The 144,179-nt window shown below is 42.8% G+C and overlaps 5 protein-coding genes across 6 annotated transcripts in view; 1 reads left to right on the forward strand and 4 right to left on the reverse strand.

The window, feature by feature from the left end:
- Nucleotides 1-41,511: 41,511 nt before the first annotated feature.
- On the reverse strand, nucleotides 41,512-49,085 carry treh (trehalase (brush-border membrane glycoprotein)). The gene is made up of 15 exons (XM_071540991.1): nucleotides 49,003-49,085; nucleotides 47,979-48,079; nucleotides 47,749-47,896; nucleotides 46,842-46,929; nucleotides 46,603-46,703; nucleotides 46,330-46,422; nucleotides 46,017-46,133; nucleotides 45,592-45,714; nucleotides 45,435-45,484; nucleotides 44,655-44,855; nucleotides 44,326-44,543; nucleotides 43,259-43,370; nucleotides 42,668-42,780; nucleotides 42,515-42,568; nucleotides 41,512-42,024 (listed from the first exon to the last, which is right to left on the reverse strand). Exons 1-15 carry the CDS (start codon nucleotides 49,083-49,085, stop codon nucleotides 41,887-41,889), a joined length of 1,740 nt encoding a protein of 579 aa, XP_071397092.1. The 3' UTR covers nucleotides 41,512-41,886.
- A 217-nt stretch (nucleotides 49,086-49,302) lies between these two features.
- On the reverse strand, nucleotides 49,303-62,370 carry ddx6 (DEAD (Asp-Glu-Ala-Asp) box helicase 6). Its single transcript, XM_071540988.1, has 14 exons — nucleotides 62,297-62,370; nucleotides 60,879-61,513; nucleotides 60,567-60,630; nucleotides 59,543-59,647; nucleotides 58,818-58,947; nucleotides 57,277-57,423; nucleotides 56,271-56,365; nucleotides 56,035-56,157; nucleotides 55,744-55,872; nucleotides 55,219-55,335; nucleotides 55,058-55,121; nucleotides 54,040-54,141; nucleotides 53,745-53,924; nucleotides 49,303-52,564 (listed from the first exon to the last, which is right to left on the reverse strand). Exons 2-13 carry the CDS (start codon nucleotides 61,079-61,081, stop codon nucleotides 53,749-53,751), a joined length of 1,455 nt encoding a protein of 484 aa, XP_071397089.1. The 5' UTR covers nucleotides 61,082-61,513; nucleotides 62,297-62,370; the 3' UTR covers nucleotides 49,303-52,564; nucleotides 53,745-53,748.
- Nucleotides 62,371-66,415: 4,045 nt separating this feature from the next.
- cxcr5 (chemokine (C-X-C motif) receptor 5) lies at nucleotides 66,416-70,636 on the forward strand. Its single transcript, XM_071540989.1, has 3 exons — nucleotides 66,416-66,588; nucleotides 67,056-67,252; nucleotides 69,309-70,636. The coding sequence occupies exons 2-3, from the start codon at nucleotides 67,214-67,216 to the stop codon at nucleotides 70,383-70,385; spliced, it is 1,116 nt and encodes a 371-aa protein (XP_071397090.1). The 5' UTR covers nucleotides 66,416-66,588; nucleotides 67,056-67,213; the 3' UTR covers nucleotides 70,386-70,636.
- A 110-nt stretch (nucleotides 70,637-70,746) lies between these two features.
- bcl9l (bcl9 like) lies at nucleotides 70,747-94,328 on the reverse strand. Of its 2 annotated transcripts, none has more exons than XM_071540986.1 (9): nucleotides 94,082-94,328; nucleotides 79,396-79,469; nucleotides 78,613-79,025; nucleotides 76,990-77,112; nucleotides 76,409-76,583; nucleotides 75,695-75,779; nucleotides 72,958-75,388; nucleotides 72,597-72,851; nucleotides 70,747-72,422 (listed from the first exon to the last, which is right to left on the reverse strand). In XM_071540986.1, exons 3-9 carry the CDS (start codon nucleotides 78,935-78,937, stop codon nucleotides 71,212-71,214), a joined length of 4,605 nt encoding a protein of 1,534 aa, XP_071397087.1. In that variant the 5' UTR covers nucleotides 78,938-79,025; nucleotides 79,396-79,469; nucleotides 94,082-94,328; the 3' UTR covers nucleotides 70,747-71,211. The 2 variants fall into 2 exon arrangements, with proteins under 2 accessions (XP_071397087.1, XP_071397086.1); XM_071540985.1 differs by having other exon boundaries at nucleotides 72,958-75,391.
- A 21,639-nt stretch (nucleotides 94,329-115,967) lies between these two features.
- cdon (cell adhesion associated, oncogene regulated) overlaps nucleotides 115,968-144,179 on the reverse strand; it is a 35,207-nt gene continuing 6,995 nt past the window's right edge. Inside the window, exons 2-19 of the mRNA XM_071540987.1 lie at nucleotides 136,610-136,748; nucleotides 134,980-135,258; nucleotides 134,275-134,421; nucleotides 133,931-134,074; nucleotides 133,240-133,530; nucleotides 132,237-132,506; nucleotides 129,606-129,886; nucleotides 128,848-129,022; nucleotides 126,988-127,104; nucleotides 125,856-126,059; nucleotides 124,735-124,916; nucleotides 124,105-124,210; nucleotides 121,566-121,688; nucleotides 121,075-121,266; nucleotides 119,651-119,946; nucleotides 119,344-119,423; nucleotides 118,253-118,515; nucleotides 115,968-116,737 (exon numbers count right to left, since the gene is read on the reverse strand). Of these exons, the coding sequence (XP_071397088.1) occupies nucleotides 116,583-116,737; nucleotides 118,253-118,515; nucleotides 119,344-119,423; nucleotides 119,651-119,946; nucleotides 121,075-121,266; nucleotides 121,566-121,688; nucleotides 124,105-124,210; nucleotides 124,735-124,916; nucleotides 125,856-126,059; nucleotides 126,988-127,104; nucleotides 128,848-129,022; nucleotides 129,606-129,886; nucleotides 132,237-132,506; nucleotides 133,240-133,530; nucleotides 133,931-134,074; nucleotides 134,275-134,421; nucleotides 134,980-135,258; nucleotides 136,610-136,682 (3,378 nt within the window). The 5' untranslated portion in view covers nucleotides 136,683-136,748 and the 3' untranslated portion in view covers nucleotides 115,968-116,582. The remainder of the gene's footprint in view (nucleotides 116,738-118,252; nucleotides 118,516-119,343; nucleotides 119,424-119,650; nucleotides 119,947-121,074; nucleotides 121,267-121,565; nucleotides 121,689-124,104; nucleotides 124,211-124,734; nucleotides 124,917-125,855; nucleotides 126,060-126,987; nucleotides 127,105-128,847; nucleotides 129,023-129,605; nucleotides 129,887-132,236; nucleotides 132,507-133,239; nucleotides 133,531-133,930; nucleotides 134,075-134,274; nucleotides 134,422-134,979; nucleotides 135,259-136,609; nucleotides 136,749-144,179) is intronic.

Below are 144,179 nucleotides of genomic sequence, written 5' to 3' on the forward strand. Positions count from 1 at the left end.
AATCTGTTTTGTGTGTTTTGCACTTCTGACACTTCAAATAGACCTTACAGCTGTGAGGATTTATCTAGCTGTGGATGTGACTCATGTTTGCAGTGAAAGTGATAGGTCTCTTTTGTAGAACATTTACATAATTTAGCGCACATACATCCATAGGAGTTCATGAATGGTCAACCACAAAAATTTGGCTCCTCTGGGGACCCGTAGTCAGCAGCATTTTGTCACGTTGATTTTGAAATCCTCCGCTTCTAACATTTGCTGGGGAAAAACATCCTGAATGTCGGTAGTGCCAGAGGCTCCCCAGGGCAACACATGCTGAAGGTTGACTGCCTCTTAACATCTGTGGAGGTGCGCCTGCTGAAAAGTGAAAATTTTCTACCAAGATGAAACAGCACTTTCATGTTAGCTATTGTTACATTTAGGTTTACATTTGCATTTCAGGCAGTTTAGTTGAAACTCTTTGTTGAAGCGTCTCAGTGAGTGTAACAACAGAATAAGCCTATAGCTTTCCTATTTCCTATCCAATATTACTAGCAACCAGTAGCAAGGCGTGCAAGGGTCAGAGCCATAGTGTCCTGATAATAGACAATGTGATCTCATACAATTTAGTTAAATGCAGATTACGTGTACGAATTATGTGAAGATTATGCTCCTCCACCACAGATTAGATTCTGTGACAATAACACAAATTAGACATTTTTCACCTAAAGGTTGGCTAACAGTTAAGTTTAGGCAACAACTTTGGTTAAGGTAAGGGAAAGGCTTTAGTCATGGTTAAATAAGAAACATTTTAGCTAAAAATTAAAACTAAATAAATCACCTTGGTAGACGCTGGGAATCAAACCCAGATTATTGTCAGAGTTGGAGGCAAATGCATCCGCTCATCCACCACCGTGCCCACACACCACACTGTCACTGTTTATAGTTGTGTCTCCTTCATGTAACCCTTCCGTGGTGGGAATACATATTTCAGTCACTTTTTGTGCACAGGGCACACATTTACACTTTTATTTCATGAAATTTCAGGAGATCAGGCTGCAATAGATGTAAGAATCTAATCCTGAATGATCATGTATGATAGAGAACTGCTGGGTGAAGAAATAAGAGATGCCAAAGGGTAGAAAGGGTTTTATTTTGGTTGGTGTTGCCTGTCAAAGTGCTTCAGAACAGTCAGCTGTGTTCAGAGCATCTTTTGCCATAGCCAGCTGGCCATGGGCAGTTAATCTAGCAGTGGTGTCTCTCCAGTTCATCGGCGTTGGCCTTTGCCACTCAGCAGCCCCGGCCCTGTGCATGTTTTGGCAGCGACTCAACCCTCGTCCCACAATGTTACACTTCACAAATTAACATTTTATATGATGGCAACGTAGTGTGGGTGCGTGAGAAAGCTTGCCAACACAGAAATGAAGCAAGCTGGCACTGAATGCACTGCTAGCTTGCTCGCTCGCTCTCTCTCTTTGTCTCTCTCTCTCTCTCTCTCGCTCTCTCTTCCTCTCTTCCTCTCTCTCTCTTGCTCTCTCTTCCTCTCTTCCTCTCTCTCTCTCTCTCTCACTGTCCCACTGCAACAACCTTGAACCAGTTTGTTAGCCTCCCAAATGAGCAGCAACAGTGTTGAGATTTGAATAGCATAAATAAATGAATGAGCAAACAAACCAGCACAAGGCCGACGCCGCTCTAGTGGCAATCTAGGGCTTGCACTCCCTGTGTAATGATCTGCAAATAGCTGGCCGCTGAGATAAAATTCAATTGGAACTACAAACTGGCAATGTCAGCCACATGGCAAATAGGCTGTTATAATTTCAACCAAGAGATTTGCCGTGCACCTGGTAAAATCCAAACACTACAAGTCAATAGGACCACTGGGCAACATTAGAAGACTGCCACATGTTGCCCCACACACTGTCTCCCTGCTAACAGTCTTGTCACTAACGCCATAGCACAAAAGAAGCTAACAAGTAGGCTACAGCATTTCCAGGGTCGGGATGTAATGGGATATAGTATATGAATAGGATTACAGTGACATGATTACAAAGAAATGATAACCGTAATCGTTTACATTCGCAGAGAAAATCAGAGTAACCATTACAGACAATTTGGAGACAATCTGCTTGTTGGATTATCCAGAACCACTGGAGAACCATAAAGAGAAAAAAATTTAATTAATTATGGTTTGCAGTTAAGAATAGAAGCATCAATCAAATAATGATTGATAATTGTAGATGCAGATGACAATGTTAAAATTGCAATCTTATATATTGTCAGAATTGATTCATTTACTGTAACATCATATTCTGTGGATTTCAGAGTAAAAGTAATTCAGTAACGACCAAAACCAGGTTACAGAATTGAGTTTGAGTTTCCCTCTGGATGACATTACTGATTACTTTTTGAAGTAGGTAATCAATAACCTATAATAGATTACATTTTGAAAGCAGCCCTCACAGTCCTGTCTGCTTAAACACTCAATAATATGCCTGCATGACCTTCTCTTTAAGCCTTATCGCTTGGGTCCATGTCCAACCTTGTGATGCATTTAGAGCATTTACAGAACAACATTGAGTTCAGGTGCATGAACAGGACATAAAGCATTAAAAGAGGATGGCCTCTCTCATATAGGTGATGCTGAAACCAGATAGCTAAAACGTTTTATAAGAAAGATTGCTATATAGATATATGTGCTTGGCTGGCATACTGACCCTAAAAATAGTTATATGTTGGACTCCACATATTGTATAATGCTGTTTTAGTCTTTGTAGAAAAAGGTATATTCTGACTGATTTAATTTTTTTCTCTGTGGTTACTCTTTTGCGGTTAATAGTTTGTGAATTTAATTCTTCTTATATTTTTTTTAATCTTATTTGTATTTACGCTGTGCCACAGAAAATATGATTTAATTTCCTTTGAAGTGAAAAAGCAGAGGACACACGAAATGATAATGAATATTTGGCAATGGGAATCTCACTATGAATATTTAACACAATCTGTGAATTTCACCTGATATTCTCTCTCTGTCTGTCTGTCTCTCCCTCTCCCTCTCTCTCTCTCTCTATTATCCTCCTAAACGGGCACCGTCATTATCTGCTGCTTGTGACTCATCATTTTCCCAGTGACAGAGCTCTATGAAAGGATTTCCCTTTTACAGCCAAACGCTTGATAGACGACTTATGGAGGATGGAATTCCAGCTGTGTTTTCAGATTGACGTCCATTCAATTTTTAAAACACATAACAGGTTCTGAATGGGTTTCATGGTATGGGAATTTTTCTAGGGTCATATTACTTATTCAGTGTTGAGAATGGAGGGCAAACATTAGATAGAAGGAAAAAAAACACAAAAAAAAAACAGGAGTTATGAGGTTTTCTCTCAAAAGGCAAAGTATCATTTAATGTATTATCTCAAACATAAGCGTGGATAAGTATTTAACAACATTTTTTTTTTTACAGTAATTGTGAAGTGTCTGTTAAGTTTGAAGCTTTCTCACTCGCACATTCTGGCTCATGATGTGAAGTTTAAATGAGACAAGATTGATGAAGACAGGTATGAGTCAATGACTATCAAAGACTCTTTTTAGTTATATGCCAAAACACAAAAAAACAAACCGTTGCCAGTGGCAATGTAGCGGTTAAGGAAACTAATTGCCAGAAAATGACTGGTTGTTCAACTTCAGGCAGACTGAACTGCTCCAGGTTGACCTTACTCTCTGACCTCCCTGTTGAATTGCTCACAATGTGTGTGGGTGTAGGCTGAAAACATGTAAGAGTATTTCAGGGATGTGCAACAAATTATGCAAAAACACCAAATCCAAATCCAATTAGTATGTGGAAAAATGTAAGTACTGTATCAACAACAATTCAAACTTGTTAGCTTGTCCTCAATTAACCCAGATGCTTGGCGGGGTCATATGTACTTTCCTATGGCGTTTCCTCCTGTGTGCATTAAAGGTTAAATGTGTAATATCTTTATTATAGTTATTATTATATTTTCTGAAGCATAATATCACTATTAAATATCAACAGAGGTTCCTGAATGGTAGCGAGTGAAACGGCATGGCGCACGTGCTGCAGAGATTTCTGCATTCAAAAACACAGGAGCGGGCCGAGGCCGTGTGTTTGTTGTTGTCGTGTGAAGGCCCTCCTACCACGCCAAGGTCCATTCAAAAATTTGGCGATTTGTTTTTGCCTTGCTTATCAGAAAAAACACACATTGGAAAATATAATTTGAGACTTTATTACTAATCGGTAGGGTGTTCTGGTAAATTCAGCATGTATATAATCCTGCAAACAGCTCAAATTTTAACAGACCGCCCCATTTATGCGCCGGGGAAGTTGGTGTTACTTCACACACAAAATAGCGACTTACCTTCGATATGTTCCACAAATCCACAGACAACATGAATTGTAGGAATGTCAAGATAAACAAGGCAAGTGTCCGTCGAAAAAAAAAACATAGAAAGAAACATGATAGAACGTTCATTGTTATTAATTGTGAAACAGTCCAACCTGCCCACCATGCTGGTGACAGTCTCTCTCTACGGAGGGCAGAGTGTTGTTGGACCAGAAATTATTGCACATAAACCCTTTAAGTGGACTATGAGACTGGATATTATTAAGATACGATAAGATAACAAAAGATAAGATTTTACTGATCACCACCATGGGGAAACTGTGTCACTGCAGCAGCAAAAGTTAGAGGATTCAAGGAAAAAGACAAATATAAGCACACAGATAGAATATAAACATAAGCATAAAAGCATGGGGTTGGTGTTATGGGGGAGGAGTATGGATTACTAGCATGCATCTATATGTATGTAAGTTACAACTGTTATGTTACTAGCAGTCACAATTGAATACTTATGGATTATGAAATTACAAATATGTGATCGATATATCACATATATAAACAATAAATAATATAAATATAAAAAAATATAATTTTGAGTTAAAATAGCCATCTAGTCTAGTATGATCACTGAAGAAGTTCACCATGATCACCTTTATTGTGGCAGGAGATAATTAAAAATATTCTCAAGCAGGTTTACAGTACAGGCTTCAGAGTGAAAGCCCTCATCTGCTCCCTTTGAGCTGTCAGTCAAACTGTCATTCTGACATTCAAATTTGACAGTTTTTTTTTCTGTCTCAGTAAATCTTAATGGACATAAAGCTGCCTGTCATTAATCATCTCCTTTTTTTCACTCACTTAGATCAATGCTTCCCTTTTCCAGACCAAAGATAGCAATTAATCCCTCGTCCGAAAGAGCCTTCAGGCATGACTATTCGTCACAGACCCTAATCAATGCCTCTGCCCGCTCCTCTCATTTCAGAAAATGAGTAGCCATTCTTTGGATCATGTTTTACATTCTATTGGGGGGAATCAATAAATCTCATAGAATAAGAGCCACATAATTAATGCTCAAGCACAATCCTGCAAGAAAATCTGAACTCTTGAAGGAAAAGTGTTCTGTTTTGAAACTTCTGCCCGGAAGCTTTAACAGATGAGTTTGGAAGAGGTTTGAATTCCTCTTGTGCCTAATGTATTAGGATTATTGCAGCACTAAATGGTCTATACTCATGTCTTTGACCTTCATTGCTCCTTCATTGTCTCTTCATTAATGGCATTTTTGAAAAAGAAAAAGATGAATAATAGATGTTATTACTGATGAAACTTATCTGGGTAAAGTGAAATGCAGAGGATTGCCTAACCAGGCTTCAGATGGGTCCAGAGTGGGCTGGACACAACAGATAGGGAAAAGACTGAAGGAGTGAAGGGGCCATTGCCTATTTATCAAGAGTAAGGTGCATGAAATTGGCTCTTAACCTCACAGTTAGGAGGTTTAATTAGAAATCATGCTTTTGCTACGGGAGGGGAGGAGGAGGAGGAGAGTTGTCCAAACAGGGTGATAAATGACTTGTGGGACACGAGGCGGTGGAGGAGCGGGGGAGACGGCTCTGTGAAAGTGAAATGTAGGTGACAGCTCTCGTCACCGCAGGAGGTGAGACAACGGGTGGAACCGAGCGGGAGATTGCAGCCAAACTGCAAAACCGCACCTCAAGAGCTGTAAGGGCTGTTATCAACAAGAGGTTAGGGCGGTGTGGTGGAGGCCGGATCAGGAGAGAGGACAAGGTGACAGCAGGCTGACCTCAGCTGTATGTGATCACTTGAGGTCCACAAACTCCCAGCTAGAAGGTTTACATCGTGACTCAGAATGCCCTGATCTAAATGATATTTTGAAGTCCTAAAATCAACTCAAGTGCATGTGTATTTCATATTGTTAGAAAGGAAAACATCGCCTTTACTTTGAGCCATAAACTGTAAAAAAACAACAACAAAAAAAAACAACAGATGGACGTAGTGAGTGTGGCGTCACCCATTGGCTTCTGAAGTGCCATTTTATTGACTTCATAATTTTAGCAAGAAGTTGGGTTGTTGCCCCATTGGCCTGCATGTCTTTTTGGAGCCGGCCTCTAGCAGACATTAGAGGAACTGCCGCCTGCCGCCACTTCCTTATCGGCTTCAAAATTCACCCGTGGGTTTGGCTTCTTGGTTTGTGCACATACTTTTCAGATGAGCGTAGTGGTCATCTGAATTGATATGGGCAGACAGCATTAGCATTAGTGTTAGGACAATGATAATTTGCAAGAGGACCTGTAGCTCACTGTGTTAAGCAGTAACACTGTCAGGGTTTGGGGTTTGACTTCCACTGCCATCCATGTTTACAAAATGTATGCACTCAAGGCGCTGTAAAAGTGTATGTATCTCTGCATCGACACCTTGAATTGGCAAGTTACTGTTATTGTGATTGTTAGTTTTATGTAACGTGGTTTTTGATGCAAAGCAAATCATGAACTCGCTCACTCACTCACTCACAGTTAGCCTATCTGACCCCTAGAGTCTGTTAGGAGGAATGGCACTGTCCACAAACGACACACTGACCCAGGACCATTCACTCTCCTCCTCTCTATAATGCTGCTGAACTGCAGGCTGCTTTGCATCTATGACTCTGTGTGTCCTTGTTAATACTATATTTGCTGTGAAACCAACTGCCCATCGGGACAAATAAAGTTGAACTTGAACTTGTGTCCACCAAGTGCCATATGTTATGTTAGCTCAGTGGAACTGCTGTGCAACTACGTACCAGGCACCAGGCCAGCTAATTGCTTAAAACGTCATGTAGTGCAAAGTATTTTAGAGACCTTAAAGTCTTTGAGCATGATATTACTATTATAATGATATTATATTATTTTTCTTTTTTTTTTTTTACTTTTTTCAAGCAATTATACTAGTTACATTCACAAATCACATCCATCACCAAAATCGTAATAATTACATGAACACTGCCCAAGGTCTTCAAGAGGGATTGAAGATCAGCAATCAATTGAAATCTCTTCAATCTAATGAATCAAAACATAAACAAAGTCATTACTGGGCCAGCAGTGGTTCAACAAGGAGCAGCTCTGCAACATGGATTGGGGCTTTAAGTCATTGCTGTGAAAAATTGGAGGAGATGAAGGAGAATAAAGCACTTTTAGATTAATATCGCTGTAGGTTTGCTTGCTGTAAAATGTTATCCGCCCTTTATTTCTGCTGGCAGCATTCAACAGTTTGATCGATCTCAATTGACATTTAAAACACACCTCCTAAACTGTTTCGGTGACCGGAGCTGTTTCAGCCAGAATGGGTTACCACCTTTACCGGCAGGGTGAAGTCTTTTGCTGAAACTCGGAATGAGGTGCAAGAGTGGAAAAAGAATAAATGCTGGACTTGTGCCACTAGAACTAAACAAAACCTACAGTGTGGGAAATTCTACACACAAATGCTGGGATCTAGAGGTTTTAACATCCTACTAATAGAGCTGTCTCACATCATATAGACAGATCTATGATGAGAGTGTGAAGGACTACAGGATAGATGAGCGGCATGTGACAGGACTGGGATCGGGCTATTTTGCATGTTCATTCTACCATGTTTGGGGTATCTTCTGATTGTTCTTAGAAATCAAACTTCTCCAGTCTTTTGACTAGAGATGACACTGATCTTTGACACAATGCGGATCATATGAAAAGATCAGTGATTACACAAAAGGGCAGACTGCTGATACAATATGAAAATGAAGATGTGAATGATTTTTGCAGCATTCCCATGCACTACCAGTCAAAAGTCTGGACACACCTGATTTGAATGCACTATGTTTTCATTCTCTTAAAGCCATTTTGGTCTAAAGGCTTATACTTCAATGCTTGAAATTTATTTCTTAGACAAATATAAATAGTGAAGTTGATGCCTATGTATGAATTTCTTTCCAAAGCCTTTGCCTTTCCATCAAGGCAAAGGGCGGCTACTACTAAGAATCTAAAATATAAGTTATGGTTAATATAATATAGTTTTGATTTGTTTAACACTTTTTTGGTCACTGCATAATTCCATTCGTGTTATTTCATAGTTTTGATGTCTTTACTATTATTCTAAAATGTGGAAAATAAAGAAAAATGCATGTGTCCATACTTTTGACTGGTAGTGTTTATCTAGAAGCGATGCACCGACTGCACTTTTAAGTGTGGACACATTTTGATTTAGAGCTAGGCAGTTAAAAGTGAAATACTGTAGATGCTAAAAACGCTTGCAATGTAGCAATTACTTTTTGAACCCATGCTCCATGCATTGGCTTGACAAAGATTTCTTCATTCATTTTCATGGTCATTGATATTAATTTAGTTCTCTGTCATGCCATTTTTTGAGATCTGGCTCAGATTGCATCTGTAAATAAATACGTGGGGAAAATCATGCTGTAAATAGCATAATCCACAGCTGGTTCAGCAGCCCAGTAATTCTCCCCCAACCTTGTCCTGTCCCTGCTTAATTCTACCGCCCAAAAAAAATGGCTTGGCCTGCTCCATCATTTAGCAGAGGACATATCCTTGAATCAATGCCAAAGAGTAATCTGTGAGTTTCATATCAAACAGAGCCTCTAGGAGATAACTGGGAGGCAGGGACGACGGAGAGGAAAGCCAGTGATTTTGATATAAATATCTGACTCCCTGCACCTCACCACTTTCTAATTATATTAGGATTAATTGGCTGGGGTCTGAGGGACTCCAGTTACTGGTGTTAGAGTATTAATGCACAGCACACCTTGTTGGATAGGCCCCGGACTCCCATGAAAAGCCCTGTTAATTAGGCCTGTGGTGAGGTGTGATAAAAAGGGACCGGTACATAAACAAGCCCCAGCAGAGAGGGGACGCCGAGGTCACCTGCTACCGGACCTCCGACAGGCTCCTCCTGTATCACACGGGGCCACATGCTGCTCCTCCGTCTCAGAGGACGGCTGCCGGGGAAACTTTTCCACACAGTGCGCACCGCACAAGAGCTACAGCCCCTCCTAATCTCATACCTGTCCAATTGATTTAGCTGGAGGTGCGTTCCCCCCACCACTCCCAATATGTATCCGCACACCGCAGAGATCTAATGTCCCTCGTAAAGTTAAACATCAGCAAGGCACATGGAGATTTTTAATGAGAGTTCCATGCTCATTTCACGCTCAATATCTGTCCTTTTTTTTCTCTCTGTCTAATGTTCTATGGCCTTCTCCCCCTTCCCCCACCCGAGAGTGAAGCTCTTAACATCAATCAGCCTTTAGCCCTGGTGGACTGAGACAGTGTCACGCTGGGCGCTGTGTGTTGCCAGATAGGACCGCGCTGCCCTCAGGTTACCTTTACACTTCCAGTTTGACACCCCTGATATTTACTTGCTATAGAGAAAATTGAAAAATACATGGGAGTTTAAAGCGGGCATGGGGGAGGCAGACGCTGAACGTTTGAAATCAAGGTGTTTTTCTCTCAGTGTGCTTGGAACAAAATTTGTTGTTTCTGTGGCTCACAAAGTGCGGTCTGCTTTCACCTTTCAAACACAGCCAGGATGGAAAATCTTCACCCAGTTTAATTATCTGGTGCACAGAAAAGCTGTCACGATGCATCATTTCCCTGAACAGAGGAGGAATTTAAGCATTTACATTTATATTTTAGACATTTAGCAGACGCCCTTATCCAGAGCGACTATATATAATAATATATACGTATATACACACACACACAGTATATAGTCACTGTCTGTAGACTGCTCTTATAGTAATTTTTTATTATTTAGAAACGTTTTATTTAATTACTTTTGAAAGCATCTTTGCTTTATGGATATTTACCTCAGCCAAGGAGGTTATGTTTTCGGTGCCGTTTGTTTGTTTGTTTGTTTGTTTTTTTGTTTGTCAGCAGGATTACGGAAAAACTACTGGTTTTTAGATGTGCCTTTTGCACAGTATTGTATATACAGTATATTAACAAGTGCAACATTAGAATAAGCTAAAATTCCTAGATTTACAACTGAATTGAATGCTGAAAGTGAAAAGAGAAAGAAGAGAAAGAATGCAGGTTGCAAACATGAAAAATCTGTTTATCTATTAGACTATATGATAAATATAGGAGCGTTACATCTTTGACTTCTTACCTTATTATTAGCTTCCCATCGGTTGTAATCTTTATATTTGCATTTTGCTGCATAACTGAATTGTAATATCAGCCAATTGGATGTCACAGTGACAAAGGCTAAAACAAAACACTATTTTTGGGTCTCTACAGACAAAACTGTCATACTGACAAAGTTATCAGATTGAATTCAGCACCAGAGTGCTTATACTTTGGAAAAGATCCATGAATTTCTTCCAACTGGTGAAAACATTGTTGAATCAAAGATGCTCCTTGAAGAAATGATTTGGCAGTGACTGTGTCTGGTTTATTAACATATATACAGATATATTCCGAACCCGTTGGACACATCATCAGTGATTTCACCTGAGGTTGCTGTGTGCTTCACATTTTTCAACACATCACCTCACGCAGGCGAAGCAGCTGGGGGTGATCAGCCCCCCGCCTGTTTCCACATAACATGGAGTCCACTGATTGCTCCTCTTGATCTACAGCCATGTTGAGTTCCTCTCTGTGGATTTTCTGTGCTGGTGTTGATGGCCCTCCTCTTGTGCACTTGTGATGACAGGAGACTGACTGTGAGCCTTAGTTTTTGTCCCCCATGATGAAATTGGAGGAGGGTGGGGGGTGGATTGGGCCCTGTCCGTCAATCCATCAGTCAATCACGCATAATATCTTGTATTCCACTGATTAAATTCTGGCAAGATTTCGGGAATAATGCATGTCATTAATTTGCGCCATTCCAGCATTTTCAAAATTACACTGATTGGCCAAAGGGGGGCGCTAAAACATTTGTTTACTTGTTACTGATTGGCCCCAGGGGCATTTGCGGGGAGCAACATGTTTACATTTTGTCAGTACACAGTACAAGATTTAATGTATGATTTATTCTTCATTGTAAAGATGATAGTGCCTATTTTACACATAATATTTTACATTTGACCCATGCTCATGAAATAGCATGATATCCTGAAGGTCACTAAAATGACTACAGGAAAACCATCATGTCTCTAACATCCATTACACGTTACTTTATGTGTCTACTTTTGATTTTGTTGCATCTTTGTGTTGTGTAAGCTCTCTTACTAGCAAAGATAAACTGAGATGCAGATATATTTTGATCTTGTCCAAATGGCTGCTTTAGCCAGTCTGGGTGGAAATCACTTTTGCCTGCTACTCAATTTTCAACTTTTGTTTTTGTTTTGTTTGTTGTTTGATTGTTGAACACCCCAGTACCCCATTTCCCCCTCACACAGAGGATGAGGGGAAATGGAGTAGTGACTGAGTGGCTCAGGCTCAGCCCAAGGTTGTGTCCTGTTCCCTCTCCTGTGCTTTCTCCACACCGATGGTGCAGGAGTCATTTTGCGGGGAGGCACATCCTGAAACTCACTGACGATACGGTGATCATAAGCCGCTTACAAGATCATGAGACAGAGCCTGGGCCTGTGGATGAGGGGATTGTACAACCAGAGACATGACAATTGGTTTTAGGAAGAAAGACAGCCCTACCCACATCTCTAACTTTATTATCAATGAGCAGAATATTGAATTAGTGGAGAGTTACAAATATTTGAGAACTATCGTTGACTGTTAAAAGTAAATTTTTGATCTTAGGATGTAGGGAGGACGAACAGAGATTGTATTTTTAAGAAAGCTTATTGTTTTTAACGGGAATAGAACATGCTCTTCCCTATAAATCTTTTATCCAATCTTCTATGGCGTGGCCTGTTTTGAAAACCTGAAAACCAAAAAAATGACGCAACAGTACTGTGAAAGTTGCAAATAAGATCACTGACTTACTTCACTTAAACCCTTTTGCTCTTTGGGGAGCATAGGTCATTCATTTTTCACTTTTTCCAGCTGGTTCGGTGTTGGGCGGATTTCTCTGCTTCCTTCCAGGACGTTCCTAATTCCTTGAGTTCTGACTCCACAGACCTTCTCCAGCTGTTCCTGGGTCTTCCTGGCTTTCTTTTTCCCTGTGGGTTCCAGGTTAAGGCCTGTCTGGTCGTATTGTAAGGTGGTTTCCTCAGGGTATGCCCAATCCAGCCCCATTTCCTGCGTTTGATTTGTGTTTCAATTGGTTCTTCGTTGGTTATTGTGTTTGGCCAGTAGATCCCCAGGATGTGTCTTAAGCATCTGTTTATGAAGGTTTGGAGTTTATTACTTGTTGCTTTTGTGGTTCTCCATGTTTCTGCCCCGTAAAATAAAACTGATTTGACATTTGAGTTGAAGATGTTGAAGATGTTTATTTTTTGTGGACATGTGCTTTGAATTCCATATTTGTTTTAGTATTAAGATCACTGACATGCAGCCCAAAATGACGGAGAATTGAAGCCACTCCCTTCAGGCTGAGGTTCAAGCCAAACAGACTGAAGTTTTATAATTTATTTCACCGACTCAAACCGACTCAACAGACAGACTCAACACCCCATGCACCTGCTTTGCTTAATTGTTTTCTGCACTTTTAATGTGTTCATTTGATGTGTCTTAATGTATTTATTTAATGAGTTTTATGTGAGTTGTGTGTATTTAATCTATTGTAAGAATGTTGTGTTTCCCATTTGGGAGATATAATTTATTGTACTTGAATAATTTGAGGTTGCAAAGAAGCGTTATTTCCTTGACACATGAAATTTGTTGGTATGAAAACAGATTTCAACACTATAATGGTGAAGAATTTGTCATCATTAAAGGCATACTGAGCAGGATTTCCCCCCTTGAAATAGCATAAACTCATCCAAAACTTATCCTACTCCTACTTATCCTTTTGGCAGCAGGTGTGTGCGGCTGCAACCAAAACCCACTGCTAAATCATTTTATATCTAAAAGCCACACTTGCTACGATAGTGAACCAAACTAAAACAGAGCAACTGGTCAGAGCTAGTATGTATCGTGAGCTGGCAGCTAGCTAGCTCACTCTCATTTTAGAACGAGCCTTGTCTGCTTGGCGCCTCGCTGTACTTTTTTTTTACTGATTTTTACCATTCTGGCAACCGCAGGGAGGAGGGGTCAACTTTGAAAGTTGTGTTTACAAACCACAAGCAGCAAAATCCGACTCAGTATGCCTTTAAGAAAGGGGAAGCGCAGTATCTCAGTGGTATAGTCATGTGAGTTTGATTCCCTTTCCGTGTCAAGTTTTCATGTTCTCCCCGTGTTCGCCTGGGTTTCCCCCCACAGTCCCAAGACATGCAAGTCAAGCGGATTGGAGACTAAATGTCCCATTGGTATGAATGTGAGTGTGAGTGATTATCTGTCTGTTTTTGCCCTGCGATGGACTGGTGACCCATCCAGAGTGTCTCCCTGCCTTCCACCCAATGAATGCTGGGATAGGCACCAGCCCCCTGTGACCCTGTACAGGAATAAGCAGGTATAGAAAATGAACAAGAATTAAATCATTTTTAGCCAGTATAGCGTTGCTGCATAATGATTCAACAGCCCAACAGCTCATTTCTAGTCTTAAAGCCATTTGGCAAGATTTCTCCTTATATCACACTCACTTTGATCAAGTAGAAGAGGAATTAACCTGAGTTAGCACCACTTGGCCTCCAGAATAAAAAAACAAAACATCAGCGATTAAACCTTAGTAACAACTGAGGGGATGTCACCTTATTTGGACCTGGGCTACTCTCTTCATCTCTCCACCTTCACAACCTCCAGCTTTGCTGTCATGTTTGGTGCCAGCAGGTTTGATCTCCTTCTGCAAGGGTGAGTATTACTCCCTTTGAACACACTGGGCTTGGTATCCTACTATTGTGGCTGATCTAAAGCATGAGTTTATGCCTTAATATCAAAGTATCACATGTTTTAACCCCTCCAGGCTGTAGATCAGCCACTCTGAGGCGGTTATAATAGAGTTAATAAGACGGAATGATATAAAAATAGACCATACCAACCACATAACTATACTGTCAAAAATAGAAATGAACAATATTGGGTTGTGTTGAATATGCTGGGGCTCATGGGCAATCAATACCAAGTGATCTATAACATCTGCACAGTACTGTGTCAACAGGCAGAAGGGTGAGAGAGGAATTGGGTGAAGAGGTTGGAGTATGTCGATGTTAAGTAGAAGTATGAACTGCTGGGCTGGGGGTAAATAGACTGAAGGGCACTGAATAGTTTAAACAAAGATTAGTTCATAAGGAGTTACTTATTGCATATAATTTGCATGTTTTCTTTTCTAGACAATTTTTGGATTAAATAAGGCTATGTTTACACCTCAGGCCTTCATGCTCAATTCAAATCTGCTGCCCATATCCAATTTTTTTGGATGACTGTTCATATCTATTCTAGGATGTAACCCATATTCCATACCAATATGAACCGATAGTGATTCTGAAAAGCTTTGTACCTATGCTTCTGCCGCTTGTTTCCAACACATTTTGGAATGTGTCTTCACATTTTGACTGAATTGAGGCATCTCCCCAAACACAAATAAAGAAATCTTGTTGTCCTTCATGCTAACACTGGCTCACTCAAGCTGCCATTGTCTCAAGTAAATGACATGAGGTTTATTGTCATGGCAACGCTGACAAATTCCAATTTGATCGTTCAAATACAAGTTGCATGTAGATCGCACTTGGATCCGATTTTGCCGATTTACCACACACCCATGCAGTCCAGATCTGAAGTGAAACAAGAGGCACTTGAGCTGTCTAAAGTCCTGCCATAATCACTGCAGTATATTAAATATAACTAGGTATGTTAATGAGGTAATTAATTCAACTAAACACACACAACACATGGGTGGTACCAACATGAGCTCATTGAGCTGTGTACCTTAAAGCAGTAAGGAGTTATAGTAGTTTCAAGAAAATCTGATGTAAATTTATGCAGCAAGTCACTCCAAAATCTAATCAGATCAACTTCTGTAGGGAGGAACCTGCTGTACTAACCTGTGTACTAATTTTCTATCATGTATTAATTGGGGAGTTATTGTGTTCACAATAATGTGTCTGAACACGGACACACACACACACACACACACACACACACACAGACGATCTGTGTTACATGTGAGGGAAAAAATCTGAATTGGGAAACTTTCAGTTGCAGTGTGAATGTTTCTTGGTATAAAATGATATGGGATATTGTTAATGCTTTTTTGAGGCTGGTCAGCAGATAGAAATGAAGGGAGAAATGAATAGAGTTCATTACAGTATCATCATAGATCACAATAGGTTGGTGCTATTTATATGACTGGCTATGGAAGAGCTGGTAAACTTAGCTTGTGCTCCTCTACAGTCAGTCGTACGTGTGTGTCTGCTTCACAGCAGACTGTTAGACAGATGAGGTTTTGATGTCAGTTGGACTAAATGACTTTTGCCTCTACTGTAGGCGTTATTATGAATACATTCAGGAAATATATAGACTCAGCACTAACTCAGACAGGAAGCCAAATCAGTGTTGAAGTACCACTATCTTATTTTTAAATCACACTTTCAGATTGGAAAATGGAAAAACTTAGTGATGAAACAGTGTAATGCTCTCTGTTTGTCTGCAGCAAACATTCATAGCCCTTTCCATCTATAAACTTCAGCAATTAAGTAAAATATGAGCGTACTGAGTTTGATATTTTTTATCATAGAGTGTTTTATCAACAGTGTTTTCCATATATCTTAGATGGAATGGAAGAAGTAACTCAAAAAAGGTCTGTTTTGCCCCAAAGACTGACAACGACAAAGGTAAACAAGCCCCATGTGTATCAGTTTGTACATGAAAAACCATTTTGTTTACATTTGGATGAAGGAGTCTGAGCCTTTAAAACAGTCCCTTGTTCTTCCTCAAAGCTGAATTTCTGTCAGGATAATATCTTTCACTATGCAGGTATGAAATCAGTTTAAGTTTTTTGTTTTGTTTTTTTTAATATTTTTTTAATATGTTTTCTTGTTTGTTTGAAATAAATCATAAGATATAATCTTACAGTGAAGCTGCAATCCAGAAGATAGCAGTATTTTTTAAAGTAATTTTAAAAAATAACTACAGTGTATGAACCCCACCTTTTTCCATTTCAGAGATATTTTGGGGGGATATTTTCCCATCCATAGCATCATCACACCTTCACATTCAATAATATTCATGACATTCACCATTGAATCATTCATTTTCACAAGCTCCTTTCAGTGTGATTTTCTTCCACTAAAGCCATCACGAACTGTTCTGCACTGTCTTCCATATTATGATCTGAATTACACTTTTTAAAAAGTGTCAAAGGCCAAGAGATATTTCAGGCGCTCAATATTTCATTGGATTATGTCACCATGCTGATATGTAACGTGTCTTCTTTTGCTCGTTTTTAGTCATTTATGAGGAACGGAGTGTTTCAAAATGAACGATATTAATTCATATTACAGATTAGCATTATTGTATCAAAGACAATCTGTGTATATTAATCTTATATGATCTTCTATAATATATTTATTTATACATAGAGGGACAGAGGGACCTATGTATTTATCATTAATTGTGCGACTGACTGAATATTATTAATAATCTCAAACAAAGAGAGCACATACCCTTTAAGATTGTTGATATCTGACTATGGATCTAGCAGAAATACTTTACTTTTCATTTTTAATGTTAAACCATAATAATTTCAGAAGAAATGAGTCACAAGTCTTCTTCTAGTTGTGAAATAGATCATATTCCGGTAACCCAAACCCTTCGTTTTCAGTTCTTTCAAAAAGGACATGAATTCCTTCACAAATAAGTTGTCTGAAAGCTTTGTATACTGACCTACTATCTGGAAATGAGAGGATTTACTCTCATTGGGCCTCAGCGGCAGAACATTTTAGTGGCTACTCCAGTTCACTCACATTGCATGTGGAAAATTGAAGCAGTTCTCCAGTCAGTCAGCAAGAAGCCAGAAGCCGGGGTGGTCTGGTAAATAAGAGATGCTGGTAAATAAGAGAAGAGTCTGCATCTCAGTTTCTGAGACAAATACACTCTGCCAGATGTCTGGCTATCACCCCCTTAATAAATTTGCGAGCTGGCTGTCATTAGTGTTGAGCAATTAGTGCTTTTTGGGTTCGGTCCAACTGAGGTTTGGTTATTAAAAATAATTTTGGTTTCAAATATTTTACTGTGTCTGTGAATTTAGGAGAAGATGGTATTGCCTCCCACTGCTTCTCCTCCATCTGATGCTGCCCTTTCTCTTCCCTCCTGTCCTGTCTGCTCCTCTGCTCCTTCCTCCTCCTCAGACATCACCTTTTCCTGACACTAGATAATGCAGTGACAGCCAATTACTGCGTATCATATCTTATCCTCATTTACTCCTCAATAATATGTCATATAGCCTACATCAAATTATGATATGATGTATGATTGTAGCCCATTTCTGATTGTAAGTTTTAGTTCATCTTTTTGCTACCTTGTCACATCATTAAAACAAAGTGAGTAGTGTAAAGCTCGCCTGTCTTTTTAACTCAAAACAGTATTAGGCCTACATTTCCCAACTTGCCTGATGCTAAATGCAGAGTAAACTGGCAAAGATGTTGATAGCATTACTGCGTTTGTCTCAACCAGACATTATGAGGCTAGCCAGCTGCCAGCTGCTATCATTAGCTTAGCTGGCCATATTGCCTGGCCAGTACTTTTTTCTGAATCAATTTGTCAGACCCCGCAATATACAATTTTTTCTTGACATCTCCAAGTCATGGTACATAGGATAACATTATTAAAAAAACAAAACTAGATTCTTAAAAACACCCCAGCCCTGTCCAGTGAGGCAGACAGAAGATTGGCTATGTTGCTCTGCAAAGGCTAACAGCAGCAGCTACTTTTGTGTGTTTTAAAGGTCAAGTCATGACAAGGCTTTAGATTTAATTTAAACAAACAAACATTATACCCACCTACACCAACTCTTTTATCAAGGCAAGGGGATAAACATTGCAGCCATTTTTCTCAGTTTCACCACTCACAGTGACTGCTCTTTGGCTTTGTAGGGCAGCATGGATTGGGCAAGATTTCTATCGTCTCCTGCTTTGTTTTTCCCAATTTAGATAAATAAAAGTTCTATAAATATCATTTTACAAAAATCCATATTGATTCCACTGAAGGTTTCAGTTCAGATGAAGATCAATGATAGCACAGTTGCTAACTAGCATGAAGCGAGAAAAGAAGATTGCTGATGTGATGGTTATTGCCGCTGAAGCAGAAACGACCGGCCGGTGAACCTGGAGAGAGCGAGTGTTGCCCTTCACAGACTTGCAGATTGATCCCTAATGCCAGGCTCAGATCACAGGAGTTTTTTGCCAATTTATCCCCAATTCGCCCCTCCCGACAATCGGAGAAGAAATCTGGATCTGAGTATTGGTCGGAACCGAAGTTCGGCACAGAATATCTGGTAATGTGAGCTGTGTACAGATCAATTCTTAACCCTCCTGAACCGTTCAAAGACGCATCGGAGCCGCCCCGATAATTTCTAACATGTCTGATATTATTTCAACATTGGATAATACAACTTTAACGTCCCGGCCAGGACAGCTGACGGTATTGCCTAGCAACGGTAAACCTTTTAGCACTTTTAGCACTAGGCTAGCGATAGCGTACCAACGTTATAACAAACAGATATTAAAACTGATGGTTAAAATCTCCCGATCTCAAAATCGGTCAGGATTTTAAAACTCCTGTAATCTGAGCCCAGTTTAAGTGAGAATTTAAATCCGACTCTTAAGCTGGTTTTGCTCGTGTTCTTTGTCTCTGTCACTCTGTCTCCCTCTCTCTCTGCTTTTGTCATTATCTGAGGGTTTGGGTGTGACTACATATGTGCCACTTCCAATTAATTGTTGTATTTATTGTTGTATCCTTTCATTTGTGGCATTATTATCCATAGCCTCTGTTGATTTGCATTGTGTATATACTGTTTTTCTATTGATGTGTGCCTCCCTCGTAGATTTTGGCTGCACTACACCCACGATAGCAAGGCAGAGGCTCCTGGTCATGTAGGTTTTTAACAATGTGTAAAAAGACTACATTTTTTAAGACACACATTTCCCATTTTGAGGAGTATTTTTCAAAGGTATTGCAAAGAGAAGGGTGTGAGAAGTGAGGCAGACAAAGTGTTCAGGCCCACAGCGGTCCATAGAGACAGACAGTGTGACAGCACACCATGTTAGAGGCAATCACCCTTGGTCTTGTGGGCCTGACCATCAAAGCCTCCTGATCAAATGGAGGCATGGTGCATCTCAGTGGTTGCAACAGCCGAAAACTTTGGAGCTCATGTACAAAACTGCGTAGATTCATCACTAAAACTGCAATTATTGGCATTATGAATAAAAAAAGGCGGATGTCTCTGCTAGAAGAAGTGACATCAATAACAATAAAGGAAAGTTCAGCACAGCACACATCATTACATTCAAAGGCATGGAGGTTCACATGACCACAGTTTCTGGCCACAGTCTGTCATTAGTTCCAGCAGTAGCCTACCAAAGCAGTCATTGCACATCAGTGTGCATGTGTTCACCATAATGACAGCTTAACACAGCATACAGTAACACTAGACAAACTGTAATGCATATATACCGTATGTGTCTGGGTTTAAAGTCACACTTTGTTTGGATAGTCCAATGTTGATACTCAACTTCCTATCAAGTGACTATAAAGTGTCATTAAAAAAAGTGATACTAGAGTCATTAAATATTCTTTTATTTTATGCCTTGAGGTCCATTCAAAGCTGTTTGTGTGGTGTCATGTAGCAAAAACACTCTCAATCCATTTTTACACGTTCATTTCACCAAGAAGTGGCTTTTTCTGTTGCTGTGTCTTTAAGGCTCATTAATATTAACGGCCCTCTGTTCTGATTGGCTAACCGTTTCAAGAGTGAAACGTGAGACACCACAGACACGGCAGCTACAGGTAGGGAAAACTCTCCACTAAATAGACAATGACAACCACTCAACCGCTTTGAAAAGTCTATTATTTCTTACAAAAATGATAATGAGCGAACCTTTGTGACGCCACAAAGTTACGGAAGTCCAAACGGCTCATTTAGCGGCTCGCTTTTCTAATATGGATTGTGTGGATTTAGTTGTCACCGTGTGTTTTGATACTTTCACAATGTTTAGATAGCACATCCAACTCCATTATAATCAAAGGGCCAGGGAAATCATGTTTTACACAATATGGGACCTTTAAACATAATTTTCTATAGGTTATGCTATGGCTTGTCGAAGCACCACACATATTTCCAACAATCGATATCACCATAAAACTCTATAACCACTCTAAATTAGGCCAATATGAATAGACAGTAGAGAGAAAAGACAGGTGCATGGTATGGCCTGTACTTCTTTTGCGTTTGCCTGCCTTTACCATTCTTCTTCACTACATCTCAACCCAAATCCCCTTCAAAATGTGTGCAGATGGTATAGAGAATGTGTGTGTGTGTGTGTGTGTGGGGAGACGGGGGGTGGTGGGGATTGTTCCCATGTCAGCTTTGCTTTTGATAAATCTCCGACCTCAGCGCTCAGTGTGGAACCATGTATGTATGTACCATCGTTTTTGTACGTGCGATCCCTTTGAAATAAACACCCTTCCTGGCTCAGTGCCATTTTAAACTAGAGAGCATGCCTTAGGCTTGGCTATGAAATTTCCATTGAATAAATTCAGACGCTGTTCCACTGCTGTCACAAAACGCCAAAGTATGACATGAACACCTGATGAAAGCCGGCATATGGATTCAATCAGTATTCAATAGTGTGCCATGTACAGTAGCTGTTATGAGACTCGCTCAGGTGGGATGAATGTTTTATAAATTGGGCTTGATGTAAAATGTTACCTGACTGGGTATTGCTGCCACAATCAAGCGCTCCTGTCCCCATCGTTTTGACACTTGGTTCTTGATTGCTATAGCTCTGAAAATGACTCCTCAATAAAACAATGTGGCTTGAGTACAGTACAGCTTTCTACAATGTTAATACAATTGCCAACAAGTAGAACTACATCCTGTAATAAGATATCAAACCTCTAGCTGTGACTAACATCCACTCACATTGATGGCATGTCCAATTTAACAGAAAAATCCACCTTTAAAAAATGTAACTGTATTAAAATGGCCTTGGTGTACCTTGCACCTTGATGTTTCTTGCATTTCTGGGCTTGATATTGTTGCTTGGTGCTGTATTTTTTTTTTTTTTCATTCCCATCACGTCGAGATATTTCCAGCGCAGCTATGATGGAGTTTAATAGCAGCTAAATTTCAGCAATCTAAAACATCAACGGTAAACATCAGGCTTTGATGTCAGCCCCTCGGAATCAAAGAAAGAGCAATGGCTGCTCTCTAGACTCATCATTTTGCACCATTTCGAGTAAAAGGTGCTACTCTTGATCTCTGGGGGCTGTTGAAAGGCATTCTGGGAAATATAGGAAATCAGTAACTGAAGTAGAAGAAGAAGAGGCAGGTTGAGGGAAAGTGGGCCCACCAAAAAAGTTAATTAAATCATCAAAGTAAATTGATGATATTTAGCAGTGAAAGAGTATTCAAGGGTGGATTTTTCCTTTAAAACAACTAACTAGCCCAGCTGACATCATGGAAAACAACAAGAGCAGGGAAACCCAAATTAGCATCCGTCAGTCAGCAAGATAATATTAGTCACAACATTACTTGTGTTTTACGCCTGTTTTGTCTTTGCCTGAATTCTGTAGCTCAGACATTTTTCAGACTTCAGTTTTGAAAGACAGTGTAGCCTTTGTTGTTTTATTATGTAGTTTCTGTTTTTTTGCAGTAAGGGTTAGATCGTTATATTGGGCCAATATCGGCCTTTTATTTAAAAAAAGTAAAATAAATATAAGACAAAATCATCTAATGCGGATATGATGGAGGTTCCTCGCTGACAGAAAAACAGTCTGTTAAACCTGCAGTGAAATTTTATTTTCTTTGTATATTTTATTTATCCATTCAACTGTTCAATTATGTTTTTTGAAAAACCACCATACACTACCATGGAATAGGTGCAGTGGGTCACCCTGCCTTTCATTATTATTGGTTTTAAGTTTTAATGTCCCATGGTCTAAATGCTGATATTGGCCTCAAAAAACCCATGTTGGTCAAATCTGCATATCCGAATCGTCTGTCGCGAGTTTTGATAATGTCAGAGAAAGTTTATACAATGTGCAAAGTTGTGGTCAGCAGGGCACACACATTTTATCTGACTTTTACACTTTCACCAGTGAGCTAATCATAAAATTGTGTGTGGGAGGTCAGCAGCACGGACTCTGCCGTGGTTATCTAGCAGGGAATATTCACGGTCAGTTCCAGCCTAAATTCGGCCTAAAATCCTCCTACTGCCTCCTTTTCATGCTCGTTCTGTCTGCTTATATGCTTACGTCATTCACCCAGCTGTTTTTTTTTTGTCATTTTATATCAATATATATTATATTATATTTCAAAATGTTGCTTTTTGTGATTTTGAGCATATATATGAGGAATCTAGAGCATATGTATAGGGTATAAGAAACACTATTGCAGCAAAAAAAAAAAAAAAACAGCTTGGAAATCATTTCATTTAAGCAATTACAACAACTCAATTGAGATCAAAAGATCCCACATCTGTATTTGACCCCGCTCTCACGCCTGTGTGAATGAGCAGCCCTCCCACTGAATATAGGCGAGTGTTTATCATTTTCAAAGGCAAAATTTTCGGGTAAATCCTCCACTTTCCCTCGCTGAGAGCGAAACCCAACTGTAGAACCTGGGTGTCTGTCAGCTCTGCCTCCTCTGGGACTCTGATGGGGCTGCAACTCTCCATGAACCCTTGTGAATTATTCATCAGCACATATAATGTTGGCAAATTATTTTATATGGTGGGGAAAGATTCATCTTAGGAGCAGGAATTGGGAAGGGAGAAGCTAATGTGTTTATTATGCCAAGATAATGGCATGAAATGGAGGCCAGGGGTGGAGAATTTGGAGAAGTGTTTATACTTTATATTCATTGGAGGGTAGCATCTGAATGCCTTGTGGTCACATGATGGCAGATGTCTTTTGGATGCAATTTGTTGGCGTTAGTGTGTGTGTGTGTGTGTGTATGCGTGTGTGTGTGCATGCAGTCACATGATGGCAGATGTCTTAGATGCATTGTGTGGCGTTTGTGCATGCACATCCTCCTCTGTGTTTATGTAACATATAGATTTGCCTAGTCTAAGTTCCAGTCCAGAACCAATGTTGCTCTGCTTTTATGGCTGTTGCTGAAAACAGAATTCAATAAGCATTACCCAGGCACTTCTCTCTGAGTGGCAGAAAACACCATTAGCGGGAGAGGGAAGGTTGCTTTATTACTGCCGTTTGCCTTGCTTAGCTGGGAAAGGCCAAGATCCATCCTCACATTGCTAATATCAGCACCATAATGACATTGCACTATCAAGAAGATAGGCTGCATTTGAACTGAAGGCGGACTGCTGTGTTGAAAGGAGAGACAGGAACTCCATACAGATATGTCAGGCTGTCAATGGAGGGATGAGATCTTTGCACTTCAGCTATCTGGAAATAAAAGCTTTTGTTTTTGTTTTTTTCCCCGGACGTTCACCATTACGTCGACACTTTTTGATGCACCTTTTGATTGATGTTTGCGCTTGATCCAAGTTTGCCAGAGCTATCACAGCTTCTGTGACCAGTTTGAGGGACACCTGCACGTTAACAGTATTCATGAGTTCTTTTTACTGCGGCCAAATAGACTACTTTTGTCTTAGCAGAGTAAAGACTGTTTGGATTTCCACCACAGCCTTCAATATAATGCTTGAATGCTGAATACAGGACATTTCTGGCTGGTAATATATTCATATTGTGCTACAGGAATGTGTCTCTCCTTTGCCTTTCATAAATTGGGGTCAGGTGATATCTGTCACAGCAGAGAATGTGCTTAGTGCTGACAAAGTCATGTTGACATTTTTTGGAGAGGAAAGCACAAAAAAAAAAAAAAAAAATAGTCTCCCAGGAGGCAGGGAGGAGAAGAAATTAAATTGCCTCTCCACAGCCCCTGTTAAGAATGAAAACCAATCAGCCACCCTTCAATTCACACTCACAGCTCCACAAAGATTGAGAGGAATATTGACATTAGTATTAACAAATGCACTGTCCTTTTCAGGCCTCACGCTGTGCGGCTAGTTGCAACTGTACTGATAAGATTTTTTTTTCCCCTCATTGACGACAGTTTAAACCCGATGGATTCATGGGTATTTTACAAATATGGCTATTAGTTATGCTTGAATAGGTCTGTGTGTATTGTGAAACCGAATAAATGGAGGACCCCTGCCCCCCATGCATAAAACATGTGTCAATATTCTTCAAATTCCTGCATTTCATGTTGAAAGTACACAAACCCTTTGCTTGTGTAAACCAAGAAATGTGTCGACCGCGCAGCTATGAGTAGGATGTTCTCATAAAAACAGTTGTGATGACTCTCTAATTCTAGCAGGAAAAAAAAAACAATCTGTCAGCACTATTAACAGTATCCCCAATGGTGAGCTTTGTGCTTTTGTTTGGCCTAATTTGGGAGTTTTCAGGCTCAGTTCCCTGTGAAATCCCTTCCAGTAACCTGAGTATTCTATTCAAAGCAGTGGGAAGGAGAAATAATGAATATATGGACAGAAAGCCAAGTCACGGGGGCTTGAGAACACACTAGTGGGATAATTATCACACTTAATTTAACAATGATAAACTCAGAGAAAATACTACACGGCTCGAATTGCTTGATGGTCAATATCTGGGTCATTATGTTTGTTGTGCAGAGGACTTGGAGTTAGTGTGCAGATGGGAGCAATGAGCTAGTGTAAGCAGTTCTGCTGGAAACATATTAATTGGTGCTTAACAACCTATTTTACAATTAGGAATGACTTCAAACTGAATAGTACAAGCACAAGCCGAGAACAGCCAATGTTAAGAGGAATGAACCGAAAAGGCACATCGTTTAAATTAAAAATGTAATTGTCCGTGGGACTTTTATGTTTAAATCTGTTCTAAAAGACTCCAGGATAGAGGCACAACACAACTGCTGACAAAGATGTTTTCACAGCAATATTTAGCTTGGAGGTGTCACACTCCTATGTGCCAGAACAAAGATTAGTCAAGTGCAGCGGCAGAGTCGGAGCAATGTAAACCGAGATGTGCCGCAATGCCTACTGTTCTTTTTTACTTGTGTGTTTTAAACTTCAAATAAACGTGTAAAAAAAAGCTGTTACATGTTGATTGGTCACTCGGAAATGTGTCATGATTGATATTTGCACATGACAAATGTAACTCTTCTCAAAAAAAAAGATATGTTACCAACAACTGCTTTGTTACAGTGATGACTCCATTAGCATTGCTGGGTAAAGATCTGTGACCAATTAATCCCCAAAACGTTAAATTTTTATACAGGCTGAACAATTCTCACAATAACTGCCCTCAATGGGAGTCAAGATCTCCGCTGCTCATTTTGATTTGATGTTTTGTTTTGAGTAAACCAATTTATTTTTGTGTCTCAGTCAATTTCTGAGCCACCGGAGAATTCGCTGGCTGCGATTTGACGGGGATCCGCAGCCCGGACCTTGTGCGAGACCTCAAGGTTCGCAGAACACTTTGTACACAAATCTCATCATCACGCTCATTTGGGAGAGGTTCGGCAAACTCCAGGCACAGACAGTTGTTTATGCTGAATAATAATTGAGATGTCATGTCGTGCTTGTTATCTGCCGCACTAGCTAAAGGGAGACGGCAAAGATAAGAACCCGTTTTCTGCCATATTTATGAAATTGGTACTAGAAATGGACAGACTTGAAGTAGTTCCCTCGGCTCGAGCGAAAACAGACGGTTTTAGAAGCGCGGCTCTGCATAACACGCTCTTGTGCCGCGTTAACGACCAAATAGGGATGTGAAAAGGCTCTATTCCTCTTTTGTCAAGCCAACTTAACAACCTCACTTGAACTTGCTAACATTGCACAAGTCATCGAAAGTCCTCTTGAGATAGCGGCGCCTAACTTGCTGCAAGGACTTGACTGAAAGCACCGATCCCCGAGGTGCTTTGCATGATTCCAGAGTGAGCTGACGACGGGATGTAGGAGGAGGAGGAGGAGGGGGGAGCTGATGTCTAATCATAGATCAAGCAACTTAAACAAGTACTGAACCGGAGTGCTTGTCAATCATAATTGATCTTGAGTAGCGGGGGCGGTGGGAGCTGAGGATGAAGACATGGAGAGAGGGCAAGGGAAGACAGAGAGAGAGAGAGAGAGAGAGAGAGCATCTTCCCTGGAGGCTACAAGCACCTTTTAAGAAGCCGAGGCCCAGCGGACTCCTACGCCTTTTCCCAGCTTGAAGATCAAACCCATTCCTCCTGCCCCTCCATCTCTCTCCTCGTCTTCCTTATCAAAATTCCTCTTCATTACAATCAGCCAGAAAGACTCTCTTTACCGCTGGAAAGACTTCTATTGAGAATGGACTCTGAATTCACGGGGGTGAGGGGAAATAAAGAATAGACGCAGACAGGCACTGATATCACTTTTATATCTATATTGTAATTTCCACTATTTTTAAGCAAGAGAATGCCTTGTACAAATGCATTAGCAGCACTAACATAACTGCTTTTGTTATGCAGTAAATAGTCGGGTGAAAATAAAAGCTTATTATCATAAACTAGAGATCTTATGCTGTCACTGTAATTATCTTTTAGAGAATCTGTCAATGGCTTTTTACTCCCGGGCCTAGTTTTTGCCTGACAGACTCTTCCAGTAGAGGAGGGGTAATGTGTCACTGTGCAATTTGAGGTAAATGGCAATACTGTTAAATTAATATCTATGCGAAGGACAGAATGAAGCAAACATGATCGCTAAGGATAGGATGGATGAGATGAAATGAGATCCTTATGGAAATTACTTCTTTACATGTACATTCAGATTTTTCTCTGCTGGACACGCATCCTACAGGCCAAAAATGTGCTAAAGGAAAATCCTAATATTGGCTATTTTGTTCATTTCTCTTCTTCATTGCCTCTGCCTCAGACCTTTTTTTTTTTGACTCTGGCTAATACATAAAGCATAAAATAGAAGTGTGCACACCCAACCCAAATCGGGCTCAGGTGCAAGATAAATCCACACACTGAATTTTAGGCTCCCAGCAGGTTTATTACAACGTTTCGACTGACAAGATCTTCATCAGGCAATCACTGCTAATCACAGAATCACAGAAAATATGAGGTAGATATAGTCAGACAGGCATTGACATCACCATTACAGTCAATCAGATAAATGCAGGCTATATTACCCCGATGTGAACAAGTACAGTAATACATAAAGTGTGCCATGAGATGTGCAGTATCGAATTAACATCACCTTCGACTGCTCAAACGATCCCATTCACTTTGAAACTCCATCAATCTGGAGTCAGTTTGTAATTCTGGATAAGAAACATCATATTTGTTTTTTTTGTTTTTTTCAGCAAATAGCTTTCTTCTTCCTTTCCTGTAATTACAAACACCAGGTTTCTGGAGAAGACAAATCAATGTGTGATGGTGCTGTTGATTGCTTTTAGCATTAATTTAAAAATTTTTTATCAAAACAACAGAACTGTGTGTGCCAACACTTATGATTCATCCTGGAGAAGATGTTTTCAGAATTTGCAAATCAAAGGGAACCTTGCACCAAAATACATGTCTAAGCTATAGAAACTGGAAGACAGAAATCAGCCGAAAACACCAGGATTTTCTCTCAAACTGAACTGGATTTAGTAGGAGCTACAGTTGTATACCATGTGCTTTTTCTGCTGCTAATCGGGGTGGGAAATCAACAGCAGCCACCAGGCAAATGCTGGTGAAGTTTGGCAGCGGCTTTACTCTTGCAGCTATTTTGGCAGGTAGCCAGCCAGGCTGGAAGGTTCTTTTCTGATCCAAAAGTCATATAATGCTGCTGGTAAAATTTGGAGTCTACCAGTCAATGTGGCCAGTAGGGACGGAACAACATATTGAAATTCAATATATCGCAATGTAGTAATCAAAAAATTAGACGGATTGACCATCACAATTTCACAAGCTCTCCATCCATATTATATTATTTACTTTATTTACTTTTTACATTACTTTGTAATGACATTTTGACATTTCTAGCAAGCCGATACGATCGCTAGAAAGATTTGTGTCAGAAATAAACATAAGTATGCACAGTCATTCTTTGTCATTGAACTATTATGTATTGCATTGTATCATGGTTGTATTGAATCGTGAACCCCATATTGTGTATCATATCATGAAGTAAGCATACTGTCCCATCCCTAGTGGCCAGTGAGTAAAATAGCTGATTTCTCGCCTGATGATAATGCTCATATTTTGCAGAGAGCAGGTCATGGAAGGTTCATGTTTAAAGTGCATTGAAAAGTAGAACCGAGAAACAAACTGAGCTGCTGGTCGGTTGTCAGCCACCCAGAAAAAGGACATTTAATTTCTGCCTTCCTCAGCTGAAACCCCCCCCTGAATCAAATGACCAGTGGCAGGGATCATGGAGGATGTCTTTTGTGAAAGAGTAATAGTGTTGCAGCATAAACAGAAAAAAAAAAAAAAAGTTCCTGCCAGTGTTACCCCCTCCCCAGTCTCACCTCCTGGTTAATTTCCTTGGAGCCACAGGGCCAGCCGGTAGGGGGATTTGACGGAGGACTTCTGACAATCCTGAGGAGAGCTGACACCGAGAGCGCCAGTCACTCCATCGCTTGCGGCCAGATTGGAAGATGCTCAGCATGCAGAGAGCAGATGAGACAAACCAGAGGAGCCAGGAGGGCTGTACGTGCAGAGCTGGCTAAGCCGACCATGTCAGAGAGGGACTGTGTGAACATACACTGCCACACAGAGGCTGTAACTCAAACCTCTGTCAGAACCTGCAACAACAGAAACCTGCGGCCGCTGCATCAGCTAACAAAGGAAAACCTGCCTCTTTTGCTTTTATATCATTCAGAAATTAAAGATCTAATAATTACATATCTGCATGGACACCACACATCAGAGGTGAGTAGTGATATCGGGGAGATAGTTCAGTCAAATCCAGAGCTGCAGTAATGTGTGTGTGTGTGTCACCTTCCCCTGATATCAAAGGCAATGTGCGCCCGGCAAGTGTGTAACGAACACCACTCTTTAGCTTTTTAATGGAGCCCCATTTGAAATGCGGCACCAGTTGGCAGCCTGCAGCTCAGATATTTTAGTCGTGTCTTTGTGACCTTTGTCAGCAGAATTTACATTTAAATTTCAATCATAAGCAAGCTCACTTTTCAAAAGTGAAATTCTGCGGCGAAATTCATGCTTCTCCACTCTATCCACAATTCAATGTTTCTGCCAGTTATAATATAAATGGGATGGAGGAATACGCATGCAGCCATTTTCCCCTATCAGTGTCAAATCGCAGCAGAGTATTCTTGAGTGGTGAGAGTACAATCCAGTGTTTGGTGCAGACGATTGTATAGTATAGGGAAAGGAATAAAGACAGGCAGCCTCAAAGAACGGCATCAGGAGATGCTGAGGGTCTACAGGCAGAAGGGGGAAAACATGTCACTCAGTTGTTGAACATAAGACTCAAGTTGTTTGCATCTGATGAATTTTTAGTGCTTTAGTGTTGGAGGTTGGCAGATCACAATCTACATGCAATAGAAGGTGCTGCTTTGTATCCGCAAAGAAAGGCTAGACGAGAATCTTGAAAATTATTCGAAGGAATATTTTCCTTGTCGTATAAGTTGTATTTTGTATGCAGCGTACAAACCGAAAATGCATCTAAAGATGGATAAAAGAGACCTTGATCTGCCAGACAGTCATAAAGCCACAGTCATTACATTCGTCGCCCAAGCCAAGGACAACTTTATCGTAAACCCACCCAGTATCTTAAAGCGTGCAGAAGCCATAAACTACACTTCAGTGAGAGGCTGAATGAGCCTTCCCTCTCTAGAGTAAATAACAGAAGTATTGAGTTTCCAGACAGCACACCATTCCTGTCACGAGCAGCAGAGCTGGGCGTTGTTATAGTATGTGAGACTCGGCCACAGTGGTTTATAAAACGTGGTCTTGGGATCCATAAGGGGTCGCTCAGGGCTTCCCTTAGAGTCTCCAGGAAAATGAAGAATAGCCACATTTCTTTCTTTCGTTCGTTCTTTCTTTTTAACTGCAAACTTCCTCTACAAAAAAATCATCACAGTGAATGTAAAAGAACGGTTATCTATCTATCTATTGTAGGTCTCATAGCTTGTTCCACAGTCGTCTCTCCACCTACTGTATAACAATTAGGCAATTCCGTGCTGAGACAAAAATATTTTCAGACGCAGATCCCTGGTGGAATAAATCTCCTCAGATAGGAGTTCACGGTTTAATTAAATCTGTTTGTGGGAGTTGAAAAGAAAATGTTTTAGACCTTCTGCTCTACTGCAGGGGATCTCAAATGTCACAGACCCCAAAATGAATACACATCAGGCGATGGACCCCCATTTGACAACATTTTGTCCCAGGGACGCCGCATAAATAGAAGATTTTTGTTGTTGCTGATTTTGTATTGAATAGTATTACTGTCTACATTGTACAAGGGGAGATAATAGTGTGAGAATGAAAGTTAGGATTAGAATATACTATACTATACTATACATTCTATAATAGGGGTAATTTCTAGTGAATTAAATTTTAATGAAATTAAACTATTGCTCATCTTGCCAGGGACGCCCTGGAACCTCCTGAAGGAGCCCTCCAGGGGGTCCCCAGACCCCACTTTGAGAACCTCTGCTCTACTGTACCTGTGCAGCAACACATCCTCCTGATTGGTCCCCCTCCTCTCAGCGAATCTGTTAGACTCAATTATTCATATTCCAACCTGATTAAGAGCTCTGGTTGTTTCACATTCAAATAGCAGTTAGCGTTGGTAACAGCACCCGTGGGGGCCTGAAGATGTCTCTCTCCATGTTCTGCGTCTATATATTCACACCTGGCTGCCAAGGTGAGAGAGCTGGAAAGACACTGGAGTGGCTGTGTGTGGGAGTGAGAATGTGTCCAGTGCCGCCCCGGCCGCTGTTCCCTCCACTAATGGCGGCCATGTCCAGCCTCTGATTAATTAAACATCCCTTGGGGTCAGGGAGTCATGGAAGGTAATGTAATTTATCATCTGGCTCATGCGTAATGGAGTGTGGCCTGCTGCAGTCTCTCTCATTAAGAGTGATAAACTCAGTCATCGCATCCAAGGCCTCTCCACAATTCAACAAGGCCAGGGGAGACGTGGCACAGGGACACATCTTCTCAAAGCACCACTTCCATTTGCTCCCACAAACCAAACGAATGCGAGCCTAATTGCCACTCTGTCACCTTGAACCGAACAGAACAATAACATTTTTTCCTTAACTTTTGGTCAAAGACTTGTTTATAATATAATCTGAAGGTTTTTACGAATGTTTTGCCTCCAGCGGCCATTTATTTAGTTGCTGTCTCAGAAAATTGTTTCTCTCTCTACGCCTCATGTTCTGGTTAAGCAGCTCCAAAACCACAATTAGCCATCTTCCTCTGAGAGAGAGATGTACCAGCCTGAAGAAGCTGTCCAACTCCAACGACACCACATTTAGGAAATCCTGCAGCGGGCTAAAATTGTGCTCAGTGATGGGTTTTCACCAAATAACTTTTTTAGATTTTTCAAACATTGAAAACCTTATCTAACATGATGGAAATGTAACTTGATACTTCAGAGAACACAGAGGGATGCATTGGGACCAATATGATGTAACTATTACATGGGGAGAGACTTTGAAATGTCTTTGTTCTTAGTTTAATGATGAGATGTGAGGAAATCTCACCCTGGATGGTCGATTTTCCCAGATTGGTCTCATCTGCTTTAAGGATATCATCATTATCTGCTATATGGATTACCATGAGTGTTTCTTACATGAGCAGCTTTGCTTTTATTATCTCTGACACATTTACCAGTTGGCAGGCGAGATATCAACAATGATAAAAATGTGTTTGTCAAGTGTGCATTTTCTGTTTATATTTCAGTCTCGTCTTTCACATTAGTGGATTGGCTACTCAAATGTAACCGACTATCAGGCAGCAGCTCCCATGAAACTGATGATTTTGTTATTGTGGTTTTGCAGGGGGCAAAGGCAAAAACATGAAGCGTTAATTTTCAGGGTTCATTTGAAACATTAGCGCAGCAATGAGCAAGAGACTGACTCCCTAACACTCTGCAAATTAGTGCAGTCTGTGATCAGATTTTCCCTCTCGCCCCCCGTCGGTAAATGCGGCAACGTGACCTGAAGATCATGGCACTGCTCATTGCCTGCCATTTCCCGGCTTCTCCTGCTGAGCTGCGGAGGCGTGGCCCGACTGCATTTCCCCCCGCTAGGCAGAGAACAGCCACGAGGCCCTGCAGCTATCCCCCTGCTGGAAAATCAGAGCATCTGTCCCCCCTGCGGCTTGCCTTTCAAACGGAGCAAGGCCATCTTCTCCCAGCACCAGCATTTTTCAAAGGCAGAGCCAACGCTTGGGGAATATATTACCATTGCATCCCAAGCCCATCTGGTGGGAGCAACACCTGGGAGGGCGTTTTTCACTGATTCTCCAGCCCGCTCCGGGAGGGAAAGTCTTGGCCTGCAACACTAATAAAGAATTCCTCCATCGTCATGAGTTGTTAATCCTTAAAATTCAGTTTCATGCACCTCCTTTTCACTGTCTTCCATAGCTGTGAGGAGTAAAGGTGATATTCCATACACTGATGCACAGCCACCCTTGTCACTCTGCTATATTGTTTTTTTGTTTTTTTTTCCCCACCTCTATCTGAATTCTGATATTCAAGTGCAAGGAAAGAACCCAGAACTATTTCCTGGTGGCCAATGCAATATTCACAGAGGAGCTGCAGTGAATAGGATTGGTTATAATTGGAAGAGGATGTAGTTGCTTCTTAAATTACCTCTAATCAGGAACTTTATCTATTAGTCTAATGGGTCTTAAGACCAGGCAACTTTTCATTTAGAATAAATGACAATCAAAGGCAATAGGGATTGAGGCTCCCGCATTCCTTTCAAATTAAATCCCCATTTATTTTCTCTCTAAAGGTATTTTGGAAGGATTTGCCGATTTCTTGGTTCACATAGCTTTGATAAAAGGGGAAATTGGTTTCTTCATTATTCTAATCCATAGGGACACAACAGGTCTCTGATGGACAAAGGTGGTCTTGACCTGGCCTTAGTAAACATTCAGGAGATCTTGTGCATCCTTAATGAAGGACAGAGAGAAAGAGGAAGAGTGAGAGAGAAATCACCTCAGCACATCTTTTGTTGTCTTTTGGGAGAGAACAAATTAGCCTCCTCATCAAATAAAAGATTTTGCAAAGGTGTGCATGTTAATTACAGGATGACGCACCCTGCACTTGAACACTGAAGGTACCCAGGTACCACAAGAAGAATTACTTTCTCCGCGAACAGAAAGACTGTGAGATAGAACACTGATTGCCTATCGATTACCTCAACTGGAATAGAAATCATTTGTCTTATAATGCACATTGATTTATTTCTTTCCCTGCAATATAGAAATGGGATAGAGCATTCAGCTCCATGTCTATACAGGTGCGCTGCAAGCTTTAGGAGCAGGAACCTCATAAGCACTGAGTCAGAGATGCTGGAATCCTGAATATGACAGCAGGAAAATGTAATTCATAAAACCTGTAACAAATTTAACACTGATCTAAATGCCCAGTTCTGAGTTAAGTAGAATCTGTATCTAGCTAAAAGCTAACAAGACAAACTAGACCAGCACTATTTTCCAAACATATGGCTTAAATTAGAGAGGAGAGTTGTGAAGCTTTTGGGTTTGTTTTGGTTGCTTCATTAATACTAATGAGGAATGTCACCTTCCTCTTATTATTTCTGCTTTTTTGTCACTGGTGGAAAGACTGAATGAACGCTGACTGAGCCTGGAATAGTAGCTTACGAAGCAAAAAGTCTGGGCTATTCTAATATAGCCCACTCACAAATGCAGTCTCATAAGCGCCGCTGAATCCGCCTCCCAATAATTTAATTTCCCTCCTTCTTCTTCTCAGCTCCTCCTCACACAGCCTCCCAGCTCCAGCCCTCTCGTCTGTGGAGCTGTGAACCCACTGTTCCTTCCCTCAGGATCTTGCACCATATGCCGCTCTATCCGTCCTACCTTCAGCATCCAGCCTCTCCGCAATGGAATTAATATTTCACAGGCGGTTCCTCAACCATTTTTCTTGCTGACGAATTGGAGGTGGAAAGAAAGTTTCCGACCAGCCACAGAACAATAAATATTAAAGCGTTTCCCTTGGAAGTTCTCCAATACGCCGCTCCTTATGTACACTGTCACACACGTGCTCTCATGCCATTTCTCTCTTTCTCTGTCTTACTCTCACTCCTTATCTATCCATCTATCCCTCCCTTCTCATCTGCTGCACCATCTGTGCAGCTGTAATAAGCAGGACTCCTCATGTGCTCTCTTTCACTCCCTTGCTTTCTCTTCCCTCCTGATTCTGGCTCATCCCCATCTTCAGGCACGGCCTCCCCTGCCTGGGCGTTTGACTGACTTGTTTGTGTCCCGCGATGGAGCTACCATGCAGTCAGACACAGTTTGTGCAAATGGCTCAGACGTTTGCGTCACACTATGTCCCGCCATTATCCAGCAAGCCAAGCCAGTTAACACAATGCTGTTTTCATCTCTCAATGAAAGGATATTGAAAGCATAAATGTGCGACACATGGCATACGCAAGATGCATGATCACTCATAATTATTCCAACAAAAAGAAGCCATCTCCCTCTCAAAGGGAAAAGCCGAGACCTGACAATTCAAGTCCTCACCGATGGCAGACTATTGATCTGAGCCTGTCATTACACTGACATTCCACTCTGCTGGATAATGGGAAAATCAGTGCGAAATAATGTGCGATTCTCTTGGTTTATAGTTCAAATACAATAACAAATACATCTTCACAGAAAAACTCAAGAGTGTGTCATTAGTTTTTCTTTAACTATGTAAAGAGCCGTGTAAAAGCTCTCCAAATGTTACAGTATATAGGCAAGGGCACTTTGCCACATTGCAAACAAGGATAGGCTCTGGTGTCCATATTGATCTTATGCCCACCTGGACAAAATGGCATGACTGGGAAAACAAGGCATATCATTCCACACAACAAAGAGCTCTACCGCCTCACAGTGGTCCGGCTGGGAAACAGTCCTAAATGTGGTGGGCAGGAGGAGGCAAAACTGTGTGTTCATGCTTTTGAAAATTGCATAGCATTGAAAATGTAAAAAAAAAAAAAAAAAAAAGAAGGAATTATTTGACTGGGAAATATACCTGAACCACAGAGGATGCCAACATGAAAACTGGAGCTGGGTGATAAAGGATGATTGAGCGCTGCCACTAACTGACTGAGATGGAAGTGCCATATTGGAGGGGTTACTAAACATTTCTATAGCCTTGGTTTTTAATTTAATTTGACTTATTTTAAGCTATATTCACATAAATTGTGGAAAGAGTTTGACTGATACATTGGAAATAAGACATTTGCAACTTGCATAAGCCCTTGTAATTCCACATACTCGTGTAATGGTTACAAACGTGACCAAAGTGAACTCTTCACCACCTCAGAATAGATATAAGACTCATGTTAAGATGTCATATAAATCACATCAGTCTTTGAATCAAAAGTGCAATGTGTCAGTTTGAGAGCGAAAAATCAATCTACTTATTCAAAACATAAACAAAGCCAGTAGAGAGAGTGTGTGTGTGTGTGTGTGTGTGTGTGTCCATAGGTACACTTGAGAATATCATGGAGAAATACGTTAGAGCAAAAAAGGAACCGCACAAAGGGATAAGAAATTTCTAAATGTGCATATGCAAGGTGAATACAAGTTTTAATACAATTTATTTTTAAAGATTCCTCATAGTCTTGAGTTCAAGGCTGCGGATCAGCTGAGACAATATTCAATTTTCTTTCCCTGATAGCTCTTCTTCCATTAAATTGGATTTTAAAATCTTCTTTTAAGCAGGAGAAATTGTATAGGAATGATTCCTCAAGAGTTATTGATTATAAAAAAGCCTGATATCTCTGGACAGTGCGAAATCAATATGACTAAGCCATCTCATATCTATCTGTATAATGCCTGCAGTTATCCAATCCTTCCAGTTTAGAGGTCAAGGAGTTGGCCTACTCTCCAAACAATTTAGCTGCAAAGCCAGAGACAAATCAATCTTTTGTGGATGCAAGGGTCATAATTAGTAGAATACATTACATTCGGTAGGCAAACAGACATGATCCTTCACTATGAGGTTATTGATTAGGCCATATTGAAAGGAGAGGAATGGGAGTTTGTGTTAGCTGAGGAACCATCTCCCTCTCTGATCCGCCATCAGAGGACAGACAGCCAGCGTCCCTGCAGATCCCCACCGTGGGTCTTCGCGCATTGCGGGGACAAGGAGGGGATTATCTTGGCAGAGCATAGCAGGGCTCCTGCAGCACAGAGTGGGACTCGCACACCACGAGGACTCGGTGGATAATGAGCAGTCTTTGTGATGTGTGCTGCAGGGGCCAGTGAAGGCTGAGCCAGGGAACACTAATGAAGCGCAGGCCTCGGCCTAAAGCCACGCGGCCACAGACAGACTCGCAGATATGGATCCACTTCTATTGTCCTCCACTCCTACTTTTTACACTTGTGATGCTGTTTGATAAGGATTCACATCATCAGCACATCAGCCTGCATCCCTTTCTCATTATGGAAATCGGGAACAGTGGTGGCCACAGTAGTGTATCTATTTTATATAAGGCCAGAGGGACATAGAGGAGACTTGTAGGGATACATGTAGAATTTTAAAGGCAAATGAATAAATGAAACTTCCCAATGAATAAAAGACACACTGCTGTCTTTCATCACATTACTTCAAACATATCTGGTCTGTTGGAGTGTGAAATTGTCAAGTGTGAAAGCAAGTCTTTTTTGTAATAAAGAACAATAGATCTCGAGACTCTGGGTTTGGGTAAAAACAAAAAGTGGAAGTGAACTAAGCGCTGTCTACCGGCTTATTAGAAAAAGCCAACCAAGGTTGACAAGTGCAAGCTAGTTTGTATGCAGTGTTAGATACTGGATGGTTGGTGAGGACAAGAGACCCTGACCTTTACATCCACAACAACATGTAATGCACTTGTCACTGCTGCTTTACAATTCATGGACCGCCCATGGAACGTGCCTCCTGGAGTAAATGTCCTCACATTTATATAATTAAACCCACATGCACGTGCGCGCACACACACACACACAGCTTCACCTCATCACCATTTAACTGCTAGACAAGTTCTTCCACACTTTACAGGCTGATCTCATTAACTGAACACAACACATTTCAGCTAAAATGGCATGGTAATGTGTGAGTTATCAAAATGAGCAGGTTCTACTTGAGTTATTGCTGTCAACGAGTGCTGAAAACATAATGACTGCTCCCTGCTGCTTAAGCCTCTCACAAGACAGCATAATAAACACTAGTGCTACTGTATGGGTGCCACACTTGTGGGGGTAAAAATGCTAGTGATATGCGTTGTAGATGGAGGCTCACAATAGCATATTACAAGAGTGTGATCTTTGTGCTTGCACGGACCACTGCACCTATTGGCCTTTTGCCCATTTAAGCTGCACAGTCAATCTGCTCTGTGCACTCATGCTAAGTCGCTGCTTGTGTCTCATATCTTCAAGGCCATGAAGGATTGCAATTTCTCTTTAAGAACCAAATTCCTCATTACTTCTTTTTTGACAACCATTTGAATATCTATATGGCCTTAATTTCATGCTTGACCTGCATTTTACCGTAGATGTAACGAGAAATGGCAAAGAGAGAATGACTTCCTTGGAACAATCATGGATTACAAAAAATTTACACTCGTACCTTTGTTTCTCTCTAAATAAACAGAAAGTGTAAGTTACAGTCAAGCGTTTACAGTGCCATCAGAAAGTATTCAACAACCCTTGACTCTTTCCACTCTCTGTGCTGTTGCAGCCTGAATTCAAAATGGATTAAATTGAGATTTTGGGTTATTGTGTCTATACACAATAGCCCATAATGTCAAACTGGATTCTTTCACATTTTTAATTGATTAAAAGTGAAATCCTGAGATGTTTTCAGTCAAAACAGCTACAAAATACCCCATGATGACAAAGTGAACACGTTTTTAGATTTTTTTTTTTAACAAATGTATAGAAAATGAAATAGAGAATATCTCATTTAAATAAGTATTCAAGCCAGGAGTCAATACTTTGCAGGAGCACATTTGGCAACAACTTATCTTATTGGATACACTGGTATCAGCTTAGCATATCTGGATTTTGGGATTTTCTCCTATTGTTCCTTGCTAATTTGCTCAAACTCTGTCAAGCTGGATAATGAGCATAACAGCTATCTTTAAAACTATTCCCCAGATTTTCAATGTGATTTAAGTCTGGGCTTTGGCTAGACCACTCAAAGACTTTCACATTCTGGTTCTGAAGCCATTCCAGTGCTGACTGGCTGTAGGCTCAAGATCATTGTCCTGTTGGAATATAAATCATAACTCAATCTAAGGTCCTTGACACTCTGAAGCAGGTTCTCCTCAAGAATTTTCCTGTATTTGGCTCCATACATTTTTCCAAGTTTTACAAGTCTCCCATTCCCTGCCACTGAAAAGCAGCCCCTCTCACATCATCATGCTGCCACCACCATGCTTTACTGTAGGGACGGTGTTAGATGGGTGATGAGCTGTGCCTGGTTTCCACCAGACATAATGCTCTGCATTACAGCTGAAGAGTTCAATTTTCATCAGACCACGGAATCTTTTACTTCATGTCCTCAGTCCTTCGCGTCTTTTTTTGCAAACTCTGGGCGTGTTGTCATGTGGCTTCCCTCTGGCCTCTCTGCCACACAGCCCAGATATATGAAGTGCTATACTTGTTATCCACTCGTTCCACTGCAGCCAAGGAAGTCTGTAGTTCAGTTCAAGTGGTCCTTGGGTTATTGGTGACATCCTTGACCAAGGTCCTTCTTGCCCTGTTGCTCGGCTTTGTCAGACGACCAGCTCTAGGAAGAGTCTGGGTAGTTCTATATTTTTTCTATTTCCTAATGATGGAGCCTACCTTGCTCTTGTGAACTCTCAACACTTTAGAAACTGTTTCATACCCTTCACCACATCTATACCTCCTCACAATCCTGTCTCTGAATTCTATGGACACTTTCTTGGACTTCATGGTAGAGTTTCTGCTTCGACGTGCACTGTCATCTGTGAGAACTTATATATGCGTTTTTTCTACATCATTGTCCTGTCAACCGAATTGAAATTCCACTCAACGTTATGGCGCCAGGGGTAGACAGGATCGTGAAATGCTGAAGGCTCTGGATATTGTTGGACTGTTGTGGTTGACACATCTCTTTAATGTCATGTGGATTTCAGGAACAGTGCCTTCAGATTGGCAGACAGGGGTGGTGGTCTTCATTTTCAAAAAAGAAAATGGGACTAGAGGATGCGTGCCAACTATAAAGGAATCACATGGATCAACCATCCTGGGGAATCCTATATGCCAGTGTGCTGGAAAGGAGACTGGCCGATTGTTGAACCTTGGATTCAAGGGGAAGAGTGAAGTCAGAGAACAGTGGACCAGGTTTTTACCCTCACGGATAACTGTGGGGTCAAGCGAGTTTGCTAATCCTGTTTGCTTTGTGGATTTTGAGAAGTTCCCCGAGGTACAGTGTCTTATGAGAGGTGCTGCAGGAGTATAGGGTGCCCGGGCCGCTGCTGTGACCCATTTGGTCCCTTGGGGTGAGACCTGTATTCACGTTCTTGGCATTAACTTAATGCCCTTAAAGCCCTTTCAAGATTGGACTCCCAACAATGATGCACCTTGTTGGTGATATTCATGGACAGGATATCAAGGCGCAGCAGAGGTCTGGAGAGCGTCCAGTTCGGTGACATTAGAATGGCATCTGTGCTGTTTTTGGATGAGGTCGTCCTTCTGGCAGCATGGGACCGTGATCTCTGGAGTGGTTTGCAATCGAGTGACGCAGTCGAGATGAGGAGCAGCACCTCCAAGTCTGAGGCCATGGTTCTCTCCTGGAAAGAGGTGGCCTGTCCCATCCAGATGAGGGCAACTGCCCCAAGTGGAGGAGTCTCTTGGGGTGTTATTCATGAGTGAGGATAAATAGGATTGTGAGACTGACTGCCGGTTAGGGACAGTAATTGCAATAATGCAGGTGTTTTATCAGACCATGGTGGTGAAGAGAGAGATGAGCCACAAAGTGAACTCAATTTTACTGGTCGATCTTTGTCCAAACCCTCACCTATGGTCACAAGCTCTGGGTAGTGACCGAAAGAATGATATCGCAGATACATGCAGCAGAAATTAGGTTTCCCCGCAGGCTGGCTGGCCTCACTCTCCATCTCCCAGCTGGGAGCGCCTTGGGATCCCCAGGAGGATCTGGAAGAAGTTGCAGGAGAAAAGGTGTGGGGCTGCTCTGCTTGCTCTGTTGCCACCCTGACCCTGACCTAGATAAGTGGATGGATGGATAGATGGATGGATGGATGGACTTGAACATTATGAGTTATTGTGTGTAAATGCTAAAACGAAATCCTAAAAAAAAAAGAAATCCTAATTTAATCAATTTTGAATTCAGACTGTAACACCACAAAATGCAGAAAAAGTCAGGGGGTTATACTTTCTGAAGGCACAGTATACCTAAGGATACATATGAATATGTATTTCATAAAGCTAATAACATTTAGGCTATTTCATAAATCTAATAAGCTAATCATATTTTAACATGCTGTGAAATGCCAGCAGCGCTATCCTTGGATAACAGACTAAGAAACAAGGAGAAATTGTCCACACAAATATAAGGGCTGCTATGATTCAAACATATTTAATACAATCACTGCACATTTACATTCTCTCTCACAGGAGCTCCTTTACATTCAAAATTCAGTTGTATGCAAATGAAAAGACTCACAGGGAGTTAAGATATAGTACAGCAATATACTTGATAATTGGATTAGGTGAATTACTGTTTGTAATGTCAGTTCAATATCAGCTGCAAGTTAATGTCCTGATCCAAGCAACAAGGAGCACTAATAAGCTGCATTTTTTTTTTTTTTTTTTTTTGGGTGGGGGTGATCTGCAACTCCTGACATTGCCAGAAATCATCTACCTCTGAGCATAAATACTAAAATATTCATCAAAGGAATTCTTAGTCATGTTAAATCATATCCTGTTCCATTCTGCAAATAAAAGCTACAAATCCTGATCCTATAGTGTGAGAGGAAAAAAATACCAGACATTGTGACATTATTTGCATAATATGCTCTTTTGGACTTCAGTCTTTGATTGAATTCCAAGATTGGGACGATATCTCTAGAGGTAGAGGTACAGGATGGGGTGCAGTACAGTGAAGCTTGCTATAATGAAATCCACCCCCAAGTCAGGCTTTTTTGTCACTTCTGTTTCACTGGAGCGTGAGAAGCACTGAGTGGACCAGAGGAAGCAGGAGGCCAGAAGACACACTCCTGCCTCCTGAGGAGAGACTCCCCCCGTACTGGTCCAACAGCTGCAGGGCCACACCATTGGTCCAGCCAAAGCCCAGCTGCAGCACAACCAACACAGCAGAACATTTAGGAACTTTTTCATTCCATCTTTTAGTTTGTATAGTTATAAAACACAGAAGCAAAGTGCTAAACATCGTGATAAAATACAATGATAAAAAAAAACAACAAAAGAATTGAAACAAGTGACTAATTTGTGCAGGTGAGATTAAAAACAAAAGCAAAGTGGATAATAAAAACCTCCCACCTCACAGCAAAGATACAACTGAATTGGATAACCAAATCTAAATGACAACAGGACCCAGCGGGGTGGAAAATGATAGGACAAACACAAGATGTCTAAAATGACAATTGAGTGAGTGGGAGGGTGTGTGTGTGTGTGTGTTTTAGTGTACGTGCGTGTTCAAAGTAACAAGCATAAATGGAGTGAGGGAGAAAGAATTGATGGTGTTTTGCATGAAATTATAAAGATTTACAAGACTATTATATCAGCACATTATCGTTAATCTGTCAACACATGAAAGGAAATACCTGAACTTCATATTCCCCTCCACCGCCAGGTTTGCCATCTCCGTTCACATCATACTGTCAAGAGGAAGAACATCACAGATTCTGAGCACTCTGTACGATCACTGTGCAACACAAGCTCTGAAATCACAGCAATGACTAAAAGCTAAGATTCACCTTTTCAAACATAGCATCATACTTGATGTATGCCAACCAGTTTGTCTTGATCCACCTCTGGGCCAAGTCAAACGCCACTTGTTTAGCATTCTCTGAAGGCAGTTTGGATAAACCTGAAAATACAAAAGGGTATCAATCACCACTCATAAATCAACACAAAAGATCACTTTATAATACATGGGGCCATTCAAACCTACATAATACATTACCAGTCAAACACCTGATTGAATGTACTACGTTTTTCATTATCTTAAAGGCGTTTTTATCTAAAGGCTTATGCATAAATGCTTGAAATTTGTGACAAATATAATATATATAGTGAAGTTGATGTCTATGTATGAATTTCTTTCCAAAGCCTTTGCCTTTCCATCAAGGCAAAGGGCGGCTGCTTTAAAGAATCTAAAATATAAGATGTCTTTTTGATGTCTAAAATGTGGAAAATAGTAAAAATAAAGAAAAATGTGGTGTGGTAGTGTAAATCATTATGCACAGACAACATGGTAACAGTTGATGAATCATCACTGCATGGCTGCCTTTCCACGGAAGAAACTCTCATAGTGACAAATACATTTACTAAAGAAAGCTGCCCACCCTCGATGAGCATGTGCTGTAAGGGGGGCCATGCGTTAGGGAAGTCCCACTGCTGCCCGCTCTCTCTCAGCGATGTCGGCACTCCGTTGGGGAACTGGAGGGCACCGCTCTCCTGTGCAGACATGAAAAGGACAAGCAAACACAACAGCATGCGTGAAGGGAAATTCTGTAGTATGTGAGCGCCATCTGCTGGAGCAAATGAGCACTATTCATAAAAACACATGTAAAATAACATTAAAAAAAAAAACTGTACTTCAAAACTGTAATTTAACATTTGGTGTACATTCACATTGGTTATTATATTTTTTTTTTAATATTTCATTTTGAGCTTTTTCCAATATATAAACATACAGAAATGCAATGAAAACAGAACACATAGAGACCCCCCCACCCACTCCCATCTCCCCACCCTAACACAAATGCACTAATAAACAAAATGCCAAATTACAAATCAAGTATATAACATGGATGACTGTTAATTGTCCATGCATGCCAGATTAGTCCGTGTCAACAGTGTCCATACCTGCCACAATAGAACAACCACCAGATCTAAAATTGTCCTCAAGTCAGAGGAAACCATACAGAAGTAGATTAGATAGAGATAAACATATATCCACATACGTACAGTATATAGAGCAGTGAATCTATTCATTTGTGCACTTGTTACTGTGAGCACAGAATGACTGCAACATGTGTCAATCATTTGACAGGAAGACTCCTTTATCCATCAGGCAACAGTAGCCCAGAAATAAGAGAAGTGGGTTTGTGGCCAGAAGGTTGACAGCTCAGATCCCGGATCACCTGTGTAGGTGTGGAAAGAAAATAAGCAACACTCTCCCCTCCCTCAACAACTGCCATTGAGTTTCCCTTCAGCACAACAATAAAACCCTCAACTGATCCAGTGGAGCTGCTCACTGGCCAGCAGCAGAAGGCTGAGGTTGTGCTGGGCAGCTCCCAGGTGTGGAGGATGTGTAACTGTACTGGCATGGATAAATAAAGGTTAAATAAACAAAGTGAGTGTATTCTGGTGTCTTGAGACCACAGCGAAGCCTGGAGTTTATACCAACCTTCAGATACTGTACTGCCTTCTCTCCCATCGCAGGCTGTGAATAGCATTCTGCCCAAATAGGTGCAAGGTTGGAAGGGTAAAATTCAAAGTGGCTGGAGTGCGTCAGCAGGTTGTAGTCAAACCAGGCTCCCCTCTCAGCATCCCACAACACAGACTCGATTGCCTCCAGTCTGCGGGCTGCAGCCTGGTCATAAAGTGCAGCTGAGTCACCATCACCTGTCAGAAAACGGCACATCACCGTTACGTAACACCAGTTAGGAGCTAAAAGTAGCGTGTGGACCAAAGTTAGTTGAAGGTTAAAGGCTGTGTCTCTGCTCAAACGCTCACCCAGGATCCTGTGGAACGAAGCGAGTTTTTTCTCATTGCGACACAGCAGAGCGTTGAGGTCCGTGGGCAGGATCTGGCTGGTGCGGGTCTGTCTGAGGGAGCCGTTGTTGGCGCCTTCGCTGTCCACATACCAGCGGGATGAGAAGTCCCAGCCAGACTCTGCACCCGCTTTCAGATCCGTCCACAGCTGCTCCCTGCGATCTGAGGCCAGAACACAACACACAGAATGAAAAAACACCCGTGCTGCATCAAAAATATTTGTTCTTATGTATGCATGTCTTCTTTCTTAACCTGATTCATCACTTCTAAAACATATCTCAAAAGCAAATCGTTTTGATAAAAATGAATAGTGTTTTTATTATTATTATTTTTATGCAAAATGCAGGGGAAACAATAATCACATATAAAGATGATAGACATTTTAATAACAGTAAGAAAAATTCAACATTCACTCAACGGGCACAACATTCAACATCCTTGTGGTCAAATTGTTCAGCAGCAGTGTGAAGAATGAATGTGTTTAATTTTAAATATTCATTACCACATGGTACTGAAATACCATAATACTCGAGAATAAATTTGTTTTGCACAGATGATCCTTGAATTCAGAAGAACATATTCCCCTTTTTTTCCTGAGGCACATTTATAAACTACCATTCCAGGTCAGAGCATTGTCTTCCTTGCAATAAAAAGACCGACAATGCTAGGCTATTACTTCTAATGCTCAATAAAAGGACTGATAGTCAGCCACCAGGTATGTCAGTGCTGATAAGCCATTACCATCTGAGAGTCCTTCAGCTAACTCCAGATCATCTGTGTAGGATTCAGGCCTAGCAGAGAGTAGAAAACATAGCCATAAATCTACAGCGCACATGCATGACTAAATAATTCAGCTTCAATGTGTTTGTATTAGTCAGTAAAGGAACCAGAGACGTACCTGGGCAAGCCCACCTGCACATTATACCGGTTCAATGTATGCTCTGTCCCATTTATTTCCACTTTGACAGAACGGTTCTGCATCCAAAAGCGGTACTCCTGCTCCAGAACTGGTAAAGCTGTTCTGAACCATTACAAATGTTTGTAAGGATGAAACAACGGCAGGGGCAAACGTTTCAACTCAAGAATACGTTTCACAGTCCATAATACCGTTATACACAAAAGTTGAGGAGTCACATTCAAATTAAGCAAGACGAGAAGGCGTCTGCATTAAGGAAAAAAAAAGCAGAACGCTGGGGGCACGAGGCGAGACGTAGGCACAAAACTTTAATGTTAAATAGGCCCATTCCGATGTGGAAGAAGGTGTGCGGCAGCTGAAGAATGATAATGTGTCTGGAGGGGCATCAGCCTGGGCCTAAATATCACCTGAGGAACTCTTTATCCTTGGTGGCTTGATAGTAGCTCTCCACCATTAGAGTGAGGAATGGGGGCTGACTGCGCCTCTCATAGTAAATCCGCCCCCCATTTGGAATAAAGCCATAACTGTAGGAGAGTGATAAAAAAAAAAAAAAAAAAACAGTTCTTGAAATCCCTCTGCAGTTCTCTTTCCAAAGCACGTAGCATGGGTTTGCTAAATGACTTAATATTCACAATGAGTCTGCTGAACAAGCTGCAGGATGCTGGACTCGGTAGATGAAAGTCTGTGCTTTTTTTTTTTTTCTTTCGAGAGAGAGCTCACCTGTCGACAAGGTAGAGGAAGTTGCGAATCATACCGTAGGCGGTGTCTGTCATCTCTGACAGGAGGAGGCCGTTGATGACCCAGTAGGAGTCCCTGCGGGCACAGAGCGGAGCGCGTCACTGTCTGCCTCGCACCTGGGTGGGCTCCCCAAGCTCGGGAACCTCTGGCTGGGTCTGGCTGTGATCTCGCCAGGCTCTGACCTAGTGAGACTCTATCCCCCAGCTTTCAGACAGACAGCCACAGCCGCAGAGGCAGGCGGCATCACTCACTCACCAATAGTACAGCTCCCTGAAGCGCCCCCCTGGCACAATGACAGGATGTGGGGTGTATATCTGCGAGTAGAGCTGCGGGTGGTCTTTAACATCGTCACGGATCTGGGGGATACAGATCATTTAGATTTCTTATCACTTAATACTGATGGATTCTTAAATGTAAATATTTTAACATAAGCGTGAGTGTGAAAACCCCACGATTCTTGAGAATTTCCCAAAGATGAAAGATCATAGCATCACCTTTCTACCAAGAGACTTCCACAGGTGATGTATCTTTTCAGCCCAGTTGCGCAATTCTTGGTCTGCTATTTTTCCCAGGAACTTCGGCCTGCATGAAAAATCAACTCGTGTATCAACAAAGCAAGTTTCATTGTAGACACTTTATACTTTGCACTATTACACTGCAAAAAATAATTACAAGCTGTCCCAGTGATTTTATCTTGTTTCCAGACCTGTCAAGCTTATTTTGTGATATTTTAGTCACATTATCTCACTGCACTGGCAGATAATCTTGCTGGTTTCAGTAAATTTCACTTGATACATGCCAATATGACTTCTTTCAAGAAATCACCATAGAACAGTGAAGAAAATCTTGAAACAAGAAACTTTCTCCTAGACAGTTTCACTTTTACCAAGTAAATGTCCTGAAACAAGTTACATTATCCTGAAAAAAGTCAAATTTGTTGAAACCGGTACAATTATCTGCCAGTGTAGTAAGATGATTTCACTAAAAAATCCTAAGATAAGCTTGATAAGTCTGGATGCAAGATAAAATAACTTAACAAGTCTGTCAGTTTTTGCAGTGTAGTAACATCTGAGTCTGCATTACCTTCAAATTTCACACTTAATTTGGAAAGTCCAATGTTGACACTCAATTTCCTATCAAGTGACTATAATGTGTCACTAAAAAGTCTACTGGGATTCAAGTGATACTACTAGTGTGAAAAGTAGACTATAGATATTCAATGTCTGGTCTGGTCTTCATTTGGGGTTAATGTTAGAAATAGGGTCAGGTTAGGGTTACACAGTTTGTGTTGCACGAATAGACAAGTGACACTTTAACATCTACTTTTTGTCACCTGATAGTAGAGTATCAATACTGGACCATCCAAATAAAGTGTTACCCATTCAAATAACTGGATCTCACTTGTCGTGCCAGTCTGGTGGTGTCCAAGACTCAAACTCTTTTCCTGGTTCTTCAAAGTATGTACTGAGGAACTCTAGCAATTTGGAGGACGGCACTGTTGCGTTTGGGGATTCATTTGAGAGATTTCGAAAAGCTGACAGAACGACGTCTGCAAGAAAGACATAGGGAAGCAACAGAAGCAACAACAAGGTGGACTTACAGGAAGATGAACCGTCACTGACTTGACTTACCAGGAGTTGCTCTCAACTTCATGTCAACAAAGTACTTGTCATCATCAAACAGTTTAGCTTTTTGTACTTGGTGCAGGATATCCCCTGCACAGTATATTTCACTGAAAAATATAAAATAGTTGTAGGTTATTTAATAGGCATTACAACAGGACTCTGTAACAGTTGAACATAGTAGTTCAACTGTTACAGAGTCCTGCTGGGAAGCAATAAAACTGTACCACTATCACATGGAAAAACAAACAGATAAGGGCAAAGGTCACCTGACAAGTTAAATGAGATAATGTAACAGTCAAAGTGGGAAACTTTTCCCATCTGCTGGCTACAGTGGCTGGTGGTTTAAAGAATTCCTAAAACTGAATCCTCCAGGGGTTCAGCACCAAAGTGTACCTGCCAAAGCAGCTAACAAACAAGATGGCTGATGTTGACACTTCTCAAAACAGTTTGCATAGCAAGAGCGACCCGACATCCGCGACTGCAAAGATCCAATTTTCCATCTGTCTCAAGTTTCTTGCCTGGCCAAAATTTATCCACGTGTCTGGCAACTGTTTTGGAAACTCACAGACAACACATGTAATGGATATAAAAGCCACCAGATATTATTCATAGTTTTAGACTCATTTTACCCATAAGAGACAGAGGGAAGTCATGCCAATGTTCCAGGTCTTCTACAGCTTTTATGATTTGATTTTCCAACTCTACAGACCCATTAGATTTGGTGATTTGCAAGGCCAAACTTAGACTCAACTTTAACAGAGAAGGTCAAAAGATTTAGGGTTGACCCAACTGCCTAGAGGCATGGTTTTAGATTAGGTGGTTAATTTTATAGCCTTGTAAGGAGCTGCATGCATTAACTCACAGGTGGAATCGATAACTTGGGGTAAGTAAATAGAATTAGTTCTCTGTAGTTTTCTGAAGCAAGGGTTTTAACACTGATCTTGATTTTGTAATGCATGCTTTCAATTATGTAACAAAACCTCTTAATGTAAACATTTTGCATTAATCATACTTTTGTTCACCATCTTACCTGTCGCATGGCGGTGGAAAAGCACTCTTTACACAAGTGAAAAGCACCACTGACGAACAGCAGAATACCATCAAGTTATTCATCTCCAGCTGTAAATGTGCCAAAGTGACACCGCAGTACAGACCTAGTGTGTGTTTTGATTCCCGGTCATAGTCCATAAAAGATATAAATGTCTCAACAGAACCCTAGACGAAATACTACCACCTAGCTAACAGTTTGATAGCTGCCTATTCCCATAGGAAATGCACTTTTACATTTAACAAGTAAACAAGTTAAAGACCCCAAAAAAAATTCAGACAATGAATTTCAGTGAGCTTTATTTTCAACAAAAACTTTCAATCACGTCCAATAATAACCATGACATCTTTGAAACACAGAAGTCCATTGTAAAACTCGCTTCACTGAAAATTGCCAATTGAATAACGGCCAAATTTCCGTCCAAAAAAAAAAAAAAAAGAAATAAATTTAATTAATGCAGGTTTTAAATGCTTTACTTAAATTTGGAGTCTTTTTAAGCAAGGTCTATTCCATTGAAACCACATTTGAAACAAAAATTTAAAAACAATTCCAAATATAAGGGCAGCTTTTTCAAACTTTTTCATACCCAGGACCTTACTTTTGGATCCTTAGATCATGTTATCCTGCTTAGAAATGCCCGAGGGCCCCTCCCCAAGGAAATTTACTGATGCATCAATTTTGAGAGGAATCCCAACAGGACTTCTCTCAAATCCTCCTTGATAGGCAAGTGAACAGGCCAAATCATACACAGCAGTTGTGTAGGGTGTAATTCATATCAAGGTAGGATTAATATCTGCATCAGGGCAGCAAATACACTAATTTCCCACCCCACAAATAAAAAAAAAGAAAAACCTTAAAGAGTGAGACAATTTACTTAACAAACCATCCAATTAAAGTCACCCAATCTGGGGCAAGATGCTCTCGTCTCAGTCTTTAAGATACTCAAAACCACAGCCACTGGAAGTGAAGCCACATCCCTTCAAAAAGCATCCCTTCGAATTTGCTGTGGCTACTACTTCCAGTGGGCTGATGAGAAACAGACAGCTGCCAAGTGCCTGAAATTAGACCCCTGTTCACTCATCTAATGCATAATTTCTTACTTTAACGTTGATTGATTACTCCCTCCCCGCTCCCACCTCCCTCCCAAAAAAAAAAAAGGCCAAATTAGTGTAAGCATTTGGGGGACTACAATAGAATTGAGAGAACAGGGATCACAGTCTTAACCAATGAGAAATTCAATGATAAATATTAACTAAGACATTGCAAAGTAGTCTTAAGAGCTCAAAATAAATGTGCAATACTTCTCATTGATTAGAACCAAGTAAAAATAAAGAGCATCTCACCATCTTGGTGTTAAAGGGAACCTAATTTGCAGAAAGGCTCTGGCTGACCAAACAAATGGTCAGAGAACCTTAATGCTAAATAAGGATAATTATTTTGCATAAGAATACCACAAGCAATTGTACCCAAATACCCCAAAATATTCACGCAATACAGGGCAGAAGTGCAAGCCATACACTCAGCAGTCTGAGGCGCCCAGATATACATTTTTACAAGCAGTCCCACTCATGGCAATTTTGTAATCCTTCATGCCCATTCCCCATCCCTCCCAACCTTATGTTCCACACCACCATACACTTCTCTCCCATTTGGGCTGTACGAATGTACAAAAAGCAGTGCAGTCAGTGTTATTGCCTGAACCCATATCTCTGTACTTAACATAAGTGCAGCCCACCCTGCTAAGGTTTTATTTTGTGCAGCATCTTTTGTCAACTGCTTTTAGTGAAGCCAGCTGATTTGCAATGCACAGAGAATGAATTCCTGCTACATTTTAGGTCAGATGGTTCTTTTTGATACATTAGGCCAACATTCTCCAAGGGGGGAAAACGCATCTTCCTCCCAAACATTTGTGAAGTAATGTACCTGTGCTAAAAGAGCACCTAGATCAACGTAACAGCTAATACCTCCCAGGAAAACAAAAATTCTCTCCGCCAATTCAGCTGCACTGCAGCGAGTAGTACTACTACATGATAGAATATTATTTTCTCTTTTAACACTAACACTCACTTGACTGGAGATCCTGGCGAGTGTCTCATGAGTCAGTTTAACAAGTTAAGGCTGGTGACAACAGAAAGAATTCATTATTCAAATGCACAAGCTTAACAAAGCCATCTGTCTAAAATGGAAACTTGTTAACACTGGTAACAGAAGGAGAGTAATCGAGGGCAATAATTTAAACAATCAACAATCTCTGTTTAAGTGCAGCTCTGACTAATTGCACTCACCATCAAATTTGGATGGGCTAAAACATATTCGCAATCAACTCTGCGTCCAAAAACATGTTTGGAGGCAGACACACAAATGTCGTAGATCCTAATTAAGTCTGCAATTTCTAAAATTATAAATAAATTCACAGGCCAATATTGCAGATCACAAAGATAAACTGGCAGTTAAGGAAACGGTCTCCAGTGCTAACCAGAAAAAAAAAGCTTTTCATTTTGTCAGCCAGCCTTTCAAACTTGTTTAAAACAATCTTAAAATGAAGGTATATACAAGGTGTACAGTGCAGGCCCGCATGTTGGCCGCACATCTCGCAGAATAAAGTATGGCCATCCATAGGAAGGTAAAACGACACAGGACAAAAAACAAAATAGCTTTCCCTCCCCTTATACCCCACCAAAACAGGAATCCTCATGACTCAGGGTGTTGAGAGGCTGCAGAGTGCTTATTAATTTTTAGTGTTCCGATACTGAAGACGGAGGAGGAAAGGGCCTGGGTCTTTTAGAAGCACATGCTTCTTCACAAGCAACTGGACAGTCTCTGGCTGTCTCTTGGAAAAAAATCCAGCATCTCTGTCCATGGAAAATCCAAGTTTGTCCTCATATAGCAGCCAGACTCGTGTGCAGCTAAGCCAGCAAACAGATAATTCAGACCAGCCCGTCCTAATTATCTCTATTCCCAACAAATGGATGACCCGACCTAAAAGCAGTTATGAATTCACCTACGTGATTGGACATTAAATTAGTGAAATAAATTTTCAATTAGGTGAATGTGATTTTGTGGTACGAAGTGAGCAAGATGATGTAGGACGAAGGGTTATTACTTCAGAACAAGTTAAACTGCTTGTTAAGGCACTTGATACAAATTGCTAAAAACTTTCAAAATAAAAAAGGTGGAGAATGGAGGGTACAAGATAAGGGTCTGTTGGTGCTGGCATTGCAACGTTGGTGGATATGAATCGTCAAGATGTGCACTGATATATTTTCGACTTGGTCCCCCCCCTTTCCTCCCAGTGCTTATGTCTTCAGGGTGTGGTGGTGCAGCAGACAGCCCTATAAAAAGGGACATGAGTTCTTCCAAAATGTATCCATCAAAATACACATTCCTTATGGTGGCATCCGAAAAAGGAAGACAGACGGAAGCTGTACATGGAAAAAAAAAAAAAGAAAAAAAAAAGTCCAAGACACGGTAGAAAGGGAGGGGGGAAAGAGGGGGTGGGGGGGATGAAAAAGGAGGTGCAAAGGGGAATGGAGGATGGACTGATCTGTAGAGAGAGAAGAGTGAAGCCGAGTTAAACATACTGCCTGCCACCAGTTATTGCCCTTTTGTTGATTATAAGAGAAATCAGGTGTGCACGAGTGCACTTTCAACATTTCCATTTTCATACAGTATTGCGCTCATTGATTTGATGCGTGGTGATGTGCCTCCTTGCCTGTAGGCTACAAGCGATGCTGTCCTATCAAATTGCAGTCATATTAATCCTGTGTGACGTTCCTGCGATTCAGCCAGTACTGAGACTCAAAGGTATAAAGGCAGAAAGGCAGAATGTAAAAGATGAAAAAAAAAAACGATTTAGGGCTGCAACTAACGATTATTTTCATTAGAATAATCTAGCGATTATTTTTTTTTATTAATTAATTAATCATTTAGTCTATAAAATGTACAAAATAATGACAAATCCGCTTCACAATTTTCCAGAGCCCAAAGTGATTCTTAAAAATTGCTTAGTTAAGTCTGACCAGCAGCCAAAAAACCCCAAAAGGATTTATTTTATAATGATATGAAATGAAGAAAAACAAGCAAATCTTCACATTTGTGAAGCTGTACCCAGAAAATGTTTGGTATTTTTACTGATAAATGACTAAAATGATTAACCAACTACCATCAAATTATAAATGACAAAATTTTCTGTTGATAGACTATATCGATTAATTGACTAAAATAGTTTTAGCAGTAGTAGTAGCTCAAGCATATTTTGGGCAAGTGTCAGAGGTGAAAAACTACGATGGACAGATTTACTGCTGTGTACATGTCCAAACAACCATCCACCAAACCAACTAGCAATACTAACAATTCTCCTTTCTTGATCCCCAAACGAGATACTCTCTTTTCAGAAGGGTTAGATAAAGGACAGCACCACTGGAACAGGTGGGGATTTAGTGTCCTGCTCAAGGACACTTCAGCGCAGATGCTTGCTGTTACAGGGGCTTGAACCCAATCCCTCCAGTCGAAGGACGTTCGCCCTCCTCCCTACACAACCCTGCTGCCCACTGATAATGAATAATGAGTACTGAGACTAGAATTCATGCTTAGTGTATGTGACCTTAACTGAATTAGAATTACTATATTATGGTGCACTCTGTGGCTTTGCCATAGTACTGTCACATGTGCCTCAATATCAAAGTATTTGTGTGGATGCAGGTAGTCAATGTTGGTATACTCACTTGCTCACAGCTTGACTTCCTCCCCGCTCTCACTGTGGTATTCTGCCACATATAGGCTCTTGTCGATGATGCCGGGGATTGGCTTGATCTCTGTCCCAAGCTGCTCCTCGATGCCTTTCAGGTTGAAGCGGTCATCGTAGGTGATCAGGTTGATGGCCAGACCCAAGTGTCCGAAGCGGCCTGGACATGAAGAGGGAGGGGGAGAAGGTCAAAATACTTGCCGCTTGAAATAATTCTGTTGCATCAGAGAAGAATCTCCACGAGTCCTAATAATACAACAGATTTGGGGTCTTACCAGATCGACCAATGCGATGAAGGTATGTTTCCCCCAGCTTGGGGAAGTCAAAATTGATCACAACATTCACAGCTTGAATGTCAATTCCTCTTGTGAAGAGGTCTGGATGAAACAGAAAAGCAGAGAACAAAAGCTAGCACCAACATCTCCAAATGTTAAGCAGCTGCAGAATAAAAACTTCAGGTTAAGAAAAAATGTCTTTCACTAAAGATGTGATGACAGCGATGTGCACTGACCATAAAAAATTACCTGCCAAGAATAATTTTTACCAGCCAAAATAATATAAAAATTGTTTAGACGCTAACACTTTTTGTAGAACCAGCGTAACAGGCAACCAATCAAGAGCTTGTTTGATACAGCGCCATTGTTTTGCTTCAATTAGATGGGCTCGCATTCAGAGAGATGTGTTCAGAAAGGACAAAGTTTCACACCAGGCAAAAACCAAAACTACCTGGCAAACCAATACACATATGAATCGTCTATATCTGAAACTGAACTGAACTGTCTAGCTTCTGATGATTTTCTTACAGCCCTAATTTCTCAATCGAGAAGTTTGGGCAGAATCTGCCAGGTTATTGACAAAGCCTAAAGAGGTCACAGGAACACATTGCCCTGATTTTGGATTCGCTACTCCATCTGCCACATGGGGCTTGTTTTAAGCTTTTACCGATTACTTTCACAGCTCTGCTAGGTCTCGCTATCTCTCAAACCTGTCAAGGCTGAAGATGAAGGTGAATCAAAGCAAACAATAAAGTCGGCACACTGTCTAATGCTCCCACAGTTTATTTATTAACACCTACACTGCTGTAACATTTCGCACACAGGCTCTTCTTTGTCTGATGAAGAGCCTGTGCGCTCGAAACTTTACAGCAATTATGTGTTACCGCAGTTATAAAAGTGTTCTGCTTTGCACTGCAACACCAGTTTTTTTAAAGAATAATTTTAAAAAAAGAAAACACCACCCTAATGCATTTCACAGTTTTATTGGTGACCTGAGATACTGGCACCCAGCTCTTACCAGTGCAGACGAGATTCCGGCACAGGCCATTTCTGAAGTCATGGAACACACGGTTGCGATGCTCCTGTAGAGGAATAAGGGAAAAGTGTATTTAGACACCACATTCACCAATAATTATGCATCTACTTGGCAGTGCTCCTGAGGCAGCGCTTTGACCTGACCTGTCTCATCTTGGCATGGATGTAGAAACATGAGTAGCCAAGCTGGGAGATCTTCTTGGCCAGTAGCTCCACTCTCTGAGACGAGTTGCAGAAGATTATTGACTGATTGATCTGGAGCTGAGGGAAAAGAAAAACACCAATGCCAATAAATCTTGAGTGCTAGGAAGAGGTACAACCTGCACAAATAAGCTTTTTTTGTCATATGGTCATTTGATAGTTATTTCATCTGTACTTATATGGTACGTTTACAGCTGGATCTATTTATGTTAATGGCAGTGTTTAAAAGTTATGGCCAACAGTCCATGCCCAAAAAAACGTCAACATACTTGCGACAAAGACGCTCTTCGGGCATTTATGATCATTATTTTACCATCTCTGCTCAAAGTTGGCAAAGTTGCCATTTGAACCAACTGCAATGCAGCAATGTTGGTCGTCCAAAGATCTTTACAATGCTTTTTAGGTGACACAGATTAAGTGAAGCAATTCAAGCAGGAACATGAACATGAATACACAGGCAACACCTACCCTGGAGAACAACGTGTTAAGGCAATGGACCTTCTGCCTTTCAGTCACATAGGCGTAATACTGAGTCACCCCCTTCAGAGTAAGCTCCTCCATCAGGTTGATCTCATAGGGCTTCTGCAAGTGAGAGTTCTGCATACCAGGCGAAGACAAATGTTATTATCTTTCACATTCAGGCTGTGGTACTGGTTGTGAGGACAGATTAAACTTTGTCAGCCATTATGAAAAGATGAAAGAAGTCAAAGTGCCAGTTGATAAAGTATTTTGAAGCAAATACAAGCGATAACAATGTACCATAAACTTCTGCACGCTGAGTGGGAAGGTTGCAGAATAAAGCAAAATCTGCCTCTGTTTAGGCAGGAAGCCCAGTATCTCCTCCATCATGACTACAAAGTCTTGAGACAGGAGTTTGTCAGCCTGTTGAGCACAAGGACATGGGGAAGAGGCACATTCAAACATGTCCATAGCAGCTCTATTTAGACACAGCAGTATGGGCAAAACACAGACGTGAAAACAATAATGAAACTCACCTCATCCAAAACAATCATCTGCACTTGATTGACCTTGGCCACTCCTTTCTTGATGAGGTCTAAAATCCTCCCAGGAGTGGCGATGATCACGTGTACTAAGAAACAAAACATCTAAATTAGTCAAAAAATACACTAAAGAGGTCACATGATTTGCACTGCAAGATGGTCACCACCTACCAACACCATATTCTGTTCCTACAAGCTCTGTGATCTAGCATCTTTCATAAAGCCGTTAACACCGGGTGCAGTGACAAAAGAGAGAAACATCTCCAACAACATTATCTGAATCGAAGCGCAGAAAAGTGTAGCTTATAGGTGGACAAGGTAGTAACTTAAAAAAATTTAAATATATGCTATTAGTATACATACTGACGAATAAGGTAGGCTAATTAATGGGCTCAATTCCTGTTTGGAATTAATATCCTGAATTCAGGTATTCTGGCACAATTTCTGCCATTTGGATTTCGAAATACCGGGGTATACCAAAATATTGCAATATTGCAAGTCCATTCAATACAAACATTATATAACATCAAAATAAAAATCAATCACTTCCAGGAAACATTCACTGACTTTTAGGACATTTTTCAAGCAAATATGCATCAACTTTGAACAAACAAGATGGCTGAGGTCCAGAGTGAAAGTACCGCCATTAATAATTAATCTATTTTTGAGATAAATATAGTAATCAGTAGAAGACTAGGAAAGCAATGATGCTGATGCTCTCAGCAAATGAGCTGACTAGGGATAAAATGCAGTTTGAAAACTATTCAAAAAGGGGAAAAAAGCTTTAATGGCTCCTCAACCATATTCCGTTTTAAAAGTCTGTGTTTAAAATGAGACTATTGCAACAAATATGCTTACCGATTATATAATTTTACTTTTGAATAGTCCCAATTTGTCATCTGCTTCACTATTAGTATAGTAATTCAGCCCAAGAAAAAGGAAACTGCTCTTGTGTCCAAACAAACAATAGGAACCCCATTGTGAAATTTGGCATGTTTACCTGTTTCATCAAGTCTCATGATGTCATCACGTAGGTTGGTTCCACCTGTGGTTGCCATGACCTTCACCCCACCCATGTGTTTGCTGACCTGGATACATATCTGGCTTACTTGCAGAGCCAGTTCTCTGGTGGGCACTATGCCCACAGCTGTGTAAACAAATAATCAAGAAGTCAATTTAAAAAATGGGAAAATATCTCTTATAAAAATAGAATTCACATATTTCTATAATCTTTGCCAGCTCAGTCTTGATTTGCCAACACAAACTAGGCTCTTTTGAGGCTATAAACAAGACAGCCAAGACTATTAGGAGTAGAAATTGCCAGGGAGCTCCTGATGCACTGTTACCAATGCAATTATCACTCAATTTTTCCCCTCACATGTGACCGCACTAAATTGCTAAAGCTCTGTCAAAATCTATTATGCTTGAATGAAAAGCCATTATTCATTTGCTACATGAAAACTGCCCTTTCAGACATTCAAGCAGTCCTTAAATGACCTTTTTATCAATGTTCAATAACACTGTTTGAATATAATGGCATGGAAGACCTTCTCAAGTTTGGTGGGAATAAACCATCAGAAAACTGGGTGTGAATGCAGTGATACAATAGTATCACAATATTAAACACAATATTGTTCTATACAAAATTAACATATTTTCTCCCACCCCCCCACAATTAGAAACATGAGAGGCAAGGCTGACAGAAACATTTTTTGATCAACCATTAGATTAGACCTTAGGAGAAATTTGTCTTGGGCATTTGAGAGAATACAGGTGACATAGCAGCACACAGCCTCTCCATATACACACAAAATATCCGTATACATGTACAATCACACTCCAGCTAACATTCAGTAACACACACAGATCCATATACACCAGAACATACACACCAAGAATACTGCCTGATGCCGTACACCAAAAATATTGCACAGATGCCCTACATCAAGATATTGCACATTCCCCCCCAATAAAAGCCATAACGTTAGATATTGCACCAATGCCCTACACCAAGATATTGCACATTCCCCCAATAAAAGCCAACCATGAACCAAGTCTACACATTTTTGTGGATTTTTGTTAGCAATCATGAGGTTAACCAGGTCGATTTACCAATTTGGCTGCCTCTGCATTCAGCAAATTGTACAATTTTAACAATTAATGACCATGCAATGCCAACAGGCATATACCCAAACAGTTAGAAGTGTAAGTATCAAATGTCCAATAAAACCTCTAGATGACAATTTCACCATTTGAGAAAATAAAGAGATGCAGTTATATACTCAGTAGACAGACAGTGGCCAACAAATAGTGACAGGATTATCTAGTAATAAAACAAACAACATACAACAAAAAAAACACTGAGCATGATTATATAGCCGTAGGCATATTCAATTCTGTCATTTTTTGTTCTGTGCCACTCCTCGCCATATTCTTAAAGAGTGACTTTGATTGGTGCTTCAACTAGGTTACAAGGGTCAAGTCTCTCCCCTTTCTGACATTTACCCTGAGTATACTGTGACAGAAAAACAGCCTCCTCACCTTGTATGCAGTCCTTCTTCAGGTCAATGCGTTCAAGTAAGGGAATGAGGTAGGCTCCACTCTTTCCCGTGCCGTTCTTGGCTCTGGCCAGGATGTCTCTTCCTGACAGTGCAATGGGAATGCTCTCCTCCTGTGTAAGAAATTAAGTCAATATTTCTAGTAGCAGTAGCAACAGATTCTTACACAGTTATGTTATTATTTTTAGGGCTGAGCAGCCACTGAATTATGTTGGTAGTACAGAAATTTGTTACAATAGTTAATCTTAAGTCTTTCGTCCAATCACCGTACCCGTTCGTTTATTAAAGTGACTGCTGATTGGCTCACTAGATAACGACTAGGAAAAACAAGCTTGTCCAGGCGTCACTACACCTGCATCTGTTTGCTTGAGTACACAATGTTGCAGAAATGGTCCCAAGGTCTGGCAATATCTTTCTAAAACTGACGCAGACAGTGAGCAGTGCAATAGTTGTGTATTTCTTTTTTTTTATATATACTTACAAGGTTTTGAATCTCATAGTTTCATTAAACCAAAGTGTGATTTTATTTTATTTTTATCACATACAATTTTATTCAACATAGGTATTGAAGAAAGTACCATTTTGGTAGCATTTCGAATTCAAGTTACTGGTATGGGTACAGAAAATTTACAAAATGATAGCCAGCCCCATTATTAGTATTCACTTCAAGTGCAAAAGTAAATAAATCTGATACGTTTCTGAATTTACCTGGATCGGGGATGGCTTTTCCCAGCCCATCTCAAAGATTCCCATGAGAAGCTCCCTCTTTAGGCAATAATCTTCAAACTCATTGCCTTTAGTTGCAGTCACATCCTGCAATTGCCATTAAAGTCACAGCAAATGAATTAGCGTTCAGTTCCCAAGATGTAGACACATCCTCCACTTATAAAATCGACGCAGAAAGTTCCACGGATGACAATAAAATAATGCCGACCAAGGTGTCAGCCAGTTTCAGAAACTTCCCATGAAATATTTCACGATATATCACCATATATCTGATAATTTTCTTGAAAACATCTATTGTGCCTTCTACTCCACTGTAGCAATTGCTACTCAGGGTGGAGTGGAAGCAATGTAAAAACTCAACTTAGATACAAAAGAAGAGTGTACTTTGACCATAGCAACAATTCCAATGAGTCTACGAATACCTTAAGGCTTTTTATTACCATGATTATGTGTACAACAGTGGCTGTGATGCAACTATATACAGCATATGTGTCATGTACCATTAACTGGCAAGTACCATAATCATAGTACAGACTGCCTTCTTGGGCATTATAGCCATTACACAGTTACCACATAACAGTTACCAATGCATGTATACTGTAAAGCATTTTCTTCCAAGTACTAAACATAAGAAAAACAGAAAAGCAATAGCAATGACTGAGTCACTGGTTACAACACTAGTAAGCTAGAAAACAATTGTTTTGTCATGAAAACAGCTAGCCATGGTTTATGGGAATTACTAACATGGCTGCAAGACATCTGAGTAATCAGATTACTTACTGGAGCTACACATTGTTTAGGTTGGCTTTACATTTTTAAGGGGGGCTAAGTGAATACTGAGGTCTAAAATAATTGAATGATAGTTAGATATGGGAACTGCAGAAAAGCACACAAATAGAAGACAGAATTATAAATGTCTTCAGTTTTACGAGATTTTTTCATTCAATAACATTGTTTTTACAAATGAATGCCATTTACGATTTTCATTTCTTTCCCGTTTACCTACCGAAGTCTTCATCCTCATGTCCTTTGGGGGCAATTTCAAATTTTTCTTCCAGTCATCTCCAGGCCTGTGGAGGGGGAAATCCTTGTAAGCAATAAGCCTAATAGTAAAACTGATCACTAGGTCCAATATTACCAAATTTGCTATGCCTAACAAAACATAAGAAAAATATGGAAAATCATGCCAGACGTCAGCAGACAGGTAGACATTTCGGCATGGTCTACGAGATGTGGTCATATGTTCCAAGATTATGCATAGAAAATGAAAAAACAAATCAAGTCGAAATTCTTTGATATTGGCTATTAAAGAACTTACTTGATGACAGTGTTAGTTGTAGGGGCTGGCTGGGAACTACCATTGTTGATTGTGCTGGAGCTTTTCATCTGGCTTAGTTGCTGTTGTTGAGGGCCTCCTCCACCTCCACCTGGTCCTCCAGCAGGCTTCACCGAGCCTCTAAGCTGTCCATTCTGGTTTGACAAGCCCAAAATCACTGGGTTCTCTGTTCTGGCGGTGCTCATGTCTGCTTAGCTGTACTTTTCCGTTCCAATAGCAGTGAAACCTCTAACAGTGTCTGGAGAAAGCAAGTCCACTCCACTGGAACGACTAAAAATCTGAGGATTGTCCTTCCCTCTTTAGATTACAATAATTATCCAAATGCAATTGATTCAAATCGTTGTCTCAGCAGGTTCCTCAATAATATTGTTCTTTGTGGAACATCTCACCAAGTGTCACGAAACAAATGCTTCTTTGCAAGCTAAAGAAAATGGCTAAGCAAGTATTCCTTTAGCAAATTTGGGCTTAGCACAGATGTAAATTGTCGACGTTATCTGGAAAATCATACACCAGGAGCGCTTAGCTAACGTTAGCTTCCAAGTATTGGCCAACTGTTCAGCTAGCCATCTTGTTTAGCTTAACTCAGCCGTTTCGTCCTTTCTCAGGTTTTTCCAACCCTGAAACACATGAGAAATAATGTTAGAAATAGACTCCCTATAGAAAAAATAACATTGCCGGGTGGGTAGAAGACAATATTTGGGAATGAAAAGCTTTATCAGGTCGATATTTAGCTTACGTTAGCCGAGTTTTGGCTAACTGACTAATGTTAAGAGTGGACGGCTGGCCTAACATTAAAAGTTAACCAACTCATATTGCGGAAACTGTTCGCGTTAGCTAAAGACATCGCGACAAAGTCGAAATCGTAAGAAAACTCAAAACTAACGTCAGTATTTTAGGCCCCAGGTTGAACTTGTGCCAAGTTTAGAGACGGACTAGTGCATCGTTAGCCGGCTAGCTATCTGGCTAGCCGGGGACCTTTCCCGTCCATATCCTTATCAAGCTAAAGCTAGCAATGAGTTACCCAATTGCTAGCCAGGATCTGGTTAACCAACAAATTAAGCTAACGCTCAGTTTATTTAGCTAATGTTGAAACCCGCTTCGCGATTTGTTTTCAAGGAGATCGATGTAGTCGGTTAACATTTAAAGCAAAAAAAAATACCTGACAGCAATGTTAAGATAGAGTCAACCTCGCTAACAAAACTCGATATCCATCATCATCTAATGTTAGCTAACGTTAGCGAGTTACATCGAGATTGTCGTGTTGTTAGGCTGCTAACGTTAACTGGCTAACGATAGCGAACTAACAGTTAATCACAAAACTCACAGCGAGGTAATCAAATACCGGACAGCTAGCTAAAAGTGGATATACTTTATAGCTTGCGAATAACATGCAGATTTACCTCGGATGACTGAAACAATCGGTTCACTTTATGATGTTTGTGAAGTGGAATCAATTTTTAGCTGACTACGAAGGGGTCTGTCGGACTAAACCGAACGTTCAAGATGGCTTCCACTCATATTTGAACCCGCCCACATCTAACTAATCAGCTGATTTCATTTCAAATCAAGTATTTACCTTAAAGGTGTCCTGCAGCTAAAATAATGTTTTCAGACTAACTTGCTTATGTTCAACGTGTCACCCGAGTCTGCTAAGTGTATTCCGTACATTTGGAAATGTTCTCCTTCATCTACTTCCCTGTTAAGGACTCGTCATGCCACCTTTACTTAGGCAAATAACATAAACACTATTAGAAACATAGACTGAAAAAGCCCCAATTGTCTGAACTGCATCCTGTGACATCTCTCTGGAGGTCAAAATAGTCAAATTAGTTTATTACCACATACAGCTGTATTACTATAACAGGCCAACCTGCCTTACCCTTATGAGAGATGAAGAACTACAGTAATCCTATAGTACACTGAATGTACAAAATATTAGAGACATCTTCCTGATACTGAGTTGCAGCCCCTTTCGCACAATCCACATAGTCTCAATCCTTCTCTAACTCATCTGCTTCTCTTTATCTAGGCTACATATCATCCTTTGTGATTGGTATAGATATAATAAGTAAAATATAATGGTTTTTACCTGGATTCACCTCATCAGTGTTGTCTCTAACATGTTGTACATTCAGTGTACTATTTAGAAGGATTCTATACAAATATCACAGCAAAATAATGTAATATCCTAAAAGGAATTTGACAGGTCTAGTGAGTCCATAAGAGATTTTAAAAAACGAATACCAAAAGTACGATAAGGCCAGTAACTCACTACTGCATACCACATACACAGTAAAAGTCCCTATAGGATGAATGTTATAGTGTTAGGTTGGTTGTGTGTAGATGTTTACCCAGAGCTCTGACCACAACTGTTTCACAGAACAGAGGGGCTTTTTATCAGAGCTATCCAGGTTAGGCACTGGCCATCCACCATAAATAGATTGCACCTCGCTCCAGCTGCTTTGGAAGTAGGAAGTAGTAGTAGTAGTAGGAGTATCCATATGCATGGAAAACTCAGGGCTGGGTGTTTCAGTCGTATGGGCAAAAGCTAGTGTTATTTATTTTATTAACACTCAGGGGAGAGGAGCCCTTTGAGAAGAACCCCCCTGGTCTGGGCATTCAACTCGCGTGCCTTGTCTGGCCTCCTTGTTCTCAACTCCACCCAAGTTAGTTTTATTATTTTTATTTTGATAAAATATTTTTTTTAGCTAATATTATTATTTATTTTATTAAAACTCAGGGGAGAGGAGGCCTTCAAGAAGAACCCCCTGGTCTGGGCATTCAACTCGCATGCCTTGTCTGGCCTCCTTGCTCTCCACTCCACCCAAGCTATTATCACTGATTGATTAAAAAGAAAAAAAAGCAGCCTAGGATTGGGCACAGCAGAAGTGATGAATCAGCTCCACCTGCACAGCATGGTAGGTCAAGTTCTGGCAGTTCCAGATGTGTCCTCCTCCATGAACATACTTGAATTCGCCATGTACTCTCACATTTAATGTTAATAAGCAGGGATAGATCACCAACCTGTTTTCACCTATTAAAAACAGCACAACAAAGCATAGCATAACACAAAGCAAAATATTGTATCTGTGATTTTACCTGTGTCTTCAGATACTTCACCCAGGGCTGACCAGCTCCACCAAGAAGAGGACAGTGAGGAGCTGATCCAGCAGTGTCTGCAGCTCCACCTGCACATCATGGTAGGTCAAGTTCTGCTGCTTCCAGATGTGTCTTCCATGAACATTCACCTGAAATTGCCATGTACTCTGACATTTGATTTAATTTAAAAAGGATGGTCCACTTTTGCTCTTAAAGGCTCATAAAGATTTAAAGGTGCAGTCATTAATCCTAGTGTAAGAGCTTGCAGGCAGCATACAGTTAAGTTAAGCTACCTATTGTACTTCATGAGAGTCTAAAAGTTTACAGAACATATATTACTTTACAGTACGTATTTTCTTTGAAGTTAAGGTTTGTTTGGTTTATGTTCCAATTGTCTGTTTACAATTTTAAATTATGGGCTATGCGACTGTATGAGTCTATCTTCTATAAATACTTTGTAACCTTGTTAAGGTTAACCTTATTGTCATTATGTTCACGAATGTATTCATATTGTAATGGCCTTCCATGTTTTGTTTAATAAACAGTCAAATTAATCATTAGTTTGACATTTATCATTTATCACAAGAGATTAGGGCTTTACTCCACTACAGGGAAATGCTCTTAGATAAGGTGTAGCCTATCCTTAACATAATTACTGATATATAATAGACATGTTTAAATAACCGTTGCTTCCCAAAGACTGTGATAGGTGGAAATTCCTAACCCTAACCCTAAACCCTGTAATGTACATGGAATAGAAAACAGAATAGAATGTGTAACAGTCGCAAATATGCCTACTGTGCTTTTGGAACATTGTTTGGTTGCAGTGACGGATTGGGTTACTCTCTTTCTCTCTCTTAATGTTTAAGAGTGCTATATGTACCACCTTTAAAATTTGTTCAGTTTTTAAAAGCGTTTTTTCCAAATGGTACAGTTTTATACAGCCAGTTTTGTTGCTTAAGTTGGTCCATCTCTCTCTCTCTCTCTCTCTCTCTCTCTCTCTCTCAATTAATGTTTAAAAGTGCTATATGTACCACCTTTAAAATTTGTTCAGAGTTTTTAAAAGCGTTTTATAATAACACAAATATTGGGTATTGGACTGGCCCTAGTCTTGTGTAATTGGCTGCCTATCCTCCTGGGCCTGATGGGTCTGAATGGTTGTAGTGGTTCTTAACATGAATACTGACTGTAGTGAACTGATTATTGATTGCAGTGAAATTAATTTAGGAATTCCTGAGTGACACAGTTGTGGTGTATTGCAGTAAGACAGTTTGCATATAGTTCTCCGGGTCTAGCCTAGGGGAGGGTTGCCAGTTGTCTGGGGTGGGCTGCCAGGTTCCATTTTACCCTCTTGTTTGCTGTTTAACTGCCAGGTAGACTGGCTCTAGCCTTATTCAATTGCCACCCAATTTTACTATTGTCTATTTGGGATGAATGGCCACTTTTATTGGTTGTGATTTAATAAATATTGTAATAAAAGTTGAATATATTTTTGAACGTGCTCCTGCTGGTGTGGTTTTGTTGGGGATCAACACTAAAGGTTCTGCAAACGTTATGGGAACGTAGTGTAGAGACCTAGAGGGAACATCCTATAGTAATGGTCCCCTAAAGGTTCTGCAAAAGTTTCTGTAATGTTACTAAAAGTTCTGCAAACATTCTGGAAAGGTGATGCAAGGACCAAAAAATAACATTATAGGTTGGTCCCCTTAAGGTTCCTGTAATGTTACTAAAGGTTCTCAAAACGTTCTGGGAACATGATGAAGGACCTATATAGGACCAAAAAAGAACATAAATTGGTCCCCTAAAAGTTCCTGTAATGTCACTAAAGGTTCTGCAAACGTTATGGGAACGTAGTGTAGAGACCTAGAGGGAACATCCTATAGTAATGGTCCCCTAAAGGTTCTGCAAACGTTTCTGTAATGTTACTAAAAGTTCTGCAAACGTTCTGGAAAGGTGATGCAAGGACGAAAAAATAACATTATAGGTTGGTCCCCTTAAGGTTCCTGTAATGTTACTAAAGGTTCTCAAAACATTCTGGGAACGTGATGGAAGGCCCTAAATATAGGACCAAAAAAGAACATTACATGTTGGTCCCCTAAAAGTTCCTGTAATGTCACTAAAGGTTCTGCAAACATTATGGGAACGTAGTGTAGAGACCTACAGGGAACGTCCTATAGTAATGGTCCCCTAAACATTCCCAGAACGTCCTGAATGTTCCCTGAAAGTCGCCAAATAACGTCCCCCTACGCCCCCCCTTCCCCTTTAAAGAACTCCACATCTGGGAACGTTACGTTGTCAGAATGTTCTGGGAACGTACAATTTGGGTGGGTGGCGCTCCTTGTTTTTTACTGAGAGTTACAGTCACAGTTTGAGTATTACTCCCAGTCTGTCTCCCGACGAGTAGCTTGTGTCTTCAGTAACGATTTGGTACGTGTTAAACTATATCAATCTACATGTATGTTGAGAGATTACAGTGCCGTAGAGACCAGGCATTGTACGGTTGACAAGTATAGGTGAATAAAGTGGTACATGTGTGAAATCCCAACACTGACGTCGTCTGGCTCTGTCATGCTATCTTGGAGCGACCTAAAGCGTAAGCTAAAACACGACCAAGAACGTTACAAATGGTATAGCTGCATGTTGGTACTGTTTTAGGTTGTACTATCAAGTTTAGTTGTTGTGGGTGGTCAGCATGGCACCTTTAGCTTAATTTAGTTCTGTATTAAAACGTAAAAACAACAACCTGGCCTTGACTCCAACCATTACATTGGATACTAACATGAGTTTTTGAATTAATTTATGATTTATCTGAGCATAGGTTGAAGCAATGCGATGCGTTGAACTTCTGTATTTACACATTTTGATCACCTGTTGCTCACCGGTTTCCAAAAAAAACATCCCATACCCATTCTGACTAACTCAGTCACATTGTCACTTGTTTGTGAAAATGCAGGCCTTTTTAGAACTTAGGGTGCAGTTAGCTGGAATTACTTTGATATTCTTGCATGTTAAATATAGAAATTCTTGTATAAAGCTACTGTCTATTTTCACTGCTTATAGGGTCATCTTGGCGAATTAATAAATGGGCGGGTTTCCACAAATACAGCCCCCTAAAGAAATCAGCAAAGCGAATAGAAGAAGCATCACTAACAGGAAGGACAGGCAGATTTCACTGCGGCAGTGTGAGCTGTACAGCCAAGTGAACGACAAATACCAGCATGGGTGCAATGACAGAGCCTATGACATTTGATTTTCCGGTAAGATGTGATGAAGATTTGTTGAAGAGAATGTTTAAGTGCTGTTAATATTTATTCTGTTATAATTGTTCTGTAGAATTATTGTTCCTTTAAAAAGCTTCATTAAACAGTCACATTCTATTCATTCTATTCTAGGTTTCTGGTTTATTATTTTTTCTGTTATGAGTTTTATCTCTGAGATTCAAAATATAATCAATTCAAAATATGTTTTTTTTTCTTCAGTTTGTAATTTCCATATTTTTAAAATAATGTCCTAATTAATGGTAAGTTTTATTAAGCGATTGGTAAAATTTACATTGCAATGGAGCAGCTTCAGGTAGCTATAATACACTGTATGATAAGATGGTAATCTTTATTTTCTGTAAAAGCCTCAGCTGCAGCCTCTTGCATTTGAGTGCAACAGACTTTAAGGTTTGAGCACAGTGTTGTTAGTTACTATGATAAATAGTGAAATGCAGGGTTTATTAAATTGTTGCAGTTGAGTGAGTGCATAACTAGCTTCAATCACTGGACCAAGACAGAAAAAGGTTACTTACTTAAGTAGGGTGTGTTCTATTTCCTAACAGAGAAATATGAAAGGAAGAATCTCACTCTGAAACATCCAAAAAGTTTTTATATTTTAAGCAAACGGGCAGTAGTGTGATTTATTTATTTTTGCTACCCATGGGCTTCAAATATCTTGTAATTCATTTGTTGTCACACTATAGCAGAATATAAAACTTAACAGAGTCTGAAAATGTATGAAAAAGCCACAGAGATTATTTCTAATTCTGGAGATCTGAAAGCAGCATATCATCAGTCTGATGATCGATATCAGTTGTAATTTCAATCAAACGGATAAACGTAATTATTCTACAGAGGAAATTGTATTGTAAAAAAAAATAAATTGTGGCATAAAGAAAAAAAAGTTACAATCAGTACAGCATGTAATCATCATCAGATTTCCATGTGATAATAATATTGACAGTGAGGAAATTATAATTAGTTTGTTTCACTATGTTTGTTTCTATCCTGTTGTTGTTATTTTCATCACAACAGATTCTTTCACCAGTTCATTTTAAAGTTAGACCTTGAAGCTGTTATGTAGGTTGCAAGTGAAATAAAACTAAATTTATGTTTACTCGAAGGCTCAGTCTAGTCCCATTGTGACATTTCTAAGTGTTTAACTGAATGATGTTGGCCTGGTACAGTAGTACAGAAAATGAGTATTTTCTTAATGTTAGCCAGTGGCCTTCTGTTGTGTAATGTATTACAATCACATCCTGTGCCAAACCATTTTGCATCTGTCTAAAACTAGCAAGAGATGGGCTGCTGTAAAATCCCCCAGTGTTCAAACAATCTGTATTGCAAAGGGTGCATTTAGAGGAACTTGCGGCTAATGGCAGGAAGGCTGTGGCTTTTGTGTGGTTTATAGTTGCTAAGTATCTGGACATCCATGTATTTCACATTAAAACAAAACAATATGGCACAGAGTCCATCCTGCAACTGAAATCACACTGAAATTCAAGAGGATGTATTCAGGCTTTTCCTGTATAAGATATATCCGTATTTTGCAGACTTAACACAATTATTGTATTGTACCTATGTGACAACGTATACATTTTAAATGATTTTAAGTGCATTTTTTTTGTAATACTCATGTCGGGGGAACAGGCCACAACAGCTCTGATTTCTCAAACACTGATACAATTTTAACATGGTAGCAAATACATAGATACAGAATCTAAGCGGACACTTTACTGTGTCTCATATTCAGTTTTTAGTAATATGAGTGATATAAGTAATATGTTTTCACATATTTGTCCAAACAGTTCTGCCACTTACTGTGTTGGGGAAGTGCAGAAGTTCTGGCCTAGTCAGTGTTTCCTGCATATTTTGACTGACTGTGTAAACTATGGGGAACAGAGACCAAAACAATGCAGAAATTTCCAGCATATTCAGTCTTAGTTGATGATGCATTATTCATTTATCAAAAACAAAACTAACAAAGATTGCAACACACTATTCTCAATGACTGTGACAAGTAAAAGTAACAATTTCACCTCTATATTTTTAGGATTACAGCGGATCTGATAATTTATCAGAGTACTATCTGTCAAACAATGGAACGTTTCCAGACCACGTCTGTAACGACACCAAGACGGGCCTGGATTTGTTTTATGTCGTGTTCAAGCCTCTGGTCTACAGCCTGGCGTTTCTCCTGGGCCTGGTGGGGAACGGCCTGATGCTGACGGTGCTCTTGACGCGCAGGGGCCCCCTCCGCATCACTGAGATCTACCTACTGCACCTCGCCCTGGCTGACCTCCTGCTCGTTTTTACCTTCCCATTTACTGTGGCTGAGACTGTAACTGGATGGGTGTTTGGGGAGTTTCTCTGCAAGCTGGTGGGCCTGCTGCAACACCTAAACATCCTCAGTGGGAGTCTCCTTCTAGCTTGCATTGGGTTTGACCGGTATTTGGCTATTGTTCACGCTGTTCCTAGCATGCAAAGTCGGCGTCCCAGAACAGTGCACCTAACCTGCATGTTACTGTGGCTGCTCTGTTTGGGCTTATCAGCACCGAATTCTGTGTTTCTTAATGTGATTGAGAATCCCGCAAAAGAATCCCAGCTCACCTGCTCCTTTTCTTATCATCATGGTCTACATTCACACAACTGGGTTTTGGCCAGTCGCTTAACAGTTGTCTTGAGCTTTTTCCTATCTCTGGCTGTCATGATCTACTGTTACACAGCAGTGGTAATTTCTCTGTGCCACAGTCAGAAAAGCCAGCAGAAGCAGGGTGCCATTCGGCTGGCTTTGCTCGTCACTGCTGTCTTCTGCCTCTGTTGGCTGCCATATAATGTCACCATGGCGGTAGAGACCATGGCCGATTTAAAGTTGATGTCCAACCAAAGCTGTGTAGCTTACACAGCACTGGTAGAAGCCAATGTGGTGACAGAGAGCCTGGGTTACTCCCACTGCTGCCTGAACCCTTTCCTGTATGCCTTTATTGGGGTGCGCTTTCGCAATGACTTAATGTGGTTACTTTCCAGATGGGGCTGCAGGCGCGTTTGTCTGCCTTTCATCAGAGCTCAGGGTCACAGTCGGTCATCAATTTCTGACGGACTGACAACCACCAGCAGCATCCACATCTAAAAAAATGACAGACTGTTGTACAAAATCAATTATAGCTAACAGGCTTCTGATGTTATGTTGAGTTATGTGTGTTATAATGCAATATGTGTAATGATGGAAAATGTTACAATTTTGTTACATGTATTGAGAGTATAGTACTGACTGCTTGTTTGATTGCACTTAAAAGATGTTATTTACCCAATGTGGGCCAAAAAAATGTTATGTTATTGTTGACAAAAATCTCGTTTTGCTTGCATTTCAGATACTGCTAAGGAAATAAAGTTTTCATATTATACAGCAACAGTATTCCCTTGTCAGTTTTATCAAACCACAATAATTGACACCACAATAACAGAGACTAAAACCATGTTATAGATCAGTATTATTCTTTTTTAGACTTCTATTAAAACACAGTTATACAGAACAATTGCAAACAATCACAAATTGCATCTTATATACAGCAACTATATATTATATATATTTTCCTTTGCACAACAGTTTGGTAGTTGGAGAAAATAAATCAATGATATTAAAACAAATACAAATTTGAGGCACTCCTCCTGACCGTCAATCTGTTCCCACAACAAATACACACATCTGTGAAATATACATATTTTACAGTATTTTAGAAAATGGCTTCAGATTTGTTATTGAACCGTGTGACGGTGCTTTTAAATATTCTTTTTTTAATCAGTTGTACTCCAAAATTTGAAGATTATCACTGATATCTCTTTTTTACAATTCATCTTTTTAAACAACTGCAAGAATAACATTAATGAAAACATTTGGACATAATGGGAAAGCAACCTACTGGAAATACATTTTTTTACAGTTTCAGTGAGCTGAATCAGAATGGCATATTGGCCATACCTCCGGGGCCATAGCCAATGGGACTGTCCAGAGACATTCCCCGCTGTCTGAGAGACTGGGGGCCCATCATACCAGACTGTGGATGGGGAGGGGCCATCATGGGACCCTGAGGGGACATGAGAGGACCCTGGGGGCCAAAGGGATCTCCTGGAATTGACATACTTCGCTGCTTGGCCTGCATCATCATAAGGTTTTGCTGTGCCATCAGATTGTGTGGGTGCTGCTGGGGGGACATCATGCCTGGGTATGGATGGGAAGGGTGGTGGAGAAGGCTGTTGGCCATCATGGCTTGCTGCTGCTGCTGGTGGTGCTGTTGCTGGAGTTGCTGCTGGGGCACCATGCCTGTCCTTCCCATCATATGTCCAGGGGGGCACATGGGGCCCATGCCCCCACCAGGAACCATACCCCTTGAGCCCCCCTGAGGCATTCCCATGCTTTGGCGTATTCCACCATGTGTGGGGTGAGGTGGCAGCTGCTGTTCTGCCATCATGTTCTGTAGGTTGGCTATGTGGGGATTGGATGAGGGGCCACTGCTATGTGGGGGGCCAGAGGAAGAGAGCTGTTTGAGGAGCTGTTGTGGGGTAGGCTGCTGGGATGGCTGCCCCTGGTGTGGATTCTGCTGTGGCTCGCTCTTGGGGAAGTACTGAAGGGTGCTACTGGGCTTATCAGAAGGAATGATACGGGAAAGATCAAACTCAGGGATCCCTGTGTGACTGGGTCGTATAACTTCACTTAGATCCGGGCCATCCCCCATGGGCAAAGAGGGGAAGGAGTCTGAGGGGTGTGGGGGGCGCTGGTGAGGATGTCCCTTGCTAAGCAGGTGCAACTGCTGAGGTGGCAAAACATCCTCATTAGACTGAGAAAAATGCTGTGACATTCCTCCAACAGGGGAATGCATGGGCCCATGAGATGGTGGCTGCATGCGAGGAAAACCAACCATCTGGTTTTGAGACATTGGTGAAACATTGCAGGGCCCCATTCCATCAGGTGGTCCTCCTCCCATCATGGCAGAATTCATGCCAGGCATGCCCATGGGGTTGGGGGAAGACAGCATAGGTCCTGAGGCATCATGGGAAAGCTGTTGCTGACCTTGGAGTACCATTCCCATGGGGCTTTGAGGATCACTGTGGGGTCCAATGGAGCTCTGGGAGACAAGCATCTGGGAGGTCTGGGGGTTCCCCATGTTTCCTGATGGGGTAACAAAGCCAGCATGTGAAAAATCACACTACTAACATTTGAAAATGAATTGTAGTTTCTCAAATTGTTAGATTCATGAAATATATATCATAATTTCAAATAGCACTTCTATAATATGACATATGAGGGCTTAGGTTGAATGAAGAGGGTTTTTTCATACTATACCTCCAATGCTGACACCAGATAGAAGAGGTCGATCTGGCAGCATCTCATCATCGGAAGTGGCAATTGTTTTGATTGCATCGTGGTAGAGAGGAGTGGAGCTGGGCATGGCGTATTTGGACATCTGAGACATGATCATGGACAGAGGATTCTGGGATGGCGGGGCATCTGGAGAGGAAGTAAATGGCATGCTGGGATTCATAGAGCCTGGCTGGCTAATGGGGGTGGAGTTGGAACTCCTCGGGGGCAGTGATGGGCCTGCAAAGAACATCACCAAAATTGATTTATTTCACAGCAATACAAGGCACAGCACATGCATGAAGAAAAAACACACTGCAGAGGTCATCTTGGGTTCTGACTGTACCTGTCTCAGTGGAACTACTTCCTCCATTGCCCACTCCCTTCCCACTGGTCGGACCACCTGGACTTGGAAGAGCCGTTTTAGGAGATGTCCACCCTGGAGAGCCCACAGGCATGGTTGGGGACTTGAGCCGTCCAGGAGAGGCAGAGGGAGAGCGTAACCCAAGGGCGGAAGACCCCATTACCTGGGGAGACTTCATGGAAGAAGAAGAAGGAGTCCCAGCACCAGAAGCAGGGGGAAGAGGAGGATGAGGCCCTGCAGAGGAGATCTGCGAGGGGGACTTGAGTCCTGGAGCAGAGGGGGAAGGTAGGAGAGGAGATGGCTCTTGGCTGAGGGATGGAGACTTGAGCTGATGAGGAGGAGGCATTGCAGGAGAGGCCATGGGGTTAACATTGATTGATAAATCAGAGGGGTGGCGAGGACCGAGGTCGGCTCCCCTGAGGCTTCCGGTCATTGGCATATGACTAAGCCGCGATGTTCCACCCATTTGAGTAGGACCGTGCTGGTCAGGTCCAAACATCTCAGGGCCAGGCTGCTGGAGATAGGGCCCTTCCAACTGCCCCCCAGAGAAGGGACCTTGATTGGGAAACTGGAGGGGGCCGTCAGGTCCCGGGATCATTCCCTTATTTCCCCCTCTACCATTCTGTGAGGCCCTAATTCGTGAGATCTCCTCGGGGCTTAACATTTCACCTAAAGGCCCCACTCCACCAGGACCTCCTCGGAGCTTTTGAGACAGCATCATCTGCTGATGTTGTTGAGCATTCATCTGAGGGTTCATATTCATATTAAGGTTGCTCCCCAAAGGAGAATCCACCATGTCTCTCATCTGGGGGCCCCCTCCCCCTCCAGGAGAGCCAATCATCTCACGTGAGCCAGGAAAGTCCATAGGTTCACCTCGGGAAGGTGGACCCCGACTCATTCCCAAATTGGGAAAGCCTGGGCCCCCAGGATTATCCATAATCCTTGGGCCCAAGTTGCCTTGTTGCTGCTGTTTAGCTAATCGATCAAGCTCAAACCTGTGGAGCCCTTGCAACTGTCGTTTTTCCATGATACGAAACATTTCTTCGCGGGTTATAAGACGTTCTGGGTCACCCTGCAAGTGCTGAGGAGGTCCACCGGGTCCTCCAGGGTAACAGCCATGAAAGGGACCCCCACCACCCATGTTGTTGGGCATATCATCTAGCCATATCATCCCTGGCCTTGGGGGCCTCTGAGGTCCCAGACCCTCCATTGATAAAACTCCCCCTGGACTTCCAGGAAAACCCCCTCCCCCAGGTGGCCCTCTCTGTATCTGTCCCAGGAACCTTGGGCCGCGGGGTCCCTCTTGGTTCATGTCTATTATACGTGCATTTCCACCCATCCCTCCTCCCATCATAGTGCCAGGACCCCACTGCTGATCTCCAGGCTTGCTGTGGTAGGGAGGAGGGGGTCCTCTCATCATCATGGGACCTCCATGCATGCCCATTTCTGTCATCATTCTGAAGTGCTGCGCATGTGTGGGTGGTTGCATTTCCTGCTGCCGTCTCTTCTCTTGGTAGTACTCTTCCTGAAGCTTCCTCCAGGCCATCTGCTCTGGGGTCAGCCCTTCTGGTCCAAGCAAGGGACCCATGTCCAGCCCAGGTGAAGAAAGCTGGTGATGGGGGTGTTGCGGCATGTTATGGTGAGAGTCCATTTGAGGGCTGTCAATGGCAGGTCCACCAAGGGACTGTGTTTGAGAAATAATGGACTGCAGGGGTTCTTCATATTTCTTCATCCCTCCCATAGGAGGCAAGGCTGAAGATAAAATATTACCACTACTGCAATTTCCAGAGTTATTAGTACCATTGTCACTGTCCTCAAGAATACCACTCCTATCAGTGTTATTGTTATTGTTTAGATTGGAGGAGTTATTGTTAGGATTGTTGTTGGCGCCTCCTGTGTCTCCGGCGCCTCCACCGGCCCCACTGCGCAGCAGCAGCCTCTCTATGTCCCTCAGTGTCTGCAAAGAGCGCTCCCTGTGTTCCAGCTGCTCTTTGGAAAGACCATCCGTGTTCACTGGGCCACTCCTCTGGCCTGAATCACTCTGCAGGTGTGCTGATAAGACAGAGGGACTCCCCGAGGGAGAGACAGTAGCACCAGGGAGAGGCAACCCCCCTGCACCCTCCCCACCTCCGGGTCCTGGGACTGGGCCTGTAGGTGTGGCCGTGCTCCCTCCCTCTGACTTATGGGCAATGACGCTGATGTTATTGCTGGAGGCTCCACCTGGTCTGGTCTGTGAGGATTCATTATCAGAGTGTCCTGCTGATGACGGTGTCCCTGCAGGATGCAAATGGCCTCCCACTCCTGCAGAGGCTGGCCGTGGCGTCCCACTCTGGGATTTAGGGGTGCCCATGGGTGGAGAGCTGCTGGAGCTCACCTTCTCAGACAGGCTAGGGAGCTTCCCTGATGCGTGGCCCTGCTACAGACAAAAGAGGAAAAATAAAGAGTTACATTTGACGTTGATTATGGTATTTTAGGCAAAACAATATAACAATTATATTGTATGTTGCTCACTTAGCAGAAGTATTCACTTTTTGTCACAACTACTGCTAATGGAAACAGGAACAAAGTGGCATATGAAACCAAAATAGCTAAACAAATTAAGGTTCCCACATACTTTTGCACCTGTGGTGATCACTGAGGACAAACACTTTTACTCCCCTGTGGTTTAACACAGACTTGACAATTTGTATAATTTCCTGCTGAGTTGCGAATGTCTGACCTGCTCCAACTTGGTGCGTGGAACATTTTGCTGGTGAAACAGAAGAATGGAATCGGTCTGTCCTTTCATTACTGCCTCTGCAGCACTGTACAACAGAATACAAGACATGATTAAAAATTACATATTAAAAGTTATATTAATTCCCTTTTGGAGAAGTCAAATCTAAAACAGCAAAAGGAGATTGATTAATAAAACAGAATGTATGTTTGGTGATAAGATGAAGACAATCTAGACCGGGTTCCCACATCTTTTCACTGATGAAATTTCAAAACATTTCCATGACCAAATTTTAATGAGACTGAATTAAAATGTAACCATCATCTACACAAACTTTAAGCATTAGTTTGTTTTTCACTTTAAAATCAAGGAGTATAATATTATTTTAACTCAACAAAAAAACAGTCAGCAACCAACAATATTTTCCTCCAACAGGGGGGTCTACACCGTTTCAGAGCCAGACACAGCTTTTTGTGACATTTGAACATTCATTAATAAAATTTCATGACTTTTCCACAACTTTTCTCGCTTTTATTATTTTTCATAACATCCCAAGGCCAGGAAAATACAATTTTAAAATTCAATGACTATTCCAGATTTTCCATGAGTGTGGGAACCCTGTCTTGACTTCTTTCCTCCACTTTGGATGGCAGTGAATAATCACAGCATTGTTGCCACAAAAGACAACTGTGTGTCCGCCCTGCAAATAGTTCTCACCTGTTGGCTAGGCTGGTTGTGAAAACATACACCACTTGCTGGGAAGGCTGAGGTGGCTCTGCCTTTAACCCTGGTCCCACTCCGCGTCCCATTGCTGGCCCCCCGGGTTCAGAGATGGGCCCTGCAGACGAGCGACCAGAGAGCCCCTGGATAGGACCAGCCAGCACTCGCTCCCCTGAGAGAGAATCAGCACACTAGTTTAATTTGTCTTCAGTGGCAGATAATGGAGTCAACTCTCAACACCAATATACCCTTTCAGCTCCAGCATCTAAACACTAGATGGAGCTAAAACACATGAAAAGCCAAATCATTGGTAAGTGATGGCATGGTCATCCAAGCTGACATCTCCTTCCTTTTGTTGTGTGTAGAAGCTTTGAAAACAGCTACTGATAACAACTTATGGCCTTAACGGAGTTGTTTCCAGAGAAAATAAAATGGAAATGTGGAGCAGGGGATTTCTGAATGTGATTCATGCTGCCACCACAGAGGTTGTTACAATGATACCATTGTGAGGACTGTGCTATGTTTAGAGGACTGCAATGGTCCATGTGTTTCCTCTCCATGGAGGTAGGTGCACTCACGATGGGTTGCAGTGTGCGGCTTGTCTTCATCTTCCTCTGTGTCGGGTCCAGAGCACCATTCATCCCCACTATATGGCTGTTTCTTCTCCAGAACACAGCGTCGCTTACTGCGCATAACACCCTCTACAGGATAAGAAACACAACACACACACGCGTCAACACTTTGGCTTTGACAACTGGCTTACTATTGTCCTTTTAATATTGTCACCCAATCAGAGAAGCTCTGTAAACACAAGACAAATCAATGAGTGTTTTACAGGCTCATCACTCAAACTTCTGACTGACTTGTTGGCAGAGACCTACCTCCCAATGAGCATATCAGATAAGCTTGGGTAACAGAATACCAGAAAGACTGGTGTGAATGTGCAGAAGGAGGTTTTCTGTGACAGTGCAGAGGAAGGACAGCAGAGGGAGGACTGCTGCCTTAACCTATACACAGAGAGAGTACAGGCAGAGAGACACAGAGCTAACCTTTCATTTTCGTCATCTGTTTTTGCCGCCAGCAGCAGACACTGGTTTATGTTATACAGGTAAGTCACCTAGTTAGCCCTGTCTGCTACCTTGTTTAGACTTTCTTTTGTCATTGGCCCTCTCCAGGTGTGGCGGTGAAGTGGTTTGAAGCAAGGGGCGGGGGCGGGGGGGTGACTTGCATTTCATTTGAATGCGTTTTTGTTTTTCTACGGGCAGAAATTAGATCACAGGGAGAGAGTGAGTGAGTGAGTGAGTAAGTGAGTGTGTGTGTGTGTATTGGGGGAGGTGGGGTGGGGGGGGGGGGGTTAAATGGAGCCAGAAGAGATTTTCCTTCAAAGGATCCACCCTAGCTTTCATTCTCTCCCTCTTTCAGCCTCTGTTACTCTTTGTGTTGCAACCACACCTCTCCCTCTCAGTATGTCAAGTAACGTGTGTGTGTGTGTGTGTGTGTGTGTGTGTGTGTGTGTGTGTGTGTGTGAGTGTGTTTAAAGACTAGGTTCAAGTCATGTTACAGGAGGCCCAGATGACTCAGTTTCAGAAAATCTTATTACTGTAGTCTGCAGTCAGTCACGTGAACATGCAAATGCTTAAAACACACAAGGGCAAACAAATGCAAATTAGACCAACATATTGTACAAAAACCACTTGAAAACCTAAAGGCTCGATCAAACACAAATGTTTACTGAAGCACTCACAAAGGAACTTAGGCTTTAACACAGTCCTTCCACCCACTCGCCGTCTCCTGCTTTACTAAGAACCTCTCTAGGCTTACTAAATCTTCACAACCTCATGACCCGTCTCTCCATCTGAGCACTACAGAAAGCCCTGATGCTTTTTCATCTGAGACACGTCACTACAGCACAGGCATGGCACAACTATCAAAAGCCAGGGGGAAATTCTGAACGCTTCAGAGAAAGGTCAGGGCATTTCAGCGAGAGAGAAAACAAGTTCTTCTGTCCTTACATTCACTTCCTGCTGGAGGAGGTGAATGTACGTAATCTGGTATTTCTGGTAAAGATTTGGCTGATAAGGAGGTAGAGGAAGTGAACTGCTGCATAGTTAGAACAGGAGTGCGCGGTCTATACATCCCAGAACCTTGACACATTTTGTCTGAGTCTTGTCTACTGTGACGTATTTGTCTGTGTGCCTTACCTCCTTTGGCGTCTGGCTCCAGGGCCGGAGGAATGGCATTTCTTGGTTCGCCAGAGTCAATGGAGACGCTTCGCTCCCGCTTGGATTTGGTTTTCAGCATCCCTCCGACGCTGCTCACTGATTGGCTGACAGCCTTCAGCCCAGGGTTGCCGGGAGAAATCTGGTTGGTTTTGACTCCATGGCTCCCAGCACCGACGCCCTTTGGACCCAGGTGGCCAGCAGCTCCCTGCTGCTGCTGAGCCTGCTGATTTACATTGGGTATTTGGGATCGGCTGTCACTGGTCACTTGCTTGCCATGATTGGCCAGTTTATTGTCAGGGTGCATTTGATTGGCTGGTGATTGAGGTGGAGGTCTGGTAGGGAGAATAGCTGTGCCTGTTTGTCAGTGGAGCTCACACTGCTTACAGGCAAAACTGATGGAGAGTGGAAAAAATACCATCATGAGTACTACAGAGTATTAAAACACTTAAACCATTTTAGGGCTTGATACAGAATTTGAGGCCCAAATTCAGAACATGTCTCTAAAAGGCCTGATCCGGCACTACTACAAATCTGACCAATCCACAAGCAATAACTTGGAAGTATAAAAGAATATAAGTGATCAGCAAATCGCTACTAGTCATAGCTCACACAGCACAGATACACAGCTTCATAAAATAACTTGCAGGCTAAATTTCCAATCAAAATAAATGTTCAACAACGCCAGCAGTGAGTTGATGAATGGCACTACACTCTGGTACCGGATTAGGCCTTTAAAGCAAACTTTCGGCCTGTTCCACTCACCTCATCTCACCCAGACGCTCAACTGACATAGTGCCATGCCGTTCTCCAGGACGCTTCACTGACCACACGCGGACCTGGGGGGTAACAAGGGAGTAATACCATCAGCAGAGGAAGATAGCAACCTTCACTGTCAATGCTATCTGTCAGTGTGTGTGTGTGCTCGGCCTCTGGGTCAACATCAACTTCATGAGCAAAGAAGGAAAGGGAGAGAAGAAGCCAGAAGATTGATAAGAGAGCGAGGCCAGAGAGAAACTCTAATGTAGCTGTCCCTTTAAGGGAAAGAGAGCAAAGAGTGAGTTTGAGCTGGGGGAGGGACCCGCAACTCAGAAGTAGCTCTCCAGTGTTTTAGGTCCCTCCCCCTCCCAAGCAGTTTGCAAACCACAAAAACTCCACCACACATTCCACAACACTATCTCTAGCAATACCTGTCTCTCCCTCACTCACTCAGAGAGACACATTCTCTCCGTTTCACACTTTAAATTCTCTTTCTGGGTTTAAGTACAAATAATCTAAAACGCTTTATCTGCTCATTACCGATTTTAGTTTTGGCCTATTTAGACACACCACCGAACTAATTATGGTTTATCAGAATTAACCACATTTGCTCTTAATCCCTTTAAGTGCGTCCTGAGAGCCCAGATGAGGTGGCACTACACCTCAGCCCTCGGCTAACTGCCTTTAGCTTTATTAGCAATGCTAAGGAAACAGACGGCCCTGATACTGAGCAGTATTCAGGCTCAGCCTTTTCAATGGAAGAAACTTCCCAGCAGCAGGGCAGGCCATACTGCAGGATTCTCATTCTGGGTTCAAGTCCATAGCTGCAAGCTGACGCCCTCTTGACACCGCCACCTGCCTGTGTCCATAACCCCGAGCCTCTGATTTTAACCTCTGCAACTGGGGTGTGTGCTCTGTGTGTGTGTGACAATTTGTACACACATTTTATATTGTCTATCCCACATAGACTAGTGCTGCTTGTGCACAGAGCATTCAAAACAGTTCTTCAGTATTTGCAGGTCTCAACAAGACACTTCCACACCTGTTGCTCAAAGAATAAGCAAAACAGAGACACCCACGCAAAATTAGTGCAACTGGAACTGGTTTGAACAATGCTTGGTCCAAACAGTCAGCCCAGCCAGTTAAAAACATCTAGCCTAGATATTTGGCTGACATAATGCAGATCCCTTGTAAACATTTCCACTGCTTTCCATTTTTGGTCGATGACACAATCACACCACCGCACACAGCACAGTCAGTCAGGTCAGCTGTCCCTCTCCAGCAGAGCCATCTGTACCACTCACTCACCTTGGCAGGTAATGGTAAACACACAATGCTGCAATTAGTCATTAACTAACACCGGCTCAAGTCAGAACAGAGGTGCCTTGTTCACTGGCTGAGGACTTCATCAGTCATTAACTCAAACAGGGACAGAGTCAGACCGTCGCTCCTGTTGACAAAGTGTGACTCACTTGCTTTGTGCAACACAAGGCGGAGGCAGACTAATCATATGGTGAGTTGCTGACCTCCAAGTGGACGGTCAAGAAAAAATAGGCCTATCTGCAGTGCATACTAGCCTACCAGATAGCAAGGAGATGAGACTACCAACAATTTGTGTTGTAGTCGACATAATCAAGAAGCAGGGAAAGGGCTGGAGAAGCTGTACGCAGTGCAGCTCGGGCTGTAATGGTGTGGAATTTTCTAAACGGTGGTCAGAAAGCAACACAAAATTGCAGGGGGTAAAACTCATTGGACTGTCTAGTAAACGTTGAGTCTGACTAGAACATTTTGTAAACCTGAAGTCAGGCCTACCACTACCATTATCCCCACTCCTTGCCATGTGTAGTAAGTAGCCTATATTTAAGCAATCAGCCACAAGAGATCATGCTTTACAGCGATTTTACTGCTGCTAAAGCCCTATTCAAACTGGATGATTTTTACCTGGGGAGTTGCTACAATGCAAGGCCTTCGTAGGTGAAGTGTCGGGTGGCTTTTTGGTGTACTAAAATGGTGGTAACACACCATTATATTAAAATAGTAACAAATGTTCAGTAAATATTTTAATCAACAGTACATACATGCTATTCTCCCCACTTCTTGAACAGTAGCTAAACAAAGTGGTTCAAGCAACACATAAGTACTGGGACAAGTGGTGATTTTTGGTTAGCAAATTAATGTTTAAATGAACAGTTATGTGGTCACAGGTCTCAAAAAAAAACAAAGCAGCCTCCCCTAATCAAGCCAAGATATTCCATCTACAGAGGGCTGTTTACAGGCCTCAAAATCATTTTATTTGGAATAGACTTAAGAAGAGATTTGCGTTGCAACATCTGGAGAAAAAATACTTCAGTCAGGAGGACATAATAAAAACCATATATTTTATTTATTCTTTTTTTTATCTGAATTTATTTCCGATTATACACGTGACAAGGCAGGCCACACCTTGTACTATAAAGGTTTTTAACTGATTTTTTAAGCACATACACAAGCAAATTTTCACTTGCAATGCATTGCCACCGACTCACACTGTCGTTTATAAAAAGGTTTTGCCTCCCTTGACTAATCAGACACACCTGGAGTACTGACGCAGACTAAATTCATTAGTGACATCTGCATTCATTATTGCCTGACCTCAACACATGAACATAACAAGACATTTAACTGCTAGGCTTCAGAAATGATTAGCGTTTAATTATGGTGACATTTGAATCATGAATTACATCAAATCAACCTGCTACGCCAAGTAATTCGCAATAAAATCAAGGTTATAAAATCAAAGTTAATGTCCCTTGAGGGAGCTTTTCGTCCATTTCCTCCCACTTATCCAGTCCAACAGTTGGAGACAAAAAAGGTTTCTGTTCTGAAGATGCATTTTCACTCTAGCTTAGTGTCTATGTGGACAAGCTTGCAGCTTTCCATCCGGCTTCACAGACTGCATCACACAGGGTCTCCTGTACTTCTCTTCTAATGGCGTAAGAGCTTCTCAGTGGCAAGACTTTGCACCCCTCTCGCATGGTATGGACTGTCCCACTGCACTTTCCAGGTTGCTGCACCCCAAGTGGTAGAGCTGAGCAATTCATCGAAAAAAAGAAAAAAAAATCTAAATTGCAATATGAACTTCTGCAATTTCCAAATCACAGAGGCTACAACTAATTGCTTAAGAAAGAAGAGGGGCCACGTCCAAAATGGATTTCTAAACTTGTTTTAGTGCTGTGGGTAATCTTTGGTCCATAAATCTACAATATTGGTGAAAACCTTTCATCAAACTCAAACTCAGTAAATCCTGCACACGGGATTAAATCGCAATTGCAATATTCTGTCAAATAATCGCAATTAGATTTTTTGTCAATACCTTTCAGCCCTACACATTAATAGAATAAAACAACACCACCACCTTGACAAAAAACAGTTAATGTTAAGTTAATAACAGTTACTGTGCAAAAGAGCGCATTCAAACAGTTTGGAAATGTACAAGCACCAGTTCAGCTTTTATAAAAAGGGCAATGGCTCTTGTGACTAATCAGACATACGTGGTGTATGTCTGTCTGAGATTGACTAATAAAGGCATTGGCGTCACCTACACTGACTAGCAACTGACCAATTACAGAGAAAACACATGAAAACAAAACCACATGAATCATTTCTCAAACTGCTAAAGGTTTGAGAAATGATTAGCCTAGCAATAAATTATGGTGACATTTGAATCATGAATTTAATCAAATTGCTCAGTAAATAATATGTAATACAATCAAGAGTTTATATACCATAAAACCCAGACTTAGGGAATTAAAAATATGAGAGCAGAGCTGGTATTTCCAATCAGAGGCACTGACATTCCCATGTTCCCCTTAAAGGAAACATGTTGCTGGAGCTACTACTGTTAAAGGATACAGGCCTACTGTCTATTACTGAACAGGGCTTCATTGGCTTTCTGCAACAGGTACTAAATGTTTGATCAGTTTTGTTCAGTATATACTGGCAAAGTCAATTTTATTTTGTCATATGACATCATTCATTAAATCAGTCAAAAACACCGGCTTGGCAATTGTATAGGTGTTGTTATCCATTGTGTAATCAACAAATGACTGAAAGTCATTGCATTCACCCTTGAATCTCAAGTGTCAGAGCATAAAATGTTATCTACCTCCCTTTTCTCATTTGACATTTTCACAAGTTTTCTGGGAAACAAATTCAATTTGACAGTTGGATCTTGTTCAGATGTGTCCAATCGCTACTCCCAACAAATTAGGGAAATAATTCAATGAGTTTGAAATGCATAGCACATGGTGTTTACTTAGAAAGCCGATTAGTTTAGGCCGCAATGATAAACACACACACGCACACACGCACACACGCACACACGCACACACGCACACACACACAGCAGGAGGCCTGCGTTCCTTCAACATCACTGGAAACAAGCATCACTGTTCTCAATTAGGCCTAAAGGTTTTGATGAATGATTCAAATTAATTTGCCAAAAGATATTTGCCTTTGACTGTGGAAAAAGCTGACTTAATATTTATTTTATAACCATAGATGTTGTATTCCAAAATAAAGAAAAAATCCTGGGTGATTTCCAGGATTCCATGCAATTCCCTGGACAATGGTATAACAACCACAGCACAGGTTGGTCAGAATGTGACTACTATATGTGTGTGTGTGTGTCTGTGTGTGTGTGTGTGTGTGTGTGTGTGTGTGTGTGTGTACGTGCACGGGCAGAGGTTGAGCTCCTATTCAGTCCCAGTGGGTCACACAGTACTCTGTATTTTTAGAGAGCAGGCTGGTATTTATAGCCCACGAGAGCCCTGGGAAGTCAGGGGCAAAAGTGAGAAGAAAACGTGGAGCCAAGTCCAGAGGGGGGAACACAGAAGCCACAGAGCCGCTTTGTGGATCGAGACCAGCGAACACTGAGGCCAAAGTGTTTAATTGCAATGATGAATGAAAAATAATGTGTGTGACGCAGAAGCACGCACAGCAACACAGAGATGCACAGTTGAAACTTTTGTGACACTAGTTGGCTTAACAAACTGCATTTGCGCATGGCGCCAGTCGAAATGTAGACTGAGACTAAGAGAGGGAAAATTAGGTGAATGTGCAGGGCCAGTCTGTGTCCTCTAGCTGAGGCTGCACAAGGCCATGTCTAACTTAACATGCGTGTTTGTTTCCAAAACAAGCCTTCTGACACTAACCTACATTGAAACTTGTCCTTGCACGGCCTACCAAGTTCTCCTTTAGTTTTGATCAATAATAATAATCTAATGGCACAGCCATTACAAAATGCCACCTCATGATTGGGCATATGGTGGTATTGGCAATTTTGTTGGTAATTTACTTTAAAAATTCGGGTAAAATTTAAAAAAAAAATCCACTAACTCACTACAGTGTCCCAATTCTGATTCTCAGTATTACTTCATAACATATACACCATTTAATGGAAACTGAAATTAATGGTAAATGGTGAATGGTAAAGAAAAAATGTTTCATTTCTCTGTAGGGTCCTTTTCCATAATGTTGTCAGACACTAACAATCTGAGCCAGTCAGTGGCAAAAACAAGCACTTTTAGTGGACGTACATTGACGGTGTGCATTTGCCCCGGCAGATTACATTGCAGCCCGTTTCGCGGCTGCCGGCTGAAGCGATCTCGCTCAGTACTGGACCAATTTCAAAAATTGTTGTCCCCTTTAGTCACTTAGACACAAAAAAGATGGGAAAATAGGGTCCAGGTTGAAAAATACCGAAGTTACCCTTTAAAGAAATAAAAAAAAAAAATCTAGCCAACTATAACTAGCCAAATGTAGATGACGTCACGTCACACCAAGATGTTTCCAGCACAGCTACAATGGTTGCCTGATATCAGACAGAATTGTCAACTCGTTACACTCCATTTCCATCTTCAGTCTGGCATTGCCTCCACTCTAACCGATTTCCGTGGGGGAGGGGGATTAGATTTTCCCTAACCAATCACTAGAGACCAATGTATCCGCCTGAATCTAATGTCATTTTAAGTCGACACTGTAGTCATGACAACACCAGAGACAGTTCAGAAAGTATAGAGCATCTTTGACAACACGGAGCGAAGTAAAAACAAAGTACGACGACTTTTAATCGATTTAGAACAGCCTCGATAGCAGCGTCTATCTTGTCTATAGTGGTTGCCATTGTTGTTAGTACTCCTCCTTGGTTCGGGCACACAGCTTGACAATGGCGTTAGTCCCGCCCATGGCGCTAATTGCCTAATCGTTAGTCCCCCCCCGGTGCTCATTGGACCGATCACTTTTTCAACCGGGAGAAACCTCTGTTTCATGTCATGATGCCAGACCAGAATCAGTCAACTCGGTGGAGTGGGCGGATTCAAAGGTCTGGACCCAGGCAACTACAATGGAGTTTAATAAGAGAGCAATTTTCAACGATCTAAAACATCAAATGATAAACGTCAGGTTTTGGTGTCAGTTTCTCAGAATAAAATAACAAGGGCTTCTTTGTAGACTCACCGTTTTGCACCAATGTTGAACAATCATACAGGAAGAAATGCATCGTAGAAGAGGAAGAGATACCAACTCCTCCACTGACAGTAGCCTTAGTAGACCAGAATGCAATGCAGCCACAAGACATGTGTTTTGAGTAAGGAACAGGAGTCTCACTTTTTCTCGACTGGAAACTCCAGCTCATTTGCTCTTACTATCACTATCTCTATCATTGCTCTCTCCTCCTACACATAAAACCAATCTGAATACATCAAGTCCAGGCATTCTCTGGGGTTTGTTGAAAGGCATTCTGGGAAATGTAGGAAATCACTTACTGAAGAAAAAATGAAGATGTGGCAGGTTGGAGGAATGTGGATACAACAAAGGCAAATTACAACACTTCATCACAAAATAACTCACTGTAATGGATTGTACATCAGACTGATGATACGTAACAGTGTAAGATAGATTTTTTTACTATTATTAGACCCTCAGAATAGCACAAATAATATAAAATGTGTTAACAAAGGCATTTTTCTAAGTGGGAATAACTCTTGCTGCTGGGGGAGAAATTCATCCTTGCAATATTTGTCCCGGTTTTATCATGTGCTGCACGAATGGGCTTTTGCGCTCGGCTGCTTTTAAGTTACACTATGTGGCTGTAATGTGGACTATGTGGCTGGCGTAATGACTCCCTGGATGTCCACATACAAAGCTATCGAACAAGCCCAAAATTGTCACCCTTAACACCACTTTCCATTGATTTAGATGTGGTACGATTTTCATTGAGTTTCATCTGGTGAATTAACCTATGGACTTCTATGGAAAAATTAGCCAGGACTAACTTGAAAGAAAAGTGATGTGAGATTGAGAGTTTTGAATCTTGGTTCATAATGTGGAAACTCGGGGATTAATCATGCTTTTATCATGCATGAGAAAAATCAAGAAAATACAGCTATAAATGGTGGAATTTCTCCCAACTGTGAGAGTCTTAATTAAGTAACTCAGCATTACAGTTTGCAGGAATACTGCAGTTGAGCATAGACCAACAATTCAACCTACAAGCCTTCATCATATCAGCCTAATAAGCTGCTCTATCCCTCTCCTAATCAAGAGGCACTAAAGGATACAGGTGAGACTGGAAAAAATCTTCAACCGAGCAACAGACCACACAGTAGCAGCATAGACAACAAAACAATGATTAGCCTACTGTTTGTACTGTATGATGAGTTTATTTCAGATTAGCCACTGTCGACCTAGAATAGAGCATAGTACTGTCACTGTCCCCTGTGGTTCAGTTCCCACTGGGGCCACCATGCCAAAATGTAGCCTATGTTCTCATGGTACTGTAAAAAAAAAAAAAAAAGCTACTCAAACCTTCAACTTGGTAAGAATTTGCTGATCATAGAGAAAGGTCCACTAAAGCAGTTAAAACAAATTTTACAAAACATCAAAAAATGACACTCCTCGCATTTGAAATCCATAGTAAGCTTTCCTGACTGAATTAAAATCATTGCACTACATCTCTGAGAGAAAAACACAAAGTGGAAATTTAAGGAGAAGCATAAGATGGTTCTGTCAGCTGCAGTTTGCCCTCAGAGCCGAATTGATTTGCTAGCCCTGCAACTTCAGGAAAATCAAAAACGGTGATGATAGGCCAGCTCTGCCCAGAGTTCAAAGACACTGATTCAGCCGTCAAACCCTTGCCAACCAACTGAGGCCAATAATGTCAAACTGCTCCCGAGTGACAGCCACCAGTGCAATTTGAGTGATTATTTGTGCCAGTAAAGACATTGTATTTTAGCCTTTAGGCTACATAAACTCTTGCTTTACACACAAATGCACAATTGCAATAAATTTTCAGCTTTTGTACTCTTATATCTGAATCATAGAGAACAAAGGCCCATGATGAAAAAATATACTTCCCTAATGAGTCTTTTCAAAGAATCCCTTAACAATGTGACCAATGAAAGGTCGCCTTGGACAACACCAACTAGCCTATTCATGACTGATTATACAGTAACTGATTCCAGGTTATGAAGTGAGATGTTGCTGCCTGGCTCGTACAGAGGATTTGGTGGTAATGCAGCCAGTGTGGTTGTTTTTTGCACAGAGATGGTGGATTCAAAACTCATAACTTTTATGAGTAAACACAAGGCTATATTTGTATCCTGTCAGAAGCTGTAGGCAAGAAAATGGCACAACTGGAACTCATTCAAATGTCTTGCAGAAGGAAAAAATAGCAAATATACTGCATATTTCACATTTTGATGGTCAGAAAACCACCCAAGTGGGCCTGTTAAGAGTGTAATAGGGAGGGCAAACCCTGTTCACGCATTATTGACCACATTCTGCCCTATAGGCCTATCCACTTCTTGCTCTTTATAGTCCTTTCCATGCCAATCTTTATCTTTTTCCTCCCTCCCCCTTTCCTTCAATCACACGCTTGTTCTTCTCCCCAAACATGCAGTTTGTTTTTCTGCAGCCTGTTGTTGTGGGAATGTATCAGTCTACAAGCATAACAAGAGGTTACTGCAGGTCAGCATCCATTTGTACAAAGCATGAGCTGAAGAAACATTGATAACCTGTGCAATTGGTTGAAATACACATAATGCTAAACCTTTGATAAGGCTGCTATTGGTCTATTAGACCTATCTTTTTCCTTTTGGGAAAAGTTGACCCACAAAATCCATTTACTAGTCTGTGATTTGCATAGCTGCCTTCTCTGTGCTCCATGTTACAGCAGCTCTCTCACTGAATATTTCTCAGAGTGTGCTCATAGTACTTGTTGGAGGTAAATTGCAGTGCATTGTGGGACAGTACACAGGTGACAGCCAAGAAATCAACTCATTGGGGGGGGGTTGGGGCAGGTTGCTGTGGCAACAAAACATGTCATGGGGCTGAGTAAATATAGGCTAACCAGTAGGCGATGTGCAGAAAGAAGGGCCTGTAATAGAGGAAAGGCTAAAGAAAAAGGAAAACTGAGACATTTGTAAAGGTCTCAAAGCTATGCTGTCTTTGATGTAGCCTTTAACAATCTGTACTAAATAGTGATGACAAAAGAATGATCGGGAATGTAGCCACCTTTTTACACACGAGGAAAACATTATGTACAGCGTATGAAGAAGTGGAGGAAAAGCAGAGCAGAGGAGGAAAAACGATATGTTGGCAATAAGATTAACTGCTTCCGTCAATCAAACCATGCCCAACTGTGTGAAGCGTGTGTTTTTTAACTGATTGGTTGCTGTAGTTGGTTGTATCATGGGTGTTTTAGACTGGCTAAGGGGGCTGATTTCGCTATATGCATGGAAGCAAAGGCAGTATTACAGAAGATCTGTTGGCTCCTCCAGACAAAAGCAGATAGAGATGTTATGTGTCCTCAACAGACTGGAAATTAAGTGGTAAGAAGACTGCAGGCACCTAGTCCATGGTTTTGCCTCCACTCAGGGACAGGGAAGTACTGGGCTCATTTTGTACAGAGGGTCAAGGGTTGTATCCTTTCCAACACATTCTGGGAAGAAAGCCAACTAGAGCAAGGAAAAAGACCAAACTGCAGCCACAGTACAGACAGAAGGGAGACAGAATGACACAGAAGCAGTTGGAAAAAGAAGGCTGATGGACAGAGGCCATTCTGTGCAAAGCTGAACACACACCTCCCAGTCTGCTCAGGACAGGAAAGCCAGTCTGTCCGATCTGCTGTGGCGTTTTGGCTTTTCAACAGGTCGACCCAACTACATCATTAAAAACTGACAACAATAAAAAGTAGCAGTGTAACAATACACTCCGCTCACAATCTAGTTCAATCCAGAAAACACAGTTCATGACACAATATCATGACAATATCTGGTCCGGTAAGATATGGAAAACCTCATTGTAGATTTTTACATCAGATCTTTTGAAATGTGTCGATTAAAGTAATACTGTTGTTTAAACAAGTGGAACTAAAAAAACAAAAGTTGTTGCCATGAGTTGCATTAAGGGACGCACATGATTTCTTCTTCTAATGTAAATATAGTCCAGCTAGCCATTGGTAGCCAATCAACTAGAGACAGGTAGGAGTAGAGAGGGGAGTGTCCCGAGCTGAAGCAGTGAACCAGCTGATGGAATCTCTAAATGAAAAAGATAAGAGATAGAGCAAGCATTCTTGCAATTGTTACAATGGTCATAAACAAGGTCGGAAATTACTTCCAGCCACCATCAAATGCTGGCAAATCTTTGGCTGCGGCTGGCAAATTTGTATACTCCAGACACTTTGGCAGGTAACCAACCATTATTTGGAAGTGCTGTTCTTTTCTATAAAGTTATTTGTCTAAAATAGTGAAAATGGTGAATTTTAGGATTCACTGCCCACTGTGACTGACGCTCTGAATATAAATGCACTGGACATAGAGAGTCTGAGAGGATAGAGAAGGTGACAGATGCAGCATCCGGCACAGAATCCCAGTTACAGCCACGCTCTGTGTGTTCATATGTTTGTGCATTAGTGTGTAACGACTTTTGCAATGCGCACTCCTTAGGGGAATTGCGGTATGTGCTGTTTAGGCTGCACAGAGCCCTAAGAGCCCTGCATAGGGGAAATAACAGTGTGAGCTTGTACACCAGGCAGTAAGGTAAGTCAAACTAGCATCAACCAACTGGAGGCAACAATGTGCTACCACAGCACTTTCTACAACAGGTGGAGTTTTTAAAGACACTCACTCCAATCATGCATACCCCACCCCACCCCTCCACCCTCCACCTACAAAGCACAAGTGCACTCGTTTCACAAGAATGTGCTACTTTCTAAATTACTGGCATTTTCCTACCAAGTTTAGTAAAAGACTATAGCACTAACTTGTTAGTTAGATACCTGCTAACTAGCGTAGCTTGGCTTGCAGTTTTAGCCAAAATTACTAACCTGCACTGGTGGAGGTCTACATGAGTAATGTATGTAATCTGGACTTGAGCAATAAATAAATAAATAAAAGCACTCGGCTGTTGCACAGTTCCTCTATCCAATTAAATTAAGGTGATGCAAATACTAAAGTTTTAGAATCATGAAAGAACAAATTGTGGCACTGTGTCATGTATGAAGCACACCGTAAAGCAAAAACTTTGTCAGAGCCTGCAAGAGATTCTGTACATCCCCAACAAAACTTGGATTAGAGTGTTGAAAATGTTCACAAACATGAACCTGAGGCTAACACAGCTTCAAATGCAATTTTCTTTCATAGAGCAGATTTACTTTTGCTAGCTTTAATATTACTCTGTTTATACATTGTAAAAATGCTCTGATGATTGGTTCGATCTGCCCAGAGCTCACTCTACATGGTAAAGTGGCCACTGGGCTCTTCCCGACTCCTACTTTGGAGACCAACTGAGACTGACTACCTTGAACTGCTCCTGACATTTGGTCACTAAGCTAAGGTGCAATCACACCTGCAGTTTGTTTCATTTGGGCCAAACTATACTGGAAATTTTACCTTGTTAAATTTTGCTGTTTGGTTCGTCTAGGTTCACACTGCCCAATTACCCAATTACAAGCAAACCAGTACTTGAAAACAAAAGTCAGATGAACTTCCAAGTAGCTTGTATATTGGACAGAATTTTAGTGGCCTGTCATACTACGAAGTTAATGATTTTGGCGATGGGAAATAAGTGAAAACAAATACGATTCCAGTCCTTGCAACTTAAGCTAAACATGATGCATGCACTCTTTGTCGTAATTTACATTCTCTTGTGTTCATGCCAGTTAAGAACACATGAAGAAATAGCTGAATATGAGCATCAGATTGTGGTCGTTTCCTGTAGTTGGTTTGAATTATGCTGTCACTCCTACAGCATCACAGTTTACTTGGACGAGGACAAGACTTGCATTTTCAGGTGGCCGTGGCCAGTCTGGACAGTGAATTTAGTCCACAAAGACTGCATACAAAAATATGCAAAAAAAATAAGCACACAGAAGAGCACAGAACAACAAAGGATTATCGGGGCATTAAACTGAACCAGAACTGAAGTGTCACAACACATGCCTAAATGTTCTCTACTAAGGGATTAGACTGAGGCCTAAGGTTTTTAAAGAGTAGCCGAAGCCTTGCCGTTTTCACTAGGCCGATCAAGTCCAGTACTTAACCGTCTCAGTATATTCCGCCTTGTGGAAACGTTCTCAATATCACATTATTCTTTCATAGCTCACCTTAGCAGTGCTCCCTGTAACTCACCCCAAAGCTCTCAGATCACCTAACCAGATAAGAAACACTTTGTCAGCAGCTCACCAAATCTGCCTCTGCTTGCACTGGAGCAGTCTGTGTGGGCATGCAGTGGCTGCCATGTGCTTATTCATTCAAATCAATTCTGTAGGAAAAAAAAAAAAGTCAGGAAATAGACATTCATTCACATCTAGGATGTCAGTGAATGCATCGTTACGACTTGATATAGCTATATATATTATATATATATATATATATATAATATATATATATATATATATATATATATAATATATAACATTATAGATAAATTAGCCTCGTTGTTATAGGATGAGACTACTTCACTGTCACCTGTTCAGTCACTTGGTTAATCCATCACTTCAAGGTGTACTCAAGTGTGTGTAGTATTGTTGTTGTTCAAGTTGTTTGTAGTGCTGTGTGCTCTACAGGATACAAATCAAGTATTACTTATGCCTGGACCAACTCGATAAACATGTGATTTTGAGACATGAATACTTTGTCTCTCTTCTTAATAAATTGCACACAAACTCCATCATCAAGCACTATACCCTGATTTCATAAAACAGTAGGCGTGCACGAAGGCCTGCAGGTAGGCAGTGGATTATCCTCATAAAACAGCACAAAAAGAAAGAGATGCAGTGAACTAGGAGATGTGGGAGATATTCCACTTGCACTCGAAAGCAACACACAGTGGACTGTAGCCCTCAAAGACAATTCGGATCAAGTTGCAAACTCTGTTAGGTGCTATATATAGCGCACCAGGATATCATGCACACACGCACACACAGTACATACACACACACACCTGGCTGACTGACTGACAGAAATGCTGTATTACCACTACCAGCGAATAGGCTGAAGTGCAGCATATCACACCATATTCAACAGGCTGAAGTGCCAAAAAGGCCAAGGCTATGGGTAGTCAAAATTACTGAACTGAGACCACACACACACACACACACACACACACACACACACACACACACACACACACACACACACACACACACAGGAAGAGCAAGGGACACAAGGTAAGGTGGGGAGAGTGAGAACACAAAATAACGACTTTGCTCAAAAAGGGATGTCACACCAGTTTCACAAGACACAGTGAAAACTTGAGTGCTAGTGTACCATTTGTAATATTAGCCTGACATCTAACAAGTGTTACTAGCTAACATAGCAGTCCTACTAACTATCCAATGTACTACTAGAGTTAAAACTTTGGTTAGTGTAGATGTGGCTGGTTGGCAGGAATTATAACTTGGTTTAAATTTCAGCAACAGAGTATGCTAGTCGATGTGAAACTGAGTGTAGGAGGGGAACCAGGGACAGCCTAACGTAAAATATTATTCCAAAAAAAAGAATCGCTACTAACATTAACGTTACTAGTGAGCACATGAACAGTTATGTGTCATTTAGTGTTAAGTAGCGGTAGCATTAACTGATGTTGGTTTCTTCACATGCCCACGTTGAGTCTGAAGTGACAGGTATCGTTACGCAGCCTGTCACCTAGTGAACAGGGTTTAGCTGCTTAGCTGAAACCATTCAAGGCAGCTTTGGCTGAGTCTGTCAGATTAGCTAGCTGCCAAGCTAATAGTAGTAGTTAACACATCTGGATGGAAATTTGGTCATCAGCAAGACGAACTAGTTAAAGCATAAAGTTGAGCAGGCATCGCATCCTTGTTAGGAGGATTTAAGCCCCTGATGTCAACCCCAGTGCTCATGAGTGGAGACTTGCTGCGCCAGCCAGATCCACTAACGTTAGCTAACTTAGCATGCTAATTCATGTCTTCGCTAGGCTACTTGCTTGTAAGCTGACGTCGCCGTAGCACACATCTGCAAGCGAACCAATGCTAGCTAACGGGATTTGAACTTTGTTATTGCCTTGCTAGCGACCCGAACACTTCAAACAACAGAAAGTTACGAGTTCACACACAAAGAAAATCAGCTCAGAAACATACGACTAGCTAGCATGCTTCGACAGTGACAGTGTTTTGAAATGCTGTCTACTCTACCCCATTTCGCTGGTGTCTGAGATGAGAAGAGGCCGATGTCAGGACTGACGGCCAGTCGACATTCCCCGGAGTGGCCGCCGCCACCGCTTGCTCCGTTCGCCGTACCACTGCGCAAGATGGTCCCGATGTTTAATAAGAGACGAGCTGGTGCAATTTCACAACGGTTGATAGGTTGATAAATAACACGGTGTCTCTAGGCTGAAGTTTCGCCTGAAAGCGGAGGACGCGTCACCTTGCAGCGGTTCATGACTCCCCACTATTCAAGATGTAGAAGGGCAGGACGTTGCATTTCGCTGCGAGTCCATAGCATATCACTCCCAGCCACTGACAATAATTAGTGTGGCCACACAGGCATCCGTATGTCACTGTAATGATAATGTCTCCCACTGTTCTTCACTGAATGAGATTGGAATAAATTTTACATTCTTTAAATGTGAGAACATTAATATTGATTTTAACATTTCAATTTTCTTAACTGCGATGATAATGGTGTTGATGATGATGGCAACACCTTAATCATGTTTTGGTAGTAGCCTAAACATGCGCTGTAGCATATACCTTTCGTTAAACTTGGGAGACTTTTTCTCCGAGGGAGAATCAACAATTAAATCAATCAGTCGATCGATCTATAATCCAATGACACAGTCAGTCAGTTCCATTTTCATCCAATGACACAGTCAGTCAGATCCATTTTCTGCTTCTTTTGGCCGTCAAATCACCCCTCCAATACCACCAACCTTCTCAGATAATTTCTCAGATCTACAGTGTCCTGTGATCTCCATGTCAAATGCAATAAAGGAGAAGAAAAGAGAAAATATTGTAAACTAGGCTCAGACACTCTTAGGTTTGAGGGAAACATCATAAAGTTGCTCAGACTTTGGAGATCCAGTTGTTGCACAGTCAACCTGCTCACTGTTTTTTCAGGTGAGGACTCCCTCTGGTGGTATGGGTAGCAGAAATAGGCAAGATACCCTCAAGTGAACTGGGTAAAAGGGCGTCTCTTGCAATTATAAAGGCAGCACTTTCAAGTATATAGAGATGTGAGTTTTCTTAAAAAGTCATGTGTTGTACAATTTTCTAACCTGCTTTCATCCAGGAAAGGCTGACTGAGCACATAGGCTCTTTCACAGCAACGCAACGCTGTGTTTCACATTCATACAGTTACATTCATATGTGGAAGCTGCATCATGCAATCATACTCATCCACTGCTGACCATTGATCAGCTCTACTGAAGAGGCTGAGAGCTAAGTGCCTTGCTCAAGAGCACATCAACAGTAGTAGCGCTTCTTATTCACATTTCTGGCTGAGATTTCTCCAGTGGAGGGAGGGATTCGAACCTGGTTCAACCTTCCAGTTGCAGACCTGCTTCTCAGAGTTTAGAGTTGGAGTTCTTCAATGTAGGGGACAGAAGGGGGCGACTGTATGAATGTGATCTGCTTAAAGGACGAAGAACAAGCCCTACCCCTCCCCCCCCCTTCCTATCTGACATCTAGGTGGATATTAAGGTAAAATCAGTGCCAAAGTGTGAGGAGGGAGCAGCGACAATTTATGTGATTGGGAGAGGAAGAAACAGCAAGCTGCCATGGATATGGAGGAGTGGAAATAATCACAAGCCACAAAGGCACCTCACTGCAACTCCCTGACCTGATACAGAGAGAGCAGCAGACTGGTCACAGCCACGCACGAGACTGACCATCCTCTTCACGACCTTCTCCCCTCCAGGCGAGAGGGAGAGAGGACTGGAAGCAGAATGAACTGTCCCTGATAAAAACAACAACTAATGAACTAAGAAATACCACCACACCCGCTGGCATCAGACCTTTTATTAATGACTAATTAAACTGTTTGAGACTTGGTAACGGTGTGATTTTTAATCAGGTCTGCAGAGATGTACACTCTGCATAATTCTGTTATTATATGGCAAGTCAGAATGGAAATAAACACAGCTTAGGGTGAGTGTGGTTTGCGCTCGAACAACTAAAGTGAGAGCATTTGGGGAAAGAAAAGAATCTAATTTGGTTAAGTTGGTGGGGAGAGGTGGGCTGCTCATTGTGTGTTGCTCATTGTCTTCCTCCCTTCTTGACTGCCATATGCTGTTTTGTGCGGACAAACCGATTTCCAAACAACAGAACAATTTTTTAATAAAAGGAGAAAATATTCGGCTGCGCATTAACATTTTTATTCCATCATTTTAAGCTCTGGGCTACTGCTCCCACCAGCCTAAGTGCGAATGAGATAGCCTACAGAGAGAATATGTTCCATTAGTATATTATGATCAAAATGCAAAAGATACTGTGAATGCTATTCCAGAGTTCCCCCTGAGATATATTTTTTCTCTTGGAGTCCATTATTCTCTGGCGATGTATGCCAAGCAGAGGAATGAGCTCAATTAGGTGAGGAAATGAGAGGAGAGGAGGAATGGACCCTGGTATTTGGAGAGAAAGAAAATGAAACATTGGAGGAAGGTCAAGGGAACATAAGAAAGGAACAGTGGGGAACGAGAGAGAACAGGAGGGAGAGAGATAGAGAGAGTGAGAAGAGAGAGGATGAGAAAGTGAAACTATGTTGTCATGGAAACTGGCATGGATCTGAAGAGCAAAACAAGAATGTAAATTGGTTTACCCTTAGGGAATGTGATAGAGCTACAGGGAAGAAATAAAGCAAGGAAATTTATTTAAGGGAGGGGCTTCCGTAACATCACACGGAAATAAAGCGATATGAATCAAAAATCAATATTTGAATGTAATGGCGATAAGGAAGGCATGAATGTAATGTGAATGAAATGTTGCAGCTCACTGTACTCTCTCTCTTTCTCTCTGTCAGTGACTCAAGGCGGGTAGACTGAGCTTACCACAAAGTGCTGGCACACAATACAGTAGCAATTGGGAGGATTAGGCTGAACACAGTTACTTACAAGCGACTAATTAAGAAATGCATTGAATTGAGAGGTGCAGAGGTCGATCTGGGTGGGTGAACTACTAATGTGGGTGAATAATTACAGTGGGTCAAGTACGACTGTATATAGGAGCTATAGAGTTGTTTTGTTTTCGCAGGATGAAGCTTAGCGTTGGAGATGCATAACGTTGGCCTCCTTCCACTTAACGTTCAACGATATCACAAATGACGCCAGGATTCAAGCCCGAAATGGCTGGTTTTCCTCTTTAGAAAGCCACCTCTCAATGGCTACCATTAGTCTATGCAGACCCATTAGCAGGGGCCAATAAGAAAAAAAAGTTTTGTCTAGCTCACTATTATTTTCCTTTCTCTCCTGTCTGTTTTTTATACTGCCAAAGCCTCCACTCTGTGCTAGTGCTTTGCTCCCTAACATTCTCTTTCAGCCGACTGCTGGAATCCCATCATTAGATTCAATTTTAGAGTCGGCTAGAGATGATATGAATGTTGCCAAGAAACTAATGGTTTCCGTGGTGACAACACTACCCCTGCCATTGTGTGTAGTCACTTACCTACACTTGTCCAATCTCTACTACCGCTTTCAGAGTGGAAACATAGTACATCCAAGAACACCTTGTACTCAACAGACAATAGCGTGTCCTCAGATGTGTGTGTGTGTGTGTGTGTGTGTGTGTGTGTGTGTGTGTGTGTGTGTGCGTGTGCATGTGTGTGTGTGCATGTGTGTGCGTGCATGTGTGTGTGTAAAATACATCTTCAGGTCATATAATGTTTTTTTTTCATGATGAATTCACATAAATTAAACTATTTTTTCTGCAGTGTGTGTATGTGTGTGTGTGTGTGTGTGTGCAAAAGTATGATACATCTACAGGTTGTATCATGTATTTTTCACGCTGTGTTTCACATAGATGAAACTTTCCTATTTTTTCAATATAGCTCACTTCATGGTATTATATTCACCAATGCGTTCAAGGCTGTGCCCCAATATATACATATGCATAAATAATCTTACAATGCATAATCAGAATCAGAATTGCTTGCCAAGCATAACGGGTTGACAAGGAATTTGACTTGCTTATTTGATGTTGACACATTACAAGACAGTAACACAATAAAGGATTGACACACTTGGTGCGGGACAAACCCCTAACAGGACCTGACGTACAGTGCAGACAAGATGTACTGTACGATAGCAGACTAAACATAAACACACCAGGTATACATTCAAAACAGTGCAGCAGCATTGAAATAGTTGGGAACAGTAGTGACGGGGTCCAGTGTACCGTATAGGGTCATAATCCTCGGTAGCTTGAACAGAACAGGACCAACTTGAGAATCAAGCATCTGCCGGTACAGCACAGTAACAGTGTGCAACTAGGTTCATAAATAGATAAAAAGATGCATAAATGACGGATGTACAAAATACAGCGACATTGATAGATATCATAAATTTGTATCAGTGCCCATGTGCAGATTAAAAGGGTTCAGTCGGTCTGTCAGTCCAAGGGAGGAGTGTGTGAGAGAGAGAGAGAGCATGCTTGGGGGCTGAGGAGGGGTGGGGTGAGGAGGGTAATTGCCATTGGGAAGAAGCTGTTTTGCGGTGGCGGGCGGCGCAGGCACTGATGTGCTGGATGCGTATGTCAAACAGGTGGTTTCCCAGGTGGGCAGAGTCAGCAGCAATCATCTTTTCTCTTGTCCTTACTCTGAAATCGTGCAGGTCTTTGATGGAGGGCAGCCAGCAGCCGCTCCAATGACACACTGCGGTCTCGCTTTGGAGCGGGAGGAGGCAGAGTCAGACCAAACTGTGATGGATGCCGAGCGGATACTTTCACTGATGGGGCCTGTAGAATTTTGGACCAGGATTTGTTGTGACATGTTGAGCTGCTGAGACAGGAAGAGCATCTTCTAGATTAGATTGGAGACGTTCTCATCCCATTCGAGGGTGTTGCAGATGTCAGTCCCCGGGAATTCAAACAGCTCCACTGTGTGTTCAAGGTAGTGCCGCTGATTACCAGGAGGAGATCGGCCTCTGGGTTCTTTGGAAAGTCAATCCTCAGGTCAAGGTAAAAGTCAGAGTTGTTGGCACACCACAATGTCCATATGTCCACCTCTCTGCGGTAGATTAACTGCTTGTTGTCTTTTATTGGGCCCATTGAGCCGGTGTAATCCGAAAAAATTGAGCAGCTTGACCGAGGGGTCACTGGAGGTGTACCCATTGGTGTTCAGGGAGTAGAGGAGAAAAGACAGCACACAGTCCTGTAGGGCACCTGAGAGAGAGACCTGAACAGCTGGGGGCGTGTCCTCACACACTAGCTATGTTTCCATTCAGCTTATTCCCATTAGAAACTTCAATCTTCGCACAAAAAGGCTTGATGGAAGCACCACTAGTGTCTCCTGGATGTCACAAAGCCTGTGAGCGAGTGGGACAGACAGCAACAGATCTGGGATGATGAACGCTAATCGGATCCACAGGTGTCCAGGTGTTCCACGAATCAGAGGAGGCCCATGCTGACTGCATCATGCACAGAGCGGTTCACATATTAGCCAAACTGCAGGGGGCGTCCCTCTTTGACTTGGTCCATCCTTATGTCTTGCTATAATCTGCTTTTGTGTGTTTTGTGCTTTGTTCTGCTTTGTTATGTTTGTCTGATATCATTCTGTGCCATGGTTGATTGTTGATCTAGTTAGGCTCATTCTCTGTAAAGTCCTTTGAGACATGCATGTGATAAAGGGCGATATAAATAAACAAACTTGAACTTGAACTTGTTTAGGGCTCAGTGATAGATTCAAGGTAGGACAGAACTAGCTGCTCAAGGCACTTCATTATTACCGAAGTTAGTTCCACCAGTCTGTAGTTATTATGACAGGCAATTTTGTCCTTCTTTGGAAAGGGAACAATAGTGCATGTCTTGAAGCAAATGGCATTTTTGCATATGGAAAGAAAATGGCCAAAATGTTCACAATACTAAGGAAAACCGGTCGTTTCAGTGCTTGAGGCTGCTGTCCAGCCCTGCTGCTTTCCTGATGTTCTGCTTCTTTAACAGTTTGTACATCTGCTTCTGTGATACAGTTTAATATCAACAGTGATAATTCAGTCTTAGACATGACTTCCACAATTTTAGGCAACTTAAATGCTCTTGTCCTGATGTCCCCTTGTACGTTTCAAGTCAACATACAATTTTCACTGTGTAAAACAAGAACAGACAGCAGATGGCAGTAGAGTTGCTCCAATGAATTTTAATTATACTCAGTCTTTCACCATGCCCATTCATCAGTGACAGCAGTGGCTCAGCATAATCAGGTATCATTGGTTGAGAAGAAGAAGAAGAAGAGGAAGAAGAAGAAGAAGAAGAAGAAGAAGAAGAAAAGAAGAAGAAAGTTGGATCTCAAGAATATTAAAATCAAGCCCAAATTGTCTTTTTGTATAAACCACTGGTTATGTGCCATGTTGCCATAGCATTCCCAAGCCTCTGCAGCACAATGTCAACTGCATAAAATGCTATAGTCTTGGGTTAGTGCCCAAACAAAGGGCAGTTTCTCTGAATAAACCTACTGACTAGTCCACAACAGTTTGGTTGTGAGAAAATATCTTTTGAAACCGTGAGTCCCCAGTGAAAAAGTTTGAAAACAACTAGTATAGGTTACTGAAAATTGTAACAAGGGTGCACAAATGGTGATATTAAACAAGCAGACACTATAAAAACATTTTCTATTAGTTATTATTCCACTTCTCTACAAACATACATGTAGGTTAGAATATACAAAATAAGTCAAATGTATTGTAGCAATTTCAGTGCTACTAAGGTAAACAGGAATAACTACTTTTTGAGTGTTGTAAACATCAAAGATTGTGACTTGTGTTTGGAGCTAAAATTGTATCTATAAATATATAAACCTATTAATGTCCTCCAATGTACCATCAACACTTTTGGAAGGACTGGAGATCAATTTTGACTGTCACACTGTTAGTACTTTGTTGCAGTGTAACTGTAGCATTTTCTTTTTACTGTTAACTGCTCTGAGTGTCTATAACACATGTAATAGGCCTACAATTCTACAATTCCGCAAAGATGTGTTACATCCGACCAATTGTTACTGTGTATATTTACATGTGTGTGGGTAATGGGAGAGACAGAGCGGGGGCGTGCCTATGAACTTTTATGGGGCCACATGAGGTGAGGTCCTGCACTATTTGTGAATTTAAGCTTGACCCTAAAAAGGTTACGGGGACTTGAGGTGTTGCTGTGACCTTCTGTAAAACTGTGGATGCCTGGCCTGCCTGCTCAGGCCTCAAACAAACACAGCCAGCGTACTGATGGCAGCGTCTCCCTTTCCTTTGAAACAACCAGAGCCCCAAACAATCTGGATCCTATTAAATCCCTTTGTCTTTCTCCCATTCTCCCCTCCTGGTTTTGCTCTCTGTTTTTACTTTGTGCTATTCATATTCATTCCATTACAATCCTTGCCCCCCCCACCCCCCACCCCCCCTTTCCCTCTTTATGCATCCCACAATGCAGTTCGCAGAGGCTGCTAGGCAGATGTTTTCATGGGGCATAAGCGTATGAATTCTGCGCACAGAGATGTTAGACAAACTCGGCTGTAAACCCATGTTGAAAAGAAAGCTGGGAAATTATCTTTAAAACTGAATAATCGACATGTTTGTGTGAGATTTTTCTATACGATTAAACTGTACATAGCTGTAAAAGAGACAACCCGGCTTATTCCATTGATCCTGGAAGAAATCCTCGCCCCAACCCACATGACAGAGCAGCTGGCCGAGAGCGGCCTCATCTGGAACTGCCATCAGTTGCTTGTTAAAGGCAGTGTGCGAGCGGGGCGGGAACATGGCAGCATGCGGTCTTAGCCAATCCATAACCAGACACTGAGAACTGTGCACAAAGCTGCAGGTCACAGAGTAGAGTTTGTTTAGTGTGTGTGTGTGCGTGTATGTGTGTGTGTGTGTGAGTGTGTGTGTGCTGGACCAGACCACGATATAGAATCTGTTCCGAGTGTCTCCCCAGCTCCCCTCCTCGCTCTCTGAATCCTGTCTGTGTAATTGATCCCAGACTGGACATTCGAGTTGCCAGGAGCGATTCATATCGTTTTTATCTTTTAGACAAGCCCTCTACTGCTTCCAGATGGGGAAGGCACTCCGGGGTTCAAGTTTGTTTTTTGAAAAAAAAATGTAATGCTTTAATGTCTTTACCTTACAAAAACCATGCAGCAAAAAAGAAGAAGAGGCTACCAAGAGAGCAACACAGCCTGTCCCATGCAATCTCGCTTTACCAAGTGAATTCCATCCAGATAATGAGTTGTTTATCTTTGTTTTGTTTGTTTGTTTACGCAACTTCTGTATGTGTGAGGAGAAGCATATTATCATTATACATTAGAGACACTGCCGCGGTTTGGCATGTGGTAAGGATATGAGCTTACACTGTGGAGCAGTGGCTTTCTGGAATATGACTCCAAGTTTTCATGGGTGTTTGCTGCTTATGGAATTATCTGAGACTGAATTACTCACTTTACATTTATGCCTATTAGACTGTACACGGTCTGTTCTCATTTCCATACATCCTGCATGTTAGACTCAATACTTTGGCTGTGTCTGAAAATTGTTCAGTACACACCCAATCCCCCAGTGGGTGTAATGTCTGGACTTAGTGTACTGAGAAAACTGTCAACATGCTACATCTCATCTCTATCATACTGCATTTATACACTAAACACATGTCTAGTATCACATTGTTGTTATTCTTCTGTGATTGGTTCATTGGATGAGCACTCATGTTATAACGTGTTATATGTATTTTGTTTTACTTTCTACTGGTTTCTGGTTATTATTTTTCCCATCTGTACACAATCAAACTTGGGAAACAGCATAACATCCTGGCATTTTCCATAGGATATGCTGATGTTGGAGAAAAAATACCTACTACACTATTTTCAAATTCAGTTTTTCTAAAATGAATGAATGTATCCAGGGTTTTGTTTTCCAACTTTTGTGCCTTAAGGTTCTTCCTACGCATATCCAAATAACATGAATAGGGGGAATAAGCAAAATTATTAAGCTATGGGAGAACTAGCCTAAACTGTAATGTTTGTTATCTTGGTTGCTTATGTTATTATGAAACATTTCCAATGTAGCTGTAAACAAATAAATAACTAAAGATAAAATAAAGAAATTAAGTTACTCATGGAAAAAAAATAAGTAAAGATTGTTTTTTTTTTTTGTTATGTTTATGTGTGTGTGTGTGTCTGTGTGTGTGTGTGTGTGTGTGTGTGTGTGTGTGTGTGTGTGTGTGTGTGTGTCTGGGTGAAGCAATAGTCACACTTGGCCAATATTACTGTCCGCTTTATAGACACCTTTTCCACCCAAGAAGTTCCTGTGACATAAATCACTATCACTTCAGAATGACCAAGTATCCATTTACACAGCTCTTAAAGCAGCTGAAGGACACAGGAAGACTATTTCAGGACCATTACCAACCAGAATCAATCTCCTGCTGATGGTAGGTTACACCTTTGTCTAATGGCTCTTTCCTTACATGGAAAACATCTTCACACATGTCAGATGAGGGCGGCTACATTCCCAAGTTTTTGAACTGACAAGAAACTGTATACTGGTGAAGCTAATGATTACATTTTAATTTGTTTGTAAACTTAATTTAAGTGTAATTTTTCAAAGAATCCAAATCACTGTTCACAAGTAACTGGAATATTGATACACCTCTTGTAGCTTCAAAGAACTGTAAATTCCCTGATCATTGGCCAATCATATCTTCATTTCTGCGGTGTTGAATCCACAGCCACCACTGCACATGACAGTGAAGACAAGGAAAAGAAAGAAAACCTTAAAAAAAACACTAAATTCAAAGAACGATATCCCCAACCAGGACAGCTGAGCCTGCAATAGACGCCGGGACATGAAATCCTACCAGAATAAATACACCAGTAGGAAGAATGGAGTAAATTGAGCTTGGGGTTACATTTAACTCCACTCTGTCTTCAAAACTAAACAAAAAACAAGTCATTTGACACCAAATATAGGTGCAGTTAAGCACATTAGCACACAAGTAAGCACCTATGACAAAATGGATCTAATAGTTAAGGCCCTAAATACAGAATTTTGCAATGTCAAGTTTAAATGGCAGCAATTGGGTCCATAGATGCACAAGATTGTAAACTACAACTGTAACATGTTGGTATTTTCAGTTTCAGTGTAAAATATGCTTCAACTTCCCCCACTCTCCACCACATTTCCCTCATAAAACTATCTCCTCATAAGCCCCCGGTTGCATTAAGATTCAAGATTGCCAGCAACAGTTGGAAGGCGTTGGCGTTTCATTGATAAGAGTCTCCTGTTCTCTCAATGAATGCCTTTCCACGTCTCCACACAGCGGAGTGTAATCGTGCCTTCACTCAGCCAAACTGACCATGAAGCTCAACTGGTTAAGATCAAAGGATTTGTTCCCACTGTTACGAAAAAGTGATTTCATTAGCGTGTTTCACGGCATCAGTTGCATTTCATGAATATGTCAGCATGAAAGCTGATCGCCAGTTGCAGTGGTACTGATTGAGCCGACAGAGCGGCAGAGCAGTCGACAAATGGCGCTGAGCTTTATGCCTTTTAAGACTGAGAAAAGGGAAGTTTAATGGAAAAAACAGGGCCAAGGAGCAATCAAATGTCTCAAGGATCAATCTGTGCTTTAATCTTTTCCTAAGGGGAATTATTCACCTCTGATTGTCCTTTATGCAGTTGTAAATTACCAAAAGTAAGCCATGGGGAAAATACAAACTTGTAAAATATTATAATAATATAATATATATATATATATATATATATATATATATATGTATAATAGTATATTTCCTTTAACTGGTTGACAGAAGTGGATGTTTGAGTTTTGTAAACTGAATCAGTCACATTCAATGAGAGAGCACAATGTGTTCATTTATGTTCAGTGTGTTTTGTACATGTTTTGCTCGAGTCCCAACGCCAATCTCACGTCTTTGGGCACAAGTCTCAAGTCAAGTCCCAAGTGTAAATGTAGATTACCAAATCAAGTCCATGTCATTAATGTCAAATCTCAAGTCTAAATGTAGAACACCAAGTCAAGTCAGAACAAACCAAGAGTCCAGTATCAATTTAAAACCTTAAAGAACACTACATATCTGTGAATTTTCAATGCAATATGGTTTTAATTGGATATAAAGAGTTTGATTTCTATTATCAGTTTCAACTTCAATAAATTCAATCATTCCATACAAATTCAGAAAACAGAATTTAAATCCAGTCGTCTGCTAGAACAAATCTCATCACTTTCAATCTAAGTCATTTACACAAACGCAAGATCTTTTGTCAAGACCTTAGAAACCTTTTCAAGTCATCAAAGCACAAGTCAAAGTCAAGTCCCAAGTCACCAGAACCCAAGTCAAGTCTGAAGTCTCGAGTCTTCTCTTCATGCATCAAGTCAAGTCTCAAGCAATTAAAATTGTGACTTGAGTCTGACTCGAGTCCAAGTCATGCGACTCGAGTCCCCACCTCTGGGTGCCATTCATGCTAGTAAGGACTATAACTTCACCTCAGGGTGAGAAATCCCTGCCAGTCTAGAATGAATGAGTGCTGTGCCAACCAGCATCACAGACGTTCAACCACCACTCACACAAATTAGAAGCGCGCTCTCAAATGAGACGCAGGATATTTTTCTAACAGAGGAGGGAGTTAAACCATCTTTGTCAACTCCATTACACCCGTGGAAACAAAACTGTAATTTCACTGTCATGTTAGAAGCTTTTTTTTTAGACTAATTTTCGGGTTAGGAAAATATTTTGACATTTAAATTGCCCGCATGTCCAGAGTGCTGTGCCTTTTGTTGAAGGAGAGTCTTGATAATTTACTGTTGTACATCTGGGGATAAATTGGATAATAATACAAACTGTTCCACAACTGCTGCAGTAAAAACAAGTTTTAACAAGGAAACAAGGGTCAAAACAAGAGTGAAATATTCTGTCTGACACTAAAATACAAACAAACCCAAACTGAAATTCACATCTGTCAGAAGCCTCAAAGCAGGGCAATTTAACACCACAATCGTTAACCTCTGGCAGTTCTCTATCAAGGTGCTTTAGTAGCCAGCAAGCTATAACACAGCACTATAATTCAACTCCAGTATTTGTTTGTGTCAGCCTGTCATCGAGTCTAAACAGACGCGGCTATGCAGTATTCATCCAGAAAACCGCTGGGCCGACCTCGCACTCCCAATCTGATATTATGAGATTCTGATGGAGTAAATCAAACCAGAGTGGGCCAAACCAAAGAAGCCCAAAGCGTTGCTTTAGTTCCTCCTCCTCTCCACCCCCAGCTGCTATGGGAGTCTCTTGCAAACAAAGAGGCCTGTGACAGACCACCTGCTCAGAGAGGATTGTGGGTATGAGCTACTGTACACTAAACAGCTGAACCAGGAGCAGTAAGAGGGTCCCTTGGGGAGGCAAGGCCGGGGGGGGGGGCAGGAAGGACCAGATGAGGTGCTCCGCGGAAACGGCTGCAGCGGTCGTGGGTCTGTATGTGGCGGATCGGCTCCCCGGATCCTGACGGACAGTGGTCAAGTCTGCGCTCAGTACATAAATACGCCACGCTACATTAGACGCCAAAGCCTTTCCACATGTTGTTTGCAGAAGGCCTCTATGGTGCTTAAACCCCAATCCCCATCTGGCTCTTTGCAGGTCAGCCCGTCCAGGACTTCACACACGTTCCCTGACATGAACCTGCTCTCTGCCTCACAGGACGGGAGAGTGCCAGCACCCTCTCCAGTCTTGTGGTTTACATATCCAGTCTACCATGTCCCAACTTTCACTCACGCCCCGCACACTGTAAAAAATGCCCCTCTTCACAGCTTGGTTTCATATTTATTCTTAAAATCTTATTTTTGTTAAAACAAATGAAAACTTGTGTCAATGGAATGAGATTACTCTAGTTGTTTCCAATGCAGTTTCTCTTGTAACTGGAAATTTCTATAAGTGTCAACATCTTGAAACGCAGCAGTATAAGGCAGATCATTCCACTAGTATCAAGAAAATGACAAGTGATTCAAGAAAATCCATTAAAAAAAAGTTTATTTGCATTGGAAACTCACCCCAATGGCAGATTTTTCAATTTGTTTTAAGAAATATAAGATCTTAAGAGTCAATATTTGATTGAAGGACTTGCTACGATGGATTTTTTTGCAGTGCGGGTCAGCATTATTATAAAACTCGCTCTACTGTGGCTCTGACTTGGCAGGACAGCAGATGTATCTACGGGCCTTTGAAAGCCAGTTAAGCTTATCCATTCAGAACCAGATTCACTCTGATGACAGACAGCAAGTCTCCTCAGTCATTACAAAGACCAGCATCTTTGCTCTGATCCCAATAGTACACTGCAAAAAATATACATCTTAACCAGTCTAGTATTGAGTCAATCATATTTGTGAATAATGAAGTGAAGAAATTTGCCAACGAGGTAAAACAATTTCACTTGTTTTCAGTGTAGTGGAACTGAATATTGATAATACACTGTTAATAGGCTGAGGACTGAAACATTTACTGCTTTTTAATTAACGTTTGTTTTTGGCACGCATGTCTAATTAAAAGAAGAATTTTGCATGTATCTACCTCAGAATACATATTCATTCATTGAAACTTTTTTGCCCAAGGTAGCTGGTGTGCAGGTTGCTGTATATATATGAAGTTTTATGAATTTTCATGAGTACACAAGAATACATATATCTTCTTGTATGCATATATAACATGGCATGTAGATGCATAATATGTATCTAATGCTGGTAAAAACAAACAAACCCTGTGTTTTACTTGCTTTGCTTACTTCTGCTATTGTTCGGACAAATGCCATGTGTCAGGCGTTAGTGTTGATATGTGTATATGTATGTTGTATGTTTGAAAATTCTTGTTGTGCTGTTTTCTTGTGTTAACTAAAAAAACACAATAATATAACATAATATACAGTAAAAAAAGAGAAAATTCCACTTAATACTAGACTAAATTACTTAAAACAGATATTTCTTGCAGTGTAATCAGTTGTGTCTCAGTTGGAATACAAATCAAGCTTGGCTGCTGGATTGGAGAAAGGCTATCCGTAGCTTTTCTGTCGAGCGATATTTTCTGCCTCTGCACTCCTGGGGCTCGGTTGAGGAGAGAGGCCCCTTCCTGCTGCCCTTGTCCCAAGGCCAGTCAGCTGTGGCTGCGCTCTGTGATGTGATTCAGGTAGGGGCCCGCCAGGGAGCCTGCTGCACAGGAGGCCGGCATGTCGAGGTCTGAGGCCGCGGGATGACGAGTGAGCCAGCAGGGAAATGGAGGTCAGGGGGGTTGGTGGGTGTGTGAGGGGGGGCTGGCTGCTTTACGAGCACAAGCCTTGCTCAACTCCGCTCTGCACGCCTGGCAGATAAATGATGATAGAGCAGAAATATATGGTACACTGGCTAATATATGTTAGCCTGTCTACCAGAGTCGTACAACAGCCCCGCTCCTCCTCCTCACTGTGTGGTCCTTGACACAACCATCAGCTGAAGAAAAAGCAGGGAGGAGGAGGAGGGGAGAGAGGAGGGGTTTCAGAGCAGGGAACCTCACAGCTGCAGCCAGCATGAGATGTATGAGACTCGAGTCCGAGGACGGCGGGTCGGAGAGGACAGCTAGATGTACATGCAAAAGGAAGTCAACATGGTTGGACACAGAACAGCTCGGTGATTCAACCCGAGATCCAAAAATAAACACAGTGGCTGTACAACACGCTCTGTCAATGAAAAAAATGAAAGGAAAAGAAAATCAGAATCTCATTAAATGGTAAATGGAAACACACGTTCGCTGTGAGCCAACAAAGACTACTTTTCTCATCCAGAGATTGAATCATCCGCCGTTAAGCCTTAGTAACACATTCCAATACAGGTGGTCCTCTGAAATGAGAGGTTAGCTTTGCTTTCAACAATGCCAATGGTAATGACTGATCTAATCACAGGGCACGCTCAAGGCACCCACCTGTTTTGCCATGCTTTGCACTCACATAAAGCAGAGTGTTGCCAAGCACTCGCACACACACCGCAGGGTGAGCGGGTGGCACATGTTGGGGTGGCAGGGGCTGAGTAATGTGTTACCCAGACAGTGGTGGAAAAAGTACTCAAATCCTTTACTTAAGTATAAGTAGGGATACCATAATGGAAAAATACTCCATTAAAAGTAAAAGTCCTGTACTCAAAAGTTTACTTAAAGCTGTAATAAGTGAAATTTCCTGACCACTAGAGAGTCACAGAAACTGCAACACTTGTAAATAAAGCACAGCAAAGCCACTGCACTATGGAGGCCTACCAAGGACAAACCTAGAAAAGCACTGTGCATAAATGCTAACAGCTAAGCTAACCGTACCTACGGAGAAGTGTCACCTGTTACTAGTCTCACTTTGACAGATTTTTCTCCTGCTGAAGTTTACATGTTCCACAATGAAAAGTGAAGAGGTAGGTAGCAAGTTTACCACAAGTTTACTCGCTCGCTTCATTGATTCCAGTATAAAGTCTCAGAAAATGGCAATACTCAAGTAAAGTGCCAGTACCCGAAAACTGTACTTAAGTATAGTATACTTGAGTAAATGTACTTAGTTACTTTCCACCTCTGTACCCACAGCCATCAGAGATTTACTCTCAGCTATCTGGGTCTGACTCTGCTCTCTCATCTGCTGCCAGGAACAAAACGTTGCTCAGGCTCGGCCCGACCGGATCCGCTCAATGGGGCACTGCACCTGAAAGCTGTTACAGGGTTGAGAGGGTCCAGATAAGATGCAACCTTCCCTCCGAGACCACCCCCCAACCCCCCCCACCCCCCAGCCAAAACATTTTGTTTTGCAACGACTCACATTTTCCAGTTGCCTGGTCTTCCTCCTTCCCAGTTTTTTTTTTTGTTTTTTTTTTTGGGAGCAGCCAGGCAGCAAGGCAGGCAGGCAGCCAGCAGATGTGGCAGGCCGTTGTGTGCAGGACTGCAGCTCTAAAAAGGGATGTGCTTCACCAGTAAGGAATTTGGTCAGCAGTTACTCTAACAGACTTACTGGTCCCATTAATTGCAAATCACACATTCTCTCCTCTTGTTAGTAGCATGCACACCACTGCCTGGCATGCGCTGTCTTCTACAGAGCAAGAAACTGAATTAGTCGTATATCCAAGACAATTTTATTGCACACTTAAGGCCTAATTTAGTCATCAGATACAATATAGACCTACTTTTCTTCAGTAGGGAATGAAAATGCTAAAACCAAGTTAAGGATTCAAAACCAAGTTAAGTATTTAAACATTTATTTGGTGAATTATTCTGTTTGTTTTAATGATAAACAACAAATCGAATTTAGTAAATCTGGAAAATATGCTAACTTATTTTTTTGCAGTGTTTTTAAGTTAAAACGAAAAAGAGCAAGCGGCAGACTCGATTAGCCAAGGGATTTCGGAGAGCAAACACTTGGTCGGAAGCTGTAAGAATAATGCGATGTATTTACTAGCCGTTTAGGGTTTCTCTGACACATCTTTGAACTTCATCTCCCGGTCCACCCTGCCCTCAGAAACCATGTTGTTTTATATTGGATTTTTATTACATCTGTCTGTCTTCCAGCAGCCTTCTAAATATAGTCCTCCTCTCCCCGAAAAAGCTGAACACTAACTAAGTCCCTGCTAATTAGAGCCTTTCTCCTCAGTCTGGGGCAGCCTCCAGTAAGAGCAGGTTTATGGGCCGCTCGCAGGGCCGCGCCGCTCAGCTGCAGTCTGAGGAGGCAGCTAGCGGGACCGCACAACAGCCGGGGGCGCTGGGAAACAGAGTCTTTTTTACTGGGGGGCCGCTGCATGGCACCGCTAATGACGTTCGGTGGTTCATTATTATTTGTCTCCTCCTAAAACGAGTGTAAACAGAGATACTGTACAAAAGAGCCGTCCTACTTCGACAAGCGTTTAAGATTATAGTGCTAATATCCATAAATGAATTATGTAAGAACCCATGCATATTTCAGTGTGTGTGTGTGTGTGTGTGTGTGTGTGTGTGTGTGTGTGTGTACTACTTCCATGAGTCACACTTCTCTATGCAAACAAGCCTGGAGATGACGCGGTGCGGTCGACCGAATCATGGGCAGAGCCGGTTTATCGCCACATGACATGAAACGGCGGTGATTTTATGCCGGCTGCATCCATCTTATCTTATAGGCTCAATAATAACTTGTATGTGTGTTTGTGTGGGAGCGCTGCGTCGCCTATTCTCCGACCTTGGTTTTCATTTCACGGTGGAAGCGATGGAATTTCTGAAAAGGCTATCCCTTCCAGTTGATTCAATAATATATGAAGCGGCGGCATCATCCCGACACCCTACACCTCTCGCTCTCAGGTCCAGCCATTAGCCCGGTCATGAGCGGAGAGCCGGAGAGAGAGAGAGAGAGAGAGAGACGGGCAGAACGGAGCGACACTGGGGAGGTGGAAGCACTGATGAATAATTTAAAATGAATCCAGTGTAGTTTGAAAGAATTCCCCCTGTCAGTCCTCCCGGCTTCACTCAGTCACTCTCAGTGTGTATAGCAGTGTGGACTGGAGAGGAGACAGGCTTTTACCACTGTGATATGCTTTAAATAACCCTCTGTCTTCAGATTTCCCCCCCCCACCCCACCCCCACAACCCTGAAACAGTTAAAGCTTTGCAGCACCCAGGGGATTCTGAGGATGATTCCTTATTTCTGTCTGGTTCTCTGCTCATTGGCCATTCCTCTGCAAGGTAAGGGCTTTACTTTGGCTCACTTTTACAGCAAAAATTTTGAGACGGAGACAGGGCAGAAGCGACTAGACTTTCTCTTTATCACAAGCTATTTACGTTGTATTGTCAAATTGCTGAGCACAGCGAGAGAGCAGGGGGTCGTAAAATTTGCTCCATCAAACAGGTCGTAGGCAGATAGACTATGAGTGTGTTTAATTATATGTCTCCCACATTTTTCATCTTCAAGAGCTGGCTTAGTCACCATTCCTAATAAATTGTGAGGCCTAGAAAGAAAGTTTTATGAAGACACTTAATAATAAACATCTGACACAATACTAAGCTTGAAGAGGAGAGGAGGAGAGGAGGAGGACGGGTGGCTTTTTTTTTGTCTCTGTAGAGGAATCATAAGCAACCGAATAGCCGTTCTTTGCTTACAGAGTCAAAGAGTGGAGGATTAATATCTTGTTTCACCAGGTCTAGAGATACTTGACCCTGAGGAGGTGGAGTACATTCGCTTCCAGGCTACAGGGACGGTGGGAGGCTCGGTCACCTTGGACTGCGGCCCCACTATGCCCACTATCTTCATCTGGGGCTTCACCAAACCAGGAACCGATAACAATGTAGCGGTGGCTTACAACTACGGCCAGGGCGCCAAGTTCCAGGCTCTGTCCAGCGGCCTGGGCCGAATGCGGGTTCCCTTCAACTCCTCCGCCTTGGTCATCGAGGAGCTCCAGCGGGAGGCGGAGGGCATGTACACCTGCCAGGCGCTGTACGACACAGACGAGGGGGCGAGGATAACCTTCTACTTCACCCGGCTGGATGTGGAGGATGACTGAGAACGTCTCACATCGCTCTCCTTCATTTCAAGCGTATAGATTTTGCTGTATTAATGTCAAGATTCATGCTCTAAACCATCATGCATATCTGAGAACCGACTGCTGTGAAACCAGAGTGGGCTGTTGTGCTCAGTGAAACACTTTGATCAGTGAAAAAGACAAAAAAAAAAAAAGACTGTGCTGTTGTCTCCTGCAATCTTTGTAGCCATATACACTTATGAAGAGTGACACCATATAGATCTATGAGGTTGTGTTTTTGATTTTGACGTGCACTAACATCAAATACTCAATCGAAAAGTCTTGCATTTTTGATCGTCTTGATTATTGAAACCATGTGGATAGTGGTTTCATTAGACAAACTTTTTCTTCTTCTTGAAACATTGTGTTAATGACGTGTTGATTCTCCTTATTTCCAGTAGTCGTCACACTGTGTTGTCTTGCTTTCTTTAAGTTCATTGGCCTGTGCTATTTACTTTCACAACTGTGTATTGTCACTTCCAACCAAATGAGGGACTGTGCCATACTGTGGCACATCCAGAGCAAGTCTGACACTTCTCAAAATTGTAAAGTACAAATTGCTTGAGGCCAGAAGCTCTCATTCCTGAATAATTCCAGGGAACATTTTGGTTTCCTTTGAACTGACAGATACTTTAGACAGAAATCCTTACCCGTAAAACAAATGTTCTCTTAAATAATTCATCCGTGTAAAATAAACATATCATTACTCATGTCCAAGCACAGATTTCCAAGAGTGGTTGGTGGATAAAAATGACTGTGAAACTGATTTATTTTTTAACACGTGTGGCTCTACTGACACATTCTTAGGGTTAGCTGAGGTCAACAGGTCCAGCCTGGTGGTCATCAATAGGCTCATTATTGATCCATTGCAGAATGATCACACTGAAACTGTTCAATCTATTGGCAGGAGAAAATGGGGCCAGTTAAAAGGATATAAGGCTGAGACAGTACTGCTGCTGGAATGAGGCATTTTTTCTAATTGCATCCAACAGGTGCAATCGACAAATGGAAAATCGGGTGATATATCAGCATGAAAACCCACTAAATGTCCCCTTTGTACTGATAAGCTATTCTGTGGGTGTTCTGGGATCTGATTACAAGTGAACAGAGGATATCCGTGGAGGACGATATAGATTATTCATTTCATATTGGCTATGACCTCATCATTCGCAAGAACCGGCTGGAATGCCGCTGGAGTTCATCCAACCACAACATGCTTCGCTTGCGGTTTGTGACATCTCAAGGATAAAAAAAACCCGCTCGGGGGCTAAATCAAGCCACAACAACACACTGCCCGATTCATAAGAATTGCATTCATTCAGGCCGCGCCGGAGAGGGTAGAGAGAGAGAGAGAGGAAGAATAGTGGGCGGAGGGGAGAGGGACCGGCGTTAACAGGTCGGCTCTGCAGCAAGGGGCAGGAATTCCAGCGAGGACAATGAGCTTTCTTGTTCCCATGGGCTCCTTAATGAAGGGGTGTAGCTGCGTGGGCAGAGGGTGCAGGGCCGGGCCCGGGGGAGAGTGCCGACTGACAGACGTGGGAGATGGAGAAGCAGCTCATTTAGAGACAACCCTGCCCTTATCTTCTCCTCATCAGCCCGGCCAGCATCTGTCAGCATCTCCTCTCTCTCCCCAGACTATTTCTCTTTCATTTCCAGCTTCATTTCCTACCCATTGTTTCCCTCCCTTTTCTTCCTAACAGCAGCACATTAGAGCCATAATAGACACTCGTATATGAGCCGCTGATAAACACTCCATGGGAACAGATACGTTTCAAATGAAGCTGAAAGCAAGATACCCTTTTTTTTTTCTCGATCAGTTCATGAGAAAATGAATACTGGTTTCCATTATTCTGGGCTTTGAGTCACTTATTGTTTTAGGTCCACACCCTCAGACGCAAAAATGTTCTTGAATCATTGTACATCTAATACACTAGAGAGCTACGGGGCTGATATACTGAGGAACTCATAGACAGACCGCCTGGGAAAATCCTGGGTAAAAGACAAGTCGACTGGCCAAACGCCGGCAGCCTCAACAGCAAAGCAAAGCCTCCATCCTGACTAAAAATAACAGCCGGAAGAGCCTGCGCCACGCCTCAGCGGCAGGCGAGCAGGTCCGGGTGCCAGGAATATCCCATGTAGCATCGGGGGGAGGAGAGATGCCAGGCGAGCCGGGGCCTGAGGACTGGCAGCGGGTACTGGCACTAACGCAGGCAGACAGGCACCGGGCATCGGACGGCCGCGCCGCAGTCATCCTCACTGAAGCACGGCCAGCGCTGTCATCTGCCCGCTGCAATCCTATCAGCTCCAATCAGCCGGCACACCGCGGAGCTTACTTTCAAACCAATAGAGAGCTTAAACCCTTAGAAAAAGGCTTTGGGCCGTCCCATGCTGAAAACTGAGAAGGGTATGTTACAACTGTTTTATCCGCAGTGCTTTTACACCTCAGGAGCATCCAACAACGTCTCTTTACTGCGTGTATGGAGATTGAACAGAGCAATTGGGTGAATAACCAGCTTTCCCATTCCAGAATTCTTCACTTCAGCTCACCACAGTTAGTCAGACATAGTAAGGACATGACCGACATTAAAGCTGCACTGGGCAACTTAGCGCATTTGCGGCTCCGAATGGAAACAAGAGGTAACGTCTTGAAAAACGTGAACTTCAATACCCAGAAATCATGTAATGTGACGTCAGTAAACTGCACATAACACACTCATGTTTACCATGAGATCGCTTTATACCAAAGACAAAAGATGTAATGTTGGTGAGACCAGCTTTCTCTGGACAGAGTGCTCACTCTCTGCTGTTTAGGAGACAGTTTGGATTTCGCCCTTAAGCTATGATTCATTACTTCCTGCAAGGCGGAGAAGTGACCATACCCAACACCAGAATATAATTTGGCAAATAGAGGGGTTTAAATTAAAGGGGATGGGATGCTCTTCTCTGTTGCAGCCACATGTTGCAGCATAAAAACCTTGCATAGTGCAGCTTTAACACATAAAGACCTGTGTGAGGTTCTGGAAAACAATGCTTTAACACAACTACATCCACTTCTCCAGCAGATTTGGGGGGCAGTGGGTCATTAGTGCGCTCAAAGGAACAGTGCGTTTGGCATAAAGTAATGAGCTATCAAGGAGTCACTGGAGCAAAGAGCGGCACCGTCATCCGAACAGTGAAGGGAGTGTTCACCCCATTCAGGGGTCACTGCAGTGGAACGGCCCGTCAGAGAGCCACATCAAAGACCTGCCAGAAATATCGATGGGTTTGGACTGTGGCCGGGGAAATTCACTATGGCGATCACTCATCCAACGCTGCACACAAAAGGGAAGGAGGGGAGGAAAAGAAATTGAAAATAGGTTGTTGTTTACTCTTCCATATCTTCTCTTTATATTATTACAAAACTTTACACAGACAATTGCTAATCTCCACACAGCGTGGAACACAGAGGGACACGACGACAAAAAATAAAAAGTATTTCTCATCCAAAAGGCATAAATAATATAAAAGACAAACTTTTTTTCTTTAAAACAGATACATTCATATGAAATAATATTTTACTACTACAAAAAATAAATAAGTCATCTAAAGAGTTTTTGATCTTTTATGAGAGTCTTCCCTCTAGTGGGATATAGTTTCCGTCTTGGAGCGACGCCGCTGCTTTGTCTTTCCGTTTGTCTCTCCATCTGGCTTTCCTCTCAGTCTCTCACGCTCGCTCTCTCTATCCCACGTCGCTCGTCTCGCCGTGGTCCATCGACGGCTCAGTGTCCTTGTCACCGTAACACGCAGTGTCTCTGACTATGCCATCGCTGGTCCTCTCCTTTCCCATGTGATATTTCCACCAATGTCTCTCGTCCTGCCTGGTCCGTCTGCCTGGGTTTCTTTTCCGCCCCCGCTGCAGGAGTGTGTGTCTGTCTGTGTGTGTGTGTGTGCATATGTGTGTGTGTGTGTGTGTGTGTGTGTGTGTGTGTGTGGGCTGCCGTTCAGACCTCCTGTGGGCTGGGCTGGATCAGCTCTCCTGCCAGACTGTTGCTGGAGATCCACCCAGGCTTTTCGTCACAGTCCAAGTCGGGCAGGCCCAGACTCTCCCAGCACACCACAGGCCCCTCCGTGTCCACACACTGCGGCTCCTCCTCGGCTGCACAGAGACACAGAGAGCGGGGAGTTTTTGGATTAGTCACTGGATTAACAATAAATAACTACAGATTCTGTACAGTCCCATGGCGCAATTTGTGGTGAAGCTGCATCGTTACAACATGAGGATTGTGGTAGCGGTGTGAAAATACATGGATAAGGTGTGAAGATTCTTAATTGAAGTTATATTTTCACAACAGAGCTGAAATGTCGGGTTCCAGAAGTAAATTTAACCATTAATTTTATGCATAAGAAGTTCATTAGCCATAATGTTTTAACAGTGTAAGATAAGAGTTACCATGAGCTATCAGACTTAGAAATATACAGTATGTGATAAATATATGCTCCTATATGTTCCATTAGTCAGTCTGATTTGAACTTAGTTGTTAAGAAGTTGTGCTTTGTTCCCTGAGTTCTCTGTGAAATACTACACTACCCACAAGCTTTAGTGAGTCCCTGCCATTCAGAGAGGTCGCCGTTACCATAGAAACGTTTCACATGAAAGACAAAAAAAGCATCACACACTCTAGCTCCATATGCGTAATATTTTTTACTGACAACATTTTAGCATAAAGCCTTCTTGGTCTTATGGTTAGGGTTAGGCCGAAACCTTGTCAGTAAAAAATATGTATATATGGAGCTAGAGTGTGCGTTCCTTTTTTCTTCCTTCATGTGAGATTTTTACCCCAGTGATCAGCACCTCATGAACTTTCTTTCAGTGTGCGTAACTTCCACCACAACCATAGAAACGTTACCCGCTCCACAGCTATGCCTGGTTGGTAGCCAGACCAGAGCGAAGTAACGTTAGTCGCTAACAACCTGTATCGGTGATTGGCGCCGCTCCACCATGGTTTTGCTGTCAGACATGATTTATTTTTTTGGGCGGATGAGGAGAAGAGTGTGTGTGCAGGGGTGAAAATCATTACAAAGCAGCAATCACTGTTATATTATCATATAACATAATTATATTATTGAGTATCACCGTTGAAAATGAGGGAAAGGGAATCGATGACATCACTTGCAATGCTGTATGAGATGAGATGTTCATATGTACAGTCTTGTACTCTTGCCCCTTTTCAGTTTTCATACATACTTTTGTCTGAATACATTGATATAAGCTCATGATTGAACTGGTAGCTGGTTGGTTTGGTTCCAAGCTAAAAAAAAAAAAGGTTTGTATTGGGCTTTTCTGAAATGTCTATGGAGAAAATGAATGGGAAATTTACTTCCAGTACTGAAAACAGGGGTGTGCACGTTGCAGCTCTAAATACATTTTTACTTCATTTTATTAACTAGAACAGAAAGAATTTGTTGAAAATCAGTCAGTTCTCTAAAGTTTGATAGCACACATATAAGGGGAACAAACAGGCAGAACATGGTGCCATACATCTTCTACTATCAACCGATGCTGCAGAAAAAGTGAGAACATACCAGAAGAAGAAGAAGAAGAAGACTCGAAGGAACAGAAAATACTTGAAAAGCTTTTTGTGGGCTTTCCGGTATTAAAAACGAGTCTCACCAGTGTCGTCGCCCGGGCAGTTTTCATTGTCCCCGACCAGACAGCAGGAATGCTGCGAGGGCGAGGAGTCCTTGTGTTCGTCTGGCTCGTACGCCGGCTCGGCCTCCCGCTCACCGGACTGCGTCTGGTTGTCAGGGCCGTGGCACTGCGACGAAACCTGGCCCAGAGGCACCATCTCCAGCCCGTCCTGCTGGCACGGCGCCACGCGATGCATTAGGGGCAGAGTGCCGCTGGAGAAAGTGCCATTGGTCTTGGTGTAACATCTGCTCAGAGACAGAGAGAGAAAGAGAGAGAGAGAGGGAGAGAGAGATGGAAACAAAGAGGGACATATTCTTTTATAAGGTGCCCATGGATCGCTGACAACTCTCAATGCCGCTTCACATACCTCTGTCTCTCTTCCTTACACCAGATGCCTCTAATATCTGTGGCTTTTCCCGCCAGACATACTAAGAAAACCCTCATGTAAATAGGCCTGCTCCTTTACAATATACAAAACAATGACAGCCCTAACACAACTGGGCCGCTCTGGCGCAGCTGCAAAAAGGGTTTTCAACAGTCGAAACAAAGATTAAAGGTCTGCTTCCACTGAGGGTGAAGCAACTGTGGCGCATTGTGCTCTCGCCGCTCCACCTCAGAAGATTCTCATGTGAGTTTTTAAGAGTGTTCTCCCACTCCGCTTCCTCCTATCGGGACCGTGATTGGGTCGTGACCACGCCCCCTCTTCCCAGAAGCCAGAGGTAAATAAACACAGGGCTCATTAGGTCTGCTGGCTGGGTGCACACAGAGTAAACTGTGATGCTGGAGACCCTTAAGTACATAAACAGGAGTAGCGGGAGGGGAAATGAGGATGTGTGCGTGTGTGTGTGTGTGTGTGTGTGTGTGTGTGTGTGTGTGTGTGTGGGGAAGGGGGGGCTGGGCGCGTCTCTGAAGTTGTAAGGTCACAAGGAATATGTAGGACACCTTCGGTCAGCTGCCTCTTGCGAAATATGAGCGATGAGCTAACATTTTCAAGTTCTTTCCATGACAAAGGAAAAGAAAGTGATGAACATAATCCTGAATAATAATAATATGAAAAAGTCGTCTCCTCTTACCTGTTGTTGTTGCAGAGGTTCTGACAGCTCATGCAATCAGAAGACTCTGTTTGGGGAAGAGCTGTGTACATCCCTCCGCCCTGAACATGGGAACAAAAACACCAGATTTAGCCAATCTAAACTGAATTTGCACCTGCCAAAAAACATGTAAAACATCACACTCTGTCATGTAATACTGGTATGGCATGGATAAAGCTGCCCAGTCTGTAGGTTTCAAGTGAGTAGTTAGTATTGGTGTGTGTGTGTGTGTGTGTGTGTGTGTGTGTGTGTGTGTGTGTGTGTGTGTGTGTGTGGTGCCTGCACTCACGTTATGGTGGTGGTGGGGATGCGAGTGCTCACAGTCCATGGTGCTGTGGGGCAGGGTGCCATCGTGGCCGTGTGGGTGGCCAGGTGAGAACAGGCCGCCCGACCCGTTGAGCAGCGCCAAGCCGTTGGGGAGTTTGTGGTGGAGGTGATGGCATCCTTGGGGTAGCATGGGGCCGCTGTGCCCGTAGCCGCCGTGCACGCCGCCGTTGATGCGGCTGGAGCCGGGCAGCGTGGTGTACTCGAGAACATGGCCGTTCATCTCGGCGGGCTGGTACAGGTAGCCAGGAGGGTCATATTCTACAGGGAGAGGGAGAGAGAGAGAGAGAGAGGAAGTGAGGGAAAGACAGAGGACAGAGGGTGGTTGGAGGCAGAAAACAGCCAACAGTGTAAAGGCCTAATCTACTGTAGTTAAAGGAATATTTCACCCCAAAATAAAAATTCAGTCATTATCTGCTCAACCACCATGTCAGTCGAAACTCCACTGAAGTTCATAAGTCCGCCAATCACACAGCAAGTTAGCCCTTGTGGTTCGATATCTGCCTTTTTCCCAGACTACTGAAAACGTTCTTCCAAAAACAGCATCAAATATTTTATAGCCAGACAATTGCACTGTGGGTCCAAAAGTCCAAAAGTGGGACGCCTCTGCATGTGGCTGTAGAGTGTGCATGTGACCAGAGCATTGTCAGTGAGGACAAAGTGCAATTGTTTGACTACAAAACATGCTGCACAAGCTGAATGGAGTAATTAAATGGACACTTTATGCTTTTTTGGAGCTGCAAAAAGATGGCCACGCTAACTTCAATAGTTTGGGAGAAGGATGAGATGGAACTACGGGGGCTAACTCGGATTTCAACAGAGACTGACATGGGGGTGAGTAGGTAATGACTGAATTTTCATTTCGGGGTGAACTCTTCCTTTAACATAAATATGTCATTTGATGGATGCTTTTATCCAATATGCCATAGTGTAAGTGCACAAAAAGAAAAGTGCCAAGTGATTTTAACGTGTTTCCACACCTATCAAGCTTACTTTGTGATATTTTCAGTCAAATTATCTCACTGCACTGGCAGATAATCTTGCTGGATTCAATCAATTTCACCTGATGCATGCCAATATGACTTCTTTCAAGAAATCATCATAAAACAAGAGAAAGAATATCTTGAAACAAGAAACTTTCTCCAAGACTATTTCACTTTTACCAAGTAAATGTCCTGAAACAAGTTACATCATCTTGAAAATTTGTTGAAACTGGATACAGACTTATCAAGATAAAATAAAATAACAAGTCTGTCAGTTTTTGCAGTGTGTTTACATTTTTATGTGTTACATGTTTACATGGGTTAAGTTGGTTCACAGGTGTTTTGGCCAGCTTCGGTCTACAAGGCTTCCTGGTTAGCTCTGGACTCGGCTTGCCTCTAAACTCACTGTGCATGCTGTTCTGCTGCCGGTTCCTCCACAGACACATGGCGATAAAGACCAGAAGGATGAGCACCATCACTCCCAGGACACAGCCCACGATCAGGTAGAGCAGTCCTCCGGGAGGGCTGGGAGGCTCCTGGGGGTGGGGGCCGGGCGGGGTGATGGGGTGCTGGCTGGGCACCCCCGGGGGCTGGCGTGCTGCGGCAGACAGGGAGGAGGGGGCATGAGGAACAGCTTTTCATCCACTAGCAACGGTGAAAAATAACAGAGTACAACACTGTACAATGCTAGCCATTGTTGTTCGCCCCGTAAAACGCAGTACATTTACGTTTTGTAATTATGGCTATCATACCCATCATTAAAGTTATAGCCTCTACGGCAACATGCCTGGACTTCTGATAAAGTGGAGGCTTGGTTGGAGCATGAGTCATTTCCTCTCCGGCCTTTTCTGTGCGTGCCTGTGTGTGTGTGTGTGTGTGTGTGTGTGTGTGTCTTACCTTTGGTCTCACAGATCATGACGTTGCTGTAATCGCTCTCTCCCCCGTCGTTAAAGCACTGCATCTTGATATCATAAGAAGTCTCTGGCTGGAGATGGCCAATCATGTGCCAGTGTTTTACACCTGGAGGGGGAGGGAGAGGGGGAGGGGGGGGAGGGGAAAGAAAAGAAGAAGGGGGCAAAGGTGAGAAATCTCTTCCTGTACGAGCCAGTGTTGACTCGCGTTGCCCCAGCTCCCGCCCCCTCCCTAGGTAAACTCACAATCAATGCTTTCCTCGCTTCTACTCTGCTCTCTTTATCTCACACTCTCATGAGGTCATGTTCTTTCATGCTCTCTTTCCCTCTCATTCACCCCCCCCTTCTCTCTCTCATTCACCCCCCCCCCACCCCCACCCCCCCACCTCTTCTCTCTCTACTTCAGCCCCCCCCCCTCTCTTACTCAGTCAGTCCCACGAGGGCCCAGACAGTTGCTTTACTCCAGACGAGCTCCATATATGGCAGCTTCATGTTTGTCCTGGCTTGCCTCCAGTATTCCCACTCCACACATAGAGCTGAAAACACTGTGGAGCCCTGTGCACACACACACCGCCGCTGCACTGCCACACACAATCACACTACGCGCTCTGTAATCAGAGATGGGGCCGCAATCTCCTCCGACATGGAAATGCTACATTTCTAGCAACTGAGGCTGAAACGAGCCTCTGTTCTTGCCGGGTTTTTGTTTGGTATGAAAAGCATAACAAAACATCTCATGCTTACTACCTTTGCCCTGAGGTACACTACCAGTCAAAAGTTAGGACACGTTTTTTTCTATTTTTCACATTTTAGAATAAGGGTAAAGACTTTAAAACTATTAAATAACACAAATGGAATTATGCAGTGACCAAAATAAATCATGCAGTGACCAAAATAAATCAAAACTATCTATTATATTTTAGATTCTTTAAAGCAGACGCCCTTTGCCTTGATGGAAAGGCAAAGGCTTCGGAAAGAAATTCATAAATAGGCATCAACTTCACTATTTATATTTGTCTAAAAAACAAATTTCCAGCCTTTAATCATAAGCCTTTAGGTCAAAATGGCTTTAAGATAATGAAAAACACAGTAGATACAATCAGGTGTTTCTAAACTTTTGGCTGGTAGAGTAGATTTTAACTTCTACTAAGTGACAACAATAAAGGAACCTGCCTCTCTGACAGCTTTACTCAATACTAGCACCAATACAAAAGCATGGCTTCATACAAAAAGACCAGTGCGTGCCCCGAGTCATGTTCAAACACAGATTCAAATAAACACATTTAAACAGGGTAGGGAGTTTTTTTTTTTTAACAAGGCCACAAGCAGCTTATCTGGGTGGAAACTGTCCATGGCAGGCATGTGTCCCTGACAGCGAGGAGCCTAGGGAGAGCCAGGGGTTAAGAGGTTGGAGGAGGTGGGCGGAGCAAGCGGCCGGCCTTCCTTCCCTCCCTCTACCAGGCTTCACTGTTAGCATTCCTCCCGGCAACCTGAGCCGCTCTCCTCTGGCCATTCTCATATTTCAGCTCTGGGCCATTAGTGGGCAACCATTTATTAAAAACAGATTTCAGACCGCCTCGCTGCCCAGGCGCAGCACTCCCCATACATCAAACGGCAGAAATGCCCGTCCTCACTCCGCCCCGCTCCAGACGCTGGGTATCCATTACCCTCCCAGCTCCCAGCTTATCGGCACAGCACGAGCTGAGCATCCGGGACAGGATGGGGCTGCCGACAAACACGCTACACCACCACAATGCTGAACCTCGGTGATCCGGCTCATTATTCTCAAGGCCAGCGTGCAGACACACACACACACACACACACACACACACACAAACACATATACTTAAGGGACATCTCCAGCGTTTCTGCTCATTTCCTGAATTCCCTTACTGTTTTACATCACTGTAGATCATTTCCCAGTGCTTGAGATATTTGCTATTTTTCCCTCCCTAAGTTGTTTTTCAAAGAAAATATTTTAAAATAAACTCTGTCTAAATATTACAAGGTACTCCCAGTAAAGAAGAGGGCAGCAATTTTAAGCCGTAATTGTGTAAAATCCAGCTTTGTCTTCCGTAAAATCTTACGGACTATAGCTGGTGGAAGCGTCTGACTGTGTTGTGATTGACAGGAGGCGGGTCCTAACGTAACCGCAGAGAATGCTATTGGTTGAAAGGTTTATGTTGGCCAGGAAAATGTAGAAATCTGACACATAGTGACCCGGAAGCGGCAGGTTTATAGCCAGATATTGGCGTTCTGATGCACTTTTGCAAAACACGATTGGCGGCCTCACATTCACCGTGACGGATTACCTTTAACAACCAAATTATAAGTCTCCGGAGCTGTTTCCTATTCCGTTTGGAATTGAATGGGAGTGAATGAGGAGCCCGAGAGGTTTGGCAAAACTGATTTAAAAATATGCAACTGTGGTTAAAGGGATGGAAAATGTACAAAATGAGCGAAAACTCAAATCACGCTGGAATTGTCCTTTAAACCTGATCAGCCATATTCACATTCCAACTCACCTTCAACCACGTCCCTCTTGTAGTCGCTGTCGTTGTCGCTGTCTGTGGGACGGTAGTAAATGTAGAAGCCTTGGATTGGCGTGTTGTTGTTACTGGAGGGAGTATACTGGGTGGGGGTGGAAAAAGATTACGTTAGACTATCACAATCTGGTAGGCAATTATTATTCAAAGAGCAGAAATTTTCCTGCAGCTAATGGCCAGCCTTGTTATCAACAGATGTACTGCAGGCACGATCGTGATTGCACTGTCTGTCTGAAGTTCAGGAAATAATGAGACTGTCTGAGGTTAAGTAAATGCGGGGGAACTATCTCTGTCCATCTGCGGCTGAAACCGCTGTGAGAGAGTAAAAATAGCTTTGAAGAGAGCTGAATCAAAATCTACATGGACAGGGCCCCCTAATCTCTGCCTGAACTGAGCTCTAATCAAACCAGCCGGCCAATTAAAGGCCTGATTGAGTCTCCTCTGCCAGAGAACCACCAGCAGCTCCGCTCAGCATCTCAAACCCAGCTGACCCACCTGGAAAAGCCACTAACTTGCACGACAGTTTCGCAAATTGCTCTGCGGCTCGCCGGTCTTATGCGGTGTGTGTGTGTGTGTGTGTGTGTGTGTGTGTGTGGATGGCGTACTCACAGTCCAGCGCAGCATGATCTGTGTGTCGCTGATGGCGTCTGTGGAGGAGATGTGAGGTCCGGCGACGGGACGGTCTGAGAAACGCGGGCTGGCCTGCGACACCTGGTACGGCTTGGAGGGGATGCTGTGCGGACTCTCGCCATACATGTTCATGGCTATGACCCGAAACTTGTAGGTGGAGCCTGAAAAAAGGAAGACAATGACAATACACAAAGTCAGTGTTGAGAGTAGGCTTGGGCAACAATTCAATATCATCGTTTATCATCTTTCAGTAAGTCATATTGTGAGGAAATACTGATTATCGAGTTGTTGTGATTTGACATTTTTGTTGTCTAAATTAATGAAAAAAAGCAAAAACTTATACTCTATATCAGTGGTTCTCAACGTGGGGTCCGGGGACCACCAGGGGTCCTTGAGGGCATTCCAGGGGGTCCCAAGCAAATTGATGAATTGTTAAACTTCATTATTTCATTTAAAAGAACAATTATAGAATGTAGAAGAATGACTATCTTGATCATAGTTTCACTGTTATCTCTCTCCCTACAATTCAGATAGTCATGAAATTCTGGACAAAATCATATTTAACAAGAAAAAATATTCTCAGATTTGGGTCCAAGAGAGAAAATCTCATCAAATGGGGGACCATGGCCCTAATGTGGACTAAATTAGGGGTCCTTGATATGAAAAAGGTTGAGAACCACTGCTCTATATTACCATACCAGTTCAATGCAATGAACATCAATTTGATTATTCAACATGTGCTTTAGTGTTGTTGTCATTTTAGAACTTTCAGGTCCTATCCAAACTCTTTTGTTTTGCCTATGGTGAAAATGAATATTATTTTTGGACTCCCTTTACCAAATGTTCTGTCCTTTAAATGAGTGAAATCCTGTCGATGGAAGTGGCACAGGACAAAGTTTTTATATGAAGTCTTATCCAATTTGAAGGAAACCTCTGAAACAATAGTCAGTGCTAGCCTCAGATGTAGCTAGAGGCAATCATTTCAAACCCATATTCATTTTCATGTTTGTGCCTTATTTGGGCAGAAACATAATGTCACGCTTGACTGGTCTATTAGAGGAAAACGTTTTTCTCCCCCAACCAAATATGTGGCAACTCACCAGGCTCCAGAGTGCGTACTTCCACAGACAGTTTGAGAGGGGAGATGTTATCCGCAGCCACGATCCACTCTGCGCTGCGGCCGCGCCGGTACTCCACGCGGAAAGCCGTAATCGGGGAGCCGCCGTTGGCCCTCGGGATCCATGTGACGTACACGGAACTTTCAGTCGCCATGGAGATGGTGGGGCGATCGGGAGCCTCGGGCACTGGAGTCACAGGAAGAGGATGTGAATAAATCAGGAATTTAAAAAAAGATCAGCTGACTCAGAATTCTGACTTTAATCTCAGAATTCTGACTTTATTCTCAGGATCTCAGAATTCTGACTTTATTCTCAGAATTCTGACTTTATTCTCAAGATCTCAGAATTCTGACTTCATTCTCAAGATCTCAGAATTCTGACTTTATTCTCAGAATCTCAGAATTCTGACTTTATTCTCAGAATCTCAGAATTCTGACATTACTGTATGTATTAAACTGATATGAACTTTATTTCTCTTTCAAGTAAAAACACAGCGCAATAGGAACTGGCAACTATCATCTTCACATCCCATGTCATGTAAGGATGGAACATATTCACAGAGAGAGGAAAAAGGAAAAAAACACAAAAATACACATCACAGTGTAGCGGCATGCTGTGGAGGAATGTGTACTTACTGCCTGGGCTCTTAGCCACATAGTTAGAGAGGGCAGGAGAGAGTGTAAGAGAGAGAGAGAGAGAGAGAGAGAGAGAGCTGGGGTTAGTGAGAAGACTAATGTGAGTTTCAGCAAAGTAGGCCCGCTTTTAATGCCAGAAAAGCATGCACGCACGCACACACACACACACATACACACACACACACACACACACACACACGCAGACCCAACCCTTAAGCCATGTACAATCTCACGGTTTATAGCTCACAGCATCTCTCATCCAAGGGTCGTTACAGGGTGTCAACTATCATTCTGCTGTTCATATTTCCAAGGCACAAAGAAACAAAGCAGACCACATCCAAAACATTAAGCTGAGATCTATCTAACAGAGGCCGGTCATGAACAACAGACAGAAAGCCCAAAACCTCTTAAGAAACATCCCACGGTCATCTTTTTCAGAGTGCAGTTGGTTGAAAATACACTTTTGTCTCTGTCCCTACCTCTGTCATGTATGACGACTCCAAAGTGTGTGTTGGGGGCTTTGTCCTCCGGCGCTTTGGGAGGCAAGGAGACCACGGGAGCCTTGGACGGGTTCTTACCTGGGGAGGTGCTCTTCTCTGGGAGAGGAAAGAGAAAAAAACGCTGTAAGAACAAATCCAGCCGTATACGAGGCGGCGCGGGTCATCGGGGCGATCGGTTCCTACACAAGGAACACAAGGAACGGGCCCCGGACCTGCACCGGATATCTTGGCTCTAACATATAAAATGTCCTTTTGGTTTCCGGAGCGGTTCTGGTTTTATCAGCGCGGGTCTCAGGTTCCCACATGACTGTCCTGCAGTTACAAGCAATCTCTACACTTGGCTGTGCGTCTTGCATCTGTGTTTATGTGTGTGTGTGTGTGTGTGTGTGTGTGTGTGTGTCTAACCTATCAGTATTCAGGAACGCAACAAGCACCTGAAATTTCCTCCTCTAACTGACCGGCTAATCAAAGTAAATAGACACTTTTCAAGTCAAAGTAAATACAGTCAGTTCTTGTTGGAAGAATAATTATTCAACTGTTTATATTTTCCTAAAATATCAGTTCTCTGTTTTGTAAGTTTAGAAAGCTGATACTTTTCTTGATAAGCATATCCTCAGTTTTTCGGGGCTGTTTCTGGTCCGTATCTGGACTTCAGAGTCTGGTTTTGGATGGTTATATTTTTTTTTTAGTAGGGACTTCACACACCACTTGGTCAATTCAGAAAAGGTCTGGATTTTAAGGACAAATCTTGGGTTACAATCATATCCAAGGCATTTGGCAGCATTTTACATATTTTTGACCAGTGAAAATGTCCTTAACTTTACTGTGGTATAGTATTATTGTTATTTTTTGGAATTGTTGTGGTTGTTCTTGTTGTTGGTATGTGTTAGTTATTCTAAAAATCTTTTTGGATTTGTTTCCTACCAGTGTTTTACAACTTTGTTTTGAAAAGTGCTTACGATCACTCAATATGATTATGATTATGATTGCAATTATTATTACGATTGTGGTTATGATTATGATTATGAGATGCGGTTAAAAGTGGATTGAAGTCAGTTAAAGGAAAATTCCACCCTCAGATACTCCTACACTGTTAGATATCATCAATTTGAGATGTTTAATGCATTCCAGGAGTTATTTTGTGATAAAGCGTTTCAATTTACGTTTCTGTTGCACCCACTTCCCCTCATGTTCTGTTACTTCAGTTGCTGATTTCCTACGTTTCCCCAAACGATCCTCCAGAGAACGGGCGTGAACTTGTTCCATTTCGCTGCGGGTCGTACATGACCGGAGTAAAGTTAGCTCGGTTGTAACTTGTTGTTCCTCCTTCAGTAATCACAAATATATTCATCAGTGTGGTTTTACTTATTCGCTTTATAAGTTATTGAAGCTGGAACAATGAATATCCACCGAATATCAAATATCAAACGCAAAACACAACACGTCTTGTGGCTGCACTGCATTCTGGTCTATTGAGGCTGCTGTCAGTGGAGAAAGTATCTTTACTTCTTCTACAGTGGATTTTTTCCTGTATGACTGTTGGACGTTGGTGCAAAATGTTGAGTCTAGAAAGAAGTCCTTGCTCTTTGATTCTGAGGGACTGACACCAAAATCTGACGTTTACTGTTGATGTTTTAGACAGTTGAATAATTTTCTCTTATTGTGTGCTGGAAATATGTGGATGTGATGTGATGTTGTCTAGGTTTGGCTAATTATCTATGGAAATAAGAAAAATACAGCACCAAACAACAAAACAGACCAATAGCTGCTTTTTAACAGTGCTAAAGTGGTTGAGGGAGAATTTTTCCTTTAAGTTCGGTTCAGTCCAGTTGAACTGACCCTTGCCGGTGCGGAAGGTGAGCATGGCGGGCTGGCCCTCCCCCGCCGAACTGCGAGCCACCATCAGCACCTCATACAGACTGGAGGACTCCAGCTCTGACAGGCGCAGCGTCTTCTCACTGCCGGGGACTCGCACTGTGTGCCAGCTCCCCACCACTGTCCCCATTTCATCAACCTGACACATGAACACAGACACAGAGAGACGCAGACAGACAGACAGCCACACACACACACACACACACAGACAAATACAAACACATGACAAAAAGGGACAGCAGAGAAAAACAAAATCATCTGTTAGTCTATAAGTCGCCATACTTCCAACTCTTTCCAAGCTTGAATAATGATGGGGAAAGAGCCAGAGCTACAACGCTCGTGAGATTTCTATGTCACAGTTTCCAGTGCCAGCAAAAATTGGAGTCCCGCTGCCAATGCAATCTTAACTAGTAGTGGTGCAGTTTTATAGTCAGAGTGAGCTTATTACTGAAGCAAACACAGGCTTTTAAAGAGGAAATGACCAACCCTTCAGTCAGTCCAGGCACTGGCCCTACCTTCCCCATTTTAATGAGCAAATTACATAGAGTTCACAGTTGGTTTAGGTGAAACGCTCCGGGGAGTGGTTATGCGTTTGCGGTAAAAGCTAAAATCTGATTATTAGACAATGGCTAAGATGAAGTGCTGCCACAAAAATGAAGCGGGACAGTGTTCGACCATGATCTTTCCTTCAGGGAGAAAGTTGCCGTACTCTTTCGACTCACCTTACGGTATTTGACGAAATAGGCATTGATCGGGCTGCCTCCGTCTCGCCCCGCCCTCCACTCCAGGTCGTACACATCGGGCTTGTGAGTCTGAGGGGGGCTGGTGATGATCGGCGCCTCCGGAGTGGGCCGGTCGCTGCTCCTGTCGGCCGGCGGTCCGATCGCGTCGCCCGGCCCTTCCTCCTCGGTGAGGAAGTGTCCCTCGCCCTCGTCACTCTGCATGGGGTGCAGAGACGGCGAAGCCTCCAGCAGCACGTCGGTAGTGGAGCCGGACTGAGGCTCTGTCGGGGCGAGGAAGCGGAGACTCAGATTCAGACAATGATCAATCAAGCATAAGACCACTCCAAGTTCAATATTAACCCAGGGTATTGCTTTATTTTGTTTGCCAAGGTACACCCTTTTGTGCTCTTAATATTTACTGCCTTGAAAATGAACATGGATCCAATTTGTAGTGACTTTTGGATGCCCGTCACTGCAGAAAGCACAATAAAATGACGAAAAGCTGCAGCAAAGACATCGGTGTTATTCTGTCTGTGGCTAACAGAGGCGGCACTATGTGTCCACAGAGGACAGGCCGGCCGGCAGAGCTGGAAAGTTTTACATTGGGAACAAACCTTTCGATCTACATAAAATAACAAGAAAAACCTGGATCACCACAGCAGTACATAATCATGCTTTGTTTGTTTTTTTCATTAAAGCTACACCAGAGCCAGAGCGGTCCACCTGGGGAAATTATGCAAGCTGGGAGCGTTATTATGGCTGACACTGGTTTGGCAAGGGCCGGGTGGAATTTTTCACAGACGTTTGGACGACACCGAGCGCGGCCCAGGAGAGAGGGGACCGCTCGCCTGTGAGCCGCACCGCTGAAGGCAAAGAGCACCATAATTGAATATTAAAACCTAAACAACTGAATAAGGAGGTTAAAGCGGCGAGGCTTGCCACAGGGGCACACGGCAGGGTCCTGGGTCCAGTTTCGGGCTGTTTTTGGTGTGTGCGGCACCGGTTCACTTTACAAAACAAACAGGCCCGGAGCTGGTAACACTAGACCTGATCCTGGGACTGCAGCCAGCTGCCACACATTCCACACACCGACCATTAAAATACCGGAGAGAATCAGACCCCAGCACAACATCCAGTCCTGCACACTCTCCTTCTCTCTCCCTCCCTCTGCCCTCCAACTCCTCTCCCCCCTCTCCCCGGCTCTGAGTCACGGCTCTTACTCCATCAGCCTGAGACGAGAGAGGAGTCACGGTGTCCTCGCCAACTGATGGAGAGGACTAATACATCTTGAGTAAGTGCAGCTACACCTGGACGGAGAGATGCTGCCAGGTCCTTCCCAGCAAAAAAGGTCAGTCCATTAGAGGAGAACACCTGGGAGTAAACGGGCCAGTAAATCACCGGGGGCTATACCAACCGAGAGGAGAGCCTCAGTTTGGACGGAGCCCAGCTCATCGGAGGCCTTGCAGATGTATTTGGCTGAAACGCCCCTGACTGACTGCCTGGATGTCGAGATAGCTCCTTCTTGCCAGAGATCTGGGCGAGGAGGAGGCGGCGGTTTGCGACTAGGGGCCCTAGTTTGGCCGCGCGGGGGCAAAGGGAGCACAGTGGGTGGCGACGGGACTGCCAGAGTCGTACCGACGCATGACAGGGGGAGGGCCAATCGCACGCCGGGATAAGGACACCGCATCTCCCCTGTGGTACATTCCACTCATGCGGGGAAAAAGGCTAGCTGTCAAGGCGTTGGGAACAATAATACAAAACAGAGAACCCAACATACTTCAGCGAGCTCTCTTTGATGAATTACATTAACAGTCTGCGCACATCAACAATACAGTTTACTTTCACTGCAAAGGGCATTTGATAAGCGCTGGTGCCTGGTACCTAAACAACAACCTAACACAAACTGACCTCAGAATGTTTCCCTTTGCTTGGCACATCCTTCTTATCAGGTTCACATTCTGTTTTTTGTGCATAAACAGTTTGCAGCATGAGATATTATATCCCATTCTTTTTTCCTTAGGTCTGGGTAGGGGAGAGCAAATATTTGCAGCGAGCCCACCCGATCCTCTCTGATTTGTATTCCCTATATCTGCAGAGGTATTAATCATTCTGCAGATAGAGGGGCTGGTTGAGGAATGGGGCCGGCTGGGGGGAGGGGGTGGAGAGGGGTGGTTTGGGGGAGCGGGGGGGGGGGGGGAGTGGGGCGATGTGTTAATAAATAAAAGGCAGTTGTGTATGATGTTGACAGCTGGGTGGTCTGGTCCTCGTCATAACCCTCCACGGCTACTCCTTACATTCCAGTGTCCGGGGGCTTATCCCTGACGGCGTGCACAAAGCTCACTCTCACGCTAAAGCTCAGTCCAAGGCTCAGGAGGAGGGCGGCCTTGGCCAAGCCTCTCCTACCGGCCCTCAGAAAAACACACACACTCACATACACACACACACACACAGAGCCAGGCCTCCCTGCAGATTTTCAGGCCCACAGAGATCCCGCCTGGTAAGATGCCTTAACCCTTTCCGACTCAAGTTAAAGGGCACCAGTTTAAAACAAGGTGGCTTTTCTCAAACTCGCTCCATTTGATGTCCTCGTTCGTATCGATAAACCAAAGCAACAAATCAGTGTATACATACCAGATTGGGTGGTAAGCACGCCAGATGACTGCGCCGAGCCGATCCCGTTGTCCAGCAGACACTGGTACACGCCCTCGTCCCGCGGCGTCACGTCCGTAATAACGAGCGAGGATCCAGAGAGCTGGAAGCGGTGCGAGGGGGTGATGGGATCGGCGTTGAGCAGCCAGGTGACGTTGGGGGAGGGGTTTCCCCTCGCTACGCAGGTAAAGTGGGCGGAGGAGCCAGGAGAGACGGCCTGGTCGGTCAGGCCCCGCACTACGGACACAGGCTCTGTGGAGGAGAAGGAGAGAGATCAGTTAGGGTCTCGCCATGACCATTGTTGTTGCATGCTGGTTGCACACACAAGCAATAAAGCGGTCCAGTTTTGAGTCCTAAAACCCGGAAGCGAGTTAGCATTTTGGTTCTGGTTAAAATCCTGAAAATAAGGTCTGTGGTTAAGACAAGCTTAAGAAAGTTTTTACGTTTTGTTCTATGAGATAAAATAAACCATTAAGTAAGTTGCTAACAAATTGCTAACCGCAGAATAGTCCGCCATAAAGCCTCTGAACCACACTCATTTCAATTTAGATTGTAAATTTACTGATTTATAGTTTTTTTTCCAATTGTAGTGTTTTGAATTGTAGGTTTTTGAATTTGGTAGCGTGCTAGCTTGCTTGAGGCTGAAGCTTTGAATGTTCGTGACGTTGGAGGAATGTGACCTCTGCTGTAATACATTTTTTTTTTTTTAGCTTTTTACTAATATGGATTGCAATTATGCTTTAAAATTCATGAAAACAGTGTTGATTTGTAAAAATTATCTCATATAACAAAATGTATGAAGCCTGAGTTAAACACAGAGCTTATTTTCGGCATCAGTCCCAAACCACATTCAAAAACCCATTACAGTTAAGACCAACGAACCATGGCGGAGCTAACTTCCGGGTTTGCCTACAAAAAAACATCATCGCTGGACCACTCTATACCTCCTTATTACAATGACACACTCAAAAAACTCTCTTTTTACCTAGTATATTCACAGTATAGTTGGCGCTGACCACAGTCCCCTTCTCGGTCTGAGCCGTACACTGGTACTTCCCTTCGTCGCTCCTCTTCACCCTAAGAAAGGCCAGGTTGTTGTGCTGTCGCAGGTGGGAAGGCCCCAGTACGACCTCCTTGCCGTTCTTCAACCATCGGGCCGCTGGTGCAGGACTGCCAGTCACGATACACTCCAGTGTCAGCGGCTGCGACTGCTCCACCGATATCGTCCTGGAGGCGGTGGGGTACGCTATCCGCACGGGGGAGGAGGCGTCCGAATCTTTAAAGACAGAGTGGGCCGCTTTAGAAGACTATCCAGAAAGGACAAGGGAGGTATCAAAACATCTGGATTTTAGAATAATAGTAAAGACATCAAACCTATGAAATAACACAAATGGAATCATGCAGTGGCCAAAAAAGTGTTAAACAAATCAAAACTATCTTATATTTTAGATTCTTTAAAGTAGCCGCCCTTTGCCTTGATGGAAAGGCAAAGACTTTGGAAAGAAATTCATACATAGGCATCAACTTCACTATTTATATTTTGTCTAAGAAACAAATTTCAAGCATTTAAGCGTAAGCCTTTAGATCAAAATGGCTTTAAGAGAATGAAAAACATGGTAAATCCGATCAGGTGTGTCCAAACTTTTGACTGGTAGTGCACATGCCATGAGACTTACGTTTGACTGACAGCTTGGTGCCATGAGCCTGCACCCTGCTCTCCCCGGTCACAGGGTTGTAAGCACCACATTTATACATGCCTTGGTGCTGGGCAGAAACAGAGATAATCTGGAGGTTCCCAGATGGAAGAACTAAATAGTCATCTGGAAAGAGAAAGACATAATGAACACTATTAAATACAGCAGCTTCAGTATTAGACCACAGCCCAAAATCTCCCTTCCTTCCCTCTCTGTTTGCACTGTATCAAGACAGTGTGTCTACTCTGCAAACATAAGCAGGTGAACAGCATATTTACAGAGCAAAAAATACATACAGCACATTTATACACTGGTTTCAGAAATACCTGTTGACACTTCTATCCGCTCCCCTCGTACTCGTAGCCGAGGAAGAGCCGGAGGGTCGCTGTGGGGAAGAGGGCACTCTATCAGAACAGTGCTGCCTTCCTGCACCGCTAACGACCGCCGCCGGCTTTCCTCATATTCTGATATTTCTGCAGAGAAAGAGAGAGAGCGAGAGAGTGAGAAAGAGTCTCTTCAGCCGTAAACACACATCTGCGAAGTACGAAGACAAACCGCGCTACTTGAGTTGAGGTGTTTGTGTTGGATCATCGGGTTTGTTTATTGTTCCAGTGAATAATTCTATTAATGCCTGATACGGCTCCAGATCGAGGTCGTCCCCCTCAGCGTATAGCGTCCAGAGCGGCGTCCCAGCAGGAACATAACACGCTACACAGGAAGGCCCCAGGCTCATTAAGGATACCGGTCAAGAGGCGTCTGGAAGGTTGCCCGAGTAAAAAAATCCTACTGCTTCCTTCCCCCCCCGCCGCTCTGCTGCAGGCAGCTGAGGCCAGGCAGTCTCACTAAGTGTTTCACACTCGAGAAACGGCCTTCCTATTCTCAAAGCGACTTCCCCTCTCTCTTTACCCCCTGACTTTGAAGTGAATATGAGCTTGAGGAAATGTTAGCAGTGTGTGTGTGTGTGTGTGTGTGTGTGTGTGTAGGCCTCTGTGGATGTGTGTGTGTGGAAGTGTAATTCTCTGTATCCGTACCTGCTAACGCCACGCGTACATGACGGCTGGCGATGGCAGGCCCGCGGTCTAAGCGTGCCACGCACTGATAGACGCCTACATGGCGGGGCTGGAGGGAGGAGATGGTGAGCGAGCCCCTGTTGAGCTCCACCCCGGGCAGGGCGGCGGGGTCCAGGGGCAGGCCGCCGAAGCGCCAGGAAACCGCCGCCGACGCAGGACTCGCCGAGCAGCGCAGGCGAGCCACAGAGCCTTGACTCTGCACCAAGGAGACGGGCTCAGAGCGGAAGGAGAGAGACTGAGCTGGGGGAGAAAGACAGGAGCAGAGGAAACCAAGGTTCAGAGAGCGTTGAAGTGGTAATCTTCAGTCCTTGTGTTTTTATTTTTATTTTGGTGACATCTTTTGTGCTAAGAGGTCATTGCTGTTTTTTTTTGTTTTTTTGCACTGCATTTCCCAGACATCACCTGTCACTCAAACAGTATGGGTGGTAACATGACGTCTTTTTCCTGGGATTTCCTGCTGATAAAATTTCTGTAGGTGTCTCTTTTCTTTGTCTATTCAACCATGGTGGCTATCACTGCTCATGCTAACTACCTGGTTCTGAAATGTACAACGCATCACTTCCTGTTCACCAGAGGAAAGACCTACTGTGCCTAACACCTAAGTGCCTAAGTGTTTACACACAGAAGGATAAAGGTGCGAACTGGAACCGAAAATGGTTCTTCAGAGTGATGCCTTTGTGCCTTTTCCACAAAGAACCAAAGTTCGTTAAAGAACCATTTCTGCACACTAGAGCTGCAACAATTAATCGATTAATCGATTAGTTGTCAACTATTAAATTAATCGCCAACTATTTTGATAATTGATTAATCGGATTGAGTAATTTTTTAAGAAAAATAAGTCAAAATTATCTGATTCCAGCTTCTTAAATGTGAATATTTTCTGGTTTCTTTACTCCGCTATGACAGTAAACTGAATATCTTTGGGTTGTGGACAAAACAAAACATTTGAGGAGTCATCTTGGGCTTTAGGAAACACTGATTGACATTTTCACCATTTTCTGACATTTTATAGACCAAACAACTAATCGATTAATCAAGAAAATAATCGACAGATTAATCGACAATGAAAACAATCGTTAGTTGCAGCCCTACTGCACACCTTTGCTTAGACACCTGCCTTGTTTTTGTTTATCAGCCTCATTTGCAATTGCACAATATATACTATGGAGGGGTTTGGTTATTTTCCACATTTATGCCATCACTCACCATCCACTAACTAAGAAATAAGAACATTTTAATGGGATATAATTGGGAAAAAGGTTCTTGAAAGGTTCTTTGTGGAACCAGAACTGGTTCTTCTATGGCATCACTCAGAAGAACCATTTCCGGTTCCTGTTCACAACTTTATTTTTCTGTGTGTAGAACAGCAGATGTAGAAAATGTAAAAGCTTTGAACTGGCTACAGGTTGAAACACTATTGTGAGAGTAGTAGAACAGACATTTATTTATGTGAAAGTGTCACAAATTATTACTTTGAACAAATACCGATCAGTACACATATCATATAACAAGCGTCCTTTCTGTGAAGTTCTATGAGAATAGATCTAATCACTCCCATCCATGTTAAGTTAAGAGTAAGGCAGCAACTTACATGAGCAGCTGATAAGCAGGGACTGGCTGAGACACAGCACAGTGGACAGGAGGACCCTCAGGCCACCGTCCATGGTGCCCTTTCACCCCTGCCAGCAGCCGTGATGCCCGGCACACACACCCTTGTCTGTTCAGCGAACCTGCAACACACACACACACACACACACACACACAGGGGGGAGAAAGAAGAAGAAACACATCAAACCAGAGCTCTGCACAGAAACACGACAGCATCCGCTTGAGCGAAAAGGACAAGACAGACTGAAATAAACGGCAAACAAGCCGGAGGAGGATTTCCAAAAGCTGGATCTGAGCGGTGAACCGTCGCTGAAATGTCGACTGTTAGAAGAAAAGAAAATCTATTAGGTTCCAAATGAATCCTGTGCAACAATCCTCCTAATCTTCACGACACATCCCCTTTACACACTCCTTGATCTCCACCCCCCTCACCCCCGGAGATCCCTGTCCTCTGACCCGTCTTCTCACCCACTTGAGTGTCTCCACGAAGGCTGGAATGTCCAGCCTCTCCGCTCCACCCCCCCCCCCCCCCCCCCCGCCCCTCTCCCCCGCCGGGCCGCTGAGGGCTCCCGCTGATGGAGTGGCTGTGGAGAGACTGTCGCCTCACTCTTAATATCACTCTCTTGTCACAGTGTGTTGCTTCCTCACAGGTTCACTGTAGCCTGAAGTGCAGGCCCCAGACGCACACAGGGAGACAAGAGAAGACCCAAAGGGAGAAGACAGAAAAGGAGTGGAGGGCACGTAATTAGGAGCATTCCTCTCTCCTTTTCAAGCCTGCACCCCCTCCAACTGCGGCACCACCTCCTCCTTTCTACTAAGGGTAATCCGGGCAGTCTTTGATCCCAGGTTCCTGGTTGGTAACCGGGGTTTGAGCCTGAGGCCGAGGGGTGGGTTGGGGTGGGGGGACAATGGCCGTCCAGCTGCGATATTCACACTGGCACTTCGGTGGCTCGGAAGGACAGGCGGCTAGCCAGCCGGACGGACGGGGCTGAAGGGTGGGTCAAATTAAAAGGATGATGTCTGGGTGGGAGCGCTCAAGCTGAACAGGTTTCTATCCTCAAGCAGGTCTATCGTTTCACCTCCTTTAAAGGTTGTTGTATCAGTGTTGCAATGTGCAGAGGATGACAAGGGGACCACTGAGCGATAGTTTCAAGTGACGCGAGTCGGAAGTTTGTTTCTCTACGGTCTTACAACTGAAACACTTCGGCAAAGATGCTTTACACACATAAATACACTGTCTCCCTCTCTCTTCGTCTTTCTCTCTCTTTCCGCCCCCTCAGAGGGCATCCTGAGAGGAGGAGGAGGAGGAGAGAGGAGGCAGGAAATAATAAACTCTCCCAGCTCCTGGCTCACGCCCCTCTCTCACCCCCAGGTCAAAGGTCAGGGAGGAGCAGAGAGAGAGGGTGAAGCAGCGGGTGTCTGGTGGCCCTGGACCGGCCCCCAGAGGTCACCTCCGGCTCTCTCTCTTTCACTCACACACACACACATATACATGCACACACACACACACACACACACACACACAGCTTTTACGGCTTCTACACATACTACCAAACACTCCACCCAAAACAGGTGTAAAAGCACTTAAAAAACAATAATAAACTTGTTAAAAAAACAATAATGCTGCTTTCTCAATAGTTCAAATTTCAACTTGATTCACACAAACTGTTGCTGACTGAAGTGCTACTGTAAGTGCAACAATATGCAATCTTGAATTTAGAACATACTGTATTGTACACACTATGCATTACAGGCTCCAGTTTAAGTGTGTGCATGCTCATTCAGGCAGATCAAACCCACATCTTGTAGGCTAGCGTTTCTCCTTCCCACGAGTCACAACAGGCCCTGCACACTGCCCCCATGTCATCAGTGGAAACTATCTTTCTCTCTCTGCCGGAATAATGATATATAATTACAATAATAACAACGGCACTATAAAAACGCACAGCCAGAGTTGGGCACATTGGCACATGGTACTACTAGAAACCAGAGCTGATATTGTAACTCTCTTTCTCCCTCTTTCTCTCTCCCTCTCTCTCCGTTTTTAACCCTTTACTTTCTCCCGGTGGGTGTAGCAGCTGAGTGCTCCAGCTTTGTCTGGGTGCCCGTGTGTAAACACACACAGCTGCCTATCTGGCCCATTGATCTGGCGCAACGAGGAAACACAGGGGCATCATTCCTGCTCCTTATCTGTTTGGCTTTCCTCTGACATCCGCCACCATGAAGCCGCCTCAGAGGAGACAGACACTGAGAGGATATCTTGTATCCCTCATCACAGAGACGCATCCTGATGCTGGCAGCGCCGGCTGCCTGGAAAGGCAAGTCCCACTTCCTCCTGAGCAGACACCCAGACAAAAGCTGGAATGGCCTGGAACATACCCATTCACAAAAGGGGAAGTCCCCTGTCAAGTGAATTCTGATCGGCCTGAGAGCTGACTCCTCCACTGCCACCACCTCCAGCATTGATCTCCAGCCAGCCGGCCGGCCCACTCCCTCACTCCTCTCCTCTCCTCTCCTCTCCTCTCCAGGCACCAGACTACACTACTTAGGAAAACTCCTGCGTTCCAGATTTCCTCCCTCCTCCCCCGTCTGATCTTCTGTTACTCTCTGCTTTTGCACTTATGTTGTAGATGCGTGGCCGTTCTCGAGGCGGGATCGACTCGCCATAAAGCGGAGAGACATCCTGCGGAGAAAACAGACTGCGCCGCGGAAAGCTGATATACAGACGCAAGGACAGTTCATGAAAATAAATGGAGTCAGTGTCAGTGAGTTCAAGTGGAAAAGTCCCTATTTTTTGGGGGGTTGACCCGTGCGTGTTTGGGAAACGTTTGACTGACACCTGGCTTAAGTGTGTGAAAGAGAGAGAGAGAGAAAACACAGCAGCCTTCTTAGAAAACCCGTGTCCCTCGTTCACACTCTCTCTGTATCTCCTGCACTTTGTCTGTCATGTCGAACAGCCCCACTCCCCTCCAGATGGATCGGTGGTAGCAGCACCCTTTGTGGGGGTTTTTTCTGGCGCACCGTCCCGAGACTGATACAAAAACTCACTTGGAGGACAGACACAGGAATAGCACCGTCTATCCCCTCGTAGGACAAGAGGGATTCCTGGCGATGACACAGGAGAAAATAAACATACTGACAGGCTGGCCTCAGGGAAGGGGAAGGGGTTCGAGTGGTGGGGGTGGGGGGTGCAGGGTATGGAGGGGGGGAGTTTAGCACCTGCACTTCTATTTGGCCTCCTCTCTGCAGGGCCCTACTTAAAGCCCCATCTGCCCCCATGTGGGGCTGGCCCATATCCCTGTCATATTGGGTAAACAGGGACAAAAGCAACGCGGCGGAGCATCAAAGGCCCAGAGGGCAGAGGAAGAACAGGTCACAACTGGTGCTGCTGACTGAGGCAGGGGGCCCGGCCTCTCTCGCTTCACAAGACTGCACAGCTGAACGAAAGCCAACAGCAAACACCGTGAAGCACCTCCTGCACTGATCCGTTTGCCGATAACAGGAGCCGGCTCTGGCAATCGATACCGCAGCGGTATGAGCGGCAGTCCTGCGTTGTAAAATCTGAAAGGTTTCTCTCCAAAAAAACCCCCCCAAAAAAAGTAACTAATGTCCGGAACCGAACAAAGCTAAGCTGGGAGTCACAGATAAAGACGTAGTAGGGGTAGGGGGAGCAGCAGCAGGGGGCGGGGGGGGTTGTGAGAGAAAGAGCAAGTCTTTTCTGGTATGATGGTCTAATCTGACCTGTGCGCTGAAGCTGATTCACATGCTATACCCCAAACCTGTCGGCACTCGCCCCACATCTCACTGACAGAGGATCTGCAGCACAGACATTCCACAGTCCCCGATCAGAGAGAGAGAGAGAGACAGAGAGGGAGAGAGAGAGGCAGAGACAGAGAAAGACACACATAGACACTAAAGACAGGAGTTAAATGCAAAACAAGAAGAGGAGAGCCAATGGGGGAAAAGCACGTGATAGGAAAAAAAAAGCTTTGTGGGACAGGAGTAAAAGGAGATGGGGGTATAAAGAGGTGAAACATTCATTGGGAGGTGAAAAGTTGCCAAAGTTTCTCCTCCCTCTTTTTTCTGGCTTGGAGATAGAGGCGTATAGATAATGGGTGAACTCACATCCGTGTCTGCCAAAGTGCCTGATGGCTCAGCCTGCAACATTAATGGTGCAATCAGCTAAAGCCCATGCAGAAAGTGGGCCGAGCCACTCAGGAGAACGGACTGGAGGGGACCATTATGGGCTTCTGTTGGTCTGGGTGAGCCCACTGAGGCAGCCTGGGGCCACAGAGGAGACTAATGAGTGGAAACACTGGGCCTCTGGTCTGGGCTACCTCTCTGATTAAAGACTGGGACGTTATTAAAAGTGAGAGAGACTCAGAGAAGAAGAAGAAGAGAGAGCGAGAGAGAGAGACATGATTTGGAATGCACTAAGGGAATTAGGAGGGGAGAGGAATCCTCTTTGTTTTATGATGGGAACTGAGGAGAAAATGAAATTCGAGGGGTTTAGTCGATCCATAATACAAAACGACTGGCCTTTCTCTGAAAAACCGACGTTCTCCTGAAAGTTAATGCAAGTCTCCTCAATAAATTATTGGAACGAAGCGTGAGGCAGCAAATAAAAAAAACTGGGATACATCTTCAAGGACAGTTTCCTTTTCAGACAGTGGCGTCTCCCTCTCTCTCTCTCTCTCTCTGTCTGTCTCTCTCTCTCTCTCTCTCTGTGTCCACAGGAAGGAGCGGTGGCAGTCTGGGAGGCGCGGGGTGACGGCGGGGCCGAGCGGATCCCAGAGCGCCGCGCCGCAGCCCTGACGACACCGCCATGGTGTGGGATCAGACGAGAGCAGGAATGAAAGGAGAGGGCCCCCAGGGATCAGACAGTCACATCCCACAAAGCCCTGTTTACCAAGGACACACAACCCCACCCCACCCCAACCCCCACCCTCCACCCTTTCACCTCCCCCCCCACCTCCGTTCACCAAAGCCCCCACCCTCCCAAAGTGCCAGGGCCGGGACCTGGGAGACAGCGCTAATTCTACCCCGAGGCTTGTTGGCCAAGGACACAAACAGTGAACTGAGAGGATGGGAGGCTGAGAAGGGGGAGAGAGAGAGAAAGAGAGAGAGAGAGAGAGAGAGAGAGAGAGAGAGAGAGAGCGAGGACTGAATGGTACAGTATGTAAGACCCATCTTAATTGGAGATTGTTCTGCAATGTCTTGTTTTTCCTGGGAATTTGTGTCGGGGTGGGGGGGTGGGGAGGTGGGGCGAGGAGAGCGGGGAGGTACGGTTGTTTCCCAAGGTCCTGAACAGCAGGATTAACCACAGGGGCGAAACTCAATAGCGGCCTCGGACACTGGAAACAGATCCCTGGGTATCGCCGCCATACAAGGCCACCTCGAGACCTTTTGCAAAGCGCATGTAACTAACAACCCGTTCCCATTGTCGGAGCTCTCTGGGCCCTTCCGGCTGATTTCACAGGCCTTTCAGCCCACGGGGGAACGTCTGCTCAGACGAAAGGTAATTCTGATGGAAGGGAGGAATGCAACAAGAAGGCCCTCTTGCCCGCAGGGTGTGTTATAACACTGATCTCCAACATGTGCCAAGAGTCTGATTCATCACGCCAGGCGAGAGAGGGGAGCTGGGATTGTGCAGCCGTGGCACCGGGCAGAGGAGGCCAGGGATTCACATTCCTCGCTATCGACCTTGATTAGAGAGATGATGGGAAAACGCGTCGATGCTGGGAAAAAAAAATATATAATCATCGGGTTTGCCAAATGTCTTGAAAATTTCACCTTTTCTTGGGAGAGTTATACAGGACGCTATCTGTGTTTCCACACCCCGCTGTGTGGGCTGTGAACTATGGACATAGAGTGATCTGATCCAGTTTGCACCCCCCTCCCCCTCCCCATCCCCATCCCCCCCACCCCTCCTCTCTCTCCCATCCCTCCCCAACTCTCCTGGATTCCATCACCGCCGACGTCTCTACGGCAACAAGCGCCGAAGACGTAGACAACAGTTTCTGTTCAGTCTCCTACAGATAGGTCCCTGGCTGCCGACCAAAAGCACTTTCAAGCTAAAACATATATTAAATAATGTGATTTCAAACATCTACAACGAAAACAAAATGACAGTGTGTCCCAAACAGATACTAACAAGAAACTAGGAGTTCTACAAAAAACTCTCACCAATATTCTAAATGGGGAAAAAAAAAAAACTAAATTGGATTGCTCTCAGTGTGTGTATGTGTACGCTCGCTGTTGCTTTGTGTGTCACTCGAGAGGCGTGAGAAAGAAAGTACACACAGTATTTTCATTTCTCAAAATGATAAATTGACTCAGTGCGAATATAATGGAGCAATGGCTATATATTCACAGGGGGGGGATTCAAGGGACAGAAAGCCTTCCTTCTCTTGTCTGCTGAAAAACCCTGAGCTACACAGCCAGCAGACAGAACAAAAACAAACACATGTAAAAGGTTAAAACATAATTAGTCTTCTTCACCGATTCCACAAATCTGCTTCAAAAACCCAAACAAACAACCCGGCTCCCTTGTACGTACATGTTTGAGGACATGAAGATAAATATGTAGTTCCAAACGCAGCCTGTAAATGCTTTATTTAGTTTGTCTAAATGTTTATCCGTCTTGCCTTGTAACACTCCACACTTGTTGTGCGGCATCGAGGGATCGCAAAACAAACTGGGTGGTGAGATTTCAACAAACTCGCAGTCTGACTTTCCACTTCTGGCTCTGGGTCAAATCATTAAACCCCCTCTACATGTTTAGGATCCAGTCTCTCAGCGCGGCGTTGGAGGTGAGAGGAGCGCTTGGCAGATGACGTACTGCCTCCGATGGCGCCAAGAGAAACACAACCTCATGACAACAGCAAAACACAGCAATAATACAGAAACTGTGGTGTATGCTAACTCGCTGGGTGTGTGTGTGTGTGCTACTGTGGGTGAGGACAGGCAAATCACAGAATGGGATGACTGATTTATTTCACTTGATTAAAGTCTGTCTAACCGGGGAGATGTTTTCATATATCATGAGCAGTGATGGGGGTAAAGCTTTACAAAGTAATTTCAATAATCACATTACAGTTACTGATCTAACAAATAGGGCGTTCTTTAGCCTCTTTAACCTCTTTATTGGCGTATCTGTCGAAAAATTCCCCCTGTCCTGACTTCAAGTCATGTCAGAAATATCAGAATCATGAGTAGAGCGCACATGAACGAGCCAACAAAGTGGTAAATATGACTCGGAAAGACTTAATTTAATGCTGTAGGCTCTATCTTTATTAAAAACCTTAAAAGAAAGATTGTGTGTCAGTCATTACTTAAATACTTCTGCTGGTAAGGAAGCGTAACAGTCGTTTTAGGGTGTAACGCAAAAGCAATGTAACGAGTTGTGTAACTAATTACTTTTCTTGGGGAGGAACACGTAAAGTAACTCATTACTTTTGAGAAACGTAACGAGTAATGTGTATTTTATTACTTTTTTCCAGTAACGACCCCAACACTGATCACAGTGTAAAGTATACACTGTGTATCCAGGG

This window comes from Centroberyx affinis, unplaced genomic scaffold, assembly GCF_046629955.1.
Source record: "Centroberyx affinis isolate AG114_WGS23_722 - 3 ecotype Tasmania unplaced genomic scaffold, CSIRO-AGI_Caff_v1 ptg003761l_1, whole genome shotgun sequence".
NCBI lineage: Eukaryota > Metazoa > Chordata > Actinopteri > Beryciformes > Berycidae > Centroberyx > Centroberyx affinis.

Coding starts and splice junctions, on each gene's coding strand:
- treh (XM_071540991.1), bottom strand. CDS start 49,085: ATGAATAACTTGATGGTATTCTGCTGTTCGTCAGTGGTGCTTTTCACT. Junction 48,080..49,002: donor TTTCCACCGCCATGCGACAG/GTAAGATGGTGA, acceptor TATATTTTTCAG/TGAAATATACTGTGCAGGGG. Junction 46,134..46,329: donor TTCCTCTACCTTGTCGACAG/GTGAGCTCTCTC, acceptor ACTCTCCTACAG/TTATGGCTTTATTCCAAATG.
- ddx6 (XM_071540988.1), bottom strand. CDS start 61,081: ATGAGCACCGCCAGAACAGAGAACCCAGTGATTTTGGGCTTGTCAAAC. Junction 55,122..55,218: donor TCCATGCCAAGATGAGACAG/GTCAGGTCAAAG, acceptor ATTCCTCTACAG/GAGCATCGCAACCGTGTGTT. Junction 54,142..55,057: donor CCGGAATCTCGTCTGCACTG/GTAAGAGCTGGG, acceptor TGTTTCATCCAG/ACCTCTTCACAAGAGGAATT.
- cxcr5 (XM_071540989.1), top strand. CDS start 67,214: ATGGGTGCAATGACAGAGCCTATGACATTTGATTTTCCG. Junction 67,253..69,308: donor CTATGACATTTGATTTTCCG/GTAAGATGTGAT, acceptor CTATATTTTTAG/GATTACAGCGGATCTGATAA.
- bcl9l (XM_071540985.1), bottom strand. CDS start 78,937: ATGCACCCTGACAATAAACTGGCCAATCATGGCAAGCAAGTGACCAGT. Junction 77,113..78,612: donor GGAGCCAGACGCCAAAGGAG/GTAAGGCACACA, acceptor CTTATCCTGTAG/AGGGTGTTATGCGCAGTAAG. Junction 72,852..72,957: donor AAGTAGTTCCACTGAGACAG/GTACAGTCAGAA, acceptor TGTTCTTTGCAG/GCCCATCACTGCCCCCGAGG.